Source organism: Calypte anna, chromosome 1 (genome assembly GCF_003957555.1).
Source record: "Calypte anna isolate BGI_N300 chromosome 1, bCalAnn1_v1.p, whole genome shotgun sequence".
In the NCBI taxonomy this organism is placed as follows: Eukaryota; Metazoa; Chordata; class Aves; order Apodiformes; family Trochilidae; genus Calypte; species Calypte anna.
In genome coordinates this window covers 44,577,029-44,721,207 of record NC_044244.1, presented here as the reverse complement: position 1 = coordinate 44,721,207, position 144,179 = coordinate 44,577,029, and the positions used below count along the sequence as shown (strand labels likewise).

General features: G+C 39.7%; 4 protein-coding genes across 7 annotated transcripts; 3 read left to right on the top strand and 1 right to left on the bottom strand.

Moving 5' to 3' along the window:
• The first annotated feature begins 19,774 nt into the window (after positions 1 to 19,774).
• PYROXD1 (pyridine nucleotide-disulphide oxidoreductase domain 1) lies at positions 19,775 to 34,867 on the top strand. Its single transcript, XM_030469320.1, has 12 exons — positions 19,775 to 20,092; positions 23,411 to 23,491; positions 24,472 to 24,591; positions 26,031 to 26,159; positions 27,067 to 27,140; positions 28,027 to 28,187; positions 29,120 to 29,220; positions 30,495 to 30,624; positions 31,466 to 31,578; positions 33,580 to 33,702; positions 33,991 to 34,128; positions 34,619 to 34,867. The coding sequence occupies exons 1-12, from the start codon at positions 20,012 to 20,014 to the stop codon at positions 34,865 to 34,867; spliced, it is 1,500 nt and encodes a 499-aa protein (XP_030325180.1). The 5' UTR covers positions 19,775 to 20,011.
• A 4,723-nt stretch (positions 34,868 to 39,590) lies between these two features.
• Positions 39,591 to 55,754, bottom strand: RECQL (RecQ like helicase). The gene is made up of 16 exons (XM_030456624.1): positions 55,674 to 55,754; positions 55,427 to 55,556; positions 54,228 to 54,300; positions 52,910 to 53,107; positions 51,022 to 51,201; positions 50,019 to 50,125; positions 48,861 to 49,059; positions 48,178 to 48,344; positions 47,313 to 47,394; positions 45,957 to 46,105; positions 45,753 to 45,870; positions 43,994 to 44,132; positions 43,160 to 43,251; positions 41,039 to 41,258; positions 40,107 to 40,236; positions 39,591 to 39,903 (listed from the first exon to the last, which is right to left on the bottom strand). The coding sequence occupies exons 3-16, from the start codon at positions 54,241 to 54,243 to the stop codon at positions 39,715 to 39,717; spliced, it is 1,986 nt and encodes a 661-aa protein (XP_030312484.1). The 5' UTR covers positions 54,244 to 54,300; positions 55,427 to 55,556; positions 55,674 to 55,754; the 3' UTR covers positions 39,591 to 39,714.
• An 889-nt stretch (positions 55,755 to 56,643) lies between these two features.
• On the top strand, positions 56,644 to 69,783 carry GOLT1B (golgi transport 1B). Its single transcript, XM_030456636.1, has 5 exons — positions 56,644 to 56,786; positions 60,954 to 61,045; positions 62,891 to 63,069; positions 65,707 to 65,788; positions 67,133 to 69,783. The coding sequence occupies exons 1-5, from the start codon at positions 56,762 to 56,764 to the stop codon at positions 67,169 to 67,171; spliced, it is 417 nt and encodes a 138-aa protein (XP_030312496.1). The 5' UTR covers positions 56,644 to 56,761; the 3' UTR covers positions 67,172 to 69,783.
• Positions 69,784 to 79,136: 9,353 nt separating this feature from the next.
• Positions 79,137 to 141,440, top strand: BCAT1 (branched chain amino acid transaminase 1). Of its 4 annotated transcripts, none has more exons than XM_030468076.1 (12): positions 79,137 to 79,430; positions 97,256 to 97,327; positions 111,689 to 111,889; positions 113,540 to 113,596; positions 115,659 to 115,769; positions 116,633 to 116,752; positions 118,807 to 118,970; positions 120,601 to 120,743; positions 126,494 to 126,579; positions 128,119 to 128,223; positions 129,999 to 130,073; positions 134,614 to 137,886. In XM_030468076.1, the coding sequence occupies exons 1-12, from the start codon at positions 79,422 to 79,424 to the stop codon at positions 134,653 to 134,655; spliced, it is 1,185 nt and encodes a 394-aa protein (XP_030323936.1). In that variant the 5' UTR covers positions 79,137 to 79,421; the 3' UTR covers positions 134,656 to 137,886. The 4 variants fall into 4 exon arrangements, with proteins under 4 accessions (XP_030323936.1, XP_030323931.1, XP_030323932.1 ...); XM_030468071.1 differs by having other exon boundaries at positions 128,119 to 128,259; positions 134,614 to 134,950; XM_030468072.1 differs by lacking the exon at positions 134,614 to 137,886 and adding an exon at positions 130,959 to 131,029 and having other exon boundaries at positions 128,119 to 128,259.
• Positions 141,441 to 144,179: the final 2,739 nt, after the last annotated feature.

Here is a 144,179-nt window from a genome sequence, read left to right as displayed (position 1 = left end):
TGTTAGCAGTCTAACTTTAAGACTGGGGGTGCCGAAATTGCAAAGGCAACCGTTTTCATCTCTCCACGACCTGCCAATCAATACATCCATTCCTAACAAATTGTAAGGGATTGTAGTGTGACGAGGCAACCAGGTGCCACTAATTGCCAGGGAGTGAGCATGAGCTTGTGTTAAGCCCACCTGTGCCCAATTAGGGCGGGCCCCCACTGCGCATGAGCAGGACCAGGGGGCCAATAAAAGGTGAGGCCTGAGACACAGGCAGGGCTCACTCCTGAGCAAGCCAGCAGAGAGATCAGTCGCTCTCAGAGTAACAGCACCGATCCAGGCTAGTCAACCCTGTGGGCTATAGGCTCGGAGCACTGTTCATGAGTCTCTGCTGGAACATCTGGTTGGAACTTGAAGTGCCTTTCGCCCTGAGAGGTTCATCTTGCTACAAGGGATATCATCTACAATCATCTGGGTTTGGATTAACTCTTTGTCTCCTGGTAGTTTAAGGGAAACTTTAGCTGTCTTTTGCAACACAGGTTTTTCCAAAGCACCGCTAACAAATATTGGTTTGAGTGAAGAATTAATACCACATTTTTTGGCTACATCAGATTTTAACGTGGAGATCTGTCCCCCTGTGTCTACTACAAATGTGACAGGGTAGCATTTTGGCACATAAGTTCCAAATCCCCATTTTTATTCAAGACCAGTCTTAGCACATTTTGCCAGTCTTTTGGAGGACTTGATATTTTAGGATTTGATTGTTCATAGTTTTCAGAGCAGTCATTTTGATTTGTAGGGAGAGTTTCCCAAGGTTCATGCAGGGGGTTAGATTTTACTGAACTGGGATCAGGACCTGTCTCCTCTCTCTGCTGCCTTTTTGCTTTCTTTTAAGTAGTAGAGAGAGGGCTTTTTAGTTTCCCAAATTATGTGAATTTCCAGATCTTTCCTCTGAATGTGACCTGGCAGGCCACTCTTCTACCAAGGCTTTTAGATGGCCATAGGTAAAATTGTGAGTGAACGGTTAAACCATGATTCGAACCATCCCTGCTGGGTTTCCCGCTCTCTTTTTCGGAGAGCTAGTCTCTCTCTCAGCTTTGCCATGGAGTCTCGAACCACTCCGGTATGATCTGCATAGAAACAGCACTCCTCCTTCAATGCGGCACAGAATCATAGAATCATAGAATAGGCTGGGTTGGAAGGGACCTCAGAGATCATCGAGTCCAACCCTTGATCAACTACCGCCACAGTCACTAGACTATGGTGTTGCCTTTCGGTTAAAGGCACGACCTGGTTCCTGGAGTGGCGCGCGGTTGCTAAGTAATGAAGTAGTCAGACGCCGAGGTGGGGTGAGCAGCCATGTCGCAAGAGGGCTGACACACGACCAATGTGATCAGTCAGAATCCGCCTTTATTTAGAGCATCAAGCGTATTTATACCTTTTACACTAAACTATGACATTACATCATTGATAAATGGTTACAAAAGCTTAATTCACTACTGGTTACATGTTAAACATTCTCTACCTCTTGCAGTTTTCTTGTTCTATTCTCAGAACATCTTACTTCAGTGATCACAATGCTCTTCTCTGTTTTACTTCATTCCGGGGCTTTCCAGATAGCTCAAGGTGGATACATTCTGTCAAGGCCAGTGCTGACGCGAGTCCTTGCAACTTTGGCTAAGCTTACTTAGCATTAGTGAAACCCAGGCCTTGCAGGGGCTTTTACTTAGCATTAGTGAAACCCAGGCCTTGTAGTGGCAAAGCCCAATCTCCCACACAGCCAAAAGAGAGATTATTGCCGCGTGGCACGGGTTTAAATAGACGCGCCTTGTGCCTTGTTGCGTCACTTCTGCCGTGTCACAGCTCACATTCTATTGGCTACAGGGGGAGGGGCCTCTGACTTCCCGTAACATCGCGAGATCTTCCGAGCGCCAGGCCCTACCTCACCACATTTCCCCCCTCCCTATGCCCAATAGATTAAAATATAATCACAAAAATATACTTATAATGTTAGTTAAAAATCCTTAAATTACATGATTGTCATCATTTAGTGCAAATCATAAAGACACGTGCAAAATTATATCCCTTATCCCTGAGTTAAAAACTTAAAGCACAAGTGAATGGAGGTTAGAATAAGTTAATAAGACATAAAAAGTAAAGTCTTGAGGTAGTTTGGGGCTATCTGAGTAGCACAATAGGAACATATACTTAGTGTAGCTGCCGATGTTCCAGGAAGAGAACGTTAACTTTCTCAAGCCGGCCTTTAACGAACGACACTAACCTATTCAGGATACAGGGTCCGAAGATTAATGCCATGACAAGTAGTGCAATTGGACCTATCAAGGTTGATATCAGGGTTGTTAACCACGGAGATCGGTTAAACCATGTCTCAAACCATCCCTGTTGGGCTTCCCTATCTTTTTTCCGTTGAGCCAGTCTCTCTCTCAATTTTGCCATGGAGTCTCTAACGACTCTGGTGTGGTCGGCATAAAAACAACATTCCTCTTTCAAGGCAGCACAGAGGCCTCCTTGATGCAGAAACAGGAGGTCTAATCCCCGTCTGTTTTGCAACACGACCTCAGAAAGCGAAGAGACAGACTGCTCTAGAAAGGACATCGATTTCTCAATCTTCTCCAGGTCTTCATCGATGGCAACTTGCAGCTGGGTCAGGCCTCGCTGCTGACTTGCCAGGGAGGCCATTCCCGTGGCTGTACCGGCAACTCCCAGGCCAAGCAGAGTTGCTAAGGTAACAACTGTCAGCAGCTCTCTTTTTTGCAGGCTGTAGCCCGTCTGTTCCCACTGATGGTATATATCTTCTTCTGGGTGGTACAGGACCCTGGGGGCAATCAAAATCTGAACACAAAAGTCATTAGCAAAATCGAAGCGCTTAAGGGACACGCAGGGCATTATCCCCAGTTGGTGGCAAATCCACATCCCAGGGGCGGATGGGATTACCCACATACGGGTCTTATCTATCGCAACGATCTTTGCACAGGCAGAGTAGTCCCGGCTTGCTAGGTCAGTGTTGCCGAAACACACTCCTTTGCCGCTAACTTGGCTCAGGGTGATTCCCCTTCGTGGTGTGTCCCATTTACATTGGGCAGGGTTACTGTCAGACGAATACGTGAAGGAGGCATTGAGTGCGATACCCTCATAAAAGGGAGGATTTACATCATAGCACAACCAACAGGAATTCATAAGATTGGGATCAGATTGGTTCAGTGACTGGAAGGCAGCATCTAACACGCCAAAAAATGGTTTACCAGTCACATTTTGGGCGTTCACAACTGGTCGTTTGGGGAGAACTGTCTCCTCTGGTGACAGGGGACTGGTTGCTATGGAGGCGGAGGTTGGCAAGCTGCTTCTCCTCAGTTGAGTATCACTTTTAATTACAATATTGGGGCCAACCGCTGTATTGCTCTTAATTTCCCGCTTTTTGATAAAGAATAGACCTCCCCTATCACCTCCGGTCTCCCGGTACCTGAAACCCCATGTCTTACCGACTGTCCACCCCAGGTCATTCTCTTCGGTTACATTCAACATAAGATATCTGCACCACCCCTTGTTTCTGAGAGTTGCCCACACCCCAATATTGGAACCCCGGTGTGGACGAGGTATGCGTCTAGCGCAGTTACTGGGACCCCATTGTACCCTCAAGTATTTGTCTGGCCCTGCTCCTGGTGCCCAATCAGAGGCTATGGTCTCACAGCCCCAAGAGGCACAATAGAACTGGTCAGAGGCATGGCAGTAAGACCTACCAGGGTTGGAGCTAGGGCACATATAGTACTTCACGTAAGTCAAACAAGCGTTTGTGGGGACCAAAACACAGGGAGTTACTTTGAAGCTAGGGGGCCCTGAGGTGACAATTGTCTGTAAGATTTTTTGGTCCTCCCATCTACCCAGCACCCATTCCCATGGTTGATGTTCATACCGACTGCTGGAAGGCATTACGAGTCCCAATAACAAGATTGCGCAAAGGCACCGTGGTCCCCCCCCGCGGGGGTTGCCCCGCCTTTGTACGGGATCTGCAGGCGTGGGTGCTTGAGATGTGGACGGGGAGGTTGCAGCCACGTTGTCGTCTCTTGCTACCGGGAAATACGGATTTCGAGGGCGCCCGATGATGTAGTCCTGTAGACAAAAACTAAGAATCATCATTAATTTCATCCCGAAGGTCCGGTTTAATGGATTTAAGCAGACACCACTTAACTTGACCATCTTTTTTGATCGCAGCGTAACCTCGCCCCGTTAGCACTAATCTCCACCCCTTTTCCCATTCTCCTAGCTCATTTCTGACCACAATTAATGGGCCCTCCTCCATCGCTCGAGTGGCCCAGTGTTTTTGGGCGGGGCTATTCACCTCCTCGCCCCTGGGGAATTGATTTAGTGCTAGTAGGGCGGTCGCTAGCAAGCGAGCCTGGTCTCCCGAAGGAATAACGTTGGTAAGACCTTCTGATCTTGCCAAGACCTCTAGTTTAGATTTCAAGGTCTGATTTGCCCGTTCGACAATGGCCTGCCCTGTGCTGTTGTATGGAATGCCATGTACCAAAGCAATGCCCCATTTTTGGGCGAAAGCTTGTACAGATTTAGATACAAAATTTGGGCCGTTGTCTGTCTTGATTCGACTAGGGACACCGAGCCACGCCATGGCCGTCAGCCAATGCTGAATGGTTGCCTTGGAATCAGTCTTAAGGTGTTGGGTGGCAACAATCATCCCACTATACGTGTCTACAGTCACTGCTAACCACGCTCGGGGTTTTAGCAGCTGGCAGAGTGTGAAATCGGTCTGCCACACCTCAGAGGCTTTAAGACCCCTGGGGTTCACACCACTAGACCACAGTGGCGCTTTTTGACAGTGGGGACATGTGGCTACCACGTTTTGCATTAGCAGCTGAAATTCCACATCTCTTTACTAACGCTTTGGCACCAATGTGGAGAGACTCGTGTAGCTGTCGGGCGTCTCTCAGTGTCCACAATCCTTTTGCAGCTGCATCCGCCTTGTCGTTGCCAGTTTGGAAAAAGCCTTTAATTGGGTTGTGGCTGTTTACATGGATGACCGAGATAGTACCCTTTCGGGAAGAGAGTGGGTCTTCCAGCATCAGAGCAGCTGTAGATGTTGGCACGCCGGGCCCTGACATGGCCAAGCAAAGTCTGGCTACAAACATTGAGTCTGTCACGATATTAAGATGTTCTGCCGGGAACAGTCCACATGCCAGCACTACAGCCGTTGCTTCTAGCTGCTGAACTGAAAGGGCATGGTCAGTCATTTTAACACAGCGCCACTCTTCACCTACTTGCCACACCGCTGCTGCGGTCGAAGTCGCTGAAGAGGCATCTGTGAATACTGTCGGTCCTGGTTGAGGTCGGTCCATGACCTTCCGTGGAAGGTCGATGTCAACAACTGTCAGCATCTGGGTCCAGGGGGGTTTCAAGGCGTATCAGATTTCCCCACCAAATCCAACAAGGGCTATGGCCAGATGCTCTGACAAGGCCGCTGACTGTGTTGGGATCTGCTTGCGGAAAGGTAGATATATCCTGGTAGGCTCGATGCCTAAGTGCCTCAAGGCTAATTTTCTGCCCTTCATTATAAGGTTGCCAAGGCATTCGATTCCTGGGGAGAAAGCACGTGATGGTTTTCCCATGGCTACCCACTGTATCGGTCAGGCTTTTTCAGGAGGGCCTTGAGCCAGTGCTCCTACTCCCCCCTCTTTTGTAAAGTGGACATACAGGTCGAATGGAATATTAGGATTCCACCTGGCGAGCGTGCTCGACGACATCTGTTGTTCAATGAAGTCAAGGGAATTCGTTGCTTCTGCCGTCAGGGTTTTCCGCTCCCATGGGTTCTTCCCTTTCAGGAGATCATTCAGGGGGGCCATGATTTCAGGCGGGATCAGGATGATATTACGGAGCCATTGCAGGGACCCCACCAGCTGTTGCACATCGTGGAGTGTTTTAATATCTCTACGAATCTTAATCTGCGGAGGGCTCACATGAGAGCTTGTGATTTCTACTCGCAGGAAGCTCACACACGGGCCTCTTTTGATCTTCGCGCTCGCGATTTCAAACCCGTTTGCTTGTAGAGTTTCAGAAACCGTCTACACCAGCTGGTCCACCTGCTTTGCTGACGGTGCAGCGATCAAAATGTCATCCATGTATTGGATGATGGTGGCAGTCAGGTCGTTGCATCGAGCTGGTACTAATGCTCGGTCCACTGTGATTTGGCAAATAGTGGGTGAGTTGATCATCCCTTGTGGAAGCACCTTCCATTGGAAGCGTAGGTTTGGGCGTTGGCTGTTCGGGTACACAACAGAAAAGGCAAATCTCTCCTTATCATCCTTGTGAAGGGGTATTGAAAAGAAACAGTCCTTAATATCAAGGATGGCACAAGGTTGTCCCTCTGGTATCATGGAATTTATGGGCAGCAATGTCTGTACAGGACCCATCGGTTGGATCCTCTTATTCACCTCACGTAGGTCGTGGAGAAGGCGGAATCCTTCGCCCGTTTGCTTGGGTACGACAAACACCGGGGTGTTCCACGGCCTGGTAGAAGGTTCTATATGGTCTCGGTGCAGTTCACGGTCTATTAGTTCAAGGAGGGCATCCATTCGAGGCTTTGATAGGGGCCACTGCTCGACACACACCGGATCGGTCGACTTCCATTTCAGCTTTATTGGTGGAAGCGGATGCACGGCAGTGGCCCTTACGGTAAATTTGTTACCCTGGCTTTCAATAGGGAGAGAGCATCTCTTCCTAGTAGGGGTGGGACTCCTGGCAAGACGTACGGGTATAGGATGATGGTCTTTTCCGGACCATCCTCAGTCTGAATTGTAATCGCTATCGGCTGGGCGCTCTTCAAAGCTCAGGTTAGTCCCCCGACTCCTCCCACCGTAGGGGCGCCTTGTAATGGCCAACTCGGGGGCCAGCTCATTTCAGGGAGGACGGTGACATCAGCTCCTGTGTCGACCAGGAAGGGGACCTTGATGGAGATGCTGTTGGGGGTGTTGTAAAGAGTACACAACCCCCATACCACTGGCGGGCTGTCGCATGTTACTGCCAGGGCCACCCTGGGGTCTCGCCCCCGTGGGGTGCTTCTTGCTGTTAGGGCTGGGGCGGATTTACTTGGGCCACCGGTTGGGCCGCCGGGCTGGCTGCCTCTTGGGTGGGCACTTGGATTGGGGGTGCCATTTGGGGCACCATCTGGGGTACCATTTGGGGCGCCATGACCCACCCAGGGTAGGTGTAGCTGAGATGCAGGGTTGGAGGTGTCTTTCCCCATCCAGGGTAGACGTAGTTGGGCCGTCCCATGTTCCAGGTGGGAGAGGATCTCTCACGGCCCGTGTGTCCTCTCCCTCCCCCGTTTCCCTGGGCATTAGCCTTGCAGTCCTTAGCTACATGTCCTCTTTTGCCGCAATTCCAGCACCCTCCCTTACGCCGGGTCTTGGGATGGGGGGCGCTGCTGGTGGGGCTGTCTTCTGGGGGCAGGTTGTCGCAATATGGCCCGCTTCACCACATTTGAAGCATGCCATTGCAGTGGTCAGTTGGTTAACGGTTGCCTGAACCGGGGATAGACGCTCCCTGGTCATGACATGCTTGATCATGTCTGAGAGAGATGACCCTGTTGGCAGTGATTGCAGAATTTCTCGAGTCGCAGAGTTACACTGTTGGTGCATGCATTCAGCGAGAAGTGCGCCTTTAGCTTCTGCAGGCAGGGATGAAGAGTCAATCGCCACTTGTAGACGATCCACGAATTGTATGAAGCTCTCGTTCTCATTTTGCTTTATTGAGTTCCATGGTGACTGCTTGGCGATGAACTTAGAAGCTGCGCGAATAGCTTCCCTGGCGGCGCGTGTGGTCGTCATTACTTCATAGGGCCGTAAGCCTTGGGCTTGTGCCTGAGGGGTAATCATGGCTGGGTCTGTGCCCATCAGTCTTTGTAGGCTGGAACCATGTAGCGGGTGGTCTTCCCCAGCCACCTGGGTCAGTTGCCTGCCACAGTTATCCTCCCATTCCTGCTTGAAGACAATCATGCCTGCCCCGTTAAGAATGAGTCTGCATGTATTTTTTATATCAAATGGGAGCATGTCATCTCCCCCGAAAAGCCCATCTATAAGGGTGGAGACCATAGCAGAGTTTATTCCCTTGTCTCCAATTGCTCGAACAATTGCCTGTACGTCCTTGGGGTTAACGGGTGTGTAAACCCTGCGATCCCCATCTCCAACCCGGACCGGAAACGCCAGTGGATTTGAGCTCCAGGCTGCACAAGCATTCTGTATTTCCCTCCATATGGAAAGCTGTGTTATATCTGGTTTTTCCAGGTTAAGGGAGTGAGTTCCCTCCTTTTCTTGTTTTGAGTCAGTCACGGGCGACCCATCCCATTTAGTCCCTGATCTGGATTCGGGGCTAGACCGGTTTCTGTACTCGTGTTTTGGGCTCCAGCTCCGTCTGTGTTCCCTGTAATCAGGCGGGCTGTGGCTCCGCCCTCTACCCGTGGGAGCAGGGGAGCCCTGGTGCCACTCATTCCCCTTGTGGGCAGGTGGGCTGTGGCTCTGCTTGCTACCTGAGCGAGCGGGGGAGCCCCGGTCCCACCCACTCCCCCCATGGGTAGGTGGGCTGTGGCCCCGCCCACCACCTGGGCAGGTGGGAGGGCTCAGGCTCCGCCCACCTCCCTTGCGTGTGTGGGGGCTGTGGCTTCGCCCACTTCTGGGGCAGGCCGGTGAGTGCCGGTCCCGCCTACTCCCCCTGTGGGCGGGTGGGCTCCAGTCCCACGTGTATTCCCTGTGGGCAGATATTGTTCCCCCAAGAGGGCATTTATTTGGGTGGCTTGTACTTCCCTCCCGTTTCCAGGCGTTCCCACCGCCCTCGTTCCTCCCAGGCTCTTCCCCCCTTTTCGGGCATGCACGTGTAGGGCCCGGCGCGTCCTCCCGTTTCCTGTCGGGTGCACCCGCGCCCTGCCCCTTCCCGTGCTGCTCGGTGTTGTCGTGCGGGGCATATGGCGGTGGCCGAGCCCAAAACCCTTCCCCGGCATTTCTGGCTTCTTCAGCCAGCCTGTCCCAGAAGGACCCTGCGCGCTCTTGGTCCTTCGGCGCGGACACAGCAGTTGGGGAGAGGCGGCAGGCAGCATGGTCGGGCGGGTACTTTCCGCCTGTCCCCTCCCCCGGCCCCCCTCCGCCTCCGCCTCCCTCGGCCGCCGAGCCGCCGCTCCGCGCGGGGCCGGCACAGCAATCGGCGGGCTGGTCGGGCGCGGGGGGGCTGCAGCACGGGCACCCCCTTTTCTCCCCCTTCGGGTGGGCGCAGGCAGGCGGCACGCTGCGGGTAGGCAGCGGGCAGGACGGGCCCTGCCGTCCCGCAGGACTTGGTGACCTGGGGCGAGGGCTCGCGGCTAGACGGAGAAGCGGCGCGGGGAGATGGCGCGGTAAGGCGAGCCGTCGCGGGGGGACTGGGGCTCAACACGTGGGCATGGGGACTTGGCGCGGCAGGGTGGGGGTTCGGGGTGAATTTCGCTTTCCTGGAGGACCTCAGGCTCTGCAGTCACCGACCTCCGGTGGGCGCGGGGTCTGCGTGGCCGCTCCGACCCCCAGCTTCGGGACGGCCAGCAAGCAGTCTCTCGCGGCTTTCCAGGTCTCTTGTTCCTGCATGGCCTTCCACAAAGCCTGCAGGATTTTCCCCCACGCTTTCAAATTCTTCCCGCTACCCGAAGACATCGTCTCCTCGGCTAACGCTACAGTACATTTAGGCCACACCTCTGGGTGGAGAATATCCACCGGCTGCTCAATAATCCCTAACTGTATTAACCTCGGAACCGCGAGTTTAAAATCGTTTGTCTTACAATCGACACCCCATTGCTTATGCATTTGTGATACGACCTTAATAAGGGCTTCCATCCTCCCTTGTCGGTCCGGTCTGGAACTTTTTTGTCCTCTGAGCTCAAGTCGGGAAAGCACCCTTCCGTCGACTCCGGGCTGGGACCCCAAAATTCTCCGTCGGTCTCCGGGCCTGGATCCGTTCTCCGTCGACCCCCTGACCTGGATCTAAACTTGCACTGACTGTATTCCCTTACTCTCCGGGCCTGGAGCAAAATTCCTTCGACCCCCTGATTGGGAACTTGTCACACTGCCTTAACTGCTGAGCAGACTCTGCCACTCCTACGATAGCTTTAAACTTTACCTTGTTGCCTTGCTTGTTCCCGTGTTTCGGCACCACTTGTTGCCTTTCGGTTAAAGGCACGACCTGGTTCCCGGAGTGGCGCGCGGTTGCTAAGTAACGAAGTAGTCAGACGCCGAGGTGGGGTGAGCAACCAAGAGGTTTATTGAAGCGTGGCGCGGGTTTATATAGACGCACCTTGGGCTTCAGTGCGTCACTTCCGTCATGTCACTGGTTGCATTTCATTGGCTATAGGGGGAGGGGCCCTGAGTTTCCGTAACATCGCGAGATCTTCCGTTCGCCAGACCCTACCTGACCACACCTTCCAGTGAATTCACACAAGCAGCTTGTCCTGATCCACTCTCCTCACAGGAGTTAATCCTGTCAGGATCTTTTCTCTTTTTCACTCTCAAATTACTTCTTAATCGGTCTTACATGAGATGTATCTGTTCTTCTTTCGCTTCTGTAGTTAAGCTGAGCTCTGCGTTCTTCAACCCAGGAGAGCAGCTGGTGCTGCAGACATCAACTTGGCCTCCTATTTGTACTTCAAGATTATACCCAGTTCAGAGTTTGTTATATACCCTTTGCTTTCCTATAGAAACTCTCCAACTCTGAGCTAAGGGCACTGAAACTGGAAGACAAAGGGCAATTGATCACAAAGGGGAACTGAGGCAGGGACACTTAGGCAGAATGTCCTGCTACACTCTTACTAAAGGATGTTTTATACCAACATTTTTATGGATACCTATATAAATGACAGAATCATTTTGCTTGGAAGGTGCGGCAATACTACAAAGATGCAGGCTTCTTTTCTTGGCAGGCAATGGCAATTTTATTTATAGCAGGCTTAATTTTTATGTATCTTTCTTCCATACACAAGCACATATATACATTTTGTTGGCTCAGTGGTGTTGTCCACCCATCCAAGCTCATCTTCTTGTTGGTGGTCAACATCCTTCTTTACCTCCTTTTCTGCTTTCTCTCTTTGAATATTTACATTCCTTAACAACTTCACAATTCCAGTTCAAGGCCTAAGCTGCCTGCAGCTAAGCTGTTTCCCATAGAAAGGGACCTTAAAGATCATCTAGTTCCAACCCCCCTGCGTGGCCAGGGCCACTGCTCACTAGACCAGGTTGCTCAAAGCCTCATCTAACCTGGCCTTGAACACTTCCAGGGAGGGGGCAGCCACAACTCATCTGGGAAACCTGTGCCAGTGTCTCACCATCCTCACATTAAAGAATTTCTCCCTAATGTCTAATATAAAACTACTCTTTTCCATTTTAAAGCATTTACCTCTTGTCCTGTCACTACATGCCCTTGTAAAAAGTCCCTCTCCAGCTTTCCAGTAGACCCCTTCAGGTACTGGAAGGCTGCTATAAGGTCTCCTCAGAGTCTTCTCCAGACTGAACAACCCCAACTTTCTCAGTCAGTCCTTGCAGAAGAGCTCTTCCAGCCCTCTGATCATCTTTGTGGCCCTCCTCTGGACTCACTCTGACAGCTCCATGTTCTTCTTGTGTTAGGTACTCCAGGACAGAGTACTCCAGGTGAGGTTTCACAAGAGCAGAGTAGAGGAGGAGAATCACCTCCCCTGACCTGGTGGCCACTCTTCTTGTGATGCAGCTCAGGATACGGTTGGCTTTCTAGGCTGCAAGTGCACATTGCCAGCTCACGTTGAATTTCCCAACACCCCCAAGTCCTTTTCCTCAAGGCTGTTTTAATCCATTTTCTGCCCAACCTCTATTTGTGCTTGGGATTCCCCTGAATAAAATATACTATATTTTTTTTATATGTGTATAGATATAGATATTTATATGAATACACATATATAAAGTGTATCTAGGTATTAATAAAAAATGCAGATATGTTTTCACAATCCTTTATAGGTATATATTTTGCTGTGTCCATATGTATATGTATTAACTCATATATGTAATGCCCTGGCCAGTGGTCCATCTTATGCTGTATCATCTCAGGGTGATGTGAACCTTTTCAAAATTTCAAATGTTTCTTGAGCAAATTCTTTCCTGTCACCAATCCTGAGAGATGGTAAAACATTATGGTCAACATGGCAAATAGACTATATAGGACTTTTCCGCAAGTCAGGAAACAAACAGTATGTTATTGTAATGGTAGAAGTTACATCTGGACTGACTTGTGCTGAAGCATATGCAAAAGCCAATGGAGAAAACACGGTTTCTTTCCTGAAAAAGATTTTTGGAGTTCTGCCTAAACCTGACAGCATACAATCTGATAATGGTACTCATTTCACTTCCCACTTGGTCCAACAATGGGCAAAAAGCGAGAATATTAACTGGACATTTCATATTCCCTATCACCCACAGGCAAATGGCATTGTAGAACGTAATAATGGATTAATTAAAAAGCTCCTTAGACCTCAAGAAAGCAGGTGGGACGAAAGACTTAACTATGCTGTTACTACAATTAACAATAGATGGGGCGTGAATGGATGTCCACGCCTTACAGCATTTTTCCCAGTATCACCTAATCAACATAACGACTCTGAGAAATCTCCTCCCAAGAAATTCAAACAGCAACTAAAGCCTGGTCAAACCGCTTATGTGAATTTACCAAACATAGGTAAAATTACACTGGTTTTGCAACATCCACTGAATTCAAACACATGGGTGGCCACAGATATGAATAATAAGCAACATAAGATCACCATGGGTTGGATAATCTGTGTGCAGTAACTATTTACTGTGTACTGCAAACCAATGTATCTCTTTGGCTCTTTGTAATCAGGTTTTGGGCATTGCGAGAGGAGGACGTGCTTACCAGCTCCTGCAGTTCTCGGAACAAGGAAACACCCCCCTCCGGACTCAGTCTCAGAATTGGCTACTCTGATACTGACTACCGAAGAAGTTACTACGTATCAGCCGGAAGATTAGCCGCCTTCTTGGCTGGCACGCAGTGCTTTGTAAGACCATGATTTCGTTTCTAATGGTTCCGAGGTTGCTGTTGCTTGTAACATGTTTGGTTAATTGTGCAGAATCTGATTTGATTGGCATGCCAAGAAATACATTGGTTCATGAACCCTGGGACAAAAATTCCTTCCTCACTTTGGGCCAAAATATAAGCACTGTCCTGGATTTGCAAAATTGCTGGGTCTGTGGATCACATCAGGGATTCACACAATGGCCGTGGATGGCACACCCCGTCCACCCTAAATGGATGCTGCATCCCTATTCCAAAGCACGCATGAGTAAGACTCCTGTCGTCTGGGAAAAGGATTCACCCGCCTGGGACATTCACCACGTCCCAGAGGGGGAATTTTGCCTCAAACGAAAGTTAACTGCTCAGGAAATTAAAGCAGGTAATGCACACATTCTAGGCTTCTCCACATGCAAATACACCCTGGTTATGGGGTGGCATTGCTCTGACAGAAATTGCAGTACCATAGATTGCTCACAGCGCCCTTTGGCTAAGGATAGGACTAAGGTTTGTGGCACCAGTACTAATCCACTACATAGAAAAACATGTTATGGTTTGGCTTGGCAGGACCGCTCAGGGCGTCCAGCTATTTTCAAGCAATATTGGTCCTCAGTGGATAATACTGACAAATCTCACAACGCACGACTCAAATGTAAAGCCAAGGCGGGAGTTTGGCTGTGTAAAAGATCTGATTTAAATCTTTTCCATGCAACGGCCCCCCCCACTCACCAGAGTGAAACATACTATTATGATCATCGTTTCCTCCAAGGAGACTTATTTGCCATCAAAGGTCACCATTTCATTTGTGGACATAAAGCCTACCGTAAGCTTCCACAGAAATGGGCAGGAATATGCTATGTGGGAGTAATCAGGCCTTATTTTAAAGTATTACCTAATGAAATCACACCTCATCTTAAATTGGCCAGAGCAAAAAGGTCCTTTATGAATTTCAATGTGGCAAAATCTGGTTCACAAAAATGGAAAGGAACTGATTGGACACCTGAAAGGATAATTAAGTACTATGACCCTGCAACATGGAATCCTTATGAAATTATTAATGGGGCACGGGATCCAATCTATAACCTAAACAGAATTATTAGGCTCCAAGCTGTTGTAGAATTGGTAGCTAATGATACCAGCCAAGCTCTGTCCTTGTTAGCAGATGAAGTTACACAGTTGCGAGAGACTGCATACCAACATAGACTGGCCCTGGATTATCTCTTAGCTTCTGAAGGTGGAGTGTGTGCAAAATTAAATATCACCAATTGCTGTCTGAAAATAGATGATAATGGTAAAGTGGTGAAAAATCTTGCCAAAGAATTGACCTCAATAGCAAAAACGCCTGTCCAAATATGGGAACACCCCGGGTGGACATCTTTCTTCTCCTTCCTAAATAATATAGGAGACTGGATTTATGTTCTGCTTGTATTTGGACTAATTCTCTTCTTATCTCCATGTGTAATTAGCATTTGTTCTTCCTGGTTAAATGCAGTTCGAGTGAGACGTGTTCAACAAGTGTTATCTCCCAACCAAGATGACTCTGATACAAATAACAAAAGCCTGACAGTTGTAGGCCAAACCTGAAGGAAATGCCTGCTGTAAACCTCCAACTCTTTATCTTCCCTTTAAGGTATATAATGCGCCTATGTTATGTATTAATCTTGTATCTTGTATTAATTGTATCTTCTTCTATTACTATTGTTATAATCATTCCTATAATTTTAATTTTTTATTATTATTACTATTACTATTGTTATTATTAGCTCTCATTTATATAGTCGACATTTTTCTTTTCTGATTTACTTGCTGAGATTCTGTAACCGTCAATATTTTACCTTTCTTTACATTTTTATGTGTCCCTACCTGATACAATTGGTTTGGACAAGCATATACCTCACTTGTATTAAGTTGTTTCTTTGTAACCTTAAATGTGTGCCCTCTGCTACCTTGTAACCAATAAATGTCAGGTTTTTTTTTTTATTATATATACATATATATATATATATATATATATATATCACTGTGTTTATCCCAAAACGCACTCCCCTAGCCTCAAAACCCACGGGGTGAGGTGACATAAGGTGGTGAAGTATGTGTGTGTGGTTTCTCCTACAGTTTACTCCCCGCAAACACACGTTAACAAAATTCTGGCTTTTGAGCTAGATAAACATGCGGTGGAAAAAGGAACTGTGCTAGGCATGGTGGGATTCTCGGTTGTCCACTAAAGGAAACCTCGGAGATAGAATCGGCCTGCTGGACAGCACAGATTATAAAAAAAAACCCACACGACATAACCACGCCAAATGGGATGTGTATATATAGGGATGTGTATATATATATATATATATAAATATAAAAAATCATATATAGGAAAAATAATTGGCTCAAGAACCACAGGGTGAAATGATGTAAACCTTTTCAAAATTTCTAATGTTTCTTGAGCAAATTCTTTCCTGTCACCAATCCTGTAAGAATGCCTCGTTAGCACCTATTGAGGCCTAAAACTGGTCAGACCACCTCCCTGGCACCTACCTAAAACAATAGGGAAATTAACAAATAGATAAGGAAAAGTCTGTTCCGGGAAACCCGTGAATTTCTTCAAGTTATGCAAACGAAGACCCCCTCCTTCCTCTCCCCGTTTTCATTATAAAACCCAACAAAAAGAACCAAGCGGAGGCAAGCAATCGGCGAGCAAGCAAGCGACGGACAAGCCACCAGATCATCTATCAGCGACCAGCGAGCCATCGGCCTGGACGTAGCAGCTAACTCCAGAGCTCCCTCCTGGACTTGGTAACCCGATCTCCTCTCTTTACTTGTTCTCTTGTTCCCTGAAAATAAATCCCTATAACTTGTTAAAATCACTAAGTATTATTATTTTTTGTAATTCTGCGCGTCTCTGAAGCAGTGGCTGGTTTTCCTCAAACAAAATATTAAAATAATAGGTCGGATCGCGACAGTATATGTATTAACTCATATATGTAATGCCCTGGCCAGTGGTCCATCTTATGCTGTATCATCTCAGGGTCCCCAGCATCAGACAGAATGTAAGATTTTATGAATTGCTATTATCTTTTCTGGGGCTTTAATTATTGTTGGGATAAAAAAAGAATCATAATTTTCCTGGAGAAAAACACCCCAAATAATGTAACAAGTGAGAATAACCAGTTTGCATGGGGAGAGGACAAACGAGCCACTTCCCTCTCACACTTTTCGTAACTGCTCAACAGTGTTATTACAGGTTGAAAAGTATTTAAACAGTAAAGCATGCTTCCAAGGCTATACCTGCTACTGCACTATGAGGTACAGCCCAGGATGCTGACAGAGCCCAATGACCTCTCAAAAGTTAGAGGCAAGTTAAAGGAACCCCATCCCTGCAGGTGGGACACATGGACCAGGACCTTCATACTTAATCCTAAAGGAGCAAGAAGATATTCCTCATTAAATGTCTGAACCTATGCTGTATGTAAAAAAAGTCTTTTTTTAATCTCATGCAGAACTGCTACGTGGAAACTCACAGTACTGCTTTGCACCCCCGTATGCTGAACCTACTGAACGTGACGTGCCCGACACCTCTGCCTCCCAGCAGCACCAAAACTTCTCTTCATCTACATCACCTGTACTGTTCATCCCATACCTGGACTGTTTGGCAAAATCTACACCACTGTGTCTTACGGTACATGAGAAAGGAAGAACCTAATGGCAGGACATCTCTGATGGTCAGAACTCCAAGGTGGCTGCTATCCTACACTTACTCTCATAATCAGTATTTTTTTTATTACCCTTGCATTATTAGTTTCAGTAACTGTTTTCTGTAAAATGTTTCTAGTAGCCAAAAAAACCTTATTGGTATAATCTTCAATCTATAGCATCTGTAGAAAAGGTCAGCTGTATGTGGATCAGGGGGTGGGAGTAAGTTATCTTGACCGGAAGATCATTGTATATCGAGGAGTCAGTGATCCACAGAACAGCTGACCTGGGTCGGCCCAAGCCTCTGCTGTGCTCTACAGTACTGCACATACAGCCTGGGCCTCAGGCCGTGCCACACTGCACACATCCCTTGGCCACAAGACACATTCACCCAGCAATCAAGGAGCCTGTGGTCATCTCCCACTCAGATGCACCTCCTGTGTGGCCTTGACCTTATCAAACAGTGCAGCAAGGAGTTCTCATGTGAACATCTTTCTGATCAAAATGATGAAATGTTTTCTTGATGGAAAATCCTGTAAAAATTCAAAGAGCACATTGCTGGGTAACCCTTCCACTGATGGGATCTGTATGGTGTGCCTTGTTGGAAATTCTTCCAAGCATCTGGAGGGATGTGAGATTATCAATACTGTCCTCTTTTTTGTTTTATTGTTTTCTCCAATCAACACCATTTTAAGTGATACTTTACAGAGTCTGAGTGCTTTTCTTAGTGGAATCATAATGAACCAGCACCTCCTGGTGCCAAAACATTCAGGTGTTTTCCCAGAAGCAAGTCTGTAGTTTTAAAAATCATTCAGATCAACCACAGAGATACAATTACATCTCCTGCCTCTGTGTGAACCAAGTAGCAGCTGACAAAAAGTCTTCTTGGAATCTTTAATGTTATTCACCCTGTGAAACATTTTGTGCTATTTTAAGGCTTTATCACCTCTCTGATCCCCTTCCAAAGGCAAATCAAACAGTATGCAGTCTTCAATCAGTGGATCAGGCACCATTCCTTCATAGAAAAACAATTGTGCTTTACAGACAGGCAGATTTCTGTCAGGATTCCTCCAGGTCAATATCCATTCCATCTGTGGACAGAAGAAGAGATTTGGAGTTCAAGGTGCTTATGAAAACCACATTTCTATTTAGATTGTGTCAGATAAGCAAAGCCATGCATTGAAGGTTACACAAACACATCATGATATGAGAAACATGGGCACCATAATAAGTACACAGGGATTTCCAGAGTTCCTCAGAGAACACTGCTCTTATTTCATAAAGAATAGAAAAAGCTACTTAGTGATTGCCACCTACTCTCATGGTCTCACATCCTCTTCTGCTCCTTTCCAATGTATATGCACTAAGCTTGGTAAGAATTCTCAGGAATGAATTTGCAATAGCTTACTGATACTAAAGCCAAGTTCAGTACTTTCCCTACACAAATTAAAAATTGTTAATCTGGAAAAGATTTTACAAATCTGCCCTTATCATACCCTTGCTGTCAATTAGGATCTCAGAAGCTGTGCTGTAATTGTGAGCAACTATTTCCTCAGTCATAATTTGCCCCATTGTGTCCAAAATGGCTTTTTCCATTTTTATTTTTTTTTTTTAAGTAAAACCATAAATTCTCCTGTCATTTATCACATACTGCAGAACAAAATCCTTGGAAGGTGTTCTTGTACTTGATGACGCAAGTCTATCCAATTTCTTGTACCATCTAGGTCAGGTCATTTACTAAAGTAATTTACAGTGGAATGGGATGTGTTCAGAGAACGAAATTTAGTTTGTGACCAAAATGGCCAGGAATTGTCTAGACTGTGAAATTACCTTCCATGCTAGGAAAAAATGTTACTTATTTTAGAAAATCCAAAAATGAAACTATTTATAACTAACTGCCATCAGGAAGTGGCTGTTTTGAAGACTATGATTGATGTCCTGGTAGCTACAAGAATGTCTACACAGGTACTGGCCATAAAATAGCATCAATTTCTGTGGTGCATGCAATTAGAAGATTAATAGCTTATCCCTTCCTCCAAAAGGAAAAAAAAAAAGACAGAAGGCCAATGTTAGAATGAAAATCATACTTGGTAATAAGCTGAAAACTGAACAGTAAAGCAGACTACTTAAAATTAGAAAAACTTTTTCAGTCTGCTTTACTGTTCAGTTTTCAGCTTATTACCAAGTATGATTTTCATTTTAACATTGGCTTTCTGTCTTTTTTTTTTTTTCCTTTTGGAGGAAGGGATAAGCTATTAATTGACATGAGCTCATGTCAAACTATAGGCATGGCCGGGCAGTACATCACACTAATTTATTTCCTTACTTGGAGACACTTCTTATGCTACAGTACCACACTTCTTATCCAAATCTCAAAAACAAAGAAGAAACACAGCAAAATCATTCACTTGGATATATCCCCAAAAAGGATTCTCCACCACTGAACTTGGGCACTGGTGGCTGCGGTCCTGGAGAAGAGCACCAGGCACTCCTTGGGAAGGGGTGAGGTGGCTCCCTGGGGTCACACCTGATGGAGGGATGGTTATAGCTGGGGAGAGGATCAGCTTGGAGCTGTCAGCTTCGTGTTCACCCTCACACCAGGGTCTGTACTTTGTAATATCATCTTCCAGATGGATGGGAGGGGGAGGCCCAGGGAAAGTGTAGTTTCTCACATTTCTCTCTTTCTTTTTCCTCAGTTTCGGTTAGCGATAGGAAGATAGCTGTGGGGTTTTTAATTATTATTAATTTTTAATTTATTTTTTTTTATCATGATTGTTTGCTCTCTGTTCTCTTCGGTCCCTTGACAAAGACCATTAAAATCCCCCGGTCTTCAGGCCCGTGAAGTCCTCACCCGTGCAAGAGAAGAAAGCGAACTCCAAATTTTCCAAATAAATAAATAAATACATACATACATACACGCATGCATGAATAGGGGAAAAGCAACCAGCTTTAGGGCGGGGTTTCGGGGGGGGTACCCCAGGAGTCTCACCCCCCCCTCCCCGGGCCATGCCCTGGCTTTGCGGGACGAGCCCGCCGCCAGCGGAGGCCTTTTGGACTCTGCCGTTTACCGTAGACAGAGAGCTGCCCTTCCGGTCCCCGGCAAGGAGGCGGCGGCGGTATCGGGAAGTCGCACCCGTAGCGAGCGGCGCTTTTGGCGTTTTTTGTTTTGGTTTTTTTTTTGTGTGTGTGTGTTTGGAGCTTTCCCCCCCCCCCCCTTCCTCACCGGCTCGGTCGGAAGCAGGGGAAGGCCATGGCGGCTGCCCCCGGCGTCGCGCCGTGCCGGTTCGTAGTGGTGGGCGGAGGGATCGCGGGGGTCACCTGCGCAGAGAAGGTAAGGGCCGCATCGCCTCTCCCTGCCCGGCGTATGAATCTGCGTCACCCTCCGCCCCCCAGCCCGAGCTTCTGTCACGATCCTCAGGGAAGGGGTCGCCATGGTGACCCCCGGGTGCTGTGACACCCCCCCCCCCAGCAGCCGCCTCCACTCTGTCCTCTGGTCTCCGGCAGGGCCGGGCGGAGGTGTGCGGTGGTGTTAGTAGTAGTAGAGTAGGAGTAGGAGTAGTAGTGGGGTCATTGGAGGCGGCGGGGTTGCCCCCCCCGGGTTCCCGAAGGCGTTAATGTGATGGGTGCGTGTCGGGGCCTGCAGGCGGGCGGGGAGGGGTAGGGGGAGGGGTAGGGGTAGGGGTAGGGGTAGGGTCCCCGGGTGAGTCCGTGTGCGCTGTGAGCAAAGGAGGGGAAAAAGGTAAAGGGGGAAGGAAAGCGGCCTGGACGGCTGTACGGGACCGCTGGGGTGTGTGCTTGGAAGTAGAAATGGGGAGCTCAGCGTGGGGACCTGTTCGGTGTATAAAGTAATGAAATAAGTGTTCTCACTTATACAGCAATGACATAAACGCTCTGTCCTAGCGCACCTCCTCCCCGAGTTCTTACGTACATTTTGTCACCGCTAAAAAAAGAAAATAAAAAAAACAAAACCACACACACACACAAAAAACAAACCACAAAAAAAACCAAACTAAAACCAAAACAAAACAAAAAAACCCAAACAAAACAAAACAAACAAAACACCCGAATGGGTCCCAGGAAATAAATGCTGTAATATACTAATATTTATGTATCTAGAAACATTTCTTAATAGGTTAGAACCTGATAAAGGCTTGTGACTGCTTTAGAAAAAGAGGAATAAAAGTTTGTGACATGAAAAAGCTTATGCTCTGTATGCCAGTGAAGAGGTTAGAAACTTGAAGGAGCACTGTGTGCATTACACCTCATGGTTGTAAAGGTTTATACTGCAGATAAGGTGAAGGCAGCCGAGCTGTGTTCCTTTTTAGAAAAACACTGCTGTGGTTTAACTGGGTCCATGTTTAGGGCAGAACAACTCTGGAGAGTGTCCATTCCATTCTCTTCAGCATCCCATAGGCTCAGGCTCTTAACAATTAATGTGCTTGTTTCTCGTTTAAAGTTTTTTAATGTTTTTAAAGTAACAGTAACTGAAAGTAATTTTATATCTATAGTGTGTAATAAAATAATGTGGATATTAGTTAAGTCAAGAATAATCTTTTCAAATTAAAAAACAATATAAAGACTGTGTTCAGATGTATTTGTTCTCTGGTGATGAAATGATATTTAATTTTTGACATGCATGAACTTCATGCAGGCTAAATTGCAAAAAAAAAAAAAATTATACTGTTCTCCATCTTTATGGATCTGGTTTGTTTCTACCTGGTAATACTTGGAGGATTTATTCCTTTTGTTTGTGGGTAATGATAGATGTGGGTACTGCAGACAACTCCATGTCTCTCAGCCTGCCTTCATAGGAGTGGTGTTCTGGTCTTCTTGACCATGCCCCTACTCTGGGGCTGTTCTAGCAAGTCCATGCCTGTCTTGTGCTGGGGGCCTCATCATTGGATGCAGTACTTCAGGTGGGGTGCCTTGACCTGCACCCCAGGTGAACAGACTTCTTTTTTATGCAGCCCAGCATTCTCTTGGCTTTTTGGGCTGTGAGTTCATGCTGACAGCCCTTATCTAATTTTTTATCAACCAGTATTTCCAAATTCTCCACGGCAGGGCTGCTTTCAAGCCTTTCCTCTCCCAGTCTGTGCTGATACTCTTTATTCCCCCAACCCAGGTGCAAGACTGCACTGAGCCTTGTTGAACTTATGAACTCTAAGCCTGTCAAGGCCTTTCTGGTTGGCATCCCTTCCCTCTAACTAATCAACTGCACACTCAGCTTGGTATCACCTGTGAACTTCTGGAGGGTGCACTCAGTCCCACTGTCTGTCATTAATTGCCATGGTTGGAAAAGACCTCTGCGTTTACGCAGAAAAACAAACCTACTGTGCCCACTAGAGCATGCCCTGAAGTGCCCCATCTACACATTTTTTAATACTTCCAGGGTGATGACTCCACCACCTCAGTGGGCAGCCTGTTCCAGTCAGTGCCTGACTGTTCTTTCACTAAAGAAATTATTCTTCATGAATAGTCTAAACCTCCCCTGGGGCAACTTCAGGCCATTTCCTGTGGTCCTATCACTCTTTAGGTGAGAGAAGAGGCCAACACCCACCTCCCTGCTTTCAGGTAGTTGTAGAGAATAAAAAGGTCTCCCCTCAGTCTCCTCCAAACTAAACAGTCCCAGGTCCCTCAGCTTCTCCTTATAGGACTTCTGCTTTCCATAGAATTCTGTCACTTTTCTGAGGCTTAGTAGATACAGCTGGGAGCAACCACAACAGCACAGTGTGTTTCTTGTCAGCTTTCTTCTTATTATCTGTCAGTAAAAAGCATACACCTACAATGTGTGAAACACACGTTCCATGCTATAAAGTGTAGATTATGTGAAGTTTTACAAAGAGCACTGTTAAATGTATTTGTTTATGGTATAATTGTGTAAATGTCTCTTCAACTGGCTACATGGCTTCATCACTTTCACCTTCAGGTTGCTATGTTAAATTGCTCCTATCTGAGGAATTCATGATATTCCCTTTATAACTCAGTTGCCTTTGTGCAACATGAAATATACTTTTTGGTGGCTTACATGACTTCATCTTTGAGCACTGGTGACAAGGAACTCTTGGCCTTGCCTGTACCTCAGGGATGAGTGGTTTGTACTTGACAGAACTGGTTATTTTCCGTGGCAGTGAACATTTAAGATAGCTGCTCTTCACTTGGAAATGGGGCCTATAAAAGCCTTTTATTGCACAGTAGCACTCTGAAGATGATAATCCACTTGTCAGTTTACTAACATTTAAAATATCTAACCAGAATCAGCATTTCTTCTGTGAAAATCTGAACACAGTCACCATTATGCAATTAAAAAAATGTACATACAGCAAGTGGATGTCTCCAGAAATCACATGGGCATTACCTGTTTCTACAGTTGGCCTTTATAATAGAGCAAGAATAGTCATCTGAGTGGGTGTTCATACCATGGCTGCAGTTATTGAAGATACATTTGTGTACGAATGAATCTGTGTCTCCAAGTTCTGTTAAGTTTCATTATTTTCCTTACATAATCTGGAAGTAGTGTTTATCCAATAGGATTCTGCAAGGCTGAAGTAATGTGGAACACATACTGGTTTTCACTAGTGGTCGTGTTGTCTTAAAAACAAAATCTATTGATAACTCTATTTGCTCATCATGATTTCTGTTTCTTTTCAAGCTGGCCACGGATTTCCCATCAGAAGACATTTTTTTAATGACAGCTTCTCCAGTTATAAAAGCTGTAACAAATTTCAGACAGGTGAGAATAATTAATTCTTATGGTAGGACCTTTTCAGAAGTTTGTGTGAATACAGATAATTTAGAACCTAATCCTGAAGATGATCATTATTGTGACTTTATTTTCACATTAGTGTGACTGCAGTGGTAAGTATTTGTAGAGCTGATGAGATTTTTTATTGTGATTCATAATCATTAATAATTGGTGAATATATCACAGTATTTGAGCAGAAACTAAACAGGCACTTACACAGTTGAAGACTTTTCTAAGTTACTGAACCTATATTTCAGTTCTTTGTTAATGGTTATGTTTCATTTTAATCACTGAAATGGTGTCTTTGGAATAAATTACTTTAAAAACTTACCTCTTGCTAGTGGGTCTTGCATGGTAGTGTGTTCTAATTGTGTTTATAAACAGACTTCTGGCTAGTAACAAGAAAAGGAATAGGCTTCTGTGAAACTGCATGCAGTTTCCTCCAGCAGCTGGTGATTCAATTACCTCTTTCCTGATGGTTGGAAAAAGAAAATAATCCCTAGATTTGAGTTCAGATTTCTGGCCATTAGATTCATTAAGCATTAATGTAGCATTCATTATTTTGCACATTTACTCAGATCTTGGAAAGCACTGTGCTTTTCCCCACTCTGAGGGAACTTGCATTCAGAGCCAATTCTACCCTAGGGCATGGAAAGAGTTGGATTGTATAGAACTGAGGATACAAATCTTTGAGCCAGTAGGAAGAAGGAAATCCATTAGGATTCCCCATTTTGCTTAATCTCTGTCTTTAGAATTAAAATTCTGTGCCACTGTGAAACTTTACCAGGAATAGGCATTAAAAGATTCTTTATAGAAAAAGGAACTTTTAGCAGTAACACAATAACATGCCTTGAGACAATATGGGCATATTGATACAGTATCTTGTGACTTCTTTACTGGTTTTTGTTACGAGCTGCAGAAAATAGATAACTAAATTATATTTTCAAATACCTCTCTTTGTTCTACAGGTCTCCAAAACACTTGAAGAATTTGATGTAGAAGAGCAGCCAAGTTCTCTGTTAGAAAACCGATATCCCAATATTAAAGTTATACAGTCTGCAGTAAAGCAATTGAAAAGTGATGAACATGTAAGCTCACGTTGTCTCTTTTACTTGTCTGTGGGTTTTAAAATTATATTAAAAAAAAACGAACAAAAAAAGTCCAACCAAACCAACCAAAAACCCAAAACCAAACCAAAACAAAAAAAACCAGCAAAAGAACAAGGAGGAACAGAAATGTTTTGGGCATAAAATTATCTTGAGGAATGGTCTGGTTTTTAAAATGCCAACTTTCTAAAATTACAAAAAAATACTTCCTAATTTCTATTTCACTTTGCTGTTCAAGCAGAGTATATACAGGGGACATAGCTGTAGATCAAAAATTACTTGTTAATTAAGAAACAGTATCTTTTATAATAAAATCTTGGCAGTATCTTAGAGATGCTACATTACATACCTGTTTGGAATTGCAGGGAAAGCAGTCAATGAAACCAAAACTTTTGTAACCCTTGATAATCTTTCTGATTCCTGAATTACTGTTTCTTGCTACAAAGATCAAAACATGAACAGCTTCATTATAAAAGTTAATAAATAAATTTATGAAAGAACATTTCCATCCTCTTTGTTTTAAAGTAGGAAATGCATTGTAAGTACGAGAAATGTATAGCATACACAGGTCCTTGTTAGTGTTTGTGCCAACTTGACATGTTGTTTTTCACTTCAGCAGTTATCAGAAACTTGCAGTCAGAGCCAAAATTTGTTTTCCACATCTTAAGTCGCTGAGCTACAATTCCAGCTAGATTACAACTTTGCTAATATTATGAATCTAAGTGATACTTTTGGATTGTTATTGTAATGTTGCTTTAATTTAGGTTTGCCTCTCAGCATGAATATTTCAGTGTGTATGGATTTGGAGGATCTGCTGCCTTTCATCAGGAAGCCTTTAAAAGCTCTGTGCAAAACGAGTTTATACTAGCTTCTACAATTAAAGCCAACAAATTAGGTCATAAATGTAGCTTTTCTAGTGCCTACCCTTTTTTTTTTTTAGGAAAGAACAGAATTTGGGGTCTTTCTAAGCTGTATTTTAGCCTGTGCCATGTTAAGTTAAGACAGACCTACGTTGCTGAGATGTTTTGAATGAGAACCTTAATTGCTAATACACAGTAGTGCATGGGTCTGTATCTGTTCCTGGGGTGGGGGGACGCTGTCACATAGAAACCCGGTTCTTTTAGCACCGGTGGTGAGTGCAGAGTGCCACCAAGTGGTAATCTTGTTATTGCATCTTTCTTTGAGTGCTGTGGACACTTCGAATTTTATGTCGTATAATGTTACATACTTCAGCTTATAAGTTTGTGGTGAGTATATTGCAAATAAGGGGCACACAGCCAATGAGGGAATGAAGGCTTGCTCTGTAAGAAGCCAGTTACAGTTTTATTATCTGCTAAATACTGTGATGTTTAGGAAGAAAAAAGCTGATGTTCTCTTGGTTGTCTCCAATTGTTTTTTCTTTTTTTCTTAATTTTTAACAGAAAATTTTGACAGAAGATGGGAAAGAATATAGGTATGGAAAACTTTGCCTGTGTGCTGGAGCAAAACCAAAATTAATTTTTGAAGGAAATCCGTATGTATTAGGAATCAGAGATACTGACAGCGCACAGGTAAATGAGTTGTGGATTTAAAAGTGTATAATATATTCCTGTTTATGGTGCAAAGTACAGAAGTTATTACAGAGTGAAATGGAAAAACATAGCATGATGTTTGTTACTATAGGTCCTTCAGCAGGAACAGTTTCAGTATGACAAGTAGCCATTAAATAAATTAATTAGTCACAAAATTTGTGAAGTTTATAGATAGCTCATAAACATTTCTAAAATGGTGATCTGCAATTAATGCCACCAGTACATTTCCCTGAGAAATTTGTCTACTGTGTGATAAAAAGGGCTATTTTTACAAGGAAAATCTACTTAAGGATTTTTTTTTCCTAGTTCTACCATAGCTTCTCATTGTACAGAAGAGTTCCAGTTATAGCCAAAGACATGGAAAAGTTGCCACAAGAGGAATGACTTAATAGACTAAAACTTCAGCTTGGAAATAGAAAGTGATGTTTTACTGTTACAGGTCTTAAGCAGCAGAGGAATCAGGGTGAAAATGAACACTTCTCTGTAACATAAGAACTGTAAAATTCATTGTTTGATGTTGAGAATAAAAAAAGGAGATACTTTTTCAAGCAAACTAAAGTGAAGTTGCAGAATTGTTGGTTGATTTTGGCATTAAAACTACATGTGTTTAAAGGCAAAGGAAAAAAAAGGAAGCAAAGAGGAAGGAGGAAAAAGCCACAAAAAGAGCTCTTGGTCTCAAGACTTTTAAGGCTGTATTTAATCTTTTTATGTGACAGAACTTCACAGGTTCCTGTAGCTTCTGCAGCAAATTTTGGCGTAAATGAATATGTTTCAGTAGTCTGAGAAAATCAAAATAAAAAGGCTAAGCAAGAAAATTTTGGAATTATATAATTGATTAGGGAACATATGATCTGTAATGCAACTGACACGTTCTTTCTTAATGCAGGCTTTTCAGAAGAATTTGGCTCAAGCTGAGAGAATAGTAGTGGTAGGAAATGGTGGGATTGCACTTGAATTAGTGTAAGTAATTACATTTTAAATATAAATATGAAAATAAAATATTTAATAATTCAATGTTAAATCCAGTGTGCATGAGCTTGGGAAGTTTGTCTTACACAGTTGTAACTCCTAAGAATTTAGTAGCAGAATTGATTAAAATATTTTTTTCAGATTCTCGTTGCATTTACTGCACCTGAAATTGAAAAAGCTTCAGAAGCAGCTTTGACACACAGATATCAGTGTTTTTCTAATTTGGCACCAACAGAGATTTCTGTTAAGGTTATGAAGAGTAACATTTACAACTTGTTTGACTTCTGGAGACAGAAATAGGAATAAAGAGGCAGTTTATCTTGCAGTTTGCCTGATTTAAGTTGATCGAGCGTTTGCAGTGTCTGTCATGGCCTTGGTTGCAGGTAGGACACTGAACTGCGTGGTCCTGCAGTGTGCTGGATTACAGAACCACCACAATTACATGGTCTTGTTTTGTGTTGCAGGGAATCACTTTCACTAAATTGTCCTCTGCATGCCTCTAGCAGTTCATGTTTCAGGTAGTACAAACAGCATCCAAATGCCTGCTTGTAGCAGTGGGCAGTCTGGCAAACGTGCACATTTTTTTTGTTGTGGGAAACAGGAAGTGCTAAGTATTGTTATCAGAAATTCCCCTCATCCTCTGCCCTGGTTCAGTCAAGCGTGTGTTGATAAGAAAGTATAACGTGGAGAGATTTTATTTTTTTTTAATGCATTCTTTATGGAAATACTTAGTAGTAGTGGATTTGATAGGTTTAAAAGTCTTGGATCCCTTCTTTTTAGCATCTGGAATAAACCTGACATGCTGCTAGTTGGGTTGTTAAGACTTAGATCCTTTTCAGGTAGTCTGTCACTTTAGCAATTTTTTAAATATCCACAGGTATGAAATTCAAGGCTGTGAAGTAATCTGGGCTATCAAAGACAAAGCCATTGGGAATACTTTTTTTGATGCAGGAGCAGCTGAATTTCTCATTCCAAAGCTAACTGCTGAAGAAGGAGAAACGCCAATTCAGTGCAAAAGAACCAAGTACACAATGGAAGGTATGGTGTGTCAGTGCCCCAGCACTTCAGTAGCAGCATTTAATATTAAAGGTGGTCAATTACTTTAGCAGGCCATAAATAAGTTTTGTTGTTATCACCAATGGCATTTCCTTCTTTACAAAGACAGAAGTAAAAAAGTGAAGTAAAACTTTACCCTCTGTTTATGACAGCATGTAGTAGAGTTACCTACAAACTGTAACAAATCTGCTTATCTTTATATCTGTGCCATGTTCACATTTTGTTTCCTGCATTCCATCTGCTGTGAAGATCTTGTTGTTTTCCTTAATGTTTTAATGTTTTTCTGACTTACTGGGCATTGCGTAATTGAGTTATTGAAGGATAAGATGAAATCTCAGAGAACGTTGTTACAGATGCGGTGAAACAATATTTTAACAAGAACTGCATGAACAAATATTACACAAACATATAAATATTCAGAACAATAACAAAAAGAAGAGCGTGGTTCCAGACTCCTGGTTGGAAGAGTTTGTTGTAAGAGACAGTCTGAGCATCAGAAGATGGCACCCAACGTTTATGTATCATGCTGTGTTAGAAGTTGCACTGCTGAGCAGTGGAGGTGCCAGTGCACATTTGCTAGCAGGTGGACATCAATTTAATTATTAGCAGTGACATTAAGCAGCTAAGTCTACAGTGGGTCTCCAGAACCCTGGCGCAGTTGGGATCTGTCTGGCTGTTAAGGGTCCATGCAGGCACCTAAGAGTGGTGTGGCTGTTTTGGAGGTGAGTGAAGTAATGAAAGGCACAAAGCTGAAAGGTATTAAAATACTGCCTTGTAGTCTGAGTTGTCTGGCTTTGGGACAGTGGATGCTTTTGTCTTTGCTTGAGAATCCTTATTCTCAATTCTGCAGGCAATGAAGAACGCACACTAAATCAGATATTTAAAGAATATTCTTTCTTCTCTCTTTCCTGCAGGAAGTGAGGGAAAAGAAAGACACACAACAGCACCTGACAAAATGGGCAGTGCCTTAGGCCCTGACTGGCATGAGGGCTTACAACTTAAAGGGACTAAAGAGGTATGGTCATAGTCTTGCTTACATGTTTATTTAAATGTTGCCTTAAGTGGGTAAGGATTGACAGAATGCAAAGTGCCACAGTCAGAATTATTAGAAAAGCAAAAATAAAATGTGCCTGAACTAATTCTTTTGTCAGAGTTAAGCAGGAAAATATCATATGTTAACACAAATAAAGTAATTTTCTGCCTCAGGAAAAAGGTTGCTAATTGGATCTCTGGATGGTTTTAGCAATTTGCTCTTCAGATTGAAACATAAATGTTGGTTTGTGTGTTTCTGTAGGACTGTTGTCAATCCTATCTTTAATCAGAGGCAGTGGCAATTTTTTCCTGATTTTAGCTGCCATACATACATACATTTTCCTATGTGAAAAATAGGACAGCAGGATTTATACAGAAATACGGGGAACATCAGTCTCCTGTCACAACAGATAATCAATAGCAGACTTGACAGTTGTGAAGTTTTGTGTGTGAAATAAAGTACAAATCCTCACATTTCATAGTTTTTTATCAGATTTTTCTTTATTAATTTCTTACCTTTAGGTGTTTGCATCTCTTAAATGCTTTTCAAAAAAAAGACTTTCCAAAGGTCATTGATTCTACATTAATTGCTATGCAATACCAACTGAAGGATGTTCAGGCCATTCAGCAAATTAATCAGTGGTGTTTTGCCTCTTGAAGGCTGTGAAAGTGTCTTTGTGTAGTGGAAAATAAAACCATTCAAAGTGGATCCATCCACAAAATAGCTCATTGAAGCAGGTAGCTTTCCAACTCTTTTGTCTAGCTCAAAGTAGAAGTAAATGGTTGAAACGGGTTGGTGGAAGAGGATGTATTTTTCTTTTTACAGAATTTAGAACATAAGCTTATGGTTATCAGAATTTAATTCACGGTAGAAAATAGAAGGGTTTGAAATCTTAAAAGTCAGAAAAGATGAGTTTACTTTTTTTCTGTTCAGATAAGTTCTGAATTCTCTTCCTGTAAATTCAGGGTACCTCGGATATGCTTTCTGGCATGCCAGAAAAAAAATTAATTTGTCCTGAAGTTTCAAAGAACATCAGATACCTGCTCTAAATGCAGGCAAATTACCATTCACTATGGATAAATATGGGCCAAAAAAGCAAAGAGTGTGGGAACTCAGCTAATGTATTGTAATGCTTTTGGACAGGATATATGTTATTTTTCCAGTTTAGTAAAGTCAGTTAGGTGAAGGTACGCTTGGTGTTAAAAATACTGTTATTACTAATCATCATGTTTACAATTTTGTCAATCTTTCTTTAGTTTTCTCATAAAGTACATATTGAAATACTATGTGAAGTAAAGAAAATACACTTACAGCAAGAATTTATACAACTGCAACGGACTTCTTTGACTTTTCCTAAAGAAGAGAAAAATGTAGAACCAGATCAGGGTAGGTGCCAGTACTGAATAGAAGTAACGTGTTGAAGATAAAGCAGTGCTGGAGCATGTTTGATCTTCTTTTCTGGTCTAGAGCAAATACAGATTTGGAAAAGAAATCCTTTATTTCAAGAAATTAAATGGAAGTCTGGTAGTTAAAAATTTGATTTATGAGCTACAATTAAATTACTAAACATAACAAGTCAGACCCTTTTTTTTCACAAGGTCACCTAAATCCCTTATGCAGAGTCCCTCCTTGTGACAGTCCAATAAAATCATATACTAAAATAGTAAAGCAGCAGCAGAAAAAACCCAAAACATTTAGTGTCAAAACTGAAGTAATCCTTCAAAGAAAGTAGAATATCACTTGTTTCATAAGTAGCTCTATAGAAATCCCTCTGAATGAAAACTAATATTTAAAATACTATTTTAATAGACAGTTATTTCTGGCATAAGAATCTAGCAAGTCAAATCTCTGATGTCCTTCTTGCTCTTGAGGCAAGTCCTGCACATCTGTGAATTTACATGTAATGGAATATTAGGCAATTATGTACGTTAGAGAACATTCCACGGGGCTGAAGCAGTGGCAGGACACAGTGTTTTCCCCCTACAAATGAGGGATTTGGTTTAGAAAAAGTTAATAGTAGGTCTTGGAACTCAGCTCCAAAATCTCATTTTTCTAGTCCTGAATGAAGGTAAGGAATGTCATAGGTCATTTCTAATTATTTTTCCCTACCTAATCAATTAGATATTACAGAAATAATTTTTCTTATTTCATATCTTCTTATAAAACCTAATTAATAAAATAACTTACATTCATTACATTCTCAGGACAATTTTTTCCCCTTTTTCAGTGCTGTGGCCTGTATATGTGGAATTAACTAATGGAAAAATATATGGATGCAATTTCATCGTCAGTGCAACTGGAGTTGTGCCAAATGTTAAACCATTTCTTGATGGCAATAACGTAAGTATACTGATTTCTTTTGAAGCTTAAACTTTTTTTTAAGTAAGGAGAGAGAAGCTCTTTCAGCTTGTTTGTGCTTCTGACATGAAACACTGATTGCTACAGGTGTTGAATGTTGTATAGCATTTCACAGTTGTTGATACCAGAAGTACCTGACATTTCCTTACCCTTCTTGGCTTGTTATATTACCACTTATGATACGTACTGTTACACAGTATGTATACAATACACACTGTTGAGATTAAGCCTTTACAAAGCCTTTACAACCAATTGTGTAATTGGTTAATGTGGCAAAAATTTAGAGTTACATTTGTGTTAGTTCTGCACCATGATCTTCTCCTACAATTGTTAAAATTTTCCCCTGGGAAAGAAAGTTATTTTCAATATTCTTCATCTGGGAAACTGAGCTATAAAAGTGCTTATATTCACCAAGGGAAGTCACTTTTCCAGTGAGCACCCAAACACAGTTGACTATGGAGTTCATAGCTGCTATGTGATTTTTTAGGGCTTGACATCATTCTCAAGCAAAAGCTGTTCCTACAAGCAAAACAAAATAAGGATTTCATTTACTACAAGTACCAATGACAGGTAGATATTTAGCTATTTACAGAAGAGTAAGGCTTACCACATCCAGAAGTTACTCGGGAAGACAAGTGCCATAATTACAATCATTCCATCTTCCTCTGTCTTCTCCCTAGCTTTTATTGCAGAGCACAGCATCAAATGGCTTGGTGTGTGCCTTTGGTCACAGGGTCAGCTGTCCCACCTGGGTCCCCTCCCAATTTCTTTTTCACCCTCAGCCTTCCTGCTGCCCCAGGAGAGGCCACAAGGCTGTGTAAGCACTGCTCAGCAATAACTAAAATATCCCTGTGTTGTTATCACAAATCCAAACATGGGCCCATGCAAGCTGCTGTGAAGAAAATTATCTGGCTGTCCCAGCCACAACCAGCATGTTAGGGCATTTGTTGTTTTGCAGTTCCTTCTGACTAGGAAGTAAAAAATTATCCTCCAAATAAATCAGAATATTATGAAAACCTAAGTCTGATGCTGAGCCATGCAATATTTCAGGGCCTATGTTATACAGATAGGTTGTTAGATATCTGCAGTGGTATCTTCTGGCCTTGGCAGAAATACAAAATGAACTCTGAAGATTTGGTGTTCTTGTAAGGTATGTAGTGTGAGCTGAAATTTGGTAAGCTCTGTCTTGTTACCCTACCTATATATCAGCAATAATATTTTAAAAACCTGTGCTGTGTTACGAAAATAATGCTTAGTGCTTTGTGTCTTACCATGGAGGTTTTACCACTGTAGTCTAGTGTTAAATAATTATTTTCTGTATGTAATGATTTCCTAAGCTTTTTTTAATACATAGTTTGAATACTTCAAAGGTATGTGAATGACAGTTGTAAAATGCAACACTGATCTGTTCTTGAACTTGGTGAGGAAAAAATGCACAGGTTTCTTGGAAATTCCAGACTAATTTTGTCTTTGTTTATTTGAATGGCTCTAGGTTGGATAAGAATCAGGAATTTAGGATAAATTCTGCAATGGGCAGGGTTGCATTATAATATGGAGAAATAGTCTTTTAGATAGCTGTGAAAAATTCTTTATGGAAATCCTTGAGGATCTGTTTTCTTCCCGTGAAGATGAAGTCTTGACATTGTGAGGTTTGAACACCATGTTTCTCATGTGGTTATCAGTCTTTGCTAATTGTGTTAGATTAGGTGGGGGATAGCCATACTTGCTTTACCCGGCATGACCTTTCTCTCTGTTGCTACATGGCATCCAGAAGAGCATTTTGCTGAGCTCCTGTAGTATTTTTTAATATAATTTAAAATCTTCATATGTTTTGATTAAGCAGAATAGTGGATGAAATTTATTTTTTAGAGGATTCTTGCATGAAAAAGTAACAAGTGAGAAGATTCTGTAACATCGATGAAGTTGAATTACTTGGTTAAAATGATAATTTTTCTTCAGTACTGATCTGTGCAAATTCTTTAGTTTGCTCTAGGTGAAGATGGAGGTCTGGCAGTTGATAAGCATATGCACACATCCCTACCAGATATTTATGCAGCTGGGGATATCTGCACAGCATCGTGGGAACCTAGTCCTGTGTGGCATCAGGTACATGGAATCCTACAGTTCTGTGCTCAGCGGCAGGCTAAGCTACACCATGAATGCACACTGTTACACTGATGGGAGAAAAGAAAGCTGAACTGAGGAGAAACCAGTGAACAAGCAGATAATCCTGGGTGTGCTGATGACAGATAACTTTATCTCTGACTGAAAGCCAAGCTGTTCAGTCTTTCAGAGTACAATGAAAATACATAATATGTATTGATGAGACAGTGAGTGTTGGTCATTGCAGTGAGACACAGCTGTGGTTTTTAATACTTTTTCTTTCTTTTTTAGATGAGACTGTGGACTCAGGCGAGGCAGATGGGATGGTATGCAGCAAAATGCATGGCAGCAGATACTTTAGGGGAATCTATTGATCTGGATTTCAGCTTTGAACTATTTGCTCATGTTACAAAGTTTTTCAATTACAAGGTAAATACAGTCTGAAAGTCATAAACCACTGAGTAATACATTGGTTGCTTATTTACACTTGCCATTACAGAGCAGATGCTTTATTATTGACAAAAATATTCTCAGTGTAATAATCTTTAGACTTTCTCCATTCATACTAACTTTGCATGCTGAAACTGAAGAGAGTAAAGATGTTTACAGACACATTTAAAATTTTAATAGGTGAATAACAATAGATCTACTTCACACCTCTTATTCCTTTTCACTAAGTTTCTGTTTGTGGATAAATTCAGCATGGTAACTGGTTCATGATTGGGTTTGGGTATGATATTTGAATCATCTTTTATTAATTCTGTTGTGTGTTTGAGTGCTAATGAAGAAGGTGAGGTTCCCTAAGGACAAATATTTTCCTGTTTCATCAGTCCCTTGAAGTTTTTAGGACTGCTACCAGCAGACATGCTAAAAGCTGCTGCAATGATCTTTACAGTGATTCTTCTTTTCTTTCTCTTAGGTGGTGGTTTTGGGAAAATACAATGCTCAAGGCTTGGGTTTAGACCATGAACTGATGCTGAGATGTACCAAGGGCCAAGAGTATGTTAAAGTGGTGATGCAGAATGGCCGAATGATGGGAGCTGTGCTGATTGGTGAAACAGACTTGGAAGAAACCTTTGAAAACTTAATTTTAAATCAAATGGATCTTTCAGCCTATGGTGAAGATCTGCTGAATCCAGACATTGATATAGAGGATTATTTTGATTGATGGAAAGCACATTTTCAATTTGTATAAAGTTTTGACCCAGATGTCTTACAGAACTGTTTTCTCAGGTCTACCAGAAATGAGGGATAACTGTGATTCCTTATTAAGGTTTTGTGTTGATCTTGTCAGAATACTGACCAAAAAAATAAATTAAACTGTGTAGAAATGCAGCAACAAAAGGGGATTATGGATTAGTGGTGGCAAAGAGTTTTTGGTGTTAACAGATGAGCACATGAGAACAGGGCTGTGACAGTTTTTAAAAGTGGGCTGTTATGGTAGCACTGCATTCACTTGAACGTGAGGGAGCCTTCACTCTTTAAAAGCAAATTAAAAGTGTTTAAATCCTTTCTTCCCCAAACCCTGCATGATTCACCTGTCATGATTACCAGAGCTGTTTCCCCATCTGCCTTGCACCCTTACTGCCTTGCACATTCCTCATCTCAACCCATAAGCCAGGGTGCCTTGATGTGATGGTGCTGCCTTACCTGCCTAAAGCTACAGTGTGTGTGCGTTGTCTGGAGTGGCTTCAGGGCTTGGGTTGCTGGGAGCTCTCGCTACCTGGAATATAGACTATGAGATGGATGCTTTCTGGGATTTTTTTGGGGTATTTTTCCCTTGATAAGTTTATTTATTAAATAATTGTACAGAACACAAAAACTTTGAATAATTAAAGCCAGGATGAGATATCAGATATGGGCAGCTTTTTTACTGTGTGTCACTTCAGATGTTCAGGCACTATGGTAGAGCTGCACTGGTGCATCCTGTCTTGTCTCCCTCCCAGGGATCAGTGTTCAGTGCATGCCAGGGAAAGGCAAACAGTGCAGCACTCAGGAATGTCACCTGCAGTGGCCCTTCCTGGGAAGAGCCTGTGGAGCAGGCTGCTCTATCCAAGCTACATGGGAAGTGGCAGAGGATGCCATTTTGAATCAGAGCCCCACATCCTGATGGGATTCTTAGCGGACAAATCCTGCAGTCACTTAACAAAAACATCCATGGGGCCTAGGTGTCTTGACCACTTCTTGCCCTCTCATTTCCCCTATCATGCATACAGGTTCCAGGCAGGAATTTTTTTCAGGTACTAAACTCCAATTTGACTTTCAGTAACTACTGACAAAATATCAAATTCAAGCAGGAGTTTAAGCTGCTTGAAGGCGTAGCTAGCTCCATGGCTAGATGTTTTGTTACACAAGAAACAAACCCTTTTGTTACTGAAGTGCTTCAGTAACAGTGACGTCTATTTACAGGCTTGCTTCAATCAAGCTCCTTTACTATTAGGCATAATTTAGTGCTTAGGTGATACAGCCTAACAAAATCATTCCTTTCTATTCTTTTTGCCTTCCATAGTGCCATCCACAGACATAGGTCACTTCATACTGGCTTTTAGTTTTGTTCTACAGTTGCTACTTGGGAATTGCTATTTATTGAGGGTCAGACTGGGCACAGTTTGCAGCAGACACTGGGGCTTCTCTCAGAATCACTATAATTATTTTGTAAGAGATTGACTGTTCAATTAAATGAATGAATTCCAATTTTGGCAAAAGTTTCAGTTAAACAGTGAGTGAAGTACTAAGCTTTAGTCACTGACAAAGATTTTACCAGAAATATAAAAATGAAGAGGGTGTTCTTAATCATGTTGGGGTTTTGTTGGTTTTTTGTTTGGGTTTCTGTTTGTTTGGTTTGGTTTGTTTGTTTTGTGGTTGGTTTTGGTTTGGGGTTGTTTTGTTTTGGTTTTTTTACTGAAGTTGGTGTAACATCTGAAGGGGGAGACGATGGGGGCATGTCCAGAATGAGAGTCAGAACAACACTTGAGCTGAAGATTTCTTTCAGTCCAAAAAGAGTGCTTGAGGAAAGCTTACAGAATAGTTTGGGGTTGGAAGGGACCTTGCAGATCACCTACTTCCAACCTCTCTGCCAGGGGCAGGGACACCTCCCCCTAGACCAGATTGCTTAAGGCCAATCCAGCCTAGCCTTGAACATTTCCAGGGAGAGGGCATCCACAGCTTCTCTGGGCATTCAGAAATTGTGACCCTTAATACAGAATGGCCATAGTTCAGCTAGCAGGATGGGGCATCCATTGTTACAGGTTGGGTTAGGAATGGAAAGAAATAGACTTCATGGCATTTAATTAAACACTGCAGAACGTAGGACTGAGCACCTAAACCAATGTTGCTGCACTTTAAATAGCCAATTTAAGAGGATATTGATTATATAACCATAAGTAGTTCTTTACTGGGAAAAGCAGGAATGGAAAGAAAGCTTATACTAAGCCTTCTATTGCAAAACTGAAGCTTTTAACATACCCTGACACTTGCCTGTACTGTAAAACATCAGCTGTTCATAACTTTTTGAGCACTCCTTCAGGTTTATTTAAACATAAGAAAGAAAGTGTTTCACATCAATAACTGGTACAACCTCCACAGGTGGAGTCCCTGCCACTGTTTCCAAGACACACCTGGACACTCTCACTTTCCCCAAAGAGGCTGGACCAGATGATTTTTCCAGGTCCCTTCTCCCCTGGACTGTCCTGTGATTCTTTGTTGTCTGAATGTGGGACAGCACTAAGCCACACAGCTTGCTCCTGTGTTTGGAAAATAATTACTCAGCTAGTTCAAACACAAGGAAGAAGGCAGAAGATACAAGATACCCAGAACACACAGGGACATTGCCTGGCCCTGCAGGGAGGGAATTAAAAAGGTAAAAGCTCATCTGGAAGTGGAACTAGCAAAGGATGTGAAAGGTAGAAACAAAAGCTTCTGTAAACACTTTATCAGTAAAAACAAGGTAAAAACAAGAAGGAAAGGTACAGTGTCACTGCTCAGAGGTTTAGGGGAATTAGTGACACGGGACATGGAAGAGACTGAGCTACTCATTTTTTGCCTCATTTGCACAGCAAGATATGGACTGGATAAACGTACAACAACAGGCAGAAAGTTGTTTGGATCACCTGGTTCACAGAGTTGGGATCTGTGATACAAAGTCCAACTGGTGACTATTTCCTAGCAGCAATGCTCACAGATCCATACTGGGTCCCATATGATTTAGGGCCTTCACTATCAATCTAGTTACAAGGATGAAGGGTGCCCCAGACACTCTGCACCCAATACCAAGGCTGGAGAGCTGCTGATACACTGGAAGGCAGCACTGCTATTTACAGGGACCTCTAAATTAAAGGCAAAAGCTAAGTCCTGCATTTGGGAGGGAGTAACACCACCCAACAACAGTGTGAGGCCAGAATGGTGAGAAAGTAAGTTTGCAGAAAAAAAAACCCCAGGTTCCCAATAGCTAAGGGGATTCAGCAGTTCACCTCTGCAGAAGAGACAGCTGCATAGGAGACTATTAGCAGGAACATAATCAGCAATTTAGCAAAGGCTCTTTGTGGGCACTGTGAGATTACAGCTAGAGTGCTGGGTTAAGTTCTGCACTTCCCAGTAAAAAGAAACATACTGAAACACTGGATTGAGTCTAACAGGAGGCTACCAAGCCCAGATGCTCAGCAGAAGCAGGGGCTTGGAGAGGAGAAACGTAACTGGATTTCTTCCAGACTCAAAAATTGTCACATTGCTGTGGTCTTCAACTCCTAATGGAAGAGTGTAACAGCCATAGGGCCAGACTTCTCAGAAGAGCACAATGGTAGGACAACAGGCAAAAGAGAAGATGCAGCACAGGAAATAATTACCTCTAAGAATGTTCTTTTTTCAGTCATGAAGGCAAACACTGGAACAGGTGCTGAGAGGGGCTGTGGAATCTCCATCCTGGGAGAACTTAGCTGGACACAGCCCTGAGTATCCTTTTTCAATCAGACCTGCTTTGAGCAGGAGATTGCAGTACATGACCTCTGGAAGACTCCTCCAGCCTGTATTGTTTGTGCAATAGTGTTACTATACTCTACACTTCCAAAAGAGTTAAATAGACAACATGGTAATTACTTGCATTTTTTAGTAATTGCTGATGATACACACCAAGTTATTTTGATATGAAGCTGTCCAGGTTTGAACTAGAACACAACCAATTCTTTCAGTAATTTTACCTTTCAATTCAGTCTCTTTTAAGTCACTGCACTTTCTGAGGTCGACAGGGTCTGCTTCTAGAATTGACAATACTTGATATTCGTAGTTATTACTAAGGTATCAATGGTACACTGAAAGGTCCTATAAAAATCAAGGTTTCTGCTGAACTTATGTGCTTAAAAGTGAAAGGGCATAAAGGGGTCACACCTGTGGAGAGAAGCAGATAGGTGACCCAAAACCTACCAAGGAGGAATTCTGTCCCATACACATACTCAATATAAAGCTGAGGGGGTCACAAGAGTCAAGCTCCTCCCCCTTCCATGGTCAATACCCAAGGAGGACTCTGTTCTTTTGCCTTCAATCTCAATCCATGTTTTGTTGAATCCAATTCCTGCCAGCTGCTGAGTACAACCTGAGATTTTCCAGTGCCAGTCCTGTAGCAGTGGTGGTCATGGGACTGTCATCAGTGAAGCTCAGCCCTGGTTTTGTGTATATTTCTATAGATTTCACTATTTTTCTATTAATTTACAAAAAAAGCTGTTTGGGTTTTTTTTCTAGCCTGTTTCAATTGTTATCTTCCCCTTCTCAGAAGGGAAAAGGGTTAATAGAAAACATCTGTCATGTTTAATAGCCAGCCCAGCCTTACACCCTTGACAGAAACCTTGTTCCCTCAACTACCAGACTTTTTCTAAATATTAGGGTTTTAAAGATACTTGCTTCCCACAGTTTGTTTTTATTTTTAAAAATGAAAAAAAAAGTTACTGAAAAAGGAAACTGAACTTACAAACTGCATTGTCCATGGAGAGGCAAACATGGTTAGATCCTAAATATGGTCTGTGAGACTCAGTCAAGAACTACTGGTTGGTCATCTCCACCTGCCTGTAGCTTAAGCTTCTTTACCTTTACACCAGAACCACAGTTAGGTCCTTTATGTTTCTGTGACTTCTTCACCACAGAATCTTGGACAGTCTTTGAAACAGTCTGAGCATGTTCTCTGCTTTCTTTTGAATTTGAAGACTGAGATGGTTTGTCCTGTAAGTTATAAACACTTCTATTAGAAGCCTAACATTGTTTGTCTTCCTTTTTAGTATTCCCATACAAGACAGAATATCAGATTTACTTTAAATCCCACTGATTGAATTACTTTGAAAAACATATTGGGATGGTACCAAGCTATTAAAATAAACTATAATGAAAAATATATTTCTAGAGGAAGTCAGTACAGATGGAAATACCTTGTAAACACTTTTCTTGTTTGTTATCCCTTCTATAGTGATGACGTGTGCCTTGTTTTTCAGCAGATCTGCTTTTGGTCCTATCTTCAGGTAGGATATTGTAGCAAATGCTGTGAAGCTGAAGTCTTCCCTGCATAAATGAAACCAGTGTTAAAACTGAAGGTTGGTGACAAAGACAGGCGAGCCCACGTAAGGCAGAGATGGAATATATGAACCCTTCTTATGGATGTTTCAAATAGAAGCTTGATTCTTCTTTATCTTTTCAAGCTGATAGTCACTCAATTTAGAGAGAATCTGACCAACACAATGTAGTTCCATTTGTGGAGCTTTACACACCCACATGTATCAATCTGTTAGAATACAAGGGGAAAAAAAAAGATGTCCTAAGCCATTTGCTCACTCCCTCAAAAGTCTTAAAACTCAGCTGTAAACAGTGATGCCAAGAAAAAATTCAGTCAAAAATAAAGGGAATATTTGATTTGTACATATTTTTGGGAATTTCTAAAACTATATGAAAAGACAAAAAATATACCACACAGACAACCGGAAGCTGTTGTTTTCACTGTGCTTTCTAAGTCTGTTCTGACTTAGATTTCTCTGGGTAACTCCACTTGCTTTGTTAACCATGGAATGTAAATGGCCTCTTGTATAAGCACATTTCTCCGGAATGAAGTCTCTTGCAGATTTAAAGGTTCAGCCCAAACGGAGAAAATAGGAGCTATTTAATTTGCATGAAACGCAGCATTTAAAATGTCCCAACTTCTGTTATAACATTTTACAGTAGTAATATCTTTTCAGGATTTATTAAAATATATCTGAAATGAAGGCTAGAAGTGAGACTACAGAATTATCCATCAGTACCATAACTAAGTAACACAAGAGTGAAGAAAAAATACTAGATGTTTAAAAAAAGTACTTGTCACTATACATACTTCAGATACTGTTGCAGCAGTAGATGGGCAATAATCCTCTCCAGTTCCTCTCGAGGGTGCTTTGGTGGAGTAACTTCAGCCACCCTGAGTTTAGAAACACCTTTCCCAGACCATGCATCAATTAATTTCAGTGGGGTGAGTTTCTCACTCATTCTTTCAGCTTGCTCGAGTATCTTGATTAGATCCCTGCAGTATCCTGTTATATCCATTTTCTCACATGCTACAAGTAACATTTAAAGAGCAAGTTTAGATAGCATCCATATATACACTAGCTATACACATACATATGTACTTACATATTTATAGGTATGTATCTATAAATATATACATCACATAGATATAATAGCAAGGCTTTGTTTTTAGACTACAAATTAACAAAAGTTGTAACTTTCAGTCTGTTAAATTAGGATCTATTTATACTCAAGCTTACATTTATCTTTCTACTTCATTATTAAAACTCCAATTCTGCACTGCAAATATTTTTACATGTATTTAACATTACAAACCACACAAATTATAATTAAGAAGCATTTATAAAACGTAACATGTCTAAGGTAGCTACTTTGTTGCTCTGCAGATGGATTTGTTTTCTTCACCCATAATACTTACTATGGCAATATTAGAGAGCAAAGAGGAACTGAAGAATATAAGTGAGATATTCCTTCTCTCAGGACACTTACAGACAAAATGAGGCCAAAAAAAAAAGTCTTAATTTCATTATACAAACTACCTTCACCATGAATAATTATCCCAAACAGTAATACATCCACATAGTACATGATGACCATGATTCTACTGCATGATCACATGACAGAATTACCCCAACTTCAATACTAAAAATTACACAGTGAAAAATTAGACTACTACTAGGTTTTCTCAGACCTTGCTTATGTAAACAAGTAATGCTTGGGTAAACCAGCAGTAAACAGGATATATTCCAACTATACTTGATCACATGGCTCCTGTAAGTCTTGGGTACAAGCTAGATCCATACTCTTCTCAAGCTTTGATCCTAGAATAAATCCCATTTTCAAATAAAAGATAACAAGACATTGCCACTTGCATGATTTTGCAGGACAGTTTTATTATATAGATACAACTAACTTTATAAAGGGGAAAAAACCCAATCAAACAACCAAGTTAAATACCTTTGTTTTTTCTACTTTACCTCTCAAAAATGTACAGGGAAGTAAAGTCTAGTTAGGAACAACTCTGACCTTAAGAGTCCATGTATGTTTTTCAAGTGTTGATCACTACATAACTGAAAAACTTTGCATCAGTTATGTAGTATGAAGAGAAGGTATTTTCCACATATCTCAAGAATTCACCTGTCCCCAAAGGAACTTACGACTTTGTGTATCCAATTAGGGATGCCCCAAACCGACTTTTTCTCAGCACTCTTTTCAGAGCTTCCTAACTTTGCATGGATTTTCTAGATCTAATCCAGAGCTCACACTTAGCAAGTGCAGCAACAGATACTTTGTGCATCTTCAGAGACCCAGGGCTCTGGATGGGTACGAAAAGCATCCATCAATCACCCATGAAAAATGTAGTCTAAACTCCCTATGCAACACTGCCCAAGATGTTTGCCTCAAAGCAGCAAAATACCTTATATCTCAGAACCTCATTCTGCTGAAACCATCCTCCTTTACCATGTAGTTGATCCTGTTTCATATAATCTCCCAAATTGTCTACAGTCTGGATTATAAAAGGGGCAGATGTTGACTACCCAAGGAAGAGGACACACGAGACAGAATCACAGGATGTTTAAGTTGGAAGAAACAAAACCCAACACATATGAATCTTTTTAAAATAGGTAAGCCAATATATCCCTTGCCCCAGCTTCACTTTTGGAAACAGATAAGCAGCTGAGCCATAAAGATACTGAAGTGTTTGGCCTCAGGCAAAGTGCAAAGCCAGGAAAAGTCATGCTCAACACCCTAAATTTGGCAGCACTTAGCCACTGAAAACTGATGTTCATAACAAAAGCTGAACCTAGGAAAGAGGCAATATTAGAAACACGCTTTACAGAAGTGCTCACAAATTGCCTAAACTAGGTTTTTTTTTTAAACCAAACTTCTTTGTGTTCTCTCTCCCTGGTTATAAAAACCATTTACTTACAGTTCTCTCTACAACAGTTATCACACATTCTGTTGCAGTTTGCAGAATCCCACACTTCATCAAAATGATGAGCTATGAGGACCCGACGACACCTGAAAGAACAGAGAGCAAAGAGGGGCTATAAAGCAGAAATATATACACCTGTGTTATAAATCATGAAACTGACAAAAAGAAGGTTCCCTGGGTCAGCTCCTGTCTCAAAACAAGCATGAAGAATTACCTCAGGTAAAAATCAGAAAACAAACACTGCAACACAGTATTGCCTGTCAGTTAAGCTATTAGGAGTAAGCAGTTGCTTTCAAAAATACTAAACAGCTCTAGAAAGAGTTTGGTTAAAGTTTGGTTCTCTGCAATTTCAATAAAATGAAAAATCATAAGAATATGAACTAAAGCCTAGATTGAGGCCAACAAAGGCTAAACTGAATTCATGAGTTGTCCACATCATAGATGTAAGTGTTCTCCATATTCAAAGCATTGTAGTATTTGCTGAGATTGAGATTTGAAATCCAAACACTGTTGATAGATATTTTACCTCAACACAACTGCTTCCAGGACATTATCCTGATGCTTGCAAGCAATACACCAACAGTCAGTTATGTGCAAGAGAACACATACAGAGCAGTCAAACCAAACTCCATAACCAAACTCCAAAATCCAGCATCTTACAGTGGTAATGTTTCTACAGTTTGCTGGGATTTTTTTGTTTTTTGTTTATTCTTGGTCTTGGGGAGAGGGGAGGGTGTGTAAGGTGCTTTTTCTTAAAATAGCCCCCCAGAATCACAACAAATTTAGGTTTTTTAAAAACAAAGGAATAGAACCACCACAGTAACTTACTTGTTCATATTCTGGCAGTAAGACACCATATCATACAGCTTCTCTTGCCCTACATTTTCCATCACTACCATTGAGCTGATTCTGAATATATCTCCAAAACCATAATACAAAATACAGTCAGCTTTTTGGTCATCTCTACCTGCAACGCATTAAAATAAAAAATTCAGACTTTAAACTTTAGAAAAATCTGCATTAAGCATAGCATTTTCTGGTACAAACTCCCCTCTTATATGCATGGGCTTCTACAGCCTCAATATAGAAAGTACATGACTAACAGAATATCAAGTATAACATTAGCCAATAGAGCTTGGCATGATACAGACTAGAAATAAAATAGATTTGGAACAGTCTTTTACAACTGCAGAATCAAGCAAACAGAAAATACTACATAATGAAGACTTTGACTCTTTAACAACTAAAATAAAAGTACCTATGACATATAGAAAGTCAGTGAAATCACCATTTTCTCACTCTAACAACTTCTAGAGAACTTAAACCAAATAAAATAAAATAAAATAATGCCTGATTCTTATTTGATTAAAAGACATTGCGAGCTTCAAATACCTAACTAGGTATTAACAGTAATAAGCAAAGAATTAGGTATGACTTAATAAACTATTCCCTTTAAAACTAACTGTATTCCACAGCTGATCTTAAATCTTCCCTTCTTTCCCATTGGCCCCCCTTTCCAATGATGTATTGATAAGTACCCTCCTGCTGTTTGCAAGATCCACACAGCAGAAAAGGTCTAAACACCCTAAACTTTAAAAACAAACAAACAAACAAACAAACAAACATAAATTATTAACATATAACAGAAAAGAACTATTTCACTTGGATGGCCAGTCAAGGGGAAAAAAGGTTTCATAATACAAGTAGTATGTTCAGGCAAATGACTAATAGTGCTGCATTAATCCCCTGCCCTGATGAATCTCATTTGAGTTATGAAAAAAGAAACAGTCAAAACTTTGCCCTAATCACTGCAAGTTGATAATTACTGTGAAATAACTGTGTCAGCACCTAGGTCTCTGTAGCACAAGCAGATGCAAACTCCCACAAACTTTGATGACTCCTGTATTTCTTAGGCCACCTTTAAGGCCAATTTCTATTATAGATGCATAGTTAACATCCCAAACAATTGCCTCTCAGGGTCCTTAAAAAGCTCTTTCACACAGATTCAAATCTTTGAAAAAGTAAAAATGCACAAGGTCAAAAAAAAAAAAAAGCAAAACAAAACATTACAAAACGTATTTCAGCTCTAAGAGGTATTTAGTGCTGCTATACACTGATCAATCCTTAAAATTACCTTCTTCAGACTCCCCATCCTGTTTGTATTTCTGTGGCCACTAAAATTTATACAGTAAACAGACATAATTTAGAGAAGATCTGAGCAAATCATGTACCCCAACTGCTATGCAAATTAAAAAAAAACAAAACAAAACTTTCTGTACCATACATCTGATGAGTCAATGTTATGAAATATTTCTCGTAAACCACATCACAGAAATCAAATAATAAAAAAATGTTTGAGTAAAGGACTATGTATTCAGTTATTGTTTGCTACACTGCAGCAGAGGCCAGAGATCATTAATGTAATTTACATTTGCTTTAAAGCATCTTTACAGAGGTAGAGTGGCATTATACACTTTTGAACCTGTCTCAAAAAAAAGACAAAACACAAACAGCCAAAGTCAAAGTAGAATTTCATTGGTTTAACAGATGTGACAGTCTACTTTGCAAAAGCCATTTCCTACAATACCTGCACGTCCACTCTCTTGGTAGTAGTTCTCCATGGATTTGCTCATAGAATGATGAATTACAAACCTCACATCAGGCTTATCAATTCCCATGCCAAAAGCAACAGTCGCCACTACAACCTGAAATAAGATGGAGAAACCATAAAGGTACCAAAACACAATTTGTTTAAATGAGATCAGGTTTCTATGAGAAGTATCTACTTTACCTGGATTTGATTTGCTGACCATCCTTTATGAACTTTGGTTTTATATTTAGCATCCATGTTTGCATGGTAAGTACCAGCCTTGATTCCCAGTTTCTGCAAACTCACAGTAACTTGCTCAGAATCTTTCTGAGAAAAACAGTAAACGATTCCTGCACAAAAGTAAAAATGCCTTATTGTCTTAAAAAAAACAATCTCCGGTACTTTAAAACAAGTGTTAAAGTTTTATTAACTTAAAAATAAATAAATAAAACTCAACAAACAATCTTTGTTCCTATTCAGTCTTTGGTAGTGGTAGCCAGGAATGGAACTTCAATTATCAGCTTTGACTATCAGCTAAAGTGAAAATGTGGATGCCAATCCACATAGCCATGGACATGTTCCATTAATGTTCAAGGAGGACTAATGGTAACTAATTAGCAACTAATGTTACTAAAGCTTATGTAAAAGGGTGCAGTTACTTACGAGTCTATGACACTGCATCTGAGGTTGTGTATAAATCTGCTTTTTGTCATCAGTCAGGCTGGGCTAAATCAGAGATTACACACAAACCCAGGCAGTTTGTGATCATCTTAGCACAGCTTGTACTCGGGAAGCTGCTCAGCACAGCCACAGAGACAGGGAAGAGGCAGAAGGGACAGGGACAGATTGCTGCTCTGGAAAACTGAGTTTTTTTGTACCTGAGGTGCCTTTGTAACACAGCTCTCCACTTTATTTGCACTATGTAGTTTCCTGATTACACAAAGTCTCAGTTCTGCATTCATCACAGAAGTGCAATTCACTCAACCACACACCCACTCAGAGCACTGAATAATAAATTAATCCTATGAGCAGCTGTCAAAAAGTAGCTTTAAAGACAGTAAGTTTCCTGACACACAGATGATAAATGGTACAGGCATGATTTAGTAACATAGAGAAAACCTTCTTTAAGCCTGTTTTTACAGTCTTAAAAATTGCTATTATCCTTAACTGTGTAAGAATTGCTCTATATAGACCAACATTTTAAGTGAATAATTAAGTATTAATTTAATAAATTTTAATATAATATACATATAAAATAATAAAAATAAAAATAAATTCAAATAAATTAATGATAAATAATAAATAATAAACAATACATTTTAAAAATAAAAATTAAAATATAAATTTTAATATTTAAGTAAATCATAAAGACTTTTAAGCACTAATGATGGAAAAGGGTAGCTATTAAATGTATGGATTTTATAAAATTTATTTTTATGCTGGATGCTTAATGTGTAGTGAAGGCAGAATTTCTCTACACATTTCAGGAGCACTTGAAAATATTCCTGTAGTGCTGAAGATAATAAAAAATACTTTTTTTTTTTTAATACTTCTTACCTGAAAGTCCTTTGTATCTTCCATTAATGATCTTAACTATATCCTCAATGAAATCTTCATTATTTGAAGGCTTATGTCGAACCTCAAAAATGATAAGCACATGCCAGAGAGCTCTTTAAGTGGGAAAGCAATCTGATAAATGATCCTATTATTCTACTTCCTCCAGTACAATAAACACCTATTCTGCCATTTAACCAAAATTACTAGATTGCCTTTGTGTAGTCAGATTACATCCCAGAAGTCCATAGAGTAATAAAGGGCTCAAGTTTTTCCATGAGGAACAATAAATAAAAAAAAAAACTACGGTCAAACTGAAAATGCAACACAACAATTCACAGCATTTTGCAAACATATGACAGATTTTCCAACATTTTGGAAGCAGTTTGGGTACAGTCACAGAATTGTCATGGTTGGAAAAGACCTCCAAGATCACCGCATCCAACCATCAACACCACCCCTGCTCCTCCAAAAATATAAGTAAACAAATAAACAAACAAATAAATAAATACATGCCCGTTAGAACATGTCCTGAAGTGCCTCATCTACACGGTTTTTAAATACCTCCAGGGATGGTGTCTCCACCACTGCCCTGGTCAGCCCATTCCAGTGCCCAACTACCCTCTCAGTAAGGAAATTCTCCCTTACATGTAGTCAAAACCCTCCCAAGCCTTGCTCACAAGGACAGAGCAGTGCCAGTTCCTCTGCAGATGAAGATGTGAAAGAGTATCATCATTCAGCTGAGAAGCTATTTATTTTTAAAATGAAAATTAACTGAAAATCTGTTCCAAAATTCATCAGCTGCAACTTCCAGAAGGTAATCTGACTGCAAAGCAGATTCATACAAACAGGTAGGAAGACATCATACCTCATAGTAAAGATTGGGGCGGTTGAAAGATGCAGTGAAGGTAATGCACTTCTGAATGTGCAAAATTTTCTGAGCATCCTTTAAAACATGATTTGTAGCTGTTGCTGTCAGTCCAATCAAGGGAGTATTGGGAAACTGTCTTTTCAAGATACCTAGAGACTTGTAGTCTAAGCAAGGAAAAAAAAAAAGGGAAAAGAAAAGGATTTGACACAGATCCAAACAGATTAACACAGATCCAAAGCTTAAAAAGATATTAATGTAGGTAGCATTAAATGGTATAATATTGCAATAAATGTTATTACTGATCTATTTACTACACAACTAATTTATACAACAAAATGAAGTAATAAAGAGGTTGCACTTATCAAAATATACATTTTCTCCTCCAATTGGATTTTATAAACCAGCCACAATTCAGAAGGCAAAACCTATCGAAAAAGAAGCTCTTAAAAAGTAAAAAAAATAGTGGCATCACACAAACCATCATTCTGGTTATTTTACAGATCTGTTCAATAAGATAATAAAATAATTTGTGAATTAAATTTAGTTCTCAAGCTAACACAAGTACTTTCATATATGCATTTACTTAACATTTGAAGAAAGCATCTGGCTTTACTTCAGGCCTAGCTTATATTTTGTTGGTATCTGAGTAACACCATAAACAGAATTTCTAATGAGCATACCTGGCCTGAAATCATGGCCCCATTGACTACAGCAATGGACCTCATCAACCGCAATGCGAGCAAGACACCCCCCTTGATAAGCTTTCTCTAGCTTTGACATGAACATTTTGCTTTTTGCAATCTTCTCTGGGGTCACATAAATGAGCTTCAGTTGTGAATTTCTGTTTAGCATTTCAGAATGAACCCACTTCACATGTTCCTGTTCAAAACAAAAGGAGAAATCAGGGATTAACAAACTAGGACAACACACAGAAGTTGCTTAATGCTAAGATTCTTAAGGGGGTATTAAGAGTTTATAAGGGGTAATTAACAGAGACTGATGAACTGCTACATAGTATTTACCTCTACTGTAAGCCTTTGCAAAAGATCATTATACATATAAAGGGTTAATTTTAAAACTTGGAAAATCTGTCACAGAACTTTGGAAAAGCAAGCTACTGAATATTTGTCTTAATTTCTTCATGGGGTATCAGTATTTTCCCAATAATGTACAAAATATGTCTGTGGTACTACCACACATGTAAAATAATTTCTTACATATAACTGTAATTTCCATGAGTTTTCAAAGCACTCCAGCCTCAAAGCAGGCTCCAAGTTTGGCACATTGCATAAAGCCATTATCCTATCAAATTCAGTGGCACATGCAAGTTAATGGCCCTGTCCTCCTGGTAGTCAGGAAAATCCATTTCACTGTAAAAAATAATTGACTAATAACAAACTGGGAAATAAGTTGCTTCTTGGCCTCTGGATCAAACAGCTTACCATGCTAAAGTAAGATAAATAATTATATGTAAAAGCCTGCACTGCTCAACATGTTATTAGAGGACAGAAATTACCTGCTCCAATGTTCCCTTAGCTAGCAACAGGGTAACAATCTACAATATACATTAGTCAAAAGTACCTCACCATCCTCTTAATCCCATTAAATGTATTTCTGTGAAAGGTGTTGGCTTGCAAGCATCCTTGTCATGAAAGCAAGAGTGCAAGATACTCATTCACAGTATCTGCATCGCAGCACATAGCTGGCAAGACACCAGTGATACAATGGCATTAGCTGATAAAACTGCCATTAATTCAGTGTTCATAAGTAACACAGACAGAGGCAAGACACCAGCACATAGATCACAAAACCCATAAACACTTGGCAGTCAAACATACCTTGCTGCTTGAAGCATTTAATAAAGTTGCAGAAATACCAAGCTGTTCCAAAACCATGAGCTGATCTTCCATAAGTGATATCAAAGGACACACCACAAGTGTGAAACCTGTAACAATCAATCATTTTGCAAACTGAACAGTTCAGATGTCACAAGTATCTCTTCTAGTACATCTCACTAATGCAGCCACCCTGTTCTGAAGAAACTGCCAAAAATAAGCTTAAGATTCATACACAGTAGCAGACTCCCCTGCTAGCTGGCTGATAAGTGAGTGCTAGATCACATAAGGACATTTATCAGTTGCCTGTGGCACACACCTTCTCTTACAATACAGACCACAACAACTGAGCTGCAACTGTGTGTAAGAGCTGATAAACAAAGCAAAGTTAGACTCAAATCTGTGTCCCAAAGTGCTAATTTACCACATAACTAAGCAATTCTAGGTACTGGTAAACTTGGTCTTTGTTAATAAGACCAAGGGAAAGTCTTTTAGTAAACTTCCATGCAATCAGATAGGTTCTTTAAAAAAAAAACCAACCAAAAACTAAAACTGGAGAGCTATTTTTTAAAAATAAAACACAAATTTTTTCCAAAATAACCTGAACCTAAACCTTTAGAGTGGAACATGCAAATAACAGATATACATGGTTTGATAATTATCAGTCTGTATAGTGAATAAAAGGGGAAAGAAAAACAAAAAATAGTGGCACACTTTTAAAAATTTCTTTCAGAGTTTAATCACACAACATATTGAAAGGAACCTAGAAAAATTATTTAAATATAAACTACATCAAAGAGGCACATCTATTTTAAAGCTGCTATTGCATTTTAAGAGAAAATTAGAGAGCATATGAAACATTCCTGATAAATCTTTTCATATCTTTGCTCTTTTTTCCCCATTCCTTTGATATTAGACACAATACAATGCTCATTCTGCAAATAACTACAAAGGGGAGAAAAATATATCCATTTTTATATGTATGACCTTTTATTCCCTTACATACCATCAGAACAGACAGCTGGTAGCTGATAGCAAAGGCTCTTTCCACCACCTGTAGGCATGACAAGAAATATATCCTTTCCTGACATTGCAGCATTTATAGTTTCAAGTTGCAAGGACCTAAACTTCTGCAGTTTAAACTTGCTCTGCAGTGCAGTTTTTATCTTTTCATACCATGGAAAATCTGTTATGGAAAAAAAAATATAAAAATCATGAGTTATTGTAAGAGATTTTATAAGAATATAAGAAGGAAGGTCAATTTACATACACAGTAACTAAATGTGGAAGCCATACAACTACAGATCTGGGCAAGAGTTCAAAGACTCAGCAATGGCACACAGAAAGCTACACCTGAGTCTGTATAACCTTATTTCTGAGCCAGGGCTTTGAAAACACTCTGAAATGGGAAGCCCATCCTGAAAATGAATGAAACCAGACACTGATCCATACAACAGCCTCATTAATAAGTTGCTTAAATGCAGTAATTACAAATAGGAGAATGAAGGTAGAGGTACCATGTTTTTCATATATTTCAGAGATAATAAGCATTTTAAAAAAGAGGGGAAGGGAAGATTAATCTTCCCCAAAATAATTACCCCTACATACTTATGTTTCTTTTCAATAGAGAGATAAAGACTGCATTATTCGGAGAGATTTAACTATCAAAACTTGAATTTCAGATGCATCAGAAAGCAAATTAACAATTTTCACATTATTAAAATTAAGATGCAGAAAAACTGTGGGAACTCCAGGCTACACCACATGGAACACAAGAATCAACATTGGTACTTCAGGTGCTTCCTAATTCAGAGATCACAGCCAAGATCCAGTGCTCTCTGAAAACAAGAAATCCCTCCCACTGACTTCAGTAAGCTTTGTACCGAGATCAAATTTAGCTGCTGCTCTTATTCAACATATGCACAGAATCTGATTGCAAAGATGTTAGTTTTCAAAGGATATGAGGAGAGAATTAAGCCCAAAACAAATATATTTGTTCATCAGCATGAATTCACAAATAAAAAGTACCATTTTTCTTGCATATGCGAAACACTTTTCTCAAATGCAAGCAGATATGAATTGGACTGAAAGATTATTTTCACTTTTAAAAAAAGCTGGAAAAGAAAACATACAATAGTTACAAGCATACGCTAGCACTGTGTTTCCAAATTGCAGGTGAACTAAAAGAGGATGGTAGGGGGGAAAAAAAAATCATAAAAAGATCTGAATTGAATTTGGCTAGGCATAGCATGATCAAGACCCACCAGCTATCCTGGACTTCAGTTAATGTTTAACTTGAAAGACAGCACTTCCCAAAGAACAGCAGCCCTTACACCACCATGGGGAACTTGTCACTTGGACTAATTACCATACTAATGTACTCTATTCTACTTTGGGCAGGCAGCACCCATATAATTTGCATAATTTGGTAAGAGACTATATAATGTATGGATGACACACCTAATGTCCTACCCACTCAAGAAGATACTTTGAGAGTGCAATATTGTTATCAAATCTTGAAACAATCCACAGTAATTACTTTAAGAACATAATGAAATGGGAAGTTCAGGAATTGCAATATATTCAGATTTACTCAGGCATTCTTATAGCACATCAGATCAAGCTGTGACTTTGCAACAAGTAAAGAATAGAAGGAGTTCTAACCAGGCACTCTTGTAATAATTCTGACCAGCAGAACTCAAGTTAGTACTTAGGAACATCCAGGGAGATAAGTACAAACACTAGCCTGTGTAATTAAGATGGAAAGCCACCCAGCTGAACAAAATTGAATAGGACAATTTCATTATCCAAATAAAACACTGTAGGAACACACTTTTCCTCCACTGAATTTGTTTACGTCTGTGTTAAGAGTATTTGAATTTGAATCTCCAAACCTTTTTTGTTCCATGCTGTGGGTGAGGTTTCAGTTTCTGTACTCCCACTTGCCTCCAACTCTCCCGAGGACTGCTTTATCAGATTCTTTACCCTCATCTTCTTTTCAATGAGTTCCTGTTGCTTATCCACAAGCTCCTGAATCTGCATCTCCACTGCCTGCAGCTCATTTTCAATGGAAAACAGCACCTCTTCCAGTACTGAAGGGAAAGCAAGGTGAAGGCAGAACACAGACTACAGTCAGATGCTAATCCCAGTTTTAAAAGATATTGTATTTCATTTGTTGATCAAGAACAATCAAAATTGCTCACAAATCAAAACTATCTTGAGAAACAGCCTGACAGGCTGTTAAATTACAACATCTAATATTGTATGTGCCATATAAAAACTTAGCAAGGCTTAATAATGTATTTCTTATATTAGTTGGTCATATATATATGGGTATACTGGAAGTTGCCACCTCTGATACAGAAATATTCAACACTATCTTTGCCTGTGTTAATACAGAAAAAAATCGTATACAATCAAGTTTCTCAGAAGTGTTATCTCTCCAGAGGAGCACTTTATTTATTCTGAATATGCATGTTAAGAAGTTAATAGTGCATGCACCCAGATCTCCTTTCTATGCAGAACCACAGGAGCTGCTGAACTGCAAGGTTTGAACATAGAGGACAAAAGCTTTAGTGGACACAAGCCATTCTTTAGATCTGAAAAAGCTGAAAAAAAATACTCCCCAAAAGCTTGGATTACTTAAGTGAAGAATGCTTCTTTACATCATTATGTGACCTGTGTGAATTACAGATTGTGTTGTAAAATCCAGAGTTTAGAAGGTTAACACATACTACAGCATGCCAACTGTGTATCAATATCTCAGAGCCAAAGCAGAAAATCTTAAGAAAAAATGTCTCCCCAATAAGAGATTTTGGTCTAGGCACAGCAGATACTATAATATTCTTATGGAAGCAAAAACATATGGTATGGAAAAAGATATACTCATTAAGAATGGTACCAATGGCACAAACGTCTTCCCAAATGCAATTACTCAGCAGCAAAGAGTTGAAAGTATCTTGAAATACAAAGCATATTTTCAAAATACTGAAAACTAAGTAATTTCCTTAACAAAGCTGCTTTTTCAGTTTTTATCTAAGAAAAAAAGTTGCCCAGTAAAATAACTTTTTGTTTAAATCTGAAGCATAACAACACAGACCCCACAAGCACTTTTCCACATACATTAAATTACAGTAAACAACACTAACATCAGGTGACCATGTTAGCTAAAAGACAGCAACATTAACATATTGAATACCAATTTTGGATTACCTGCAACAGATGTCATCTTGAGAGATCAGAGAATGCTATCCTTAGGAGACCTTACTCAACCAAGCAACTGTCACTAGAGTAAAATAAATAAATAAAAAAGAAAAATTACTTAACGAGTAATCCTTCCAGACTCAGAACAAATTTACTGCAGCAAATTCCCTTTTTTATTATTTTATTATTTTATTATTTATTATTTTAACAATTTTAGTACTGGTTCATTTAATCAGCCTATATAAATATGTCCCACTAGGTGACAACACACTTCTTCCTGTATCCAAAAGGGACAGAACCAACTCACAACCAACTCCTAAGGCTATGGCTTGCCAGCCTTTGAAATGAAACCAAGTGAATTCAAACCAAGATAAAATTTTTCTATAAGAAATATGAGCTAATATAGACAAGTCATAAACCTACCTTCAGCCTATATTTTTTCACCTCTTCAAAGACTATGTGATAGAGAAGTGTGAAAAAATTCCATTGTGTCCCTTAGAAAAGTATCCACCATAACACCTAGAAATTCTTCTAGGAGGAAGTAGAAAAGTAGTTTGGTTCAGAGAAGAGGGACTGATTTTAGCTAGCTCATCAGTGGAATGAACTTAGAATTCTATTTATTCATTCATTTTTGAACAACATTCTTTGTTGCATTATTTGCTGGTAATACAAAACTCAAGAATCTCAGTACTCTCTCACCCTTGTGGAATTCAGAACGATTTAATATATACATGGGAGCCAAATCTAAGGGAAAGTGAAAGGGAACAAATTCAGTGGACCCTCATTGTAAGCAAATCCTAACATAACAAGTATTGTGTTCCTATAAACGGGCAGAAAATATAAATTAAAGAGGAATTTGTGAATAAAACACTGACTATTGCAGAAGAGGCTATAATTAAAAATATGTTATAAATAAATAAATTTATTTCAGAAATAAATTGGTTATTCTATAAAGATAACTCAGCAGTGTCTGGGTCTCTCAATCAATTTACAGAGTTTTGTCTTTATATTACCTGTACAAAAGTTTCCCCAAAGTACAGAGCAACTCGGGATATTCAGAGCAATCAGTACCTATGGCACATACACACTGCAAGTCCAATATGCTATTTTTGTTCCTCTTGTAAACATAACCCTCCCAAATAGCTGAGAGGCTGCTCAGGAAACAATTCACTTCCTTATACAAGGAGTGGGAAGAGACTGAAAATTACCTGTAAAAGTTTCCCTGTATGTTGCTGAAGCTCCACTTCAGCTCCTGTCTCTAGAAGTAGCTCAGCATACTTGATTCTATACCACAAAGACCCCCTCTAATTACCACTTGATTCCTCAAAACTGCAGCTCCTAAGAATGAATAACAATGAACTCACAAACCACAGTGGACAAAATACAGGTGCAAGCATCTTTCCCCTCAAGCGGTTTTATCTCCCTGTAAAACTAACAGCATTCCTGCGAACTCACCACATTACAGCCTTTTCTAAATAGCCCACTCGCGGAGAAACAGAAGCCTCGAAGCACCCGTACGCTGGCCAGTCAGGGTAGCAACCAGCCTCACTTCCCACTCTGCACAGATTATTTTTTTTTTTTTTTTTTTGCTGGGAAGCTTCCTTGTCCCACCTTCCACGCAGCCTCCGCATCCCAGTTCTGCAGCCCCAGCTCCAAGCAGCGAGCGGTGCTAACAGAGACCCAGCAAACAAAGAACCCTCCCAGTGAGGGAATGAAGCCAGCGGTGACTGGAGAAGCGCGGTGTATCATTTTAAGTGATAAAAAGCACCTGTCCCGATAAACAACCCTGAGACGCTGCCTCACGAAAAAAAATTTAAAAAAAATTAATTACGGAAGGGGGGAGGAACAAAGGGACGGGGGGGAGGGGTGGGACAGCAGAAGCGCCCGCCTCACCGAGCGGCCCGTGGTGGAGCCGTCACTACAAGGTACGGCGAGCCACCTGCTCGTCATGCTGATGAAGAGGCGGACCCGGGTGCTGCGGGTGCTGCCGGTGCCACACGGGATGCGGGGGAGGCGGGGGACGCGGGCGGGCGGCACCTCCGATCTGGCAGCGGACACCCCAAGCCCTCCTCCCCCCCTTCCTCCCCGCACGGCGGTTACAGCCCCAGCACGCACCACCCTCCCCTCCCCAACGGTCACTGCCGGGGCCCACGGTCCCGTGTCCCCCCCCCAAACTCCCACCTGTACGCCCGCTCCCGGGCCCCGCCCGCCCCCGCCGCTTCCGGTACCGCCTTTCCTCAGCCAATCGGCGAGCGCCGCCCGCACCTCCCCACCCAATCAGCAGCAGCCCCGCCAGGCGGCGGCCGTCGGCTTTTCCTAAGAAGAGGGAGGCGGATGCCGGGGCGGGAGGGAAGGAGGGAGGGGCCGATGCTCGGGCGAACAACCCGGATACCCATTGGTGCCGCTGCCTCCAATCCGTGACCTCCTTTCAGCCGGCGGCGGGGAGAAGGAGGCTGCGTGTTTCCGGAAGACGTGGCCGTTACCGCTGCTGCAGCCGCTTCTGCTGCTCCCTCTGCCCCGCTCCTGTTCGCCCCGCCGCCACCATGATTTCCCTCTCGGACACACAGAGTAAGCGCCTCCCCTCATCACCGGCAGCCCGCGGCGGGAGGAGAGGCTGGAGGTGGCTGAGGCGGGGGCTTGGGGGAGGGGTCTACTCCGGTGTCGGCCGAATAGCGCGGGGCGGGCCCGGCCCGCGATTCCCCCCGGCTTCTCGCTCTTTGTTCGTCCTCATGGTGCCCGTGTTCCAGCCCTTAAAGAAACTGGGGCTCAGGGCCCCGGGCCGGAGCGCTCCTCGCCCTTCTCGGCCGGCATCCATTGGAGGCCCGGCTGAGCGCGGTGCGGAGAGGCGGCTCTCGGCGCCGAGGAGGGGTCTGGGTTGGGCTGACGAGGAGGGGGCTGTGAGCACCCCTGTGTCCTGCCCAGCGTCGGTCCCCGGCTGGAAACCATCCATAAGGGTGTGAGCGGGAGGGCGCAGGCAGAGCTCACCTGGCTGTGCAGTAAGGGATATTCCCGCCGCGTTGGGCCCGGACGGGGGTTTGTCGGTAGTACCGTGAGCTCTCCTGGCCGGGCCGGGAAGTGAGGTGGGCTGCCGGCTCACGGAGGAACGCCGGAAGGGGCCGGTTCCCTCGCCCTTAGGAAGGCGCTGTCACCGGCGCCGGTAGCTTTTGTCCTGGGCTCCGAGATCTTCCGCGCCGGCGCGGTGCTGCGGTGAGGGGATGGAGAGAATGAATGAAAGTGAACGGTGAACAAAAATAATAATAATTATTATTAGCTCAAGTCTTCTCGCGTTCCTCCCCGTGGGCGTCAGTGGTTTTGGGTTCGCTTAAGAGAAACGCCGTAGCGTCACTGACCTATCATTAACTCTGCTCCTGCAGAGAACTTTTGTAGGTAACACTCGAGGGGCTTTGAAAGAGGGCTAGAGAGTCTGGAGTGAAAAAAAAGTCTATGACCGTAGTTATGTTTTCACTGGATTGAAATATTTGGAAATAGAGGTGCCGAGAGGGAAAACGCAAAGAAATCGAATTAAGGGGGTTAGCAGGAGCTTGAACTGTGAGGTGAAGGAGGCTGCTAGGTTTCTGATTTAAATTAACAACTTGTGTATGAATGAGCCTGCTTGATAAGCACTGCAGTGGCAGTTATGAAGGAGGGTAAACGTGAAAGAAGTAGACAAGAAAGTTAAAAAAGCTAAGTTTAGGTGCATAGCAGTATTCTCAAAATGTTATTGGAGAGCCAGTGAAAGCCAAGGATGAAGATGGATAGAAAAGCAGCCTAGTTGGATTTCGGGGGAATAATTTATTGAGAAATTCAGGTGCTGTGCCCTTGTACTTGGGTGTTAACCCTTAGAGCTAACTTTTAAATTTCTGATTGATTAAACCCTTTTGGGCTTTGCTTTTGCCTATTTCCCTGTATTCTTGTGCAGAGTATTCAGTAAGGAAAAAAAATAACTGTCCCTTCAGAAACAGGAGATAATCTGTCCACGTTTTTTCCTTTTCTGAGTTCCTCATTTGGGACATCCAGCTAACCCCACTGCTGACACTATTGGTTCTAACTTCGAGATCCAAGAGTAGTATGTGAAATAACGTGGGGTTTGGGGTTGTTTAGGGTTTTTTTCACTGTTATTCTGAGGCTATTTGAGGAGATACTTTTAAACTCATTGCTGTCTGGAAAAATGTGGAGTTTGCCATAGAGTCACTGGTGGACTAGTGTGATAAATACCTGCAGAAGACCACTGCATTAGTTGATGCAGAAGAATGCACTTATTTTTCCCAAACAAAATACATTTTCAGAAATAAAAAATACTATAAAATTAATGGAAATTTAAACTTCTAATAATGTATAAATTGCATTAATTTTTGTAGTCTGAGAGCATATTCTGCATTATTTCCATTATAATTTTGTACACAGGATAAAGGATGTTTATTATCTTCCCTAATTTCACAATCAACATATCTTAATAGTTAGTCTTAATAGTTACTAACCTCTTTTGATACACTGCTCTAGTATTCTTGCACATTTTTGGGATTTATGCAGGAATGTTGAGAAACCATTGCTGTCCATAAATAATGATAATTTTTAAAATGTCACATGTATTAGTATGTGTTTATGCATTTCTAGGCATTGAAATGCTGCTTTTGAGTATTATGGGAAGGCTCTTCTGGTGCAGGAGGAAGCATTTAAAAATAGTTCAGAAAATTTTATAAAATTTTACTTTTACAAAAATTCTAGTTCATTTTTACAAAAACTATGTATAAAATCTGTGGGTTTGTTTTATTTTCCTTCTAATAATGTCAGTCAAATATATTTTAAAATTCTGGTATGAATCAAGTCAGTAATACTTTCTACTAAGTGCTGGCAAATGACAGTAATAGTCATGGGTTACTTACTGTCTTTCAGCAGAAATTTTGGGATTATGAGATGAGTGTTCCTTTTTTTCTTCCTTTTGTGAAACAGAGTATGTTTGACTTTGAAAGTGAATCTGAACCCCCTTAGCAGGAGGTGACTGCAAACCTGTTTCAAGTCAATGCAGAAGTGTCAAAATAGTAATTGCAGCTGCTCTGAGAGTTGGCCTTTGCCTTTTTGCTAGATTTCTACTTTGTACTGTGTCTGCAGAAGGAATAAATACTCACTTCCCATAACTGTATATTTATGTTATTGGCAGCTGGTGATTTCTTTGGAGTCCTGCCTCCAAGTGTTTTCCTTCCAAAATACAGATTGTTTCTGCTCCTCTGAAGTAAAGAGTACTAGAGAAAAGGGCAGACTGCAATTGTCGCACTGCATTCTCTCAGTGCAATCATTGAAAATACAATTTGCAATTCCGTTTTTCATTCTAAATGAGTGTCGATTTTCTGCAGTAAATCAGTTGTGGCAGGTTACTTGGTAGTTTTAATTCTGTGTGGTTAACCTGCTCCTTGCAAAGTTTAATGTGGCAGATTGTAAAACCACACCATGCTGCCCACAGCCTTGCTGAAGTTAGGCAAGCTCAGTTTTCCTGGAACAAATCTGTACACTGAGCTCTTTTGAAATTTTTTAGCAATAACTAAATGCAAATTCAGAAAGAGGCAGAATAATACTTTGTTGCTTCTGAGCTCTTCAAACAACAGTAAAGGATGAACTAGCTCTACATTGCCATTAAAAGCACAACTAAAAGACATTTAGGTAGATCTGGCTAAAGGCAGCAGTGGAAGATGTAATGGTTTGTGTGGGTGTTTTCATTTGTTTCCGGGTGGACTATACAAAACTGAGATCTCAATATCCATATATATTTATATACACACAGACACAAACTGGCCTGCCAGCTGTCTGTGGTATTTGCTGTTTTCACTAGCTGTTCTCTAAATTCTCTGGTCACAGGAATAGTAATAATGTAAGGGTGAGTGCATGCATTTTGCAGCTGTGTTGCTTCTGTTCCCATCATTTCTCTCCTATTCAGTTGGCATGAAAGTCAAAGGAAGGCTTTATAGGTTTGATCTTAAAAGTAAGATGTATTTTTAGTGTGGTTTTCATGCTACTTCATAAGCTATTGCCAAATGGTAGCTTTGATTATAGCTTGGTATTTCCTCCTCTTGCCTCCCCAATATTCCTTGAGCAACTTCACAGATAAGCAGAATGCAAATATATTCAGTATCTTTTAGTTTTGTGAAAACTGGCAGCTGGCTGGAGACCCAAGCTAGTGTTTAATAGCCATCCATCCATGTATAGCTTGGAAAGAGCCTCCAGCACTGATCTGTGTTGTGTTCAATACAGAAGTTGAAGGAAGTGGGACTATGAGAGGTGGAATGTGGCCTCTCAGGAGGATGGAAAGAACCAGCATACTAACCTTGCTGTGTTAAGCATAATGGGATAAAAGTTGCAAATGGAAACCAGTTTCATTATCTGTTCACAAAACAATCCTTTTCTCCATACTGACATAGCAGTACATCAAAAGGGATGTCTTTGCTCTGTGTGTGTATAACTGCTTTTTTATTACAGGCAATTTCATTATACAGTTCCATCTAAGTTTGTTGCTTATTTACTCTTTAATAAGCAGCTTCTGAAGGTCTCTGTCTGTTAGTGAAGTAAATGGTATCTACAAGGCTTACTGTATATGTGCAGTCAGGGAACTTTTTAGATGGTCATGAGTTTTCTATACATTTTAAATGTCTGTAGATTGGACATTGGAAGTTGTTTACAATTGTTATGAATGAGTTTTTCCTGGTGTCTGATTTTGCTACATGCCTACATTTGTTTCTTTTTCAGAGATTGGAATGGGACTTACAGGCTTTGGAGTGTTTTTCCTTTTCTTTGGAATGATACTCTTCTTTGACAAAGCTCTTTTGGCTATCGGAAATGTAAGTGTCTGCTGTTTAGTCTTAGATACTGCATTGCTTAGAATTCAGTTTAAACTAAAAATTAAACTAAAAATAGAACAGTATAATGCCAGTTTGAAGCTGGATCACGAAAGAAAGATACTGTGACAGTTTGGTATAAAGGAAATTATTCTCAGTGAATAACTTTTTCTGATTAAAATTAGAGCATCTCACTTAAGTCTGAATGCCATACCTCCTGGTCCAGCCAGGAGTAGGTATGTCAGACAAGAAGTCACTTGTTCAACAGTTTTAATGGTGTTGCAAATAAGATTTTTAGATTCTCTGTTATTACTAACACTTTCTTTTTTGTGATCTTGTAAGATAGCTGTCAATCTTATCTATTTAGATAAGACTAAGTGAAATGTACCTTTGATGTGCTTTATGAGGGAAAAAGGAAGCATGAATTGCTGATAGAAGAACCAGTCACCCTTCATTGAGAGATTTAGTATCTTTAGTTTTTACCAAATCAAAGTTTTCACTTAAAACAGTTTAGAAAATAAATCCTAGTCCTGATGTGCAAAATTCCCAATCCAAAGCAAATATAAAATGACAGGGTGTCTTCTTAATGTGGTAATCTTTGTACTTCTGTTCTATGATTCTCAGCTTTGCCAGCCAGGCCAAGAGCACAGCCTGGTAGAGGTTTGCATCCTCTATTGCTGATGCCTTAAAGTCTCTGGTCAAAACTGATCAGTTTCATCTGTGGCAGCAGAGACAAATACTGAGATTCACTGAAGGAAAATTTAAAAGCAGATATTTGAATTCGGGTGCATTAGTTGAAGCACTGTTCTCAACCATCAACGAAGTGCATAGTGGAAGAATGAAACATAAAATAATGCTTATTTTATATTTTCCTAGTGTAAGGTGGAAATACAAGATGCTGTTTAGGGAAAATTATGAAAGTGTAAGTAGGAGGAGTCAGTGACAGTCTGTGTATTACCAAAGATAATTATCAAAGATAATTCAAGAAATGGTACAGTATTCTATAGAGAGTTTAATTAAAAAATGGTTAGGGAAAAAGTGGTAAGAAAGTGGTTCATTAAATAACTTCTAGAACTTAAATTTCACCAATCTTTTTGAGCAAAATCCTTTTTTTCAGAAAAAATACTACCTAGATGTATGCCTATGAGCTGAAATACTTACAAGTTCTATTGTTGAATGAGCCTAAAAGTAGCTCCAACTGATCGAGACTTAGTGCAATAGTGTTCAATCTATAGAGGAACTAGTGCACAGCAGGAACACTACACACAGGTAACAAAACAAAAACCACACCACACACAACAACCAAAACCACCCCTAGATAACTGATGGTACTCTTCAGCTGTTAATGCTTTTTTGGCTTTGCAATGTTCAGTAGATCAGTAAAAGTTACTGAAGATGCTCATGGTTCAGAACAAAGGTGCTTTTGTAAGATGTCTATTCTCAATTTTTAGAAACCTTTGCTATCATTGATACTGAGCTTCAGCACTGCTTGTGGATAGGGATCATGCTTATGCTACAGGCCACATAACTGTTACCACCAGGTCTTTTGACGTGGTGTGTGTTTGTCAGAGATCACACAGGTAGACTCTCTTCAAAGCAGCTGAGAAGAGAATTTTGAGTGCTAGCTACAAATGTTTTAAGATGGGCATTACAAAATAAAATCACTATTAAATTTGACCTAACTGTATCTCTTGGTATTAAAAGAAGTTGTGCAAGAAATGCAGCCTAATTTTGTAGAATATTTATATGTTTACATCCTAAATTTGGGAATATAAATAGGTTTTTCTTTCTTTGTGGTGGTGGGGGTTTTTGTTTGTTTTTTATTTTTATTTGATTTGTCTTTTCCAGGTTTTATTTGTGGCTGGCTTGTCTTTTGTTATTGGTTTAGAAAGGACATTTAGATTCTTCTTTCAAAAACATAAAATGAAAGCAACAGGCTTTTTCCTGGGTGGTGTGCTCATAGTTCTCATTGGTTGGCCTTTAGTGGGAATGATCCTTGAAATTTATGGGTTCTTCCTATTATTCAGGTAAGACTTGTTTCAGAATACCTTTCCATATTGTTGTATTTAGAAGTAAATTTCTTTGTTTATGTTGCTGTATTACAGTAGACAAAACAGCATGCTTTAAATATTTGCTTTTGATAGATTTTATGTAAAGCTGTTGATTCATGCTATCAAGAGGTAGAAAGTTAATAAGTATTTTTCATATCTGCTAATTGGTAATGGTTTATGTTTAACAAAAATCTAAAATTTAAAAATATCTGGGAGCACAAACTGCAAGCAGTGCAAGGTTTAAATATTTCCTCATAAAAAAGGCAACTTAGATACTTAATATTTTTTGGTGCAGAGTTTGTTCTTCAAGAAATGGATCAAAATAAGCTGCTATCAACATCCTGGGTCTGTAACATTTTGTTACGATGGTAGCCCAATGAAAAGATGTTTTCTGTCATGTTGCATTACACTTCTGCCCTAGTATAGCCAGAACTGATGATTATGGTTAGCATTATCTGGTCTGAATTAAAGAAAGATGATCATGATTCTTTGATCATTCTTTTTAATAGGAATCTTGGTGTGTGTTATCTGTTTCACTATGTGACATTTAACTTCTTCAATATGCTAATAATTAAGAAGAGAGTTGTTCGTGGACTTCTGTCCAGATAGAGGCTGTTCCATTAATGTACCCCTAAAGTACTTGCAAAGTTTTCATCTTCTGACTAAATAATATGGTTCCTTCTAATCAAAATCAAACCACTGTTCTCAAATCACTCTTTCTTTCTACTCAGTAAAATTTTACATTAATCCTGTATTTAGTTTTGGAGTATTTTAGAAGTCTTAATTGTGCCTTTAATATGGGCTTCTTAATGTTCTACTCTGTATTACTCTGGACTCCATCACTGCAGGCCTCTTGGCAATCACAGTATTTTAAACCTGCTTTTAAAACATCTTAGAAGAATTAGAAATTACTATGTTTAGGCAGGTATAATCATGAGTTATCTATTGGTGCTTGCCAGGAGCTGTCAGGGTAATATGATGTCAAAGGGATTATAGAGATCCTTAGTACTATCCCTCATTCAGAAGAGTATCCACAAGGGATAAATGATTCCACAAGTGGATGTTTACATGATATACTTGAATTTAAAATGTCTCTAGGCCACCTTTTCTAGTGCTTAATAGTTCTCTTAATCTAACTTCCTTGTTAAAATGCCAGCTAGTTACTACTCCAAACAGCTTTTTGTTTTGCTACAGTTGTGTTAATTTCAACCATTATTGTGATTTTTGGCAACTCACTCCTTTTTGAAGAAGTTAAAAATTGAGACTTTCCCCATGAATCATTTCCCTGATTGGTTAAATAACACAAACCTTCCTGCTTGTCATTGGTCTCTTAAATACCTGATTTTCTTAGGCACAGGAATTACCAGATCAGCTTATGCACCTGTGGTTTTACTAGGGCAGTACGTTGCCCAGATGGGCATTTCTAGTGGTTCTAGTCATGTGGATTACCAGGAACTTTATATTTATCAAGAGCATTTTAGCAGTTGTAGTAACTTTACTTCAATTCATATTAAGGTCATTCAAATGTAAACCATTGTATTTTGGTTTTTTTCAGTCTCTTGATTTTTAGATCACTATACCAGTTCCATTAGATATTCAAATCCCTCTGAAATATTTAGTCATGGGTTGTTGTCTTGCATATATAAACTACTTTTACACAGGCACCTTTCATACACCCTGCAGCAGTAATTACAGAGCCCCTGTTGTCCACAAAGCAACTGTTAGGTACTGGTGATCAAGGAAACTTAAAACAAATGAGAGAACTGCATTCAGTGGAGAAGGCTATTTTGGGACAGTGTCTTATACTCTCAGCTGCTTTTGAAACCTTGTTCAGATTACAGGCATCCAAAGTTATGGCTAACAATATTGTCCTGCCTACACTGAATATTCTTTATTCTTGGCTACACCAGTTATTTTAGTCTGTTGCAAGTGGTTTGTGTGCCCTGTATCACAATTTACTGAACCACTGAAATGAGCCAATCTTAAAGAAGTAAATCCCCAGGAATAAAATCTGGCTGGTATTTATATTATCCAGCAAATTATACAGTGTGGTGAAGAAGATGGTGACTTGTGAAACTACAGTTTCATTGTGGCGGGGGTCTCATTACATGTTAATCCTTATCCTGTGCAAGGAACAAGAGGACTCAGATTGCCACCACCAGCTGAATTGCTGTAGTTGACTGCAAACAACTGAGATTTCAAAATTAGTTATTCAGAATTAACTTCAGGTGCTTTTACATTGGCTATGGCAAGAATGTGTTTCCTAGAATATGAAAAGAAAATCTCAAGTATGTTAATTTTGATAAGTTAATTGGGAACATGAGTTATGTTGACCAAGTTGGGTAGTCTTTATTTTTTGAAGAGCTGACTTAGGCCACCAGTTATGAAGAAAACTAAGTCATTTTAAAAATTAGGTGCTTATTTCCTAGTTTTTTGTTTGTTTTTTTTCCTTGCTCTGCTGATTATCTTATTTGGTAAAATGAATGTGCTGTTAACGAGCTAAAATACATATGTAATCTTGGTTTTAAAATACCTCTAGTTCTTAATTTCATAGCAATACAAGAATAGTTTAATTATGAAAACTAATATGATCTTCTGATATCTTACCTAAAGGGGGTTCTTTCCTGTGGTGGTTGGCTTTATTAGAAGAGTCCCAGTTCTTGGATATCTCTTGAATTTACCTGGTATAAGCTCGGTAAGTGTGTGGTACTTCATTCAAAATCTGAAATTTGTGCTGTTTTTTATCCCATTGTTACAACAGTAGTAGACATGCATCAAAAATAAAGAAAATACAGTTTAGAACAGTGATTTAGAGTGTGTTTTTGTATAGTTGTTGTACCATACAGATAGCCTTCATTCCCTCAGAGACTTCTAAATGTAAAAGGAACTAAAGGACACATTTGCAGAAGTTTTAAATAAAACTTACATGTTTTGAGTGGACAGAGCCCTGGATTATGACACTGAACACTGGGGTTCTGCTTCCTGCTTTGCTGCCCTAGGTGACCAGAGAGGCAAATCATGTCACTGTTCTGTGCCTCTTCTCCTGTCTGTAGGATGAGGAGGACTCCACTCTTCTTTGTGTAGCATTTGTGTGTGTATTTATGCAAAGTGGCCTTTAAAAGCAAACAGTTCAGTTCAGTGTTACGGTGTAGCTTGGACGGTGAATCCAGAGACTCACCTGATGCATAATCATTCATCAGATATGCAGTCCACTGCACCAGACTATGTCTTGCTATCTACCAAAATTTTTTTTTTTTTAATGCAGTTTTCTATTTTTTTTAACCAAATAGCCAGGAATTTGAAGACATTTAAAAGGTGCCAGAAAGATGTTAATCTAGAGCATTTCAGTCAACTACTTTTACTGTGCTAATTTCTGTATGTATGTTAACACAATCTTTTTAACCTTAGATTTGAAAGCAAGTTTTATAGCTACTACTAAAAAAATTAATAGGGAATATAACTTCGATGTATACAGTCTGTTTTTTAAAAAGTAGTGTTCAAAGTCACCTGCTCCAATCTGAGGCCAAGTTCTGGCTTGTAATTCATGATCAATTGAATGCTTCATTTGTCAATTGATCTTAGTCACATTTAATTTGATCTCAGTGGGGTTAAATCTTCTTTTAAAAAGATAATTGTTAATGTTTTATTCAAAGCCCACGTAGGCTCAGAAGAGAATCCACAGTAATGGTCAGTTGAAATATCTTATTTGGTCTACTAATGCATGTGTGGCTGATACTGTATTGTTTTCTTTTAATCATTAAGCTAGCAGTGTAACCTGCATTCTTCTATTTCCTTTTTCATTCTGTTGCATCTTCATGTTGCACTGTTAATGTCTATATGAGAAAAACATGTCATGCAGAAACACAACTGCAGTGTAAAGTTTTTAATTTTAACAAACTTAAGTCATGAGACCTTGGTGAGTACTATTTGACTCATTTTCAGCTGCATACTAACTGTGCAATTAGCAAGTAATATTTGAGAGTAACTTTGTACATTAATGTCATGCAGCTTAAAACTTTTTTTGTCTCTTTTTCTACAGCTTGTAGATAAAGTTGGAGAAAGCAACAACATGGTATAATGACAAGAGGACAGAAGACTGATTCTAAACTTACTGTATTATTTATAAAATCCTTTTGAAGAATACTCAGCACAAAGATTATGTTGTGTACAAAGGAAAAGCTTGTTACATTCTTTACATAACAGTTTAAATTAAAATGTATAGTCAACAATATACATTAGAAAAGAAGCTCAGCAAGTATGCTTCTAGGAAAGTAACTCCAGAGTTCAAGAAGTAAACTGAAGAGGGAAAAGTCATGGAATAGCCCATGTTACAACTGTTCAAGACTGTTTTTTTTGTTTTTGGTGAACATGCTAGAAGCAATGAACCCTTGTGGAATTAATGGTGCCTGTACTTTACCTCCTTATTTTGAAGGTCTGGTAGAGTAAACAGGCTCACATCTTTAAGGGTGATCCAAACTTACCCAGCCCTCTGCTTGCAATGCTCAGAGTGCAAAAAAAACCAAAAAAAAAAATCTAAGAAAACTTCTTGTGTAAGAAGAGCTGCATCTTTGCATGAAGGTTAAGATGACTGTTCATCTTTGTGTATTATGGCAAAAAAAGAAAACCTTACACGGTTCTGTTGTAAGCATTTTTGTAAACGTGTGGCTGAAATCAAACATTGTTATCTTAATGTTTCAAAGCCAAATGTAAGTTGATTGTATTTGCCTTCCATTTTGGAATATGCAAAATTTCAATCTTTAACTCCAGTCTTAAATGGTGGATCTGAACATGTACAGCTCAACAGGGAACTCTGGAACCTGACCTGCACTCCTTCTGGTTTGTTCTCCTTGAGTCATGTTACACGTGCATCCCAATGAGAATGTAGCCCCTTGTCACTAACATGAAAACTTTGTGAAATGTGCTTAGTTTTCAAAAAAATGCATTTGGTTAAGGTGCTGACATGAACCCTGTGAAACGTATCTTATCAAAATTTGAACCTTTGTTTTTAAATAGTTTAAAGCTAAAGTTTCTTTGTTTACTCTGGAACTACAGGTTTATTTTTTACTGTAATAAAATGAAGATGTAAAGTTCTGTGTATGTGAGTCTCTGGGGAGAAAATTGAACTAATGGGGCTAACTAAAGATCAAGTGCCAATCTCCATATGTTTTGTAACTTGTTGCTTGGGTTATCTTCAGATAACTTAAAACGTGTATCAGTCACAGCAATGTGACTATGAGATCTTTGCTAATTTGGAGTAAATGTCCCCTACTAATGACCCCAAAGGGTCATGTTTCTGCTTCTATTGGAATGTTAAACATTGTGCACTTTCAATAGGTTCTGTTACATAGTGTCCTCTTCTAACAAAACATGATTATTAAGTAAATGTGTATGTGCAGACTTGGGGAGTTTCTGTTGGTTTTAACTTTCTTTTGCTTAAGTGTAAACCTAAAAAAAAATTACCAAAATGCAATGTTTGTTATTTCAAGTAGCTATGTAGTCTTGAAGGTCCAATTTCTGTTTTGGTTTGTGGTGTGGTGTTTTTTGGTTTGTTTTTTTTTTTTCCTTCACTATGCAGTTAAAATTGGTATTTTCCAAAATAATTTTCAAGTTAAGAGGAGTCCTCATATACCAACCCTTTTGGAAGTTGCTAAAACATTTATTTATGTAAGACATGGGGTTTGGGGTCTTTTTTATTACAAATGTATGAATAGCCACAATCTATTATTCCAGACATGTAATTTTCTTTCTTCTCAAAGAGGAAGAAAATTATTAAGTTAAAAAAAATTGTCAATGCTAACAATGAACAGCATCTGAAAAATCAATGGATTTATTTTATAAATGACAAAAATTGGCTATATATGCCTGATGTCATGTGTGTTAGAGTTTACAGACAGGACTAAGTAAGACTTGTGGCTTCTACCTCAAGAGATGAACCAATTTTAACTGCTTCTGTAGATCTGTTTGTGTGTTAAAATGACTATAGAGTAACACTAAACAGCAGTTAAGCAAACTTGCCTTGTGTGCTTTGGTAGAGCACTAGTCTGTGCTGTGGGAATCAAGTACTGTTTAAAGGAGACAGTGTTTATCATTTACATTAGAAGTCAGCTACCTGAAGATTTTTGTTCTTGTCTTTGAAAAATAATGTGATGGGAAAGGTGGATTGTACCGCATGACCATGGAGCTCTGACTGAAAGCAAATTGCTTTGGAAGCAGAAGTGCTTCATCAACAAGAAATCTAATTATATTTTTCAGAGGTGATGAATGCATTGCTGTATATGATCTCTTAGCCCTCTGAAATGCCAGAATATAGGCAGTTCATCTCACTTCTATTTACCTGTTTTAAATCAAATGTCATTTTTTGTCAGATGTGAATTGTTGTGAAAAGCATCTGAGGGAACAAAACTGTTTGTTGAATTTAGCATAGTCTTTATCCCTCAAGGTAATGTTGTCTTTGAGACAGTTTTGCCGAGATAAACATTGGTCGCAGCAAAGGTCAAAATGACTTAGCCTTAAAGTGTTTCTGTCATTGTAAAAAATAACTTTAACAGAAACATGCTTAGAACATTTCTCCTTTTAAATGTGGTTTATAATTGCTGCTTTAAAAATCAAAAGGATGGATCTTACTCTGAGCAAATGAATACTGTAAATATCCTTGTCATACCTTGAATAAATGGGTACCTTTTTCTATAATTTGGCTTTGTGTCTCTTTGCAAACACATTTGCAGAAAGTGTTTTGACAAGTTTTTCTTCTTTCCACGGGTTAGGTATTGCATGCTGTTACTGCTTTGCAGTCTTCCATTGTTGTGACTTTCATGGTAAATAGGGTCTGATTAGTCTAAAGTGGAAAAGGTTCCTCTTTTCCATTTAATAAGCCTTTTTATACAAACATCCCCCTAGTTATTCAGTTCAAGTTTCAAACATATCACAACCAAGTGTGGAAATCACAATTAAGTGGGAAAATTATTTCTTTTGCTAAACTACCTTGTCTCCTTTTTGAGGAATTAACTTGAAACTTCAGGAGCTGGTATGGAGCTCCTTTCTGGTCACTTTGAGTGAACAGTTGCCATTTATTAACCAGGAGTTCTTTGACTTTCTTATTGCTCAAAATATGGTACCACTGTAGTTTAGAGTCTGTGTGAAAAACATTGCAAGGAAAGGAATGTTGTCTCTACAGAAGATGTGACAGGTAAGGCTTTATAGGATTCCTTTAAGATTGCTTCCTTTCCAGATTTCAAGATACAGTCATCTAGTTGTTGCCTTTCTGGATTACTTGATTATCAGGACTGAAAGTAGAGTCAACATCCCTAAACCAAATACAGTATATCTGCTGTCTCTTCTGATGTTAATGGCTACCAACCAGATACAACCCTTGGACTCCTGTCTCTTATTTCTGGTTACCATATCCTGGCTTGCTTTGGTTGTTACTTCTACCCTTCAGATTGCTGTTACCAGACCAACTTGCCCAGAAGAATTAGGTCTTTGTGGCCCATTTGTTCCGACCTTTATACCTCTAGTATTGGTCTTGGCATGTTAAATCATCTTTCAGAAGAACTTGGATCTCATGCTCAGTCCAACAAAGAGACTCTGCAGCTGCTGTAATCCCTCGCCAAGCCTAATTTCAGTGCAATCATGACACCATCCTTCTCAAGTATGTAGAAATTTAGAGAAAAATAACAGGGCTGATGTGAAAATTTGGTGAGGAATTAATTATCTCAAACTAAGTGTTAGGAGTGATAATTTGTGATACTGCTTTCTATCTATAGAAAAGCATCTATGTGGTTTTTACCACTCTATAATGTGTCTTAAGTGTACCTGCTCTAGTGCAGTGCATATCAGGAGGTATGCTTGCTGAAAGGCATCTGTGTCCCAGTATACTTCCAAGCAGATAACCTTTTTTTTTTTTTAGTTGAAGTGGTAGTACAACTTTACTGGGAAATGTAATGGATGTCCTATAAAAATATACAGGTTTGAAGTATCTTGCTTCACATGATGCCAAAAGCACATAAAAGCATCGAGTTTCTAGTTGACTTACCCTGTACAACCATGTCTCCACTGAAACCACAACAGTGTTTGACTTACTGTTTCGGATAGGAGTGTGGATGTCATTAAGATCCAGAAGCCAAGATGTTTATAACTGAAGTGACAACGTACCTAGCTACGGGCAAAATATGGGTAACCCCCCTCACCCTCTTTCTTTCTCTTTTTTTGGTGCCTGGCTCTAAATCTCTGCTCGGGTCCGCAATGGCACTTTTGGGATCGGTCACAGAAAGAGCTTCGGAGCCACCAGGGGGAGCCACGGGGAAGAGAAAGTCTCGGAGCCGCCCAGATCCATGGGACCAGGGTCCGAGCTCGGGGGGAGCACCCCTGGAGCCACCACAGCAGACGACGCTAGTGGGGCAGGGATAAGTGGAGTCCCCGTGATGGGGACAAGCAATGGAACAGGTCCGTCAGGCGATTCTGGGAAAGCCACATGGAGTCACAGTGACCTCCTGCTCCTCTGCCAGGCAGAGGACGTGGAGGAGCCACGATATTGATGAGGAGACAAGCCTTAAGCCTGGAATGGGACATCCCAATTTATTCCAGGAGAAGAGGTCCACAGGTCCTCTGGAGAACGTCGTGTGTCAAAGAGCTGATCCCAGCAGAGTTCCCTATCCATGCCAGGCATGGGGACAGGGAGCTCATACGACCAAGCAAAAACCACAGAGTTCACCCCCTGACCATCTCCTGTGGGGCAGGACAATGAGCCCAGAAACACAGGAGGCCCTCGAGTTGGTGGCTGCTGAGGGGACACTGCTGATGTTTGAACTCGGTGATCTTAGAGGTCTTTTCTACCTGTGATGGTTCTGTGAAATGCAGTGTTAGCAGGACTGTCACAGCCTGGCTTGCCTCTGTCTCTGGCAGCAAACAGGATCAAGGCAGCCCCCCTGCCCCTGCTGAGGAATGGAGTCCGTGGTGGAAAGCTCTCCTATCATCTCCTCTTATGGCACATCACAGACTCTATGGGGTGGGAAGGGACCTCTGGAGATCATCTGGCCAAAGGCCAGCCAGAGCAGAGGCTGCCCAGGGCAGTTCCAATAAGGCTCTGATGATGGACAAAGCCTCCAGAGCCCTCTGGGCAGTCTGTTCCAGGCTTGTGGCAGGCTGACTTTCCTTCCACCTGACTTCTCTAGAAATGGAGAATTTTATCATTTCATGGGTAGCATGCCGAAGACAACCTCCCATGGTCGCATCCTTCACAAACCCACCTCTGTTGATAAGGTGCAGGTCCAGAGGGTGCCTTCCCTAGTAAGCTCCCTCACCAGCTGCATCAGGAAGTTATCCTCTACACATTCTAGAAGCTTCCTCTCTGCTGTATTATGTTTCCAGCAGACTTGTGGGAAGTTGATGTCCCCAGTGAGGGCAAGGGCAAGCGATCAAAAGCCTTCTCTCAGATGTCTATAGAACATGTTATCTTTCTTCTCGGGGAAGGGCCTACCCAGCTGCCACCTCAGGAAACAGCTGCCTGTAGGACCCACCTCTCCCCCAAGGCCTGTGCATGGTTATGGTTATGGTTATGGTTATGGTTATGGTTATGGTTATGGTTATGGTTATGCTTTGCTTAGGAGGCCTTTGTTTTTTTTTTCCTCCTCACAAATCAACAACTCAATGAGCTGACAGTTTGGGGTCTTGTAAGCAGGATCAAAAAAAAGAAAAAGTCTTGAAAATTTCTGGCTGCTTTGTTGTGTACTTTTAAAGATTTACTTTAGACCAGGGAACTGCACTGCAGCTTTAAAACACAAAGCTGATGCTGAACCTTTTATAGAGAGCTATTCCTGCCGAAAAGCTGTTCCTTGGCCCCTCACTCAGCTGGCAGGATTTGAAGCAGCTGAGTTGTAATTTGGAGATTGGGAAAGCAGGCTTTCTGCTTGCCACAGCCCAGCTGCCTCCCTGCCTCCCTCCTTCCCTCCTCCAGAGCAAAAAGCTCTTCCATTAACATTGGAGGAATCAAGATTTCCTGTTGATTTCTACCATGTCGTTCTCCTGCTTTGAAAGAAAAGGCACTTTGGGTCCAAAATACAAAAAAAACCCAAAAACCCAAAAAAAACAGTCTTTAAAAGTATATTGATTTAGCTTTCCTGTTGAAATCAAGTAGTTCAGCAGGGGCTTTCATCATTAATGATCTAAATTACATAGAGATTTATCCTCAACTTGCTCCCCCACTCCAAAAAAACCCAGCCACAACAGCCCAAGATATGGAGTGCTTCCCCTCTCTGACAGCTACAGACCTGAGTGGGGGAATTCACCTATTATGAAACCTGACTCAGGAGTTACCTCAGCCTGGGGAAAATCAGCCAGAGAGGAACCATGGCACTTCCCTTCAAAGGTGAAGGTTGATTTTGATGAGAACTCAGGATTCAGGTGGTTTAAGCCTCAGACAGTGCCAGCTGAGGGGAGCCCTGCACCTGACCCTGACCCTGTCCTTGTCCTTGTCCCCCATCTGCTGCCACCCTCTGTGGCATTGCTGCCCCACAGCCCCTGCCCTGCCTCAGGGACACCTCGGCTCCTTTTAAATGCCTTCTGAAGGTTTTGCTTCAGAAACTTGATACCACCACTTTATCTTTCTTCTGTGGTATGAAGGCAGCCAGCCCGAGGCTGGCAGGGCTGTGGGGGTGGAGTGGTGGCCCAGAACTTTCTGGAAGGAGCCTGTGGGGAGGGGCCCGCCCTGCTGAGGAGGTGGAGAGGAGAGGTGAGTAGCTCGGAAAGAGAAACATGAAAGAAGTGTTGGAAATAAGCTCTATTCTTAGTTCATTCCCACAGCGTGATGTTTTTCTTGCCTCTCAGGGCAGAAATAAGTGGCACATTCACAAAGTATTTATTTAGGAAGTGTGTGTAAAATGCTGTTTCCCTAAGTGGCTGGAAAGGAAAGAGCAGGGGATGCTGTGTTTGTTTCCAGTTACCCATATGCATGCAAGTCTTTTCCTTTCAGCCTTTTTCTTAGTGTTTTCCTGATTTTCAGGTGTTGTGGGGCCACTTTCTCCTTTATCTTCTTGAGAGTGTAACTATGCAGTCTATTTCTCTGTGAGGATGCCAGCTTAGGCATTTCCTGCCCTTTAGCATCTCATCTATAATGAATATTTCCTTCCCCTTTTCTTTTGTTGTTTTGCTTTTGCTTTTTTTTGTTTGTTTGTTTGGTTTTTGTTGGGTTTTTTGTTTGTTTTTTTGTGGTTTTTTTAACCCAGATCATGTTATTAATCCACTTAACAGCAGAGCCCCCACACACAACAGAATTGGTATGTTCAAGGAGGGAGAAAAATTATGTGAGCACCAGGAAAAGGTGCTGACACACACACACACAAGAAATATTATTTCTCTGTTAATAACATCCACTGAAACCTGGAGCCCTTCAGTGAGGTAATGTGTACCTATGACTATGAGAGGGGCCACTGTGTCTTCATGTTTCTACAAAGAATTCTTTTGTCTCCTTTTCCAAAAAGAAGACTAGTAATTGCAAACATTGCTTTCTGTGTATAAGGCTTATTATTTTAGCTTCTCCCATCGTTTTGTATAAATACATATACGTATCATATTTCTTTTTCTTTTAATAAGAAATTTCTACAACACCAATCTGATTCTCATCCATAGGTCTTTCTTCACCCCTCTTTAACATCTTTCCACATCTATATTCCAAGCCCTGCAAGGCAGCTATAGGAAATCATGTTCTGCAGTTACCTTCTTAGTTGTTCTGTATCAAGCTATGGGCTTCTATCTTTCATTCCGTGTAGAATTACGGAATTATGCAAGCTGCTTCTTACAAAACTCCCTATTTGGCTTCATATCACAGAGCCTTTTCATTTTCCCAACAGCAGTTCTTCATATTTCTGTGGCTAAAAAGTGAGATTATTCAGTGCTGGTTTGTATAATGTGCACAATTTAAACCCCCTTGGTCTTCAGCAAAGATTCTACTCAGGAGCCCAGAGCAAGCAGACAAATACTGTGCTTTTCTGCACAGCTTCTGTGCAGAACAGCAAAAGGAATGAAACATATTAATCATAGTTTTTTATGGACATTCTAAAAAGATAATCTGCCCCTAGTGCCTATCACACCTTCTATTCACCTTGTCAATCTCTAGAATTTGTGGAAGCATTTTGGAGTCAAAGTATATAAATGACTTAATTCTCTGTTATCTGTGAAAAATTTACTCATTAAAACTTTTAACGTTCGCATTAATGAAAAATCTAGTGTAGAAATGAACAATGGCCTGGTTTATGGAAAAGAAATTCAGAAAGTAGAAAATTTATATTATTGGCGGATCAATACAACTGATTGAATCAGTAAGGTGGATGCCCTTTTGCATTATAGCTTCTGCAATGTTACATAAGGAAGTATGAGTTAATGCAAACTAGACTGAGGTAATTCAAGAGAACACTGCAAAAGTATGTCTGTATGGCACATTTACTAATGGAAGTTTCAGGTTTTGGGGTGTTGCAGCAAGGTGAAAGTTTTTTTAAAAATCTCTGTAGCTTCTCTGAGCTTTAGTCCTCTTTTGATTTTTATTGCAAGTTCAGGGACAGCTCAACTATCAAGAAAAAGTCTTTTAAACTATATTCTGGATAACTTGGTGTTCTGGCTTTGCACAAATCCTCTATAGTTGAGATAAAATTTGTCCTTTCCCTTTCCTCTCCTTCTCCTATTTCTTAGTTATGCCCAGTCCATGAATTCTGCCTTGTCCCTCAATAGTTGGCAGTAGTTTAAGGAGAACTTGAAAGGCATCTGTAGTAGAATTATGGAATCATTATGGTTGGAAAAGACCTTTAAGATCAAGTCCAACCACTAACCTAACTCTGCTGAGTCTGGTTATAAACCATGTCCCTGAGCACCACATCTAAATTTCCTTGAAGTTTTAAGATAGTTCAACCACTTCCCTGGGCAGCCTGGACTAGTGCCTGACAATCCCTTCAGTAAAGAAATTTTTGCTAATATCCAATATAACCCCCCCCTGGCAAAACTTGAAGCCATTTCCCTCTACTCCTATCGTTATTTGCCTGGGAGAAGAGACCAACCCCCACTTCACTACAGGCTCCTTTCATTAAGTTGTAGAGAGTGATAAGGTTTTCCCTGAGCCTTCTTTTCCCCAGACTCTTTTCCCCCCTTCTTTTCCCCGGTTCCCTCACACACTACTCGTAAGACTTGTTCTTCAGAGCCTTCACCAGCTTAGTTGTCCTTCTTTGTACTCATTCCAGAACCTCAATATCTTTCTTGCAGTGAATGCCTGAACAGATGCAGAGACCTTAAAAAGAAAATGGGCTCACAGCACAATACTCTTCAGACTGGCAAACTGAGCTCTGGAAAAAGTAAAACTGCATTCATTTGGCTAGAGGGATCAAGGATACTGAAGCAAGTCTGGAAAAACTGTAGAACCTGTAAAAAGAAATGCAGAAAAGATATATGGATAAATATCATGTTGAGGGACAGATATAGCATGACTTTTCTGAAAGGAAATCCTGACCTGCCTATCTAGAAATGTCTTCGAAGAATTCCATATACATGCAGACATCCAATTGGTACAATCTACTTGTATTTCCAAAGGGCTTGGCAAGGTCCCTTATCAAAGGCTCATAGAAAATAATCTCCCATAAGAAAGGTGATTTTATGGTTCTTTTCATTAGTTGGTTGCAAGATAAGAAACAGGAGAGACAGTCAGTGCAATTGAGAAAATGGTAGGGAAGTGGAGGCAGACAGATATGATAGTTCTCTGATGAGTTAAAACCTTCAGGGTAATAGTGTTAAACAGTTCAACCAAACTAGAGCTATTTGCAAAGACTTGCAGAAAGACCTTGTGAAATTCAGTTCACAGTTGCCAAAATAACATAATAATGTCTGAAAGTGAAAAATTATGCACATAGTAAAAAAAGAGCTTAATTTACGTAAACAGTGAGTTATGAAGGACCTGTTACCTTTTATGAAAGAAATCTTGAAATTAGATAGTTTGTAAAAATATTGGTTTCGTTTAATGTTCAGGAATGATCAAATTAGGGACAGGACACAAGGAAAAGAAATGGGGAAAAAAGCAAATTGAAAATGCAGGTCACCATACCTACTTCTAGATTTTTCTGTATCTCATGTCCCCATCCTAAATCAAGGATGCTTAAGAGTGTAGAACTTTTGTTATATTAAGACTAAAAAGATTAGGACTCTTCATCTGGAAAAAAGGAGATGTCTGACAGAGGATTCAACAGTAGTCAGTAAAATCACAAATGACAGAGGATGAATACTTTGGTCTTCATTTGTGTTCACAGTCTCACAGTATTAGAAGGGAGTGTGATGTGAAATTTTCAAGTGGCAAGTTAAAAATAAACCAAAATTATGTGTTTCTCTACAGGACAGAGCTAAATTTGGTGAACTCATTTGTACAAGACCGTATAGATGCCAAGTTTTACATTGGTTCAAGAAACAAATTAATAGAACAAAAATCCACCAAGAACTGTTAAGACTGAATAATCCATCTTTCAAGAAACTGCTGTGGCACAAACCCCAGGGGCTAAAGGAGCGCATTAGGAAAGTGCCTCTACATGTTTATTCTGTTCTTTTAACATTTCTGTAGGCATTGTTGTTGTTGACTGTCAGTGACAGGATATTGAATTAAATGGACTTGGTGTGGCCTGACCCAGTATGGTTGTTCCTCTCTTGTGGTTGTAATCTGAAGATAGTTCATCATGAGTCGATTGAGTTGCTCTCATCAGCACTGAGTCGGGGTTCACTAATGATGAGCTGTATCTGATGTTTCTTTGCTGTCTTCTCTATCACCTGTTTTTTGCTTCATCTATCTTGTTTCTTAAATAGCCATTAGGACATCCACCTGTTCACATGAACTTTTATTTTGGGTAGTGTCACCTACCCATATTTCTTCGGAATCCAAAGTTTTGTAATTCTTTTAAATAGCATTTTCTTACTTGCCTGAAGAGTGGCAGGAACGGGGATCTACTTCCATTTATGTAACCAGCCTCTGTCATTATACAAGACAGAATAGTTCACGTACATCATGCAAAGCTGAGCCTGGGACTTTTGACCGTAGCACAGAGATGAAACAGCTTTCTACAATTACTCTCAAGCAGATCAGAAGGGGAAAATGTTTACAAAAAACAGTAGTAAAGGAAGAAAAGGCTTAACTGTAAAATCAGTAAAGATGAAAGTAAGTACATTGTGAACATCACACTGTGGTTACCACTGGGATTTTCTCTTAAAAATTCTCAGCTTCGTTGTACTTCTTCTGTACAGTTTCTCTGGCAGCTACCTTGACACAAGCAGCAGTGTAGATCAGCCTCTGAGGTTTATTCTTTTGTTTGTAGGAGCTGGTGACCCTGCCTGCCAGGTACCTAAGCACAGAAATCAGAGATGCAGTAGCATGTGCCAGCTGTAATATGGCCAACTGAGGTACTAAGAGCTGTGAAGGTGCAGCTACACTGGCTTCATCATTGACTAGGCTCTAGTTAGTAGGGGAAGGACCCAAAGCCCCGTTGTGAAACATCTGGCAATCCCAGCTAGCTCCAACAAAAATGGGATGCGAGGGCCCCGCCTGTGTTCCTTTCCATTGCTGGGGAACTTAGCACAAGTTGTGCACGTAGTGGCTGGGGGAAGCCTGCCTCGCCTTCAGAGAGCTGAAGGGCTTGCTAGACATGGCAGGGATAAGCTTCGAGGTGTTTGGTGTGTCAGACAACTTGGATGGGAGAAGGAGGAAATGACTCAGAGGCTGAAAATGATGAGTTTCTTAATGCTTGGTATAGGGTGAGGGTTAAGAAGAACGTGTTATCCTCGGTATAGATTACAGCATATAATTGTCTCTGCTCGGTACAGGCTCGGCGCACGACTCCGGGGCCATTTTAGGACCGAGCCAAGTCTGACCCTGCAAGCTGACCTGTCCCGGCGGAGAGGTGCTGGCGGTGGGCTGGATCCCCAAGACCCCTGAGGAAAAACAAGACCCCTGCCGGGAGCTGCCGGTGCTTCCCCGGGGTGAGGGCAAGGCGGGGCGGTGTGCCGTGCCGTGCCGAGCCGTGCCTGCCCGCCGGGAGGAGCGAGGCGGGGCGGCCCCCAGCCCCTCGCCTCTTTCTCCAGCGGCGGCTGCCGTGCGCACCGCCCTCGCCCGCTGATGCAATCGGAGCCCGCAAGCGGCAGCAGCAGCAGCGGCGGCGGCGGCAGCGGCAGCAGCCCCGGCAGAGCCCGCAGGAGGATCGGCCAGCCCGGAGCCCGCGCAGCCGCACCCGGGGGTTCGGCCGCCCGCGGGGTTTCAGCAGCAGCAGCGCTGACCGAAAGGAGCGGCGGCCTCGACAGGGAGATCCCCCCCGTTTGCCAGCATGATGAAGGTAAGCAGGGCGCGTTTCCTGCCAAAAGCTCCTCGTCCATCCCTCGGGGGATGCGGAGTAACGGAGGGGATTTGCGGTGGTTTGCAAGAAAAGCGGTAGTTTACTGATTTGTGTTCGCAGATTTTATTGCTCGTATTTGTTATTTATGCTTTACGAAGATCTCTTTCCCCAGGAGATACATTGTTGGAGGTTCAGAAGGGGCATGGGTGTGATTCCACCCCTTTCCATGTTCTTTCATTGCAGACAGCATGTGTGGAAATGAGTCGGGAGGGAGAAGCGGGGGGGTGGGGAGGAAGGGAAGGTGTTTAATTTCCTCTGTGGGGTTATTTCTTGCTGTTTATTTGTAATGTGGGACTCTTAGTGATGGAAAAGGAAAAAACTGCAACGGGGATGGTCTCCTGGCAGACATCATGCCTTGTTACAACTGTGACTTTATTATAGATCTCATGCCTTCTGTTCTACTAAAATAGCCTGTAGGTAAAAACCCAATTTTGAGTCATTTCAGAAATAACTTTGAATAATGGAAGAGGAGTTGTCGGTAGTGAACACCAACATGAGAGATGAATGAGAACTCTCAGTGGGAACTATCTTTTTAAATGTCATGTTTACATTCTGCTTAGTGAGGCTGATCTGGGGATTAAAAAGAAGTCTTCCTTGTCAAGACAAAGGACATGGAGATAACTCGGATGCTTTTCAATTAGATTGAGGGAACATCACAGCAACTTCATACCCCATGGAACAGCTGCACTGAGTCTTGGGTTTTGAAGGTCTATGCTGTGCTGACTGAACTTCACAGCCGTAGCATGATATCAAAGTTAACAGCTGAGGAAAAACAAGACAGAGTTATTTGCTTTCCTTGAGTAACTGTAACAGACAGAATATGGGCACAACAGGTATGTGACTATCAGGCGTCTCCCCAGCCTCCTCACTGCCTTGTGACAAGTGTTATTCTCATCTCATCCTAGGTCTCATCAACATCGTTCTCCTCTGGGTGGGCCTAGCAGTGGTGCAGGTGCTGATAGAAAGGCTAGAATGGGTGACTGCTGTGGAGCAGCCTCAGGAGGCTCTGATTAGCCCATTTACTCTTTCTGCAACAGGAGCTCAGCTGACCAGCTATAGCAGAAAACTGATCTGAAACTGCTGAGGCAAAATACACAAACAGCTACCCCCAGCCAGAACACTTAGAGTCAGAGTGCAAGCATGCCAAGGAGTGAGATAGTCTGTAATGCTTTATAACACTTTTGATGTACCTGTTGTGCATCTAAGAAAGAGAGCATCACATCACCTTCATCTCTGGGGTGTTATCCACCACCTGGCAGTAATTCCCAGTAAATGCTCTGGCATGCCCATGCAAAAAACAAGTAGAAAGGAAGCAGCAGACCTACCTGTCTGTTTGCCCAAAGCATCACTGAACATCTCACTGGGTTATTTTCAACTGCACAAAACCTAACTGTGCTTTGTATTTTACTTTAGAAAAGATAGCATGAAGCAATGGCTACAGGAGTAAAAATACACTTGTGTTGCTTGGAAATGTAGCCTTGGGCAAGTCAGTTCTGTCTGAGCCCTTTACTCTTTATTTGCATTATCTCTTCAGACTAAGCCCTTCAGGGTTGTGGCTGTCACTGCATATTTGTAGAACATGTATCAAAGGTGCAGAAAATTACCATTTGATTATCATGATATTTATGCAAAACCCAATAAATTTATAAAGCTACCACAAAGACACAGCACAGTTACAGCTCCTCATCCCTTCATCTCCCCCTTCAACATTTCCTGATTTTAATCACAACTCTTCCTTTCTCCTTGAACCATTTTCAGCCCAACCTCAACCCTTTCTTTCTGTCTTGTTTAAAGAAATGTTGAAATCTGCAAAGTCATAGTTAAAAAAGAAAACTGCAAAATCATCAAGTAGCTTTAACACAGTTGATATATTGCTAAAGCAGTCCATGGGCCATATCCTTTAATTGGATAGATGAAAAGAATTCAAATGGAATTCAATAGTGATGAATTTATCCCTGGAAGGACAATGTTAGGAAAGGAGGTAAAACATCTCATCAGTTGTGTAAGCACTCAATGACTTTGAATTTGTTAAGCAATTTTAAAACAATTTATTTGGTGTGGACTTGCTAAAGAATGAGAGTAGTCATTATTTTCATTACTTCCTGATGTTATGCTATTTTCTTAAACGAAATCAAACCCAAACATATAGTGAACTTAAGATTATTAGTAGGTTTAAAGACAGGACCTTCAGTGTTAGGATGCAGGATCTAAGGAGTAAATTCTGCTTGGAAAAAATTGCACAAAAATTGCACTTTATGTCACTTTAGTGACATATTATGTACTCCACAGTGCTAGATAAACTCATTAGAGACTTCCAGGAGCTCTAGTCACTCAATACTGATTATGGGGTTTGATAATAAATTGTGGCTATCCAGCTGCTACAATGGCTGTAACATAGAGATTAAATGTGCAACCTTAATCTTGGATGACTGAATTTCAGTGATACTCAGGCATAAATCAAAGAAGTATGTGACCCTAATTTGCTATTTGTAGTAATTTACATGTGTGCAACTTGATATCTCAGTTCTTACCTAGGTTGAAGTGAATGGCTTTACCTTGGAAATGATTTCTTTACTTTATGACTTTATACATTAAAAGGACAAGTAATATTACCTCATAAAATAGAGCCCCTGTTGTATAAGGGCAATTTAGCAAATATTGCCATATGCTATTACAGATGAAAATCTAGTGTTATGCGTATGGAAAGGTCTAATGTTGCCCTTGGGTGTGTCTGTCAAGTGGTCCATGAACTAAATAATTGAAACTATCTTTAAAATTACCTAGAAGTTTTACCCATCTGTCTTTTGTGCATCTTGCCTGTAGTTTATTACTTTTTTTACAAACTAATGTCATAATACACTTCCAGCAGAGTTACTCATTTACCTTCTTCTCTTGAGGTTTGCAGTTTTTTGTGGGTTTTATTTTAGAGTACACCTGATGCATTAATGAAGTGCAGCATATGACTTCTCAGTAGGTAGACAGCTAATTCCATTTGCCTATTAGAGCATTTCATACAGCAATTGATAAGAACACTTTCAGTAAGCAAAGAAATATAGAATCATAGAAAGTTAGGGGTTGGAAGGGAACTCGAAAGATCATCTAGTCCAATCCCCCCTGCAGTGTCACCTACAGCAGGTCACACAGGAAAATATATTAATATATTTTATATATTATATAAAAATTACATATCTACTTAAAAATATTTATATACTTAGTATATTAATATATTGCTTTTCCTGGTATAATAATAGGGTTTAATTTCTCAAAGATTTGATTATACTAATTTCCAGTAGCATTCACAGAGATCAGCGCCATGCAAATCATGTCCACTTGTTTAATTTTATGTAGACTTTTGTCTTAGGGGTCATCACTTCTATAATAAATGCTTGAATTTGCATTACCTTTACTGAGAATTAACTTTTTTTTTTTTTTAACTTTGACACTGAGGGAACAATCTCCAGGCACTGTTCAGTCTGGTGAAGTGGAGGCCTTGGGGTGACTTAATAGCAGCCTTCCAAAATCTAGAGGAAAATCAAGCAGATGGGGCAGGTTCAGCAGTGATGTACAGTAGGAGGACAAGAAACAATGGCATAAATTGTAACAAAAAAAAGGGTTTAGACTGGATACAAGGGAAAAATTCTCTCCACAGGGACAGTCAGGCAGTGGAATGCGTTGCCAGGAGAGGCTGCTCAGTCTCCATCTTCGGGTGTACTCTCCGTCTTTGGGAGCTCTTAAGAGCTGACTGGATAAAGTCTTGAGAAACCTGCACTGAGGTCAAACCTGATGCAGCTTTGGACCAGAGGCTGTCTGAAGCCATTTCCATCCTGGAATTTTCCTGTGGTCCTGGAAGAAAGTTTATGAACTAAGTTCAGGGGTTTTTTTTTTTGTGTTGGTTTTGGTTTTTTTTTTCCCGCTGGTTTGTGTGGTTGTTTTGGTTTTTAATCCAGTCTTAGTCTGACACAGTAGTGTGGATCAGTACATGTTTGTCCAGAGCTCTTCTTGCTGTCTCCAGTATAGGCAGATACCTTTGCAGAAGGTAGTTTCTTTAACGTGTCAGTATAGTGGTAAAATTTTGTTCTTCTTTATTATCATTAGGGGCTCCAAGTGCTTAACAGAAGAGGCTGAACAATAATGCTGTTTTATAAAGCTGCTTTACAATAAAGCTGCTTTACTTGGACCCTTTGGAGTTTGTTTGTTGGAGGGTTTTGGGGTTCTTTTGTTTGGTTTGGTTTTTGGTTTTGGTTTTTTTTGTTTTGTTTTGTGGGTTTTGGTTGGTTTATTGCTTTGTTTTGTATTCCCTGGGACCCTTATTGGTTTAATTGCCTCATTAGGTAAGGTTTATCAATACTTCATCAGGAGTGTGCCTACCACTGAGCAAGGAAAGAGGACTGTACCTCCTTCCTGCACTCTCAACAACTTCATAGAATTTTCAAGGTTAGAAGGGACCTTACCTCTAAAGTACTGTGCTTTTTTTCCCCTCATCAACATTAGAGACCCAAGCCAGTACTTTTCCTCATAACTGGAAAGCATCCTGTTTTTTCTAGACTTTTTTTTTTTTTTTCTTTTTTTTTCGGATATTTTAAGAATAATTCTCTAAACAAAGATCATTGTACCTGTAGGCACTGGCCATGGGAAGGGAAAAGAGGAATGTCAAAAATCTTCAGAAAGTTACTAATGTAAAGGGAAAGTTCAGGCATTATCTCAGGGATTTAAAAATCTTTCATAGGGTTGATTTTTTTTATTATTATACTGCTAGCTTTAAAAAAAAAAATAACAGCGTCTTGTTTGTTTTGAAATTATTTCACAAGATCTTTTTTATGTCTTTTCAATGTAACTGATTGGAAGTAAAGTTCAATGCACTGTTAGAATTCTTAACTTCTGAAAAGGTTCTGTTTTCACTGCTTTAATATTTGCTGCTAAATTTTCTATGCTGTTTAATTTTTCCTTTAGTTGTGGAAAACCAAGCACTGGTAAATCTATATAGATCACTGAAAAAAAAAAGAATTTTTTTTATTTTTCTGGAATGTGGACTTACATATGTTAATTCAGATACAATAATTTAATTCTAGATGTATATTAATATTCTCTTGCAATACATTTATTAATTCACAAGGTTTTATACAAATGGACATTATAATGCAATTAATTAAAAATCATATAAATCTGACTTAAAATCAGCAGTGATTGTATACTTTCTGCTGGTGCATAGAGTGCCTCATCCTCCAGCAAAATAAATTTTTAAACAAAATAATACAGGGAAGAAAACTTCATATCAAAATCTAGTACTTGAAATATTCTCAATGTATTTAACAGCCTAGCTGTTAAGTAAGTTTCTTAACTGATGCAAGATGTAGGTGTTATTTCCCTGATTTTAAAGTTTGAGGTCAAGTTTGAATGAAGAGGATGAATCGATGTTTAAGTAATTTTTAAATAGGTTCTATAGTTGTAAAACATTCAGATGGACTGTAATAATTTTGAGAACATCAGGATTTATTGAAATCATAAAGGTATCCAGGTCACAGTCAGTGCTTGTGTTAAGAGTCAAAACTCTAAGTCCCTCTGAATCCTGCCCTATAGTGTGGCAGTGCCTGCTTACAAACACAAAACCCCACTTCCTGATTGCTAGAAAGTATTGCCTGAAGTACAGGGGGTGGAAGCCATAAAAATGAATAGTTGTGCATTAATATAAAAGTGTAATGTGAGCCAAGTTTATTCCTCTTGCACATCATGAAGCAGTAGCTGTAGCATAGGGTGTTGTACCATGCAGTGGTTTCACAGGCACAGTTTTTACCACAGCTGTACAGCTGTGTGTGTATAAATGCATGCACACAGGAAGAAAATAGTCATACTGTATTCACGTGCCTGTGTATTTGAGGCATTTATCCATCGTGACTATACAATATTTTTTTGTTTTTTTTAAACAAGTATGGTGATAAGACACGCTGTAATCTTTTTATATCTGCAGGGGATCTAGACTGCAGATTGACTTAAACTGGATTAACTGTCTTTAGAAACAGAGGTGCAGTTTGGAAGGCAAATGAAACAAAGTTTCCCGTGCCAGGAAGTGTTTTGTTTCTGTAACCATAAAGGAAGTCCATTGGTTTGTTTGTATTTGGTTCTATTCAGTTTTTCTTCTATTACCTTCTAACACTACTGTGCTTTTTTCTAGATCTGGTCCTGTGTTGTGGCCCAGTCCATGGCCCAGGCTTTATCCTCAGTATTACATAGTGCTTTATAGAATAAAACCAGAAGTTCTTTAGTCTATGCTTTTTTATACATTAACAAGTGTCTGTACCATTAGAATAGCTTCAATTTTTTAATAATTTGCATTTCAACACCTTTTCAGAGTTTATTTTTGGCATTTTCAAGTTGATTCTCTTCTTGATACCTGAAGGTAGTTCAGTAACATCAGCATTCCTTTCTCATTCTCCATTGAGTTAAAAATGCATTTACAACAGTTTTCTTTCAGATCTTTTAAGTGGTTTTACTGTAGCCATCAATGTTTTCATCCTGTGAAGTGGACTAAATATTTATTGCAATATACAGAGAAAGTTCATATTCTGTCCTGCTGTTTCTAGGTGAAGTGGATTTCAGCAGTGGATAAATCAGATCCAACTCTAAAGTGTTTTAAAACGCTTAAGGTTAGCTTCACAGATTCAGAAATTATAGAGACATTCTAGTCAAGAGCATTGATATTCATATGGGTTGAATCTGGGTTCATGCAGGTGTTAGAAGTCAGTTGTCAATTTGGATGTATTGAGCTGAGCAGGGCTGGTTTATCATTCATACAGATGTTGAACTGTAAGAGATCTTAATTATTTGTCATTGGTCTGCTTATAATTTTCCTTGCTAGACCCATTTTTTAGTATTTCAGTTATCCTTTTTCTAATAGAGACTGTTAATTTGTAATGACCTTTTACTATGCCATAATTTTGACTAAGGACCTCTGTTTGCTTTGTGTTTAATTCATGCTTAATGCTGACACCTTCACAAATACCTCATCTGTGACCACACTTTTTCAAGGCCACTTTTACTGTGCTCTGTACTGTTTTGCTCTCAGTTCCCAGGGTGGAATCCAGTCTTCTCTGAGTACTGTCAACAAGTGATAGGGGATTTCACATGAAGGACTTGCTCACAGAATATTTAGAAATGACACACAGGAAACTTCAGCACAACTTCAAAATTTTGAAATTTTATAATGCTTGATTTTCCCCTGTCCTAGAGCTGTTACACAGATGAATATATACTAAGTAGGTGGAGTATCTGTCTTTGTCACTAGTTTAATATATTTTATTTCTTTTGAGTAGATATCAAGAAGAGCAGCTTCTTGTGGCTGTTATCTGAGTGTTTTTCCATGTTCAGGGGAGTAATGTGTGACACTATACAGTGACAATGTAGCTGTGGTCTCTTTTTCTTGGTTTGTTTGTAAAATGCCATAGGATTATTTACATTTGCTTGGTGTGATGGATTAGGGTTGCTACCTTCTGTTGCACCCACCAAAACCTGTAAAGACTGTAAAGCAAGAGAATTTCCTAGCTCGTTTTGAGCTGGACATCTTCAATGTCCAGTATGCAAATATATTCCCTATCTGTACTTTGTTAATCTGAAGAAGAACACAAACATCATTGTAGGTGCTGTTTTCAAGCAGGGACCAATGATTATCCCTCTAGCTCTGGTCATGGTGACCTTTACATCAAGGAGAAAGCTTCAACTTGGTTTCTAATTTATTGAATTACATCCAGTTAAATTAAACTAAGGCAGCGTTTGAACACACAACAAAAGACATGTCACAAGGATATAAACCAGTCTTTGGTAAAAGTCAGGGAGAGGTCTCCCATTGCTTAAAATGGATTATACCAGGCTTAAAACCCACTGGAGCTACTATAGAGAGGTCTGCTGCTGCCATCACCTGTGTGCTGTTTTGCATGGGGCACAGCTGTGAGTTGATTGCACAGCCAAACAGCATTAATCACCTACACTTGTTCTTCTTCCTTCACTGTAAGGAATGTGATGGGTATATCTTTATAAGGAAGAGGAGCTATAGATTTAATTTTTGGGGAGCTGTGCATGTCCTGTTTTGGCACCTGTCTATCCCTCCAGTGAATTCCCTGAAGCAACTGCTGACCAGTGTGAGGTATGCCAAGGGGACAGTCTATGCTTCAATTTCCTGTAAAAGTGAAGGGGTATTTCTACCCTCCTTCACCCAGGTGTTGTGACTGTAGAGTCAGTAACATTTTTTAAGGCTTCCAGGTATTACAGTGAGAAGATTCATTTAAAGATTACAAATAATGAAGGTCTCAGTTCTTCAGCTGGAACAAGCAGTGAAGTAACTACAAGCATCATACAGACCAGTCCACCATTAGGATTCGAGACAAAGTGTGGTATTTACAACACCTCTAGACAAAGCTTCCCATCTTTCTAATTTTGTGTTTGTTTGTTTGTTTGTTTGTTTGGGGGGGGCTGTGTGTGTGGATTTTTTTGTCTCTTTGTTTTGCTTTTTTTTTTTTTAATTTAGAGAGACCAACTAGATCACTCAAACCTTGAAAGCTCAAGTCTGGGTCCTTTTGCAACACTGTGGCCAAATGTTCAGGGACAACACCTCTGTATACAGTTCTGCCTGCAAACAAAAAATGGAGACTATGCTCCCACAATTGAAAAGATGAAAATAGTAAAGAAAGCAAGTTTATAAAAAGTCTCTGACTAGTCAGGCAAAGTGTTCTGCAGTATGAAGCCAATTCCAATTCCCAGGTTAGATAGCTGGTGCCATGCTTTATCAGCTTCATCTGTTGGGCAATTTACAGCTAAAAAAACTGCTTGGGAAGCAGGGAGCAGGCAATAATGGCACTAACAGCCTAACCCAATACAGAAGGTCATGCTTCTTGTGCCTTTGCACGGGTGGCATTTGATACTCAGTGATGAATTAAATAGGCCATGAAAAGTTATCAGGGCTAGATGTGGTATCAAGCCAACACATGTTTGCCCTTTACAGAGCAGCAACCACATGGACAGTTGCATAATGTTTTATTGTACTTAGTGTTATTTGAGAGCCAGATGTGTAAGTTACTGTTTTATTATCTCTGGTGGGACTGTATGCAGGATTTGTGGTGGAAAAAAAAGTAACTCATTTCTCCTCCAAAAGCATTTTTAAAAAAAATCTTTTTTACACCACTCCCCCTTCTCCCCCCCCAAAGCTTTTGTTTTCAGTGTGTGATTCATCATTGCTCTGTGTCTTATGTAAACCTTTATTCCAGAGCAAAATGGACTTAAATGGGACACGGTCTAAGCACTCTGAGAATAGCTGCAAATGCCCCCTTATACAGGCCAGTGATTCTGGCCTGACCCTGTGTTTCTTCTGGTTCCGCTGTAGTTATGAGGGGCTTACCAACAGGAGTATGTCCTTAAATCCAGTTTTTTGTCTGCTAACTCTTTTCTTTAAGCATGTCAGTTCTCATTTTGGAATCTGTCACTCTCTGTGCTGTGTTTTGTTGTGTTTGTTTGGTTTTTTTTTTTTCTTTTCTCTAGGAATCTACAATGATTTCTTTCCAAACTGCAGAATCTTTGGTCTCCCACATTAATTTTCTGCTTCCAGTTCTTAACGTTCAGTAATTCTTCAGACACTGATTTGATTTGGTTTTGTTGTGTATGCCTTCATGTTATTCACATGAGAATTTGGTAACTGCATCAAGCCACTTGCCTTGGTCATGAGCTGCAGGATGTGTGTGTATTTTCCACCATCAGGGAATTTCAGAAAGAAATTGTAAGCTATATTTTATGCATCTCTAAATTAGATCAGTGGTGTACAACTTTCTCAGTATATATATATAAAAAAAAGATAGCCAGTATAACTGAATCCATGTGGAAAATAAGTAGAATAATTTTTATTGTACTTGGGCTCATCTTTGCTGGTGTAACAGTGCAGTTAAAAATGTTAGCTCTGCTTAACTTTACTATAAAATCTTAAAATATGAGTTTAGTGCCTGGCATTATGGAATATATAAGCAAAGACAAATGTTAGAGAAAATGTAATGAGCATATTACATATTACAAAAGCAAAGCCTTTTTACAGTGCTAGGGGAAAGTAGGAATGGCATTTTTACCCTTTCTCATTGCCAGTTTGATGTAAAGTTCTCCTCCTCCCAGTGAGACGTGGGCCTAAACACAATAAACCCATGGTGACTCTAGAAGTTTAACTTGTTTTGTTTCAGCAGTGACCATATCCCATAGCCACAAGACACCATCTAGTTAGGAAACAGGGAGATGAATTTATAGGTCAACTAGATCTAGCTGGTTGCTTTAACATGTTTTTCTTTCCGCCATTCTAGCAAACAATGCACTTGTTAAAAACATAATCAATGCTCGAGCGGACAAACAAACCAACAAAAGAGGCACTTAGAGGCACTGCTCATAGGAGTTAGAGATGGAAGAGCTCCATTAGGTCATCTGCCTGCTCCCCTAATAGTGGGAGGCTGTTCTCCTCAATTAAAAGGGAAGAGTCGGTGAACTAAACAAGAGTAAAGACAGAGGAAATGGCACTGGGGAGTGACGGAGCAAGAAGAGGATAATAAGAAGGAAAACAAGCAAGAACAGAACGAGCAGTAGGCTTAGAAATCAAGGTTAAAGCCCATGGCATTCAGAGGTCATTCGCAAAGAGGATTTCTTTTAGAGTACGTGCCCAGTCTGTGAAGAAAATAGGAAGGAGGATTGTATGGTTGTGCAGGAAATACATTAAAGAACTAACTATTGAATAAAGGGCAAGCATACAGAGACGTGGTGCTGCTTTATGTCTTGTACTGGATGATGCTGCTGGCAGATTTTCAGTATTTTTAAATTGGGAAGGATCAAATTGTAGACTCCGTGTTGTATAATCGTAGACTGTGGCTCATGTTATAAACTTTCTGAAATATCTGGCAAAATAATTTTAGCCTGGAGCTGAGTAACTCTTTCGTCATATTCTCCTTAGAAAAAAAGGGGAACATTGAATTAATCTATTTTCTATTTCTGGTGAACTCTTTTCTTCCCTGTAGCCTTCTTGATAATGCAGTTTGTCAAGCACACATTCGTTTTGGATTTCAGAAGTAGCTGTCCTTCACCTTGCCTAACTTGCTGCCTTTCAGGTGAACTGATACAAGTTTTCTGGTATAACAGGTTAGGCATTACTGAACCCATTCAAATACTAATTTAAGCACTGAATCAAAAAATTGGCATAGTTTCCTGGAGAGATTTCTCACTCGAGCTTTGACTGCAGTAACTTTACTTTGGCAATGTTGTCCCGCATTTATTTAATTTCATGGTCTGATTTTAGAGTTGCAATAGAGCTATAAATGTTGCTAAATATGAATCTGGGGTGCACTAGCTGAATAATTCAATTTATTTGAGTTGTCTGGTTCAAGGTTTTCCTAACCAATAAGTCATGCTCATATAATCTGACTTGCCTTTTATTTAAACATAACAAAACCAAGGATACTTGTTTAAACAGGAGCATATTTCAGTTTTATTCAAACTACTTAAATTGCTTTAAGTTAAACCAAATAAACTGATCAAGACAGAAGGTATTGCACAGTAATTTGGGCTAATATAATAATAATTATTTAATTTCAACCTTACTTTTTGCAACCAACTTTCTTAGAAAGAGAAAGTCCTGTATGTTCTAAGCCCTCATGCTTACACTCTGATGGAAAATTAAACAATGTGGAAGCTTTCTTTTTCTGCTATGCTAGTTGCCCATATTTTTCTTTATTGTATACTGTTATCACACTGCTCAAGGTTGAAATGTGGCCAGAGTAAGATGATAATGTGCAGCTGACAAAGCATCAGGGCAGACATAAGTTTGGTGAGAGTAGTCTTAGAAAAATGTATTGGAAGTGCAGAAAAAAACCCAGTGAGAATTCTTCATGAGCCAAGTAAAAAGCTAAGCACTGGGACTGTGTACTTCAAACTGTCTTTTTTTTTTCCTTTGCGTTTGTACCTTGGTGCTGATCTGTGCATGCATTGAGGTGTATCATTAGAGCTACTCTGGAATTTGTGTTGTACACCTTCTTTGATTTTATTTTTGAAGACTGTCAAGCTAATGATGGAGAATGCTCCAATCTAACAATCAAGGATACTTCAGAGATCTCTGTCTTGATAAGTAGTTAGAAATACAATTTATGAGTTGCCCTTCTTTCTCTTTCTGTCTTTCTGTCTTTATTTTGTAAAGAGTAGAAGTTTGGGGTTTTTTTTGTAAAAAAGTTGTGTGGATAAGGCCTGGCATTATACAAATTACCCAGCCCAATGAATGTACTTGGTGACATATGTGTATGTTCACCTTCACATATGTACAATATAAAGACGGTATTAAAATATTTTGATGTCATGCAAGTACTCCCATGGCAGCTGAGGTAAACATGGCTCATTGGTAGATTCCATAAATGAGCATTGTGAACACTGGAGGTTTTTCATAGGTATTGTTAAGTAAGTAACTTTTAAGTTGACATTAAAAATATTATTATGATTTGGCTCTGCAGCAATATTCAGAATTTCTTAGTCTGACAGCAAGTGTTGTTTTTTGTGTTTTTTGGTTTGTTTTGTTTTTTAAAGCTATAAACATTACTGCTTCTTTTCTGAAAAATTATCTTTTATGTGGTGTGGCTGCCAAATTGTATTAACATTTTCCTAGGGGCAGATGAAAACTCTTCTGAAGTCATGGAAGTGTTTTAAATAAATGATGGTAGCAATACAGAGAATATGTGGTATTTGTGCATGTTGGACTCTATGTTGGACTGCTGGAACAGAAGGACAACTCTGATATGTATGTCTTTGAATGCCAAAGTACCTGACATCACACTGATTTGACTCACCTGTAGGCAGTAACATATAAGTCATGTATTAAATTTATTTATCTGCTAGATTCCTGGAATCTGCTAAGTATTCTAATTTCATTATCATTCCAGTGTAAATTAGAGCATGAAATAATTTTTAGATGTGAAAAAGCAGTGACTTGCTGTTTTAGCTTGGAGAAATGTATTAGAAACAGCTTTTTTCATTGAAAACTTTTAAATGTGACTTCTGACTGAAAGGAAACACCCACTCTATCTTTGCTGGGGCGTGGTGGTTACTACAAGACAGTCTTGCTCTTAAATTTCTCTACATAGCAGGAGATGGAGTTGCTTCAGTAGAAGGAACTATATGCAGCCATACTGTGGCTTATTTTCTTCTCTATGTTCTCCTCCATGAATAGCCAGTGTCTGCCCAAAGTGCATTGTCTACAATTCTTTCATGGGAACGAAACTGGGTTGTCTGATGTTCCCTGTCAGTGGTAATATTCTAACCAGAGCACTGGTTCTGTTGGTGTAATTCTCTCTCTGAGTGGAGGCATCAGAGACTTATATAAGGACACCCTGGTGAAACTAAAAAGATGACTAAGGAGTTTGTGAAACTGTAGATCTCGAGTTATTTTGAGAAGTGGCCAATATTATTTCCTAGCTGAAAGTGTGAACTATGTAGAAATTATTTGCAATATATTTGTTTACTTCTACTTTCGATGAGGGACACTTTTCTATTGTCTAGTAGTGTGAAGAGTTATCAAACAACAGGAAAGAGCGAGCAGAGAACTAATGAAATAATTATTTTTATTGAAAAAGGTTTACAAATTTTATGGCATATAGAGGTAACAGCAAAACTTTTTTTTGAGAACTGGTGCCATTTTTAAAATTAAATAATGTAACCTGTGGTGTGTGAAAGTAAGTGTGCAGGTGAAGTTAACAGCTATGAAGCTTCTGGAAATTTCAGTTTCTATTTCATAACTGAGGATGAGTGTATAGGATAGCTAAAACTTAAGAATATCAGTTTAACAAAGATAAGGTATAATTGCATTTTGTAAAAAAATGAGAACAATGACAGTGGTGCTGCCACTGGGTCTCAACAGCTGCAAAGTGTGAGGGCACAGGAAAAACTGAGGGGGATTCATGTAGTCTAGGGAGTTTAGGCAGGAGACAGGCCTATTTTTGTGGCAGAAAGTTTTTTCAGCTGAAGGGCAAGTGATCTGACTTCATAAAAGAGGTATACTTTCCATTTTGAATAATGTGCAAGATGTAGGAAGATGATCTAAAAGATGAGCATAATTAGAGGCATGGCAAAATGGTGAGAGTGAAGCTGGGTACTTTTTCAGGTCCGTGTCCACAACAGAACAACAGCCAGAGAAGGGAAGTGCCAAAGACAGCAGGGAAAGCCAAGAGTCATTGACTGGAGCATCCTAAAAGATGTTGAAAATGCACTTGTCCAATGCAGTCTGAGGATCAAATGCAGGTGCTGAGTGGTTGGGTTTGGGAAAGGTCTAGCAGAGGTGGAGATGGTAACAATCAAATAAAATATTTCCCAAAGTGCTGATAAGTGTTATGCACAGAACAGTCTCTCACATGTTTGGAGTAGACAAACCTCCCTAAGGCTTACATCTTCTTTATACAAGAGTTAGATTGGAAGTAAGTATTAATGTGAGGGAACACTATTATCCAACTGTTTATTGAGTGATAACTTTTTGTAAAAGCTAAAGGATTTGTAATAAATATTGTACCACTGAAATCATCTGTAATAGCTAAGACAATTACTCATCAGCAGGTCTTCATTTTAGTAGTGTTCTTAATGATAAATAGACATGTAAAACTCATCATTCAGCAAAATTTAATGTAATGCTTTGCACTTTTTTCTCATGTAGGCTTTATGATGATAAAATCAATGTGTGATTTCAGTATTTTTGAAGGAAAACTGTGAAATACTCTCCTCTTTTCAACTTAGAAAAAGCATTTAAATATACCATAAAGAAAATGTTAGGTCTACACAAACAAAGTAGGAAATCCTGTCATGCTTCTGTAATTGAATAAGAACTTGATTCAGTCCTCAATGACTTTAAGGAGACACTGACACAGTGGTTCAAATGTATATTTAGGATAACATGTTTTAATCCATGCAGTTTAAAATCTACCATGCTATTAAATAAAACGGGCAAATTTATGCTTGGTACATCACCCTTGGCAATGTTGGCACTAAACCAGGGAGTAATTTTCCCTATTTCATTTAACAATATGTTTCAGATTTAAAAGCCATGGAGCCATTAAAATATGACTCCATTAATTAGAAAGTAATTGTGGCATGGCTTTCTTGTGCTGAGGGATTAACTCAATTTAATCTCAGTGTGGTTAACAAAAGCAGTTAGCTACTTGCTTTAAATAGGAGTTAAATCTGTAAAACACAATGATTTCATGGAGAACAGGATTGGCTCCATGGCATATGCCCAAAAGAACAGGCTGCTGGCTTCATGGAGTTCAGGGGGAACCTTGAACTGAAACTTGGCACGATTGAGCCCCTAAGGGCTCTTCCTGTAGGTGGTCCTCACTTGAAATGCACATACAAGTTTTATATCTTTTTAAAGATCATGAAAGAGAGTATGAAATTACATCCAGCTTTGGTCCTCTTCATTGAAATCAGCACTTCCTTTAGGGCAACTTTATAAAGCAGAGATGGGATGAAGCTGAAGCCTGATGGCTGAGTATTTGTCTGTATTTGCTGTCACCAGTAATTATTATTAGAAAATATAACTTTTCATAGTAGATATTAAACGAAAAGCAGCTATGGAGTTGGAGCTGCTTGAGGAAAATGATTGCTCCACAGCTGGCAGTTACCATCCTGTTAGCTGGTAACCAGCACTCTCTCCACCCTAATTTACCACAGCACGAAGACACATCAGTTGGATTAATTAATCTGCAGAATTTCTAACTATTAAAAACTGATGGAGTTATGATGGCCTCCTGGAATTTTACCACTGAATTTGGAAGTATTTGAAGGGAAAACAGGGAAAGCAAGGACCTATTATACAGTGCTTAATTCACACAGTCCCTCCATTTGCTTAACACTTTAGTCCTGCCAGGGTCTAACACTGAATGCCATTAGAGAGGCTCTACCAAAAAAGCTTGTCTTTTTGGAGTAAAAAACCCCCTAAACTTTAAGGCAAGTAAAACATATTTTTAATAAGGTTTTAAGTTAAAGCACCTTGGTACATTCTAAAGGGAGACTTCTCTCAGCATCTCCTTCTTCAGTTGATAGGAAGGAGTCTGTGGCTGAAATTTCACATCTCACTGTGGAGGTTAGAAAAAAAGAGGAACAGAAGGGTTAAAGCTGATGGTGAGAAAAGGCAAGAGGGAGTTATGGCTTCCCTGGGGCATTGTGGAGGAGGGGAGAGGAGGAAGTGAGATCTGCTGTGACTGGGAGTTTGCTTTTTTCTTTTGTTGGTAGCAAGCCTGCTATTGGTTGAAGACACCATTTGTTTTTTGGGTTTTTTCTGTTCCACATATCCCTTCCCCCCCCCATACAAGATTTTCAAAAAGTGGAAAAAAAATCATGTTACTTGCCTTTTGTGTCTCAGTTCCCAGCCCATTACCCATGTGGCCCCAATTCTGAACTGACAGGATGGTGACTGCTGTGGGATTGTGGTGCTGGTATCTCCCTGACACTGCCCTCTGCTCTACACACAGCTCTCCTTGTAGGTTTAGGGCTGCTTCCTGGTTAAGAGGTTGGGGCAGGGATCTCACAGGCTGAGCATGAAGGGTTTCCTGAACAGGGCTTTTCTTCAGGGGACTATACCTTCGAGCTGGGGCTTTCCCACCTGGGCTTGGACTGCCCAGTCAAGATGCAACAAGGCTGAGGGGTGGCAGGATGAGCTGCAGCCACAAAGTGGTGATCAGCCAATGTAGGAATCTGCTAGGGCTTTTCCTTTGTTGGGCTGAAAACCCCTCCCTTGCCTGTTAGACATGGCAACAGCATGCCTTAGTGCCTCTGTCTTTCCTTCATCCTGTTAGACAGGCTTGTGACCAGCCTGTTCCCCCATGCCCTGTTTTCCCATCCCTGTGCTCAACGCAGCAGCTACCCATCCTTTCTGCCACTCCCTCCATCTTTCCTGTCACAGTTCCCTTAAACCATCCCCTTCATGGCCCATCCCCAGTCAGAGCAGTGTTCTTCACATTTCACCTCACTCCATGCTCTTTGGTGTAATGTTCATTTACTGGCTACTGGCAAGGAAAGTCTGGCTAGTCTAGCAAGAGGGTCCACAAGGATGCCAGCCTGATGGAAACCTGGGATCTAGCTTTTAGGTAGATGGCTTCACCTGTTATTCTTCCACTGCTGAACAGAAAGATGCACAGGGCTATGGCTCCTTTTCTTTTTGTTCTTTTCTAGCATGGTCAGTAACAGAATCCTTAAATTCAGCATAATAGATAATTCAAAATACTCTGCTAATTTATTTGTACAGGTGGGCATTGCTTATCTGTCTTTATTTAATTCAAGATTTAACAAAAACAGTTCTTTCCTTTTTTTTCTTCCATTCTGTCTAATCAGGCTTCTCTGAGAAAAGGCAAAAGCAAATCTGCTAGGTGAATGCTTTAGTAGAGAAGCTGTAATCTGTTTTAATTGTGTAAGGACACTATTTATTCAACCTTGAATGAGGCTTGTGATGTTTATACCCTTCTGCACTTCACAGTGATAATCGAACCTGTTGTCTCTCTTAAAAAACCCTGAAACACAGTTGCACAAAATAACGCAACTGAAGTACAGCTAAAATCCAAAGGCATAATGTTATGCTGGGAAACTACCAAAAAGTTCTTGCTAATATATGGCTGATGAGCTTAGACTGATCATTCAGTACAGTCTGCCCTAAAAGCATTTATCTGAACGTGTGTCTATTATTCTGCAGTGTGCATTGAATTTCATTTCCTCTGTCTTTTTTTTTTTTTTTTTTCTAGGGCTGCCAGAATGAATGCACAGCTGGAGGATGTTCAGGAGACACAGCAAAGCATGTGACAGAATCTTTCAAGGTACATTGTTTGTTAAAAGACTGGCTGGAGTATTTCAGTAGATGGTGCCAAACAGTATCTGTAATGGCAGTATGATTGTGGCAGTTTGGCAGTGATTGTTGTGCAAGTGCTCATAGCTATTTACTCACTTGAATGTCATAATTCTATACATCTGTAAGTTGCATTTGCTGAAAATGTTTTCAAAGTAGAAATTTAAAATGTTACAAGAACTTTACTATAGTTTCAGGTACTAACTAAAAGGCCAGTAGTCATTAAGCAAAATGTAAAATGGTATAGGTGTTTTTATTTTTAACTCATATCTGCTTTGAAATAAATAGAAATAAAGATTGATTCCCCATTAAGGTTTTTTCCAAATGAAGTCTATGTAACACTATTATTTGTTGAACTTTGGCATTATGAATGATGTTCAAATGTAGTTTCTTCCATCTGGTCTCAAAGTTGCAGAACTAAGGATCTCAGGGCACACCACAGCTCTGTCAGATTATCAGCACTCAAGTAGCAAGCAGGACTATGATAATAAGGAATGCTGTGCAGCTGCCATGAAATTTAATTATTTTTTTTTTTTCTTTCATCTTTTGCTTAGAATTGAGCTCAGTTAAGATATAGCTCTTTTCTTCTCCTCCTTCCTGAACGCAGTGGTAGTAACTAAGAGCTCATTTTAAACACCATATGGACACAGATGTCAACTATTAATTTGGTGTTGGAAATATAAAGCCCGTCAGCATGTGCTCCTTTAAGTTCTACCTTTTGTCCTGATTATTTTTGTCTCTCTTTTATACAGTTTGTCTTCATTCCTTATGCCACATAAGCTGTAATTCTTTCTCCACCTTTATTTTCTTGCTTTACAATGTTTAAAAAGCTTGATCTCTCTTTTGCAGATGTTTTAAAAAGTACCCAGATAAAGGTGACCTCACTTATGCTTCTTCAGCAGTTCCCTTCCTGTTATTGCTGACTATTGTCAGCAGCACATGACATGAAATTGTAATGATACTCTTTGAAACTGTCACATTCTTCCTGATTTTTTGGGCCAGTGTCACTGTTTTGCAGTCTTCTGAATTATACTGAGGTATTTTCCTTTTAGTTGTCAGATATAAAAAGTGACATATAAAATGCAGTGTACTCCTTGGTAAGATTTATTCTGATGCCTTATTGATTAGCCTTATTGAAAACAGAATTGTTGAGAGTCCCTGACTACAGAAATTTGTCATGTAGCAACATGCCACTTCTTTCTTTTTTCTCATTCTCAGCCCTTCCTTGTTCTTTTCTTCCTCATTTCTTTGCATTGTGCCTCTCTAGCAATTCTGCCCAAGAAGGAAGTTTTAGGATGACTTTTCAGTGAGAAGGTCTAATTTGGAGCATGCTGAGAAAAACAGGCACATGCAACCAATTTTGAAACTGCAAGTTCTGCACAGTTCTGCACTCCACACTTGTGAATTCACCTTTAATAATAAACAAGATAGATCTCAGCAGATTCATTCAGTAGGGTGTGCTAGTGTATTTAAAAAGAAAAATTGCTTTGCAGAGAGGAGACACATAACTGCACTGTTGCCTTCCACTAATTGACAGAGTACAGAAGGAAGATGGTGTGACAAAAAAGTGTTTGGGTCATAGGTGAACCAGGCTTAAATTTAACATAATCATACTGACAGTCAAACAGGTGCCTTAACAAAGGTCCAAATATTGGGCAGCACAAAGTGAGATTTAATCCAGTTTTCTTTCCATCGATACATGTAAATCAGCCAGAATGGCAAATTGTTGTTCTGGAGTGTGCTTGAGGGGGAAAAAAATATACTAGCAGGTGGGACAGATGGTTATAAAGAGAGTAATACTAGAAAAAACACCTGGCTCAGGCTGAAGTCTGATTTCTAAGTCCATTCCTGCCTTATGGCTCTGTTTCTGAAGATTAGCAGCAGTAACCAGAAAAGGGTACATTTTTTTAGAAAATAGTGTGAAAGTTAAGGGGAGACAATACTGCTTGCAGTTCCATGAATTTTAATAGATTATTTATAGTCTCTTAAACTTATTTCTCAAATTAAAAAGAAAAGCTTTATAAATTAAGGAAAAAATAACACCAAATACAAATAGAATAGCCTGGGTTGATTCTAAGGAGCTTTACAAACACTTTTGTGGACTCTAGTTACAGTTACAATTTCAGAAACTATAGCTAATAATATTTCAAAGGAATCAAGCTGACTCATGGGGCTGACTGTGCTGAAGAAAGCTGCAATTTTGTGCCAGAAATTCTAAGTAATCCAAGATTGAGGGGATGTAGAAAAAGCATGGTTTTGTTTTATGCTTACATAAAACATGCTGTTTAAAATGGATGATGCCCAACGTTTGAATGCCATATTAGCCCTCTGAAGACACTTCATTTTAGAATGCAAGGCTGTGCTTTTTATGTGGGGTGACCTTTGAATTCTACTTTGATTTCTGCATAACTTGGAAGGGTGGACTCAGTCACTGTACGCTGGAAAGGAAGGAATGAATGCTACCTTCAGCTTCTGGCAAGCACCTCTACTGGCTGCTCCCTGTTTTCAGTTCTCTGGGCTTCTTGTAAATCAGGATGTTGGGACTGGCCCTTTAGTTCAGGAGCAGTGAAAAGGAACACCTTAATTTGACTCCTCCCGTTAAAAATCTTACCCTGACAGCTCTGTGATTTAAGAGATACTTAATGTATCATGTTTTGAATTGACACCAGTGATTATTGGAACATGTAAGAACATCAAAGGAAACAGTGATTTTGCTAGAGTTTCTTGTGTTGTAGAAGATGTCAAATCTCCACTAGTTATCTATCCATGTCCTTCTGCAGTGAAATCTTCCCTCCTCCTCCAGATGTCGTTTTTGTTTCTTTATTTAAATAACTGGTTGTGGTTTGTGACCATAACCTAAGAAGTTATAACTGTAGTTTTTGTGTACTGCCAGCTCTGGATTTCTAGGAGGGGCATATGTAACCAGTAATGGAAACTGCAGTCATCCTCTGTACCACTGAACATACTTCAGAATGTTGACACAAGAAATGCAGATATCTGGTTTTCCTCTTCTGAATGTGTTTTTCCATTCTGTAATACCATGAAACAGCACACAGTTATTTCCAAAGCCCCTAATGTTTATGATTAAAAATCTGGTAATTTTTAAAATGCATTCATTCTGGTTTCTTGTAGTGCCACGAGACAGACTGAATGTAATTTGTATAATGTAGTGATCTATTTCCACATCTAACTTTGATCTGGTTTCTTTTAATGTGTGTATTAGCTCTGGCTTTGGTCTTAAGAAGCTAAAGGCAACAATTATTTCCTTTTCTTTCCCTCATGTTATCAATACATATCCAATAGTAGTATTTTAGCTTTTATGTAACATAGTTATGTAACATTTTCCATTTACAACACAAACACAAAGAACATTTTAAGAAGTTATTATCTATGTCTTTTACATTACTCTGTTTTTTAAAGAACTGAAGCTATGTAGAATTCATTGGGCATCTTACTGGTACAAAGTTCATTTCTTTTGTTTTAATTTTTAGAGGCCTACTGACTGTACCAGAATGGTGCCAACCTTCTAGGGAATACTGGCTAGTCTGCTGCTCCGAAGCACAATAAAGTAGCTGTGGTTTACAAGTAGATCTGGATTGACTTGCTAATATGAAGGCTTGTGGTAGAGGAATGAAAAACCTTTAACTGGAGCTTCAGTATTTGGCTCCTCACATTACTCTGAATAACCATGAGTGTTCCTGCACAGTTTTCTGCAGAAGCATCTGACCTTTCCGGGCTTGAATCCTGTGGGATGTGAGCCCCTGGCAGACTGGAAGCTATACAGGCAGGTTAGTGCAGTGCTGTTCTCAAACAAGTAACCTCTGTTGAGATTTTGGATTTGCTTGACTGAAAACATTGCTATGATCATAAATTTGCATGGCTTCCAGTTTGAAGCTAGCTCATGTCTGAGATGCTGGATAGAGTAATGATGTATGTTTTAGTATTTGTGTCTTGCATTGCTATGATGTTTTAGAGCCCAAGCTGGGAACAAGCTGCCATCGTGCTAGGTAAGGTACAATTTAGAACATAAAGTTTATTTCCACACTGTAGACATAACCTACAAATAAACATCCCAAGTCCCTGAAAGTTTTGCCACATATTCCAAATCTGTAGTGTGCCTCTGGATGAAGTATAAAGAAAGGGAAAATTTATTATAGCTAATAAAATATGTATATAGGAAAGAGGTTTTTTTACAAACTGTCTTAAAGCAGTAAAAGGTAACCAATTGCAGATATATGGATGTCTGTGTTTGTGTATAATATTACACAATTAGGCATCTCCAAATAGTCTGTGTCTTAGAACCATAGCTCATGTAGTCTGTCCTTCCACTGAAAATGTGACTCTCAGTAGTGCTAGACCAGGTCAGCTGTGGCTTTGTCTGCTCAGTGCAGTGCTGCACTACTCTTTAAGAAAATATTTTTTTCTTATGTCTGCTCTGAACTTCGTAAGCTAAAACTGTGTTTACTACAATTTTGTAGGTCCTCTGTATCTGTATAGCCTTAGCCACTGTTACAGCTCGATGCCAAGGTAGAGGCCAATTTTATTGTTGTTGTAACAGTATTTATCATTTGTAGGCTGGCTGTTGCTTTAGAAAATGTAACACTGATTTTATCTTGATTTCAGCTCAGTCACTTAGGTTTTTATCAATGGCAATAAAATTATTTGCTTTTTGTCATGTATAGAATAATAAAATAAAAAAAAACAGAGTAATATTATTAGATTGTGCCTTCACATCACTTTACTTTGCCTCCTAGCAGGGTATGTGCATGCTGCAGAATTACTTCATGTGATTTACAAAGACATGCTCTCATCTTCACCTGCCAAGAGGAAAACCAGCTACAGCACTGAGAGGATTAAATGCCAGGGGGTTTCTGTGGCGTTCTGTATCCACACAGACATTGCATGAAGACATTTGAATATTACTTACAGTATCTGAGCAAGACTGTCTTACAGATTTGCTCCTTCCATTCCAGTTACTAGGAAAACAGAGGTACAGGTCACAGTAATGATCATGGTCTGTTTGCAGTTGAGCACCCTGTTTTGACAAAAGAAAGAGCAAAGAAACAAAGCTCAGGTTTTATTAATGAGTGTTTCAGTGGTTGTTGGTTGATAGGAAAAGCTGGCTTTCTTGAAGGAGACCTTGCAAGTTGCATGCAGAGGTGGAAGGTGTATTAATGCAGCTTAATATTGCTGGTAGCTCCACTTGGCACATCAGGGTGTCTAAATCAAATTTATTATCATGAAGTAGTGCTACTCCTTCAGGATTGCAGTAGCCAAGAAATCCTATGGAGAGGAAAGTTCTTAGTGCTGTGAAAATTACAATGATATGTTTAGGGATGATTTCTCAGCAGTCTGCAAGTAGGTTTCTCCTGTGATCAGGAACCCAGCTATACTGTGGCCTTTGAGAGCTCTGGTGCTTCTGTTCAGTTTTAGCTTGGTGGCAAGTAGTTCTCTGTTACATTTCAAGGGGGTTGTGTCCTTCAGCTAGTTGCAGGCTTTTAACAAATAGATTTTCTAAGCTATAGTAGAGAAACTGATTGTCTCATTACTTGAAGCTGTAGGAATTGCAAATAAAGCTATTTGTCTTCAGCAAATTAACAGATGCTTTTAGCTAAGATAAAAGGAAGATGCAAGAAAAAAAGCCAGGGGACAATTTGGCTGAGTTGATTTATAGCACAACAAAAGTGATGCTTTAACTTCCTTTTAACTTGGGGCTTTAAGATATAGTTAGTGTCTGTAAAAACACAGAAATTGTACTAGAATTTTGGAAGTTCCATTTGGCTTGTATCCTTTCCTGGATTTATTTTTTCCCAAAATGAAGAATTGCTTTTAAAGGTAAGGCTTTAGCATCAGCTAATGATTCCCAAAGGAAACTGACTCCAAAATATATTATATCCATGCTGTTCTTTTCCAAGAATTCTTAATTTTTAAAATCATTTTGATATCAAGACCCCAAATCTGATATTAAATGTGTTCTTTCCTGAGCACACATGAATAGGAACCACACTTCAGTAATATAATTTAGTCTTTTTTCTTTTTTTTTTCCCCATAAGACTCTATTGGCCTTTCTGCTTGATTTTGAAATCATTTCTCTATCTTAACTCATGAACCAAGAGCATAGAGAGCTTGGAAGAGTTTCATAATCGTCCTGTACTTAGTCCTCTTTTCTAGGAAAGTACTGAAGGGAATGAGCTGGCAAATTGTGGCAGTTTCAGTGGCAGATCGAATGTGGAAATTCATGGCAATTTTAAAATTTATCTTCTTCTACCAGTATGAGAGGGAGATTGGATAAGAGAAAAGAGCAAGTATGGTTAACTGAATGTTTGAAATTATTCCTGTAACCTCTGGGTAAGAGACTGTACCATTAAATAATTTTATATTCCCCAAAAATTCTGAAATTCCATTTGAAATAATGAATTCTGAATGTCTTCATTCCATGAGTACACTTCCCTGCATGTCTGCAAGCTTATTAAAATCAGGGTAAGAAGATTTAATTGCAACTGCTGAGGATTTGGACATGTGAGATTATGATTCTATTCTTGGCTATTCTGCATAATGTGTTTGTGACTGGCCGGGCTACTTAGACAAAACATTTCCCACTTGTTTGTCTGAAATTTAAGTTTGCACTTTATCTCTTTATTTCTTCTTTCAATATGGTTTTGGGTTTGCTTGGTTTTTTTTCCACACTTTCTTTCTGTGAAATAGAAATTATGCTTCCCAAATGAGAAGACAGTAGTGTCTTAAATCTTTGTGGACCAAATTTTATAAGATTTGTTTTCATACAGCATTTTTTCAACATTTAAAACCCTGTGTCACCGTACAAAAATGTGGTATCAATGAAATATCACAGGTCTGTATTCCAGTTTTGCATCCCAGGCCAATGTGAGCCCTCATCTTTCGTTAGGCTCAAACCTTCTCCCAGGCAAACTCTGTCTAAAAATGGAACATCATGTTTATGCTACAGTGCAGAAATACAGTGGCTGTGAGGCAAGGAGCAGAAACTGCATCAGGAACTGCATTAGCCAAGCTGTCAGATCTTTTGAGAAGAAACGTCTTATATACTGATACTGAATTAAAACACATATTTTAACTAGCTAGTGTGTTCCATTCATGAAGAATGGTCCTCATTTTGTAGATATGGAAATGTTTGAATATGAGGCTATGAGACGGTTTTTTGTGCAAGACAGCAAGCTACTAAAAAATTGCAGTCTGTTTCCCCTTGTCATTCTATGTGGAATTGCTTCTCTCTAATCAAAAGCCGAGGTATATCTGCATTGCAGGCATGCAGTGTGGTTGCATGGCCAAAGAGTTGGCTTTTTTTTTTTGCTTTTTGTTTTTTTTTTTAATAGCTAACTTGACAATAAATGAGCTCCAGCAGTGTTGGGTTTTTTTCGGTCCAGTAAAGTGACTGCATTAAAGTCTGCTCATAATTCCTCCCTAGTCACACTTTTTGACCAAGCCCCTTATTTAAATGGAGTAGCTGTTAGCAAACAGAAGTAGTTCATAAGACCAAAATGTAGTAACATGTCCATTTCCTGTTTCTGTATTTAATAGTCTTTATCAACACTTTGATAGCTTATATTTTAGAGATGTAGTCATATTTGAAACATTTTATATAATTCTTTGATAGATGAGTTACAATATAACTGTTTTTCATAGTGCTGAAAATACCATTATCTGGAGTAGAGGAAATTGATTTTAATGAAGTCTAATATTAGCTTTCCTTAAGATTGTCTTAATATCAGGAAGAAGGCTTCCTTAGAATTTATAGCAACCTCATTCCTTTATCTACTTTAACTTTAAAAACATGTATCTTCTGAAACTTGTGTCAGTGGAGCACAGACTAATTTATAAGGCACAAAAAAACCAAACAAAACACAAATAAGCTAAAAAAAAAAAAAAAGCAAACAAAACCTGCAGAAACAAAGCCAACCCAGAACCCAAACCAGCACTAGTCTACTATTCCCGAAGTGACAGAAATGGATGTAAATATAAAGATTTTTGTAGCCTTGTTTGCCCTTTAAATGCAAGTTACTACAAAGACCTCAGGAAGAGGTCTTGCTTAACTTAAATGGGCTTTGGATCAAATAAACGGGAGCTGGTGCAAAGCAGCATTGCAGAAGCATATGGGAAAAACTATGAACATTTATTTAGTGCCATTGAAAGCATGGACATTATACATTATCCATGTGCTTTGTAGAGCATGATTGATTTCTTGAATTGTTTTGCTACAGTTTAACCAGATTGTAACTTTCCAACATCTTTATTTCCCTTCTGATGCATTTTGGGGACTGCATTTTCAGCTGAGCCACTGCCCCTAGGTGCCCTTTTCATTCTCCAAATGAAGCAGTTTCTGTCAATTCCAGCCACCTATCTGTTGTCTTGTTAGAGCAGGTTTACTTCCCTACCTACTGCTCCAAATCAAAAAATCTTGCATCAGAGTTGGAGCATCTGTTAGGTCAGGAGAAAGAAGCAAACAATATATTCTGCCCTTCTCATTTTTTTCCTATTTCTTGCAGAGTGTAGCAGAAACTCAGTCTATGGTTTGATAAATATTTGATAAATATCTGTTATGACTAGTTTGGGAAGATGTAATGCAGTAGGTGAACTAGACAAAGTCCTTCCAGTCATATTTTTTGTTAATTTCATGAGGTGATTCACAACTGCTTCAGAGCCTTGACTCTGGTTTGCTTTGTCATTTGTTCTGTGGTTTAATAACCTGTGTACAGTCAACCAGGTGCAATGATTCCAGGCCCCAGTCCAATTACATGTGCTAACATATTCTCAGATGAAATCTCAGGAAAGATTTATGAGTAAAGATTTCCAGGTATTCTCACTGGAGCTGAAGAAGGTATTCCATTATGTTTCCCTTTTTTTTTTTTTTTTTAATAGAAAGAAGATTAGGGCTTTATTCCTGCTGAAATCCTAGTATATCTTGGCACACTTTGCATTCTCAAGCCTCAGGCTCTTCTGCAAATTTAAAATAGTAATTATGGTAAAGAGATGATAGGACAGCTTATATTACCATTACATTTTATACTTATAAACTAGCAATCGATTTCTAAGAATCCATTTAACGGCCTTACTCTCTTCTGAGTTGATAGTACTCTTATTGTTCTTATTGTTTCTAATGTAGACTTTGTTATTGTGATCAGAGTAATCATCTTAACCCTCTACAGATGCTGCTGTGGTGTCAGCGAGTGATTAGCAGATAGAACCAAGACATAGTAGGTCAAACAAACTAGACAAAAAATAATTGCTGGAACAGGTTGCATTTGGTTCCATCTATTGGGCCAGTATTCAGAAATCCTATTTCTAAGACAGATTGTAGGAACTGGCAAAACAAGTGATTGCTTATTTTGTCTAAATGGGGAATAAAAGTACAAGTTGCTCTAACACCACACAACCACACACAGCTTCCACAACGTTTTCCTGCTTTCTAGTTGCACAGCCTTGCACTGCTGCTGTCTGATTCCACCGATGGAGGAGTTGGCACATCATCCCTGTTTCCTCCCAGAGTTGGGCAATAGTTTGACACAAGCTTTTTGTGTGTGTGTCTGTGTGCAGTTGGACCATTTAAGTATGATTCATGATGTCTGCTCACAGAAAGCTGGCTCATGTGCTGAAGGCTCAGTTCTGGGGTCAGTTTGCAATGCCCTGTGAGCTGCTTATAGCAGCTGCTCTGCAGGAGCAATTATGTGTGATATAGATTATTGTGAACCCTGATGCATGAGGCTTCTGGACTGGTTATATCTAATGGATGAACTTCTCAAGCCAGATAAAATCACTGCTCAGGTGAGCAAGAAAACTGAGGCAATTCTCTGCTATCTGCAGCTGGAAAGCCATGGAGCTGAATGAGTTGCAAGAGAAAGGTGGTAGCTTGCACACTGGCTGAAAGGACCAAAAAAAAAAAAAAAAAAAAGTTTATGAGAAGAGAGTGTTTCAGCTTCCAAAGGTGAATTGGCAAGCCACTTTCTTCAGCCTCGTCAGTATCCTCAACCTAATTGCCCACCAGTGCTTCTCTTTGGCTATGCAAATTTCTCCTCAGTCTGCCAGATAGGAGGAGTCTCAATTCCAGGAGTCCAGAGAAGTGAAAATGACTTCTCCAGCAGAAATTATGGCTTCCTGTGATAGAGATGTGTGTACTGGGGAGTGCCAAAAGGCAACGATGAGGGTGCCAGAGTCATAAAGACTGAATGGCAGGAATATTACATCTTCATTGCTGGAGCCCTGCTTAAAGCCATCCTGTCTAGTCCCAAACTTGTTCTCTCTGGCTCCCTCTGGCTACACTTTGTTACCTTTCCCCTTTGCAGTAATTCCTCACGTGCTTTGTAATCTATCTCTCAAAATTTGCTCTGCTATTACAACCACATTTTGCTGTTCACAAGTGCAAGGGCAAACCAAATTATTCTATTTTGCCTATGCTTCTGTGTCTGTTGTTACAACAGAATGCCTTGATCTTTCCTAGGATGTGCTCAGAAACTCAGTATAAGTAATAAAAAATAATAATTGCAGTTGCTTTGTGATCTTGCATGAGTCACCTTGTCTAGAAGCCAGAGAGGTTACTTAGTTCATCAGAATAAATTACAGTCAGTCTCACTGAGTGGATGGAAATGTCTTGAGGATCTCTGCTAAAACTTGCTGCTATAGTTTGGTAATTTGCCAGTTTTGTTTCTGCTAAGTAAGTGTTAGAAATGTTTCACCCAGAACAGTGTTTAAAAATTTTGGGTATGTCAAATGAATTACACCTGCTCCAGCTGCTCAACCTAGTGCTTGTGGTCTGGTAGTTTCAGTGCAGTGGAAATAACCACAGCCAAAGACTACTTGGGAAGGCATTGGCAAAATTTGTTGGCAAGAGTAGGACAAAATATGCACTTGCCTTCTGCACCAATCTAGCACAGCTCTCTAGGGTAAGAAAGCTAGGAATGGAGTGATGAGAGTTACAGCTCTGGCTGCTGTCAGCTCCAAAACCACTTAAGGCTATTGCAAAGGCTGGGTAGAATAAGCATTAAACTGACATCTTGGCTAAGGGCACCAGAATGTCTTGCTACAGCTTTGGCTAAAATTTACACTGACCAACACATCATTTTTAATTTGCCCTAGGTCATAATTGACAAGTTCTATTTCGATCAAATGATTCATTTTAGTTCCAGGAGGTCACAAGATATCTTCTTTGCTTGGGCTGGGTAAAGCTTGGCTCTGGAAGAAGCTATGGTGGAATCAGCAGGCACTTTTCAGATGAGGGGCTGTTCAAAAAAGTGCACCTGATACCCACATTGCCTGCTTATAGGTGTTAATGCTGCTATACAAGCCCTAAATATCCACAGCATCCAGCAGGCTTCCCCACCACTTTTTTTTGCCTACCACAGGCAGGGCAGTTTTGTTCTTCCTGTTTCTTACTGGAATGCCCTGGGCTGGGTCCTAGGCACATAAAACTCATACATATTGTATTGCTACATCATGCAGAGTTTGCAGGGCTGGAACTGTGTCTTTTCCATTTTCCTTTTGGCACCAGGGGCTGAACTGCTGCACTCAGTAGATGGTGTACCCCATCTATTTCTTTTTCTTATCTCCTTTTTGTTCTTTATCTCCTTTTTTATCCCTTTTGTTTCCGTGTTTACCAGTTTCCCTCCAGTTTAGTGGTTTTATTATGCAGCAGAGTCAGAAGGTGCTTGAGAGCACACTGATAAACAAAGCATGCAAACACAAACCTGGTTGAAAATTGCCCTTTGTATTGACAGTACAAACAGTGGAGATCTGGATAGGGGTTAATGCCAATCCCTAATGCATCCTTAATTCTGCTTTCAAGGCTGGGGGAATGTTGACAAAGGAAAGAAATTAATTGCCATTTATAATGGTCATAGGTGTTACTGTGGTAGCCTGCAATAATTTTTTAATTGGTGGTATTAAAGTAATCAATATCGATGCTTATCAGTACTCCTGGTATTAGTCACCCTCCCTTGCTCTGTTCACTTGAGCAGCACCAAAATATGCTGGAGCAGGGCCTTGGGCTAAGTTAAGCTAAAGAGTATGGGCCAGGTGAGTTGTTATGGTGGGGGCCTTACCATTCAGGGACCAAGAAGAGGTTGAGGATACTGGGACACTGTGGGAGAGAGTACTCCAAGGGTGGGTTCTCCAGCTGCAATCTTCCCCCCCCCCCCGTGCCTCTGGATAGAAAAAAAACCCAGACTGAATATATTGCAGTGCTTGATGGTGCCTTGACATAAAAAGCATTGGGATTCTAAAAGATTCAGGAGGTTTTGCACACTGTTAAATTGCACTACTCACTGTTTGGTAACAAGAGGGAGAAAAAATACAATGGGGCAAGATTGTGGGGCAAGAGCCTTAAGAAAGTAAAAGCCAAAAACCCAATAAATCTTAAATGCATGTAGTGAAAACTTAACAGTGTTATAAGGATCAGGAAATATGCCTTTTTGTCTGTTTTTTGATTGCTACCCTACTGTTATGTGCAGTTTAGCCTGTATTTCAGGTTTTCTGCAGGGTGTTCCTGTTATCTGCAGGAAGTGTTATGGGTCAGGTGTTGTACCTGTCATTCAATGAGTGAATGAAAGCTGGTTTCCCTAAATGCTGAAAGAGGGCTCTTTGTTCAGAGTGCACAGCTCCAGGAAGCTCTGTGGTCCAGAAACAATTTGCTTCCTTTCTGGGTAAGCATCATTGCTACCTACTTTTCTAGGCTTTTTACCTTTGAGTGACTCAACCTGAAATCCACTCCAATGCTTTCTCTTTGTGACTGCAGCAGGTCCTCAATCCTCAGGGCTGTGAGCTAAGCAGAAATCAGCATACTGATGGGAGTTCTAGGGGCTGAGACTCCATATGATAATTCTGGTCCCCAGGCCAGTTTATTGTAAGGAAAATTACTTTATTGAAAATGACCTGAGATGAGACAGTCTTCACCTCAAGGGGAGGCAGTAGGACTTCTTTAGACGCAATGATTCTGTTCAGAGATAAAGCCAAGGATATAGCTGTATTCTGAATCCTTGCTTAAGCCCCATCTACATCCAACTCCTGCCTAGGTGTTTTTCTTGCATTGTAAATAATTGCAAAAAACTCCTTCGAAACTTTTGTTTTGGCTCCTGCTCTTCTGTAATACCTTCTTTTGCAGAGCATTTGATAAGGGTTTTCAGGTAAAATTGATTTTTAATTTCAGGACATCATTAAGCAGAACTTTTCCCATTGGAGCATTTGCTGTCAGCAGGCTAAAGGATACTCAAAAGAGTTAAGAGTAGGACTAATTGTTGTTTCATCAGATTATGTATGAGTTTAGCCAGGCTAATGCACTGTAATATCTAGGCATATAATTGGGGATAGTTTGGAACGAGCTTTTAGTGATTCACGTGCTCTACATTAGTTTCACATCTAAGCCATTAAGAAAAAAAACAAAAAACAACAAAACAAAACCCACACCAGAAACCAACAACAAAGCACCCCAAACGAAAACTAACAAACCAATAAAATAGGTCTTTGTTCATTAAAGACATCTTGAAAATCAGGTTGTTTACAAAGAGAGGGGTGTGTGTTCCGTTTCAAAAGCTTGGGACTAATTTTTCTCATTTTGCAAAATGTGTGCTGAGCTTGAGAAGTCAAAGTCAACAATGTCTCTTGCAGAACTAGCTTTTTAGTGCATGTGCAAATTATTTAACAGTATTTTGAAGTACCTGTTTTCTGGTCTGTTCTATCTGTGCCCAACCTCCAGAAGTAAGATTTCACTTGGGGGGCTGTAATGCTTTCTGAGTCGAGTTAGGAAGAAGAATGGAGCTCTGAGTGCAAATCTTTGTTGAATTCACCTCTGCCTCTCTGACCAGCACTGTTTAAATGCTCAGGTGGCATTGAAAGAGAATGGAGAGGTTGGATCAAGACTCTGATCAAGACTTCTGGTATAAGCAGTACTGTGTATATGTGTGTGCATACACAGTATAAATAGTTTGCCAGCTACTTAGAGGTAACTGCTTTAACCATTCAGTCATCAGGTGTCCTGCAGATGAAATGTAGTGAAATGAGGCAACCAGGTGCCACTAATTACCAGGTAGTGGGCATGAGCTTGTGTTAAGCCCACCTGTGCCTGATTAGGGCAGGCCCTAACTGCACATGAGCCCCCTAATTGGCCCCCTTTTATTGGCCTCGCCCTAATCAGGCACAGGTGGGCTTAACACAAGCTCATGCCCACTACCTGGTAATTAGTGGCACCTGGTTGCCTCATTTCACTACAATGAAATATTCCATTTGTTCATGATTAGTGATGCAGAATATTTTTAAAATCAGACTGACTTCATTATTATTTATACACTTCATTTTTGCATTTGTATTTCTTCAGGCCTCAGACTTGATTATCACCCCAGCTACAACCTTCAAGGAAAAGCCAGACCCCAGTGGTTTGGTATTTGGAGCTGTGTTCACTGATAATATGCTGACAATTGAATGGTCCTTGGCTTCAGGATGGGAGAAGCCTTATATTAAGCCACTTGAGAACCTATCATTGCATCCAGCCTCCTCATCTCTGCATTATGCTGTAGAAGTAAGTACTGAATTAATTTTGAAGCTGCTGTTTTATTTCATTAGCTTTTGAAGCCATAATTTTGTAATGCAAGGACTATTACTGTCTGTTGTGGTTTAACCCAGCAGGCAGATAACCACACAGCTGTTAGCTCACTCCTCTGCTGTGAGATAGGGGAGAAAATTGGAGAAAAGGTAAAATTCAGTTTAATAAGATAGAAAAGGAGAGGAAAAATATTAATAATGATAAAGGAATATACAAAACAACAATGCACAATGCAGTCACTCACCCCTTGTTGACCCATACCCAGCAAGTCCCTGAGAAGCTGCCATCAAGACCCAGCCAAGTCCCCCCAGGTTTTATTGTTCATCAGGATGTCATATGGTATGGAATAACCCTTTGGCCAGTTTGGGTCAGCACTCATGGCTGTTGAGCCCTCTCACCTTCTTGTCCAACCCTGGTCTCTTGGCTGGCAGTATCAGAAACTGAAAAGTCTATGACTTAGAGCAAGCACTGCTCAGCAACAACTCAAACATCAGTGTCTTACCAACAGTATTCACATTCTAAATCCAAAAACCAGTGCTATAGCTACTAAGAAATAAACTCAATCCCAACCAAAGCCAGGACACTGTCTTAAATTTATTAGTATTGAGTTACATTTTTGTTTGTTAATTGGTGTATTCCAGAATAATTCCATGTGGATTCTGGCTCACTTAACTTTATACCCTAGTGAAGATGAAGCTTTTCTTGTGTGGAGACAAATGAATTTGAGAAAGGATTCTAGGTCACCAGCAGTGGATCAGTCCAACTACTGTCTCTGATATAACTTAATGAACCACTGGATAAGACCATGTGAGGTTCCAAGAGTAGCTTTAATTTGAGGACCAATCATGCACTTTCTAGAAGTTATTTTAAGCTGTTTTAAAGGTTCATAGAGGTTCATAGCTTGGATTGCAGGACAGACTAGACAGATGCTTGTTTGCAACTCCCTGCAAGCCTGGAGAGCTCCAAACTGAATCTGATGCATTCAGCACATGCAAGTGTATTAAAACAGAGAATGTACAGCAAGGCATTTTGGAAAGTGAAATGTTAAGTTGGAAACCAGCGTGGTTAAGTTTCTGTGCTTAGTTGCTTACTGGGTAAAGCTGACTTTTGTGTCTCCAGAGCAGCCTTGGCTATACTTGCATCTGTGAGAGTGTAGGTGTAGGGTGCACATGCTGAAATGGAAGCCTGCTTGTGCTTCTTTTATTATTTCTTTAAATTTTTTTCTTTTATTTTCTTTTTTCTTCTTTTTTTTTTTTCTTTTTTTTTTTTTTTCCCTTCTCACTAGTATAAGGGAAGGATCAAGCTTTTCCCTGTTTGTTGCCCCTGAGTTCCTACCTTCACCATTATTTTATTGATGCTGTTCCTTCTCCATCTAGTTACCAAGCCTCCAAAGGTCCTGTGTAAGCTCCAACAGGTCCCTGTGACTAAGGCTGCAGCTTTTGATCTGCCCAAGAAGTAAGAAACCACGCTGGACTCCCAAATCTATATTTCACTCTTAGTAGCTTATTGCCTTAATGCTCGGCCTCTGGCCCAGTCTGAAATAATTGTTAATATGAATATGCTCTTATTTTTTTCCCATTTTTTTTTTTTAATTCTTTTACCCTTATTGCATCACGTTTCCTCTAGCCAAGAGGACAGACAGACGAGAATCTGGTGCCAATGCTGGTGCTCAATGAATACACAGTGGGTATAGTAAAAATGATGAATTTGGCATTTCCTTCCCTTTCTCCTTGCCCTCCATGATGCAGTGTAATAGTCTGGATCTGCTGCACTCCAGATCCAGCTCCTGTGATGTACAGATGTCAGATGATTTTGTTTGCATACCACTGTAGCAACCAACCATCAAGCAACCACAGCAGTTGCTTTTATTCAAGTAGAACATTTCTGGAACACATCACTGTCTCCCTTTTTAATGAGTGAAAGGTTTTAATAAGCTCTGGAAGGTTAAAAGAATTTCTTTTTGGATAAAAAGACTTAACAGCTTGAGAAGGCTTTGTGTTTCAGTAATGATGTGATTCTTACTTCTCTCAAACCATTGATGGAATCTTAGTAGTAACATTCCTTCCTCTTCCCTCTCATTAAAAGTTCTGTGAATGTGTTTGGGAGAAGGGTGGGGGGGAAACAACTGTTCTGTGATAAGAAAGTAGCATTACAGAAACATGATGTTAGTTAGAACCTGGTCCAATAAAAAATCACATTGAAGTACCAGTCATATCACCAGCTATGCCATCCTTTATTAAAGACAGAATTTTTTCATATACCTACAGTGTCTATCCTAGGAACAGTTTCTTTTTCAAAACTAGGTACAAAACTTTTAATAAGGTTGGCATTGCCATAGAAGTAAGATAAATTTTCAGGCAAGAAGTTCTGGGTTCTAATTCTGGTTCTGCTACGTAGTTGGCAGGTAGCCTAAGGAAAATTGCCGGGATTCCTGCAATCCAGTTACAACCCAATTAAAATTTGTCATGTGGAAGGATCTAACTCTGTCATGGGACTGCACAAAAGCTTTCTAAACATTGCATTTCACTGATCCTTATTAAATTCCATATAATTTTCTTGTAATAATGAAATCTTGAGTACTGTATTAAATTTACCTGTAAAACAAATACAGGATTCTTTTTTTCCCCAAATAAAGTCCTTCATAGGACTGCATAAGTCTACCCACATAGAATGCATTTCCAGCCAGCTGCTTTGGAACAGTCAAGAGTAGAAGTCCAAGGAGTCTGACAGCAGTGATGCATTTAAGCTCACAGAATTTATGCTAAAATTAAATCTACAAAGAAGTTCTCTAGAAAATATGTTCTAAAATTCTGAATGATTGTCTATAAGCATAAGTAATCATTTAATACTTAATCTAAATAATTCCTGTATGTATCAATGTGGTCTTATATAACCCATCTGTTTTCTGTCTATAACTGGAAATTATCAAACTGTAACTGAGAACAGCTGTCAGTATTTTGTGGGCTTAAATTTTTTTGCTGGGGTTAGGAGATGTTGTAGAGCATTATGCTGTGAGGGCACTGGTAGGATAGGAGTTTCTGCTAAATTGATTGTCAACAACAGTCATCTGCAGTTTGATGGAATAATTGTGACTAATTTAAGATTAGTATAAATTATAGATTAAATAGTATCAGTGTAAGGCTGATGAATCTGTCTTTAATGCCAGCTAAAGCCCCTTCCACAGCATATGGGTATACAGAGGAAGTGAATTAACAAGTTTTTGCTACTACTACAGCAAGAACTGCTGTAGAATTCCTTTAATGATCTTACTCTGTGCTTCTCACCAAAATGTGTTTTGGACAGAGCCCTAAAAATGATTACTGTATATAATTGTATAGCTTTTTTTCTATAAGATACAATGATGTTTTGGCTCAGCCTCTTATCTTATATTCTGGATATGAGGGAATTGTTAAGTCAAACACATGCTACAAATTTTAATTGTTGTAACTAAATTATGAAAAAACCCAATAATAAAAAAGGTTATCTGTAAGTTCCCTGACAGAGAAAGATACATCTGAAGCCTAGGAAGATGATCTTTGTAATATAAACTTCATAATATTACCTCACAGGAGTGTGTTGCAAGGATTAACTAGTTAGCATTTATACGTTGAGAACTGTGAGCAGTAAAGCAAAGCTCTTTTATTTCCAAAGGGTGTGTTCTGCTTTTGCATAGATCATCATGGGATACCATGTCTCAATTATTATTATTATTATTATTTCTGTTCCCTCCTCTTTGGTTTGCTAGTTGTTTGAAGGAATGAAGGCTTACCGAGGAGTGGATGGTAAAATCCGTCTGTTCCGTCCAACCCTCAACATGGACAGGATGGCACGATCAGCAAGAAGAGCAACTCTGCCAGTACGTAGCCAAAGCATCTCACTCTCCTCAAGTCAGAGTGTATTTCCATTTTCAGAGTGCAAATCTCTGTAGTTACAGTAGTGTAACATTTGTCAAACACTCTTAACTCCTGAATAGTTCAGGTAAACTTTGTTAAAAGATCTTACTCGCTGAACTGTCTTAAATACATTTTTCTGTTAAATAACAGTGTTTTGCTTTCTTTGTTGTCTTCCTACTGCCTCAGCTGTATGCAGTCTGTTTCAAAGGTGGGAGCTATTTGCATGCAGACAGCTGATGAGATGTTCTGGATCTCATGTTCCTCCTCTTCCTAGTTCCACTCCAGTTACATCCTTCAGCTCTGAGTGCCTCGGTTTTGGTCATGCTAGCAACATAACACTGCTTTTAGCAGTTTTATGTTGGCCAGTGAATTTCCTCCCATGCTTATGAGCTTTATTACTGTAAGAACTTTGAAACTTTGTAGAGCTGGGAGGTTTGATGGGCTCCTTGGAGTTATAACCCAAAGCACTCTTCTGCAGAAGACATGGTATAGCTTGCAGCATGCCAAAGTAAAGGTGTTGGATACAGAAGGAGTTTTCTGTGTGCTTTGGAGGCAGGAATGGTCAATGGCTTTATCTCAGCAGGATATTCTGTAGAACCAGGAGGGTATTCAGGATACTGTGTGAAAATGCACAGTGGTAAAGACTGGAATCTTAAATTCTGTAAGAAATTAGCTCATGGAAGATGATGCAGTCCTATGAACCTCTATAGATTGTCACTATAATGAATCTGATGAAGTGTACACCTTAGCATACAGGTCTATAAAGACCACAGTGTTCAGGCTATATTTCTCCACTTGCCTTTCTCCTTTTGCTTTTCCTTCCCAGTCTTTTGACCAGAATGAGCTGCTAGAGTGCATCCGGAAACTTGTGGAAGTGGAAAAGGAGTGGGTCCCATACTCAACCACTGCCAGCCTGTATATCCGTCCTACCTTAATTGGAACTGAGGTGTGAAACATTTTTTTCCCTTCTTAATTTTTTCGTGTTTAAACATGAGCCAAAATCTTCCATCCGCAAAGGGAAATGTGCAGCAGTCACTAAGCGGTATAGGGGCATCTTCTGTAGCTCTATTTCACACATTTCTGTTGATCATACCACCACCTAGTGGACACATTGATTCAGATCACAGAAAACAAACATTAAGTTTCCTAGTGGTAACAGCAAAATTTAAATTAACTTAGGTTTTGTACTGAGAGGATAATTATTTGTGACATGGTATTGTGTGCCTTTAAATACTAACAATTGTGAGAAAATGTGAGAAATTTGCTGTGTAGATTTTGTGATTTCATCTCTCGCTTCCATCCTGACCTTTATGTGGATGTTTCAGAAGATTCTCAGTAAATCAATTTGACTCTTCTGAGAGAGACTTTTAGCAGAACTAAGAACAAATTCTTGTGTCAATTCATTATAGAACCCAGATACACGTGACCCTATCAAAGACTTCTTAGCAACTAGGTATTTGTATGTACTCTGTGAGTTTCATGTGGGTATCAAGCCTGTAGAATTTATAAAGGGAATTAGAAACAAGGAGTTTATTTTAATTGAAACTTTAAGAGGTTTTTTAGCAGTGATAAGAGAGAAAAATATAATGGTAGAGCATAGGATAAGGTAGGTAATGAATGTATGGTTCCCAATTAGGCAAGATACTCTTCATCTGTAAGAAACTACCATACATTATCATTATACATTTCACATGTTTTTTCAATTATTTTAATGCTTGTAAACTAGTCATATTTTCAGATGGAAGAATCTTCACTCAGTGACTGTAAAGTATTAATATTAAAAATTGATTCTTTCCCTCTGTTTTTGTTTTTTGGAAATTTTTGGCAGTTGAACTTTGTTTCAGGTTAGCCAGCACATGTGACCATTTTGCCATGTCATATTGTCCCCTGTTTTCATGTCCTGCTTATCATTTATGAAGCAGCGCAATTAAGAAACTCAGTCAGCATGATCTTTTTAATGACTGTATAAGAATTGGGAAAATTATCAAGATATTGCTTAGTTAATCTTTCTCTTTCTAGAAGTTTTGCTGAAACACTACAGTAGACAGAAATCAGAAGAACCCTCTCATCAAGGCTTATTTCACAGTAGTTGCATTATTACACTATTATTTCCCTCCCATCTCCCAGTTGAGCTGCATGTGGTTTGTGCACAGTGTTTTACTTAGAGCTGTGGTCCTATTTAAGTTCAACTATTTTTTTTTTCAGTGGAAACCTAATCTTTGAAATCAAGAGAGTTTGGATGTTCAGTGTTGCCTTCTTATCTTAGTCATTCTATGATTCTTTCAGCCCTAAAGCTTTGCAAAAAATCCCACAGTAAAACCACAGAATTCAAACTTTGACTAGTGACAGACTTCCCACCTCCACCATTAAGTACTGATGGTGATGATTTGAAGTGTGAGAAGCCATCTCTCAGGAGGAAGGGGCTGATACATACCAGGTGATGGTTGTATGAACCATTTTCCATGCAGATCACTTGAGCTTGTCACACAGTCATTCACAGAGCCAGCACTCACCTCTACCAATGCCAGTTTCAAGTGGCATGGGTACCTGTCATCACTAACCTGTCTGAGTGGTTCCTCCTCTGTTGGTGTTGTTAGCAATGGTCCTTGCCACTCCTTCCTGTTGAAGGCTTTGCAGGCATCTGCTGTGATTAATACATAAAATTATATAGAATCTTGTTAAGCTAATTTCTGAATTATCAAAAGCTTGAAATAATTTGAGATTATATCTATATATAATTAGATATAGATATATATAGAATACATTGAGAAATGAAACAACTGTAAATGAATGGTGATAGGAAAAAAAGCAAGATTCATTTACATTGCTTGGAAAGGGGGAAGTTAGAGAAATATTTTAATTTCATTGCAGCACTTTTCCTTGTCTTAGTAAGAGCACTCTTGTGCTGCAGGTCCTCTGAAAGCAGCCAGTTGTGCAGCATCTCACTTTGCACTAAAGCGTACCAGTAACTTTAGATTTGTTTACATTCCTTAATTTCAGCCTTCCCTTGGAGTGAAGAAGCCAACTAGAGCCCTACTGTATGTCATACTGAGCCCTGTGGGCCCTTACTTTGCAAGTGGAAGCTTTAATCCAATATCCTTATGGGCAGATCCAAAATATGTAAGAGCCTGGAAAGGAGGAACAGGGGACTGCAAACTGGGAGGGTAAGAAAATCCAATTCTGCATTTTCTACATAAGCTTGCAAAGGAGATTTGGTTTTTAGTGAAGTATCTAATCCATTAGAAGCAGAGGTTTTAAATGTAGCAGTTAATGTACTATAACAAAGGTTTCAAAATTGTGCCTTGCAAATATTATTATACAATTCAGTAGCAAGTTTTTGTTTGGCTATTACAGCCAAATGGATTATTTACAGAGACAATTTTGCAGCATCTGAAGCTGAGGAACTGTACATGGAACGTGTCCATGTAACACTTTGGCTGCTCCCCTGGCAGAAGATGACACTAAACACATCACTGCTGTGATGCAGCACAGTCTGGCAGCCTGCTGCCTGCTGGGCAGTGAGCAGCATTGACTGCTGACCTCCATTCTCAGCAGAGTGTCCTGACAAACCATCTGCAGTTAGACAGGGGAGCCTGGGTGTGTAAGGGAAAGCAGGAGACAAATATGTGCATTGACTTGATCACAGTCTGACAGTTGTCTGCTGAACTAGGCCAAAGCACCAGGGAAGTAGAAACATGATTTTTAGTATCCAAGTACTTAATGTGTCGAATGAGGTTGCTTTAAGTCTTGACTGGAGCAAGCAACTTGGATGTGGCTAAGTAAAGAACTTGATCGTACAACCCTGGTCTTTGGCATAAACAAAGCTTATTGTCTACCTGTGAGATACTGTTCTAGTCAGGAAGTTACCAGTTGTCATGTGCTGCTCAACTGAGCAGAATAATCAAAGGGCAAAAAACCAGTTTTCCTTCATTCAGTCTGATCTGAGACCTTTACTCTTTCTTTGTGAGTTTCTGCTTAGTTTTAGAAGTGTATTGTTTCCTGTCCATCCTTCATCCATCAGCTGTGAAAAAAAAGATAGTCTGGAGTCACTACTGACTTGATTTGTGCCCAGAGAGCTTAACTCCAGTGTGGTTAACACTTTGGAGCTGCTGACTTTGGGTCTTGATAGTTGTTGAATATCAGAAAAAGGCTATTCCCTTCTTGAAAGTAGCAGCAAACACACACTCTTTAGTCAGGTTCACTCTGTAGGCAGCATTTTAGGAAAATATTTCCTTCTCAAGAACATGGAATTTATCAAGGCCTAACTGCAGCTCCTGAAGTTATTAATTCTGTGAATGACTTTTACTAGGAAAGAAATAATTTACTTCTGATTTTTGTGTTTTAAGAGGTTCATCTAACATGTATCTGTTCATGTAATAGATGAGATTAGGTAGATAGTTTTGGTTTGCTTTTATTAAAACTCTGAGCTAAATAGGAATTGTTGCTCTCTCTCCAGGATGCCATGTGCTAAAGAAATATAAATGCTTTCCTAAGGTATCTAATTGCAGTGTTTAAAGTGTCCAAAAAAATGGAACAAGAGGTATTTTTAAAACAATTTGGGTGGGTATGTTTGAGCTGTTGATTCTGTTCAGCCCTTCAAAGTTTTTGTGTTGTAGGTACAAATGATCTAGTAAAGCACTGGTAAAGTACTTGTAATGAAATATTCCAGGGCCAAACAGTGATTGTGCAGAGCACTTGCTCAGTAGGTAAATGTGCACGCATCCCAGCATAGAAATGAGAAAATATTCAACCAGATACTCATGACTGTTTATTTTCCCCTCTTGTTTCTGGAAGGAATTATGGTTCTTCTATTTATGCCCAGCAAGAAGCCGTGGAGTTTGGCTGCCAGCAGGTTTTGTGGCTATATGGAGAGGATCACCAAATAACTGAAGTTGGAACAATGAATCTGTTTCTCTTCTGGATAAATGAAGATGGAGGTATAGTAACACAAAACATGGAAACTTGAATAGAGTAGGCAGGTAGGACTGTAATCCATAAAATGTTTATTAGAGTGCAGATCACAAACTTTTAAATTAAGATGATTTAACAAAGGAAATGTCTGTTCTCTGATAGGTGAGTTACAGTGTTGTGAAAGAGATGATTCTGGAGCAAAGCAAACAGTACTCACAGCTTGCTGGTAACATACTAAATTGTTGAGCTTGTTTATGGGCTCAGAAGGGTAGCCAAGCTATATATATGTTCACATTACAGGTTTGCTGTCAACTCTAGCAGTATGTTTAATCTTGAAGAAGGTGTTGGGTCAGAAAGAGTGCAATCACACTAAAAACACTATGTGGCTGTGTGACTCTTCAGACTCTGTGGCTTTAGACACGAGTGGTTCCCATCATCACTTTCTGGCAAGTCAAATGTTCCCAGAGCATAACCAAAAGTATTTCAGTGTCCAATTGATGAAGAACTCAGCACTTTCTTTGAAGAATCTGAAGTTCTGTCTAGTGGAGACAGAGAGAACCTGTCAGTCAGCCTTCCACATCACTAATGCTCAAATGGTGCTTTCAAGGTATACTGTCTTTCTCAAAAACATTTTACCTCTTTGTACCCAGTCATCTCTGAGTGATGCACACACTGATTAGAAAATTACCTAGTTAATGAGCATCCAGCTGTTAAGGCATCTCAAAAACACCCACTGGGCATGCAAGTATTCAGTGCTTGAGAAGTGGTAGCTGGACCTGAGAACATGAAGTCAAATGACTCTGTCCTTAAAGGATTGAGCCGATGTATAAAGTGAAATAAAGTGAATAAAAAGACACCTGACTTTCATGAGTGCTGGCCTTCTGTGAAAATTGTTATTGAATTTTTAAGTGGTAGCGTTCAGACTCTGATTTCGTCATAGTACCATGAGGGACCTTGAAAATTGACATTTTTCTGACAGTGCTCAGCTGCAGTACAGAGGCAGCATTCTGTGGGGACAGCAGTGTGCTTTGGGTAGTGTCGAGTAATGGGAATCCAGCTACCTGACTCCCATCTCCTGTTTCATTACTTTTTTTTTTTTTTTCCTGCAAAATCTTTACCACTTTTGTAAGAAAAGAGATATTCCTTCATCGCTGAATCTGCGAAGCCTTGTAAAAAACTTATAAATATGAGAAATCTTGCTATTGTCATTGCTGTAGAAGCAGTAGATTTGTCAGTGTAGATAGATGTCCAAATCTAAGCCTCGTGTAACTTGGCTGAAGAGACACAAAAATAGATTTTGGCTCATTCTGCCCAGGGAAAGGACACTGAAGGAAGGACATAATTAGAATTCAATGTTCTCATTGTACTTAAACCAGGAATATGCTGGAATTATCCAGCTGCAGCACTGCACCGTTCCAAAGATCTGCCAATCACTGTGTTACCAGTGCACTACTGAATAGCACTATTGTGAGGTGGCCGTAGAAAACAACTTGTAATTCATGCCACCCAAGCTAACTGCATGCAGGCAAACCTGCCGTTTCACACGACATGGTCATTAGCATCATTAGAGCATTTTGCTGTCTCCCGGTGTGTTGATTGCTGTCTAATTAATGATATCTTTGGTTGACAGTCACTCTTGCTGCCAATGTGTGTCATCACATACCTGCCTATGGCTTTACATTGTTGTTTAAAAAGTGCTTGCCATTATGTTTTGTCACCTCACAGAGAATACTTACTTAGGCTGTGGTTTTGTTTTGTTATGCAAATTCTGCAGCTGAGAGAGTGATCTAACATAAAAATAGTGAGGAAGAAGTTGTAGATCATCATCAAAAGGAAAATGCCCTTCTTTGTGCATTCAGAGGTCACTGCAGGGTAGTCTGAACTGCTCTCCTTGCTGTATAAGAAATCAAAGACCCAGCCTGGTAAAGCTTAGACTAAAGGACATCTGTGCTTCCAATGAGAGTGGGCTTTTCTTCCAAGCATTGCTGTGCGTTTGCAGTTAAAGCATTGTGACTAAACATGACATGTTGTCTCGGGTGGCAGGAGGAACCTGGTAAAATCTTTCATTTGTTACACTGAGGAGGGAGTACGTGAGCAAACAACTCACTCTCTAATAAAATAACAGGACATGCTCTATCCTGGTTTTGTACACCCACTGCTGCTCTGGCTGAGGCTTTTAACATGACCAAATCTGGATACCTGCTGTTGTATAAATAGAGGAGTGTGATATTTCATTCGTCAAATAGTATTTGCGGTTTATGTTCAGAAAGTGAAAAAATTGATCACTCTACAGGCCCTTCCACCTGCTGTTTCAGAGCACATCATAATCCCAGGAGGCTGTTAGCATCAAAACACGTTTCCTTTAATAATATCTGTTCTAGGATATAAGCTTGACTTTATGGAAAACTTTAAATTTGAACATATGTCCAACCTGAAGATTTCTATTTATGAAATCTGTGTGCAATTTCTGAGAATTCAATTTCTTGAGAATTGTTTGGAACCATCTGGGCTCTAGTTCTAGCTTTAATGTTAAGGTATTGTGAACAGCATTCAAGCATTAATAAATTTTTTTTTTTTTTGCTGCTATTAAAATGGGGATTAATATTTCAAAATAGCTTAAATAAATTAAAGTTAAATCTTAAAAGATTGTCTGGAACAGTCTGGTAAACTATCAGGCAAGTTTGCCTAGTGTTCTTTAGAAAGAAGATTATTTGTGCTGCAGAAGTAACTTGAACGAGTAGACTGCTAACAAAATAAGGATTTTTACCTCTGCTGTAATAGAAAGCCATAGCAGTAGCATGGAGGGAAGAACAGCAGAAGAGTGAGAAAGCAGATGAAGAAAAGGAGTAGAAAGTAACTGAGGAAAGTAGATCTACAAAGAGGTGAAGACAGAGTGATTGCATGAGGGAAGAATAGAAAAAAAGCCTGAAGGGAATAAGGAGAAAGAAACAGAAAGGTCTAGAAAAAAAGTGGGAAAAGAAGTAAGCTATCAGTAACAGTGAAATCAGGGTTTCCTGGGTTCTCCTTGAACCTGACATTCCCTGAATATCTGATATAATTTTGTTAAAATATATTTTGCTGAAGTTCTTGGCATTGTTAGAGTGTGACTTGTACTGAAGTCGTACCACGTTTGGAATCTTATCTACTATATGTTCATAAATGCAGATATGTAAAAATTGAAGCTGTATAATATGAAAGACCTCGTTCTAAAAATCCCTTTAGAGATGGATGGGGTTGCATTGTTGCAGCATGCCTACACCATGCCCGCTGCCATGGTGCACTGGACTGATAGCGCTACTACTACAAGAATAAGAGTAGTCAACTGAAGAGCAAGCCTGCCATTTCCCCCTGCTTTTTGCTGCTAGATGTTTTAAGGCTTCCAGCCCATCAAAATAATTCAGAAGACAAATGAAGTCTGCGAGCTCACAGTCTGTTTTTTTGGAGATGGACAAACTGGTGTCATATGGAGCCTGGTTTGGCGTCAATTCACAGAGACAATGAGCTCTTTGGCATGCCATGTTTTATAGCATTATCATCTCTGTTGGATACCAGGGGAGCAGATGTTCCTTGGGTGGCCCCAGGCTGGTAGGCATCATATGTATACTTGACAAAAGTCTGCAGAGCAGGCTGTTTAAAACATTTTGAGAGTCCCATGTCCTGTCTGCTCAGTGCTGTTTGGTGGCTGGTTAGGCTTGGCACCTTTTCAGACTAGCTCAAATCAGTTAATGTATGTTGTTGAGCTTAATGTATGTTGTTGGTCCTGGCCAAGATCTGTGGCAAAATCACAAAAGAGAGAACAGTATCTTGTGTACAGTTACAAACTTTTTTATTGAAGTCCACATTATTTGAAGTTCTCTGTTAGAGAAAGGGAAGCACTTGTATACGGCTGGGTCAAAAATGCAAAACATCGGGTTGTCTGTGTTCAGAATCAGGTGAGCCCTTTAGCTCATGGGAAATGTTTAAGTCCTCTGCTTTCGATAGTTGTGCCAGAATTATGACCAGACAGGCATCATGATTAGGAGTGATGCTAGAGAGACTTGACAAAAGGAAAGCTATTGTTCCTGACTATGTGAGAAATAAGAGACTCAGGAGCATGTGATAGGGTTGGGTATGACTCTATTGGTTAGTCAAACCAGAGCAGCCTGTTCTAGAGCAGCTTTATTTTTTTTCTATGTTTTGTCATGGAAGTTTACATGTATTACTTATGTGTGTATGAATCCTCATAAAAGATTCACAGATGCATAGAAAAGGTAGAAAAACCTTGTAGTCCAAATGAATAAATCCAGGGGTGGCTTCACTAAAAAGTAATGTTTCCCAAGAGGATGGACAATGAGTGGCAGAGCAGGAAAGAGTCCATGCTGTAGTCAGTCTGGAATTGTGCATGCACTGACTGGCAGAAGTTTGTGCACAGAATTATCTTTCTGACTGTTGAAAACAGTATTAAGCATCTGAGCTCAACCTGCTTTCTCAGTCTAGGGATGAATACCATATTTTTGCTTTCTACCCAGCTGCAAGTTTTCACAAGACCTATAAAAACATTTTTAAGCAGCTTCTTCTTTGGACTGGTTCGAGCAGGCCTGGATTCAGTGATCTTTTGCAGGAAGGGAGTAGGGAGCATAATAAAAACATGAAAATACACACCTTGCTCTTTGATGTAACGTAAGTAAAAAAAGAATCAAATCCTTTAATGGTTTGTGGATTTAATGATCAGGATAGTATCTTTATAAGATCAAGAAAGGGAATGGATTGTCACTGGAAAAATAAAATGGTTTAAAAAATAATGTAAATAGTATTACTGAAAGTCTGTGCATGTCTTTACTTCTCAGGGCAAATCTGAGACTGTCTTAAAGGAGCCTGAAAGAGTAAATGCTCAATATTCCCTGAGAGAAACTACTGAGCATGCTATATGATATTTAAAGTGATTGATCAAAATTAAAAAGATTAACTCTAGTTTGCTTAAAAGGTCAGATGGAAGAACATACAAACTTCTGTGTTGTAATTTTTTTCCATTTATCAATTACTATTTATCTACTGTTTCATTAGTTATATTAGATGAAAAGTTATCTAATATTCTTTCTCAAAAGCATCAAGAAAAAAAACCACACTAGTTGAACGATTTGAATTGTTGGTGCTTTTGAAATTTTATTAGGACTGATCTTCTTGTGTAAAGAGAAAGTTAAGGGAAGAAAGTGTGTCTAAACCAAGACAAAAGATCATTGAGGAAGTCTTCCCTCAAGACTAATTTTGCAAGATTCTCACTACTTTGCTTTTTCAGTAAATGAGCCTCAAAATTTGTGGTAATTGGTTCACATTAATGTTTCATATTAATGCTAGAAGGTAGATATACTGAACCCCATACTCCTAAATTTAGTAAAATAGTTTAAGGAAAGTCATAATCTGCTCTGGGAATATTAGGTGTGGTTTTCCTTTATGTGTCTTTATTCTGAATTTGAAGACTGAACCACTCAGTGGTTCCCAGTGGTTATACAGTGAGGAGAAAAGCCTTCTACTAGGCTTTAGCCAAGTTTATATTAATGTATGAAATGTGTTTTTTCCACACCCACTGAAATGTACTCAGAAGGTCCCAAATACTCAACAGTGAATTTGTGTACTGTGTGTTCTTGGGGAGCTGATAAATGTTACATCTTACTGGGTAGGGAATATTTCTGGTATTGTTCAGCTTCTTTCTAATTTCATGTTTGGTGTGATATCAGGAAACATTATTTTTATTGCTCTATTTTTCAACCAATGTTTTTATTTCTTCTGTGTTTGATAGAAAATGAACTGGCAACCCCACCTTTAGATGGCATCATCCTTCCAGGAGTGACAAGACAAAGCATTTTGGATCTGGCACGCAGCTGGGTGAGTGTTTTGACCCTGGCAGGAATGGTTTCAGCTATCACATTGTTACGTCAATGAAAATAAGCATTTCTGGTGTTCAGTATCAAGACATTCAACTGATCTGACCAAATCCCTCAACCTAAATGGGAGCTGAGGGCATGCTAATTCATAAATTTCCAGTAACATTCACCAGAATACCCCCACCTGTCACACAGAACAATACCAAGCTTGTTAAAATAGAGCTGTGTAGTATTTAACATGAAAATTCTTATTAAATCCACTGGTACCAGCAACTAAAAGCAAGGAAACAAACAATTATCATGCATGACCGCAGCTCTACTTCAGTCATCAGCACCCTGTTTCTTCACTTAGTTCTCATGGTTCCACCCTTATTTCTAATAACTAGCAAGGCAGCCTAAAAGTCAGCCACGGTTTTGAAGTCACCTGTCTGTTTCCAGATTCCAGTTCTGTGATGTAGCCATCCAAGTACTTACTTGAACACTTGGGACTACCTCATATCTTGAAATGCAGCAAATTGTTGACACTGCTTGTATGGTATTCAAAAGTTTTATTGTGCATCAGATAAGAAGGCAGCCAAAGACTTATCAAGCCCCATATAATGTCTTCTGGGTTTGGTGAGGCTTATTTTTAGGGAAGACTAACAGGAATAACACAGGCAGGTCTGATACTTTAAATTGATACTAACTCAGCTTCCAATCACCTGTAGGTGAAATTCAACTTGCTGTGGAGAGAGCTGGGCAGGTACTTCATATGTGTGCCACTTGTTGGCCTCCACAGAGTACTTATGCATCTTTTTTCTTATCAGTACTCCCCTGGAGCAGATATGACTGTATACCTCTCAGTCCTCTCTCCTTTACAAGATATACAGATATTCCCAGTTGATAGGGCTTGTGTGTGAGATGCCAGACTCTCACCTTAGTCCTCTTGAAGAATTAGGTGTCTTCTACTTTCACAAATACTGTTTTTTTACTGTTTATTTTTATTTTTATTCCATAAAGTCTTCTCAATCAGTTGCTATGCATTCTCCATTTGCAAAAAGTGAACCACTTCCCATATTAAAACTGTCTAGTACTAACTGATTTACTTATACTTTCAGTACAGTTATTTTTTTATGTGACAGCTGTGTGATTTTCATGAAGGATTAAAGAAATGTATTACATATTGTTGGCATTGCAGGTGGAACTAACAAAATGTATTCTGCATAGGAATTATCTGAGAGTGGGATGCAGAGCTGTCTTGACATAACTAAATAATTTTTGTAAATTTGTAATTTTTGTAACCCATGACAAAATCTTCTGTGTTATCTCTTAGGGCAATATTGATATTCTGAAGGAATAGCTTAGTCATCAACATTGTATCTGGCAAACCACTGGCTTACTTGAAGGTCATTCTTTTGATTATAGTCTATCTTGTATGATACTAGGAGATGAAAAGGTGGCAGTCAATGTTTGACTGTAAGAGATATTTTGACATGGAAAACAAAAACAAAAGCAATTTTTAATTTTTTTACAGTTTTTGTGGTTATTTTTTCTTGTGCAGGGGGAATTTAAGGTGTCTGAGCGATACATCACCATGAGTGACCTGACAGCTGCCTTGGAAGAGAACAGAGTAAAGGAGATGTTTGGTGCTGGAACAGCTTGTATTGTATGTCCTATCTCTAAAATTTTGTATAAGGGCGAGGTAAGATAATGTTTTGGTTTGGCTTGGTTGTTTTTTTCCCCCCTCCTCCTTTCTTCAGAATTGTGTCATAATTAATTGCAGCTGAAGCCAAAAATAAAACCAAAACTCAAGTGAGGTAGAAAAGGAGTGCTGCCAGAGGCTCCAGGAAAGATGAACAGTATAAGTATGTTGTTTCCTAAGTAAGTTACTAGTTGTCAGAAGAGACCATTCCCTCTTATTTTCTGAGTTTTTATAATAGTTAAATTAATAAAATATCAATTCCACACAGAAGAAAATAAAATCCACGATAGTTCCCAGCCCATTTAAATATATATAAAAATACATTCTCCCACATTTTTAATTGAAATTTTTTTCTGAACTTAAGGCACCTGGCAAAGGTAAACGGAGGAAAGACCTTTGCAGGGAACCAAATTTACTTTTTCATGTTCGTCTCTTCTTCAGCCCTCCTTGCTGGGAGCCCAGCTCTGATGGAAGAGCTGCTTCAGGAAGCAGCACAGCTCTTTCCACCAACTGTACCCCACATGGGAGATTTCTCCTGCAGGTGGAATTCCACAGGCACTCTTAAGTTGACTTGATGCTGTGTGGCCAATCCAGAGTTAGTTCAGAAGGTTGGAAAATTGCTGCTGTATATATGGATGTGTTCTGCTCCATTAAATATGACGAATACAGTACAAATCTGTTAGGTGATACTTCTTGGATTAAGAAGAGGTAATGAATAGAGTAGAGTAGAGTAGAATAGAATAGACTATTTCAGTTGGAAGTGACCTACAGTGGTCATCTAGTACAACAGACTGACCAGTTCAAGGATGACCAGAAGTTAAAGCATGTTGTTAAGGGCATTGTCCAAATGCCTCTCAAACACTGACAGGCTTGGGGCATTTACCACATCTCTAGGAAGCCTGTTTCAGTCTGTGATCACTCTTTTTGTAAAGAAATGCATTCTGAGCCTCCCCTGATGCAGCTTTGAACCATTCCTGTCACTGGCTACCAGGAAAATGAATCAGCACCTCCCTCTCCCTCTCCTGAGGAAAATGCTGAGTGCATGTTCTCCAAACTAGACAAGCCTGAAGTCCTCAGCCACTCCTCACAGGACATACCTTCTGGCCTTTCACCAACTTTGTTACCCTCCTCTGGACACATTCAAGCACCTTCACATCCTTCTTAAATTGTAGGGCCCAGAACTGCACAGAGCAGTCAAGGGGAGGCTTGACTGCTGAATACAGTGAGAGAGTCACCTCTTTTGACAGGCTGGTAATACTGTGTTTGATACACCCCAGGATGCCAGAGCAGCCAATGCGGAATCATATTGATTGTATAAATCATTTCATACGTATATATATATGATATTATCAGATGCTAAGATAATATTTGAGACATCAAGGTGCTGAGTGTTGATGAGTATTACAAGTGTACCTATTGCCTTTCTACATGATGTACTTTAAAATAAAATACTTTACCTAGTTTTTCTTCTCCTGCCTGTTCAATAAACATTCTGTTTTGGACAGATCTTTTGAGAGGTTTAGATGAGCCTTTGTTTAAAAATAGCATAACAATTCAACTAACTTTTCACTGGCTCAGCATGTCCTTCTATAAAAACATTGCTATAATCCTTGCCTGCTTGTAAAAGGACTTGAAAGCTTGATAAATATTTGTTAAAATTCTTGATGACCCTAAGGTAGTCCTGTATATGTAAAGGTATTATTATATGTTATTCTCTCTCCTCTCTTCTTCATTGTCAGCATTTGCACATTCCAACCATGGAGAATGGACCTCAGTTAGCAACTCGTTTCCTGAATAAACTGAGTGATATCCAGGTAAGGCACTTCCTCTTCATTAAGCAAATCAAATAGTAAAGGCAAAAATTTGAAAATATTTGAAATAGCCTTTTAATATTAGTTCTATAGGCAGCATTTAATAATAATATAGGCTCTTTTGTTTGCTGTGGTTATTCTACCGTTTTTGTTTGTTTGTTGAGAAAATATGATATGGATGGGAGTGATAAATTGCTTTTCCCTGTTCCTCTTGGAAGCTGGATAAGGGTTTTAAGATTTTACTGTTGTCAGTGAAATCCAGTACTGTTGCTGTAAGTTTCTTTTTAAAGGACCATCTTAACTATGATTGCAAAATAATATAAGCAAATCAACAAGGAGATGGGTGAAGTAGTTATCACTCACTAAGCACAGCCAGCTGATCACAATTTCTGTTCCTCAGCATCTTTCCAATCACACTCATGTCTTGCTCTAAAAAATCCTCTGTCATTTGCTAAATACCAAAGCCTCTTTGGAGTCTGTGCTTGACCTTGATGTCTGCGCTTAGGAGTCAATCCATCCTTAGTTAAAGTCAATAAGCAGAACGTGATGGCATTTCTTATTTTAGTTGATTGTTTTCTTTATTTAGCATAGTTTATGGTGTAGAGGATTTGGGAGTAAGGGTAGGTCTTAGCAAATTAGACACCCCTTTATTTAAGATCAAGGAGCTCCTTGGCAGTGTTGCCATGATTTCTTCCAATCAAGTCTGATGGTTGCTGTTCTGCATTCTTAGCTTTTGGCTCAAGAGGTTCTTAGATTTTCTACTGAAATTTTTAGCCTTGAATGAAGAAACTTTCTCAAAGATTGTGCAAAGTATTGCACCACATAGGAGCCATAAATCAAGCATAACTTTTTAAAGTCTTCAAATTGATTTTTCCTTCTGATTTACAGGTCCCTTACTGGTGCATAGAAATAATCTGACACAAGGTTCTTCTGATGAGACCCTAAACAAAAACTACTCATGAATTGTATTCTGCTTTCATATGTTGACCCACCTAAAATCCCTTGGTACCCACATTCATATATGTAATGTTATTTATTCAGTGCTTTGTGCTATGATGCAATCCAAGTTTAAATCCATTGCTATTAGTTACAGAATTTTTTGCTTAATTCAAGCAGGGTGAAGCAACCTGAGATAAGAGGAAGTCAGGCCATCTTGTATCATTTCAGTGGTTCTTCTGTATTCTTGTTCCTCTACATATTTTCACTTTTCACTGTCGTTTATTTCTCCAGCATAGCAACTTTCTTTTTCTCCTTCCTGCCCTGCCTCCTCCCCTCTCCAAGACTTGCAGTTTAAATAATGCAGCAAAAACACTTGACTGTTCTTTGCTAGGAGGTTAACATGGGGTCAGCAGCATCTCTTTTTCTTTACAGTAGTATTGTACATTTCTGTCAACTCAGGGAGGAAAGAATTCCTGATATTCTGGCACCTTTGGGTTGGTGGCTGAGACAACTATCATGGGGGCAAAGGGAGATGCTCTCCTGCCATGTTTCTCTTGTGTCAGCTGTGCCAACCATAAAGCCTTGGGATCTGGATCTTTCTCTTCAAGCAGTGGGACTGACAGCTAGGAAGAAACAGTCATTTTTAGTTCTAAATTTTAGGGTGAGAGGCTCAGTATTTCACGTATCCATGTCAGTTACATATAACATTTTTATCACCTTACTGTGAGAAAGCACAGTGGCCTTTCTCCAGATTCCCCCTACATAGCACAGTTTTATTTCGTGTCTCTCATCCTAAATGCCTCATATACCTATCTAAAATAACTGTTGGTGTCCATCACTTTATTTTTCTTGTTGTCTTGCATCCAGATTTATTTCAAAGCCTTTTCTATATTCTACCAGGATGAAAAAAAAAAACCAAAACTCTTTGCAGTGTTATTGTATTATTGTCATGTCATATTTGGATGGTCTGAGACTGTGACTCCAAAGAACATCCAAGTTCTGAAGAACAAAATGCAATGGAAATCAAAGGCAACCTCGTCTTCTGTCTCTGTGATGTGCTGTTGCCTGAGCTAGGGCAATGTATCCATTTCATGTTGGACAACAGACCTTGGTAAAAAAGTGAAAATTCTCAATACCAACATTGGCCTGCATTTGAACCTGTGACCAAGAGGTGCTGAGCTCCCTATCCAATATCATTATATCAATTCCCCTGAGTATAATACATGCTTGTTTAACATTTTTGGATTATCATCATTATTGTGTTTCCAAGTCTATTTTCATGCTGCTCATTGTTCTTTTGCAAGTTTTCTGTGTTCAACAGGATTTCTTTAGATTTGAACAGCTGTTCAGTGGAACAAGAGCTAGAGTGACAAATTAGAAACTCATGGGCAGAACTGATTCCATTTCTCATGCTAATTGAGAGAGACAGTAGTAGCACTGCAATGCACATTTCCTTTCCTATCACTGAGTGGAACTTATGATTACTAAAAGATACTTGATTAAGATTTTAGAATAAATCAATTACTTTGTGTACAGCAATGGTGTGCTTATGAGTGAATAAGTCATAGTACACTGTCTTCTATAACCACTTGAGTTAGAAGATTTAGAGATGAGTTTCTTTTCTCTGGGAATACAGTCAATGAAATACCACTCAGATGTTGTAGGGGTTTGTGATTTTTGGTTGGGTTGGTTTTTGTTTTTTTTTTGCATTCCATGCTTTGGGAATAAACAAGCTTTTGCTATGCTCTTTAAAGTGTAGATTGCATGAAACTTAGAAGGGATGGATGTATGGTCTAAACAATAACAATACAAAATACATTTAAACACTGCAGTCAAGACAGCATTGAATACACATGTAGTCTAAGACCATATCTATCTCAAAACTGCATAATCTAAATGGCTAGGCCAGCTGAGGATGGATGTTAATTTTTACAAAGCAGGAACTGTACAGGGAAAAAGAGGAATAGGATTGTCTAGCTGGAAGTCACAAAAGCTTTGACAGAATCATAAAAACTAAATCTTTTATTTCCAGAATGAAGACATCTTTACAGTGATAAGATGTTGATTCCCCTTCATTCCCCTTTTAATTCTGGAAGCATTTCCAAACTGCAGTAAAAAAAGCAACTCAGACCAGCATTTGCAATTTCTGAAATCAGCATCAGAGCATTAGATGATGCAACTACCTAAAGTTAACAAAACTTACAAATAATCCCCTGGCCTGACTTCCTTCTGATCTGGGGCAGGTGAAGGTGCCACTTTTTCTCCAAGAAGCAGTGATATGAATGTCAAAGACATCAATATTTTTCTCTCTTTGCCCCATCCTCAATAAAAATTCTTCATGTTAGGGTAATCCACTACTTTGTGGTTAAAAAAAAAAAAAAGATTAAAAAAATATACATCTGCTTTTTCTTGGTTAGAGTTCCCAAGGCAACCACACTGACATCTGGGAATATAAACTGGAAATCCTTTGAGCAAGTAATTCATCCAAGGTCCCGTGTAGAGCCAAAGCAGTTTTTAGTCAACCATATTGCAGACTGCAGAACAAGATCAGCAGATGTGGTAATAAAAAGTAGTTGTGGTACACGTGGAGTTTCTTTAGAAGCTTTACGTGCTGGATTAGAGAGTAAAGGAAACTGAGCAAGGAAATTGCTTTGTGGATCCAGAAGTGTGTTTTTTCTGTCTCAGCCTAATTTGTCTTTTCCCTGCTTTACTGACCCTTTATCACCATTCCTGATGATGTACAACCTGGATTGGAGGAACTTCCTTTATTATGTCTGAAAAAGTGATCATCAAATCATCTTTCCAGCTTACATCAAGTCTCTAAAAGCAGTCTTTGTTCCTTGGTGAAAAGTTTTTTCCATCTCCCTGAATATGATACTATGAGAGAAAGGGCTTCCAGTTTCTATCTGCCACTACTCTGTCCACCTCTACTTTCCTTGAGCCTTCTGTGCCTCTCTGGTGCACTATTTACAGGGCTGGTGACAAAGAGCTTTAAAATGTAGGATCAGTTTAACAACGAAAAGTGCTTCTTTGGGACTGTGTATTCTCTCCTACAAGGGAATACAGCAGGTTGCCTTCGTCTGTGCCTGGTGATACTCTTGGTTTGCATATAAAAAGATTACTTGTTTTATTTGGGTTGCAATTCTTTCTAATTGTACTCTGTGGTATTTGTGATCAGTTTTCTTTCAAATTTAATCAGAGCATGGTAATAAAAAGCCATCTTGAAAATCAAAAGAAATAAAAACAAATGTGTTTTTTTATTGTAGACTGAGCAGGAGAATACTTATGAATGAAGTAGTGAACTGACCTCAGGGAATAACTATTCAATTGATGGAAAGCTCTAGTGAAGCTAAACTGTACTGTATCATCTCCAGTGACTATCAGTATTGCCCCTTCCTGGGCTACTTAGTGGAAGATGTATAAAACCTCAAGCTGCCTTTAGGCTTTTCTTAAATCAAAGACAGAAGTAAAGGCATAAGAATTAATGTAAACTGTTATCTGAGTGGTGGATATGAATTTTTCTGAGGGCAAACCTAAGTTATCATAATTGTAACACTGTTACTTTTAACTTGTATCCTCAAGCTCTATTTTTGCTTTGTTTCAGTATGGAAGAGAAGACAGTGATTGGGTGGTGCTGGTGTCCTGAAAGTGGAAGAGTTCAGTCAGAGCCTCCAGACCAAACAGACCTGAATAATGGCAACTTCTGTAGCTGCCTGTGTGTAGCATAGTTTCTGTATCAATTTGCTCCCCAGGATGATTGTTTCCACAATCTGGCAAATGTGAACACAATCATTTTGATTTCTACTGTAATCCTTTTAGTAGAAGCCTGTTTTCTTGGTAGAGGTGCTAAATGTAAGCAATAGAACTTTCCTAATGGTTTTATTAGTGCCTCCTTTATCTTATGTACAGTCTGAAAACTTGTAAAATGCTCTTCAACTGCTCTTCAGTTTGTTTGGTTTGTTTTCACTGCCATCACCAGCAGAGCACGTCTGGTATAACACAAAGACGTGTCCTGTTTGTTTGCCACAGGGTTCTGTTGACATTATTCTGCCTTTTGCTCTGTGTTTGGGAAACAATTAAGTTTAGCCATAGGTTCTTTCCTTTCACACTTTGCTTGGATGGGAGATTTCCTGAGTTTGCAGAGCCAGTTAGATCCCCTCATCCTTACTCTGCCAAATAACAGCTCTGTCCTTTAGGCCAAAATTCTCAAGTCGATCTAGGCTGGAATATATTCTCTGTTGGCCTGTTGCCATTGCATCCTTGGGGATATGCAGAGGCTGTTTAGGCAACACTACTGCTCTAATAGTCAAATTTACAGGGCTGGGCCAAGCCAGGCCCTGCTGAGACAAGCATCACCTTCAGTCTGGCCCTAGCATGGAGCTGGGCACTGCAGACTCAGTGTTGCCTTCAGAGTGACTCTCTAGAAAATAATAACTAGACAGCCACTGCTGTGAAAATTGAACCACTCCAGAGCAACCACACCTTTGTTTTGAGGAGTTTCTTTCAACATCCACTCACAGTATTTAAAGTAGCAAAATGTTTTGCTTGTCCCCTTGGCATGTGCTGTGAAATGTATCCAGCCTCCGTTGACACGCGTGTACCTTAATAGGGCCCTCCCATTAAGGAACAAACTATGTTGTCAACAGAAAATACCTAGCACAGGAAGGAAAGGTGTTTCATTCAAACTCTGGTTTTGTTCTAATTAAGCATTAATATACCCCTGCTCTCTCAGATGCAGGCTTGGTACTATCTGGAAGCAATACAGAGCATGTAGCCCATAGTTAGGGAAGTAAATTCTGCATATGTTCACTACCAATTATACTGTAATATTTATTAGCTTTCTGTTTTTGCACACAGCTTTGTTGAGCAGCTTTAAGATACCTCTTGCCAAAAAGGATCATCATATTTCTGTTTCAACATTCCAAAGTGCTACTTCAGTGTAAAACTGGTGGAATTTGACAGTGATGGAGTCTGATAAGAAGTAAAAGCAAAACATTTATTGCTGGAGATGCACCAGTATTAAGGGAAATATTTAGCACTTTATTTTCTTTAAGACCCAAAACTCTCTCTCCCACGCTTAGTAAGTCCTTTGTAGTCACTGGCATTTGTTCATCCAGTTTAAAAAGACAAAGTGTAAGTTCTATTAGACCATCTATGCCTTATGTAACTGCTAAAAAGCAGCCTTATGGCTTTCCTGATCATTTTTTATCAGATTTTAATGACGACCTCTACTTAGCCATTACTTTCTTTTGCTCCCTCATATCCTGAATTTTCCTGTCTTTCACTGCAGTCCAGTCTGATCTTTTAATGAAGAACAGTTGAAGGTTCTCTCTAACAATATGACTATTGTTAATCTTCTTTTTGATCGTTTTCTCTTTAGACTACAAATGCAAGCACAAAATGTTATTTCACTTACCATAGCAATAGTTTGTGTATCTAATTTTCTGACTATTGGAATCTGTATTATGTGCTGGTCTTCATTCAATATATTACTATGTGTTATAAGCTGCTGGTAGTAATTTTATTTAATTAGATGGGTGGAAAAATTAACATGGGCGGTACGTCGGGGTGCAATATGGGGTAGAGTGTTTTATCCAATGAGAGAAGAATCATAACTAAAGAGTGCCTTCAACTAGAGTGTGGCAAGGAGCTCTCTAAAAATTATGTAATGAACAGCCACATGAGGTTTCCTGTTACTGAACTATCTACCTTGTCCCCATGTATTCATCTTAGATTTAGCAGCAAAAGGAAAAGTGGAAATATCTAATTTCAGATGCATGGCAAAGTGGTTGTAAAATACCTTATCATCTCAGGATGTTGACAGAGTTGGCAGGTCATAAATCAGGAATCCCTGTGAAGACATTGATATTCCAGTAGTAATCTGTTCGCTAGTCAGAATGAATAAAGACTAACTAGAAAAATTATTTTACTGTGCTGTAAACATAAAAGTTTTGTAAAACTGTTCTTAAGTTGGATGCAAGTAATTTAATGAGAGGAAACCAGGTGTTATCATTTATTGTGATTTGCACCCTTCCCTGCACTGACCAGAGAGACACCTTTCCTATTACTGCATGTTTTGAATGGATGGAGAGTTCAAAATTATGATAGTTGAAACTGGAATCACTCACAGAAATGCATAGACTTTTCTACCAGAAAGAATGAAAATGTAATGTGTGAATGTTAACTGTTGTCTTTAACATATTGGTTCATTGCTTTACTCTGGCTATGTCAATTCAAAGCTGTGCTTGTTTCAGAATGAGATCCAAGTGAATAGGTTCTAGATTTTAAACTTCAAAACCTAAATAAGGGAGCTGATGGGTTAGTGTAATATAGAAAATTATTCTGATATTTCATGCTGTCTTACCCTGCGTTCTGCTACTGCTTTTTATCCTGTTAACCAAAGGAAAGAAATAATATGTGTAAATAATAGTATTTGGTATTACATTCTCTGTTTTCGCCTGTAAAATTTAGGAGGGAACTGTGGCATTCCCTGAGCTAATAATGAGCTGTAAAAGAACATCTGCACATCTTTTCTCCATTTGCCCTGTTTGTTTAATTGCAACAGATTTATACAGAAAGAATTTGGTACATCATAACTAAGCAATTATCCACTCTTCATCACTTACTTATGGTTCTGCTAATTGATCATTTAAGACAAAAGATAGTCTAACATTAGGAGAATTTGAGACTGTTCTAAAAAGATCAACAATTTAATATTGTTGTGTTATACTTGCATAATTGGCTCGAGTTATTTAATGTTTAATTCGGTTGATCAAATGAGATTCAGCCTTTCACATGCTTATGTTTCACAAATAATGGTACTTCAAAATTATAATAATGAACTCTAATTTTTGTATGTTCTTTTTTCTCCCCTTCATTCTTTTGATTATTATTTTCAGTAGTAAGCATGTCCTTGATTTTCAGTTTGGTGAGCATTATTCATGCATAAGGAAAGAGGAAAAAACTCTTTCAAAAGAGAGAATTTTCATGGATATAAGCTGTTCAGATGCCTGGAGTTATGGCCTTACTTAACTAGATAGAGCAAATTGGCTGAAATTTTACAGGGAGAGATTTTGGTGAGAATGCTAACAAAGGGTCCTGCTTAAGGTAGATAATCTGCTCAGTTTGTAGCAATGCAAAGCAAGCATGATTTTTATGGGATATAGATTGGAAATCTGATGAGACAAAAGCCAGATAATGAGATCTCTCTGCACAGCCATTGCTGAAACATTTTCAAATATCTCAAGCCAAAAAGTAGTTGTCCTCCACTCCTTTTTTTAGATAAACTCTTGTTTAGGGTTTACCTAATTCAACAGAGAGATATTGTTGATCCTTTCCTGTGTACTTATTTTACACTTATTTTTCCTCAGGTGTGAAGCATCGTAATTTGGCCAAATGTGGTATTTGACAGAGTCATTTGATGTGCAAGTTATTTGAAATGTCTGTCAAATACATGGTATTCCAAGGAGACAAACAGAAAAACAGCTGGGACTGATCTCATAGCCACCTAATTAGAGGAGGAGCCCTCTTGAATTCAAAAGCCTCTCCAATATAATCTGCATATTCTCAACAAATTTCTTAATGTGATCTCTCTGTTGATAGTGCCTTGCTATGATAGAATACAGAGATGGTAGCACAGCCTTGCAGACTATGGCCCATTGGCTCTCTCTGCATGAGATTCTCCCTACTTATGGTAAGTTTTTAATATTCTAGTGGCAGGCTTGGATACTGAGAGGTGGCCATGTGTAAACAATGGCTGGGCATGCCCTGGGGTGGTCTTTTCCTTGCTGTCCTTTCCTCTCTAAACAGACTTGTGACCCCTTTTCTTCAGCCTTCTCTAATATTGCCTCTTAGTCTTATATCTAAAAGTGACCATTTAATCAAATTGTCATTCTTTTTACTTTTAGTAGTAGTGACAGTTAAGAAAAAAAAACCAAAAAAAACCCCAGAAAACAGAAAACCAAAAAGTGTTTTGTTCATCTTGCAGGGTTTTCAGACTCAGAATTGTGCTTTACTATCTGTATATGTAATGCCTGAACAGACTGCCACGTTGTGATCCTGGACAAGTTATCTAACCTCCCTGTAAGTGCAGAGTAGTATTACTATCACTTATTACACTTTGAACTCTAAGCCAAAGTTTTGCATAATAACTTATTTTACTACAGATCAAAAAAGCTTTCCAAAAAGCTTTTTAAGGGGCAGTGGAAGACATAAGGTAAAAGCCAGTATTCTAAGGATTGCTTTAGAGTGGGAGTATCTTGACTACTCAGGACAAAAATGTTATTTGGATGAGAAATATGTTTAAGGTTTGCTCTATGAATCCACAGACGAATAAAATATATATTTCAGAATATAAAGTAGCATACTGAAAGAACTTGAAAAGACAATTCACCTCTGCTTCCCAAACAGTGCTATCTTATTTAAAAGTGATTTTTGAAGGAAGCATTGTACTTCTCAGTATAGAGCCATTAGATTAAGACTATTCTAGAGGTACACTTTGACATGTAGCACCAAGAGAGACCTCTTTATCAATCCTGACTACAAATTTTCTGAACTGTAATCTTTGCTGTGCTTTTACTGTATTTTATCACTATCCTCAATATTTGGAAAAATAATTCATAGGTCCTAAATCATTGAAGCTAAGAAACTCTTTAATAAGTATTTATATTTTTAGTCATAGTAGCAAAAGGCAATATTGGTATTGCCGTGGAGAAAAATTGTAGTAAGTCCATGCCTTGCTTTAAGCTTTATGGTTATTAGTGGGAATTTCAGGATATTTTCCCTGACTGTACAAAATCTGAGTGCCATCTATAGCACAGTTGTCAAATATAAAGCCAACTCCATAAACAACATTAACTTCTCCATTACCTTGAACTGCAACAGTTAGGTACATTAAGGCTAGCAGTTGTGGAACAGTACTGAGTTAGAATAGTCAAGAGTCATATTTGGGACAAAACTTTGGAACTAGTAGCTCAGATAGAAAGAAATCTCATAGACCACAATAGAGAGTTTAACCATTCCCAATTTACTAAAAACAATAGTGACTGTATTCACCAGTAATAGCAGCACTGCTAGATCCTCATCCCTCACCCTGAACATGAATTTATACTGTTCACTTATCTTAAATTTTAATTTATTGTGTCTGATTTTTACTACAATCCTGAATTATTATGCCATGCTTTAAAAAAAATTAAATCTTAAATTTCACTTTAGTTGGAAGATATTGAGGAGGATTTAAGACCTTGATATAGAATTTTACAGTCTTTAAAATATCTGCTGGATGAAGTCAAGGTTGAAAAAGTAAAGATACTGTACCCTACTAGCATACTCTTGGATTTTTAGTAATTAGTCTGCAACGAATGCCAGACCCATAAGTAAAGTGAAAAGTCTTCTGACTCCAGAACAGGCATGCTAAAGGAGTAAGGTTAAACTTTCTCCATAAGTCAGTCAAGACAGGAGGTCAGAAATATACCATTACCATTCTTATTCAGTCCCAAACGGACTATCCAGGCATAACAAATATTTAGCAGGATGGTAGGTTTCTGTTTAATAATGCACTTATTCAGTTGCTTAAATACTTATATCTGTGCCTACGTTTTGAGAAATTGAACCCTTTTATTTTAATTAAAATTTGCAATGCAATTTTATATGTCACGAGGCAGTAAAATGTTAGTTCCATACAAACAGGTAAAACTCCAGATCATCTAACAGTGAGAAACAGGTCAGTGGCCTATTCTGTTCCCATAATTTAAACTAATTTTCTAATGGCCTCATAGCCGACTAGAACCACAAGTAGGACACAGATATATCTCTGACTCTATTCTATAGTTTAGGATGTTGACAAAGAGTGGACTCTAGCTTGGCCTCTATAGTAGAGAATGACAGAATGTAGAAGATTCTTTGCCATGATGGATAAGGATTTTATCTGAACCTATTTGCAAGTAATTTCTGTCAAAGCAGTGAATTTGGAAAAAGATAACCCAATCTACCTGACCTTTTAGGCTTTTAGAAGGGTGCTGTAGTAGTTGTAGCATATAAACAATGGGAAATTAACAACTTAAAGAGAGAGAAGTAAACACCTCTGAAGGGTCTCTGTTTTCTCAAATGTTAAAGTTAACTGTGTATTTTACAAGGATCTGAGCATATAAAAGCACTTAAAGACAGATGTGTGAAAAAGTACTGGATAAACTAAAGGAAACTCTACCTCAGTCTTCTCTAAAGGTTTTGTAGAAGTACAATTAAGCACTCCTAATAGCATTGTTATGTGCAGACCATCTGGCATGAAAGAAACAATTTATATTTGTATGTCTATAAATCCTGTAATAACTGTATTTTGCTGGCAGTAGAAACAGTCTATACTCTTTGCAGTTTTCCTCATCAAATCTATAATTATGCAATGTTTCTGTCTCGAATAAAGGAATTTAATGGGCACCTGTTTGTGGCATGTTATGAAATCATCATTGTTGAGTACAGCTAACTAAACATAATTATCGAATAGATGGGAGCTGTTGTGAAATATATTCTTGAAGGCTGTATTAAAAGAAGAAGAGAATCACTGAATGAAATGTGGCATTTAAGAAGAGCAGAGCAAGATATAAGTGGTGAGACATATAAGCTAACTCTGTAGTAAAAATTCAGAGCCCATCTTCTGCCTTCTGGCTTCCACTGTAATCTAAGGGTATGAGAAAGAATGAGACTTTAACAATGGCAGATAAACCATTGGCAACCTTTCCAAGCTTGGAGGTTTTGTTTCACTTAAAATAAAATGCTGGACAAATCAAGCAGCGAAGCCACTTACCTGATAACCATGCTGGAATGAAATGGCATTTAATGTACCAGAATTGTATAGCAGTAACTGAATTCAGCCACCATTCTGAGGGTTTTGGGGTGATAAACTCAAGAGAGAGAAGAAAGCCAGAAAACAGCATTATACTTAGAGCACTTACTTCATAGGGCATTTTTCTATAATCATTATTCTAAAATCAACCAATGGGGACCCCTTTGAAGATGGAAAGTACTGAAAAGTGAATGTCATTAAAATCTTGATATTTGCCATGTGTAGCAACTACATTTACCAAAATACTTGACGTATTCCCCCTTTTCAGGGCAGGAAATGTAAAAAGGTGGTGCTGACCCATGCTGTGGAAAAGTAGACATCAGGGTAAATTTCCTACCTGGTTTAGTTCTCAGTGACTGCAGAGAAATTTGGCATGGATACAGGATACTTTAAAGAAGCTGTAGACAGGTAAGTCCTAAGAGTTGTTAATTAGTGCTAGGAGAATGAGCCTAACATGTCAGAATCAGACTTTATTCCTGTATTTGGCAGCCCTACTTTCATCCTAGGAGAATGTTTCTTAACTGTAACTCCAGCTTGAGCTTCAGTAAGACAGCTTTCAAAACTTGCTTATTCCAAGTAGTAATAATCTGAAGCCCCCTCCTACAAGGTGGTAAGTGGGCTTCAGGGTTAGGCAGACATTCATTTTAGAATGAATGTTCCTTTTGGAACATCTCAGTAGCTAGAAATATTTCTGATCTGGGATACATGGTTTTGTAGAATTGATGTAACAAAAAATATTTTAAAATATTACAGAGGGAGGACAAAGCAGAACGTAAAAACTGCATTCTGTACAGATAACCAAGATAGGGAAAAAAGTCTGAGATTCCAAAATAAGCAGTCAATATCATAGAATCATAGAATGTTTTGGGTTGGAAAGGACCTCAAAGATCATCCAGTTCCAACCCCCCTGCATGGGCAGGGACACCTCCCACTAGACCAGGTTGCTCAAAGTCCCATCCAGCCTGGCTTTGAACAGTTCCAGGGAGAAGCCATAACCTCCTTGGTAAACCTGGTCCAGTGTCTTGTCACCCTCACAGGAAAGAATTTCTTCCTAACATCTAGCCTAAACTTACCCTCTTCAATCTTTAAACCATTGCCCCATGTCCTCTCACTACACACCCATGTAAAAAGACCTACCCCAGCTTTCTTGTAAGCCCCCTTCAGATTTTGGAAGTTTGCTGTAAGACCAGAATTAGAAATGCCAGTTTTGAGGGTATATCAACCTAAATGCTGAATTTCAGTTCTTCATTGCCTTTGCTTTCCTTAATTTTCTTCATTTCCTTTGCTCAGTGTACTGATAAGGTGGCATCACAGTGGTGATTTTAACAGAGCTGCTAAGGAGCCAAATTTTCTCTAGTAGCACCTTTGTTGCTCTGGGTGCTTTTCCAAAGAGGAGCTTATAAAAGCAAAGGCAGGAATGTGGAAGGTGTCTACTTCTCTCTGTCCCAAGGGAATGATTTCTAATGCCAGGTAAGAAAATGACTGCCTGCTTCACCTGCAGGTGGTATTGTATCTGTACAAATATAGGATATTAAATTCTGAGCATTGCCAATGCTCTGTTATGTTCTACAAAATGGTTTATTTTAACTCGTATAGTTTCTTGTGGGTCATTCAAAGAAAGCATATTATTCTTTTTAAATTCTTTTCATCTAGCTCATGTAACTTCCTCTAGTTTGTGCTTTTAGTAGTATACAAGGCATTTATCCTGTACTTTGATGGCAGTATAGGCTGGCATTTTTTTAGAGCAAGGTAAACAAAATTATATACAAAGAAAATATCCTAACCTCCGTATTTGTGAGATAAATACCCAACTTTAAAGGATAAGCAGGAAAACAAATGTTTAAAATGGGTCAGTGCTAACCAGTGACTGTGCAAAATGTCCCCACAATTCAATTTTAGACACTCTACATGTTACCAAAGGGACTTAATAATGAAATATTTTCAGTTATCTTCTTACTGGGTGAGATAGCAATCACATGTCTAAGGTGGATATGTATATATATTCACAGTCTACAAGACATATGCTTTTCAAACAAAAGGCTGATCAAGTCAGTACTGATTTGAAATGTGATAATATCTGTGAATATTTTGTAAATGCAGGCCCCTCTGGCCCAAAGGCAGGTGTAAATAACACCCTGGTCTAGATGGAACCTTTTCAATGTTATAAGGTGCTGGAGCATGTCCAGAGAAAGGCAACAAATCTGGTGAAGTGTCTAGAGCAGAAGTCTTAATAGGATCAGCTAGAGGAACTGGGGTTGCTTAGTCTGGAGGAAAGGAAGCTAAGGGAACACCTTATCTTTCCCTACAACTACCTGAAAGGAATTGGTAACAAA

What these genes read in the sequence shown, in the direction of transcription:
- GOLT1B (XM_030456636.1), top strand. Translation starts at nt 56,762, where the DNA reads ATGATTTCCCTCTCGGACACACAGA. An exon ending in CTCTTTTGGCTATCGGAAAT is followed by an intron (nt 61,046 to 62,890) that starts GTAAGTGTCTGC and finishes TGTCTTTTCCAG; the next exon opens with GTTTTATTTGTGGCTGGCTT. An exon ending in ATTTACCTGGTATAAGCTCG is followed by an intron (nt 65,789 to 67,132) that starts GTAAGTGTGTGG and finishes CTTTTTCTACAG; the next exon opens with CTTGTAGATAAAGTTGGAGA.
- PYROXD1 (XM_030469320.1), top strand. Translation starts at nt 20,012, where the DNA reads ATGGCGGCTGCCCCCGGCGTCGCGCCGTGCCGGTTCGTAGTGGTGGGC. An exon ending in AATTGAAAAGTGATGAACAT is followed by an intron (nt 24,592 to 26,030) that starts GTAAGCTCACGT and finishes AATTTTTAACAG; the next exon opens with AAAATTTTGACAGAAGATGG. An exon ending in AAATGTAGAACCAGATCAGG is followed by an intron (nt 30,625 to 31,465) that starts GTAGGTGCCAGT and finishes CCCCTTTTTCAG; the next exon opens with TGCTGTGGCCTGTATATGTG.
- BCAT1 (XM_030468071.1), top strand. An exon ending in CAAGAAGAGCAACTCTGCCA is followed by an intron (nt 115,770 to 116,632) that starts GTACGTAGCCAA and finishes TTTCCTTCCCAG; the next exon opens with TCTTTTGACCAGAATGAGCT. An exon ending in AAATTTTGTATAAGGGCGAG is followed by an intron (nt 128,260 to 129,998) that starts GTAAGATAATGT and finishes CTTCATTGTCAG; the next exon opens with CATTTGCACATTCCAACCAT.
- RECQL (XM_030456624.1), bottom strand. An exon ending in GGGCCATGATTTCAGGCCAG is followed by an intron (nt 48,345 to 48,860) that starts GTATGCTCATTA and finishes TTCCTTGCTTAG; the next exon opens with ACTACAAGTCTCTAGGTATC. An exon ending in GGTCAGCAAATCAAATCCAG is followed by an intron (nt 45,871 to 45,956) that starts GTAAAGTAGATA and finishes ATCTTATTTCAG; the next exon opens with GTTGTAGTGGCGACTGTTGC.